This window comes from Meriones unguiculatus, chromosome 2 (assembly GCF_030254825.1).
Source record: "Meriones unguiculatus strain TT.TT164.6M chromosome 2, Bangor_MerUng_6.1, whole genome shotgun sequence".
Lineage (NCBI taxonomy): Eukaryota > Metazoa > Chordata > Mammalia > Rodentia > Muridae > Meriones > Meriones unguiculatus.
Genome location: NC_083350.1, coordinates 185809255 through 185916806, shown reverse-complemented (window position 1 = coordinate 185916806; position 107552 = coordinate 185809255). Strand labels below are relative to the sequence as shown.

The window sequence follows — 107552 nt, the reverse complement described above, 5'->3', positions numbered from 1 at the left end:
GCAGGGCCTGCTCCAAATATTGATGGGTTTGGACAGGGGCCCCTTGAAATTACTCAGTTAAGAATCTACCTGCAGCAGACTGTACTGAAGGCCTCGCTGAAGTAAATGCCTACAAATAGCTCTGTGGAGTCTCAGTTTGAGTTCATCCACACAATGCATTAGTCAAGCTGTTTTGGTGTATATGCTTGAAAACAGTATGAATATTCTGTCCATGTGGTTGGGGTAGCTTGATAGATCATGTGTTACGCAGCTTCTCGCTACTTTGACACAAACCTAAGAAAATCAAATTGTAGAGAGAAATGGTTTACTTTGGTTCGTGGTTCTGAAGGTCTATAGGAACCAAGTGTTCATGTCATAGCTGGGAAGTGAAATGCAGCGAAAGGAGGAAAGGGAAAGGGCTCCACTGTCCCCTCAGACATGCCTTCAACTGCTGACAGGTCTCCCACTAGTCCCCACATGCTAAGTTTTCACCATTTGCCAACTGCGCCAAGCTGGGGACTGAACCCTTAACTTATAGACCTTCGGTACGTCTCAGTCTAAACTCCTGCAATTCCCCGCTTCCACTGAATTGTAAAATAGATTGATTCCACCTACTCACGCACTATGGTGGTAATTCACCTTTTGTGAGAGTCAGACAGTAACATGAAGACCTAAATGGCAGTGGGGCCCATCCACGGTACCTGTATTTCCTAACCACACACACACATCTATTGTGATGAACCCACATGGCCCACATATTTTTTAATCTAAAATTTTACTTTCTTGCTCATGTCCAATTCTTTAAATTTGGCATCCCTATAAGGAAATTTTAAAAAGTCTTCATAAAAGAGCAGATTTTAAACTCAAAACTTTAAGTAAAAGGATCTTGAAAACAAATTTCCTCCATTATCGGGGTAGATTTGCTGCCATCATAATCTAGTTACTTTCATGAATTGTTACTGTGTTAGACTTAAATATAGCAGTTAAAACCAAGACAAAATTTAAATGGCAGATTTAAGACTTAATCTAAGACGTTCCATAAAAAGACTGTAGAGAGAAGTGTTTTCAAGCTTTAAAAATTTTTTGAACACATGATGCCAGAAAAAGAAACTGTAAGTGAATCTCACAGAATTTGAAGAAAATTGCTTAGCAGAAAATGCCTGCGTGTGCCCAAGTCCTAAAAAGCCTGCTAAGATGTTTGTTTATTCTGAAATGTTGCCAAACCATTCTTTATGGTAGAAAGAATTATGGGATAACTCCAGAATAAACTAAAACAAAGCAAAGCAAAGAAAAAAAAAAAGAAAAAAAACACCCACTATTCTAGAAACTGGACAGAAGAATGTGCTAGGAAGCCCACATGGTAGGAGAAGAAAAGTGGAGTTCACGTAAAAGTCACGGTGATGGCAATAGTGGCTGTGGATTTTGTACCTTTAGAAATATTGTTGCAGTTTCCTTAGTCACTTAGCCAGTGACTAAGGCTCCATGGCTTTCGGCAGTCTGTAATCACGTCAGCTACCCTCAAGTCACATTTCACAGGGCATTGTTATTAGCTTTAGAATCTCTCCTGCCTGATTGGAAGCTTGAATCCTTTGGCCTATACAAACACACACATTTATGTGGAGGTGCCCGCTGTGAGCAGAAACCATACATGTCATCCACTTTTGCTAGTGTTTGAGTTGCAAGGATGCAAGATATAGCTGTCTCTCTCAGTATCCATCCAAGACCTCATAATGTGTCCATTCCTGTCTGTACTCCAAGACGTGGTACCCCATCATCACCACAAACAAGGTGGGCACCATAAAGGGAAGAGGACCGTTAGGTCATTTTAAGAGCTGAATGTATTGAAGAACACAATGCTGACTGTGCTCAGGCCTCAAGCTGAGCCTGGAGTGTTTGCAGGAGCAAAGTTAGGAAGCCAGACTGCTCTTTGTAGAAATTTTATATATGTTACATGTATGGATGTATTTCTGTGTACATGCCTGATGTCCAGGGAGCACAGAGGAAGGTTTCAGATCCCCTGGAACTGGAGCTGCAAATGGTTGTGAGAAGCCATGATGTAACATTGGTAGGAACCGAATCCACATCTCGAAGAACAGTCAGTGCTCGTATCTAATGAGGCAAACTCTCAACCCTTAGGTTGGCTCTTTCTAGAACAGCTCTTTCTCAGCATCAGCCACAGGTCCAATAGGAACACCCTTTATGCTCCTAAGTAGCAGCATCCCAGTGCTAAGGATTACCTAATACTTCCTAGCTCTTAAGAATAACATCACCTCTCACATCATCTCGCTGATGCCCAAGTTTACAGAGCTTGAATTCTTTTGAGGTAAACCAAAGTACACGCCACACACCTTTATTGCATTTCTATTGACCATCCAATCTTTACCAGAGCATCATGGAGCACTGACAACTACAGACCATCTCGGTCAGCAAGAGGGAAATCTAGGCTGGCCACTGTCCATCAGATATTTAACATCTCTTGTAAACCCTGGAGATGTCCAAGTTCCTTCCAATTCATGTCCAACAAGCTCAGACTAAATGAAATGGCCACCTACAGTGTATGAAAAGAGAGGGTGAAATGGGGACAATCAGGGTGACCTCTACAGCCTGCATCATTAACTATTTATTGAAGGCTTACTCGCTGCCAGACATTGTCCTACAGTTTGTACTGCTCATCATCTCAGCATCCCACATTAGCATGAGCTTTATGGGCATTGTGCAGACGAGGTTCATCTGCAGTCAACACACAATGTGTAGTGCTGAGATCCAGTGACAGTGACATATCTTTATGGGGCAACACCTTCAAGCTTCTGCAGAGAGAGACTGGAGTTCATTCTTCTCAGATCAAGTGAACAGTTGATATGCTCTCTGGCCTGAGTCTGTCAGTTGGTGCTCTTCCTTCATGCAGCCTGAACCCATTAGTTCCAGAGAAAGAAGAAACACACCTGAGTTAAGAGCATCACACGTCCTTCCTATTATACACTTAAGTTGTTTACAGACGAGGCAGGCAGGGCCTCTCTGAAAAGGCACACTCAGAAAAAAAAAAAAAAAAAAACTTGCTGTCTTTGCAAAAAAAAAAAGGGACATGCCTCTTTCTGACAGGTGTGGACTGGGCTGTCACCTGTCATTTTCCCTGGCTTAATGAAAAATCAGCCTGTTAGCAGACAACCAGGCAGGATGGCCATTTTTACTATGTTGATCCTGCCAATCTACAAGCATGGGAGATTTTTTTCTATCTTCTAAAATCTTCTTTAATTTCTTTCTTCAAAGACTTGAAGTTCTTGTCATACAGGTCTTTCACTTGCTTGGTTAGAGTTACATCAAGATATTTTATATTATTTGTTCCTATTGTGAAGGGTGTTGTTTCCTTAATTTCTTTCATAGCTCCTTTGTCGCTTGTATAAAGGAAGGCTACTGACTTTTTTTTAGTTAATTTTGTATCCAGACACTTTGCTGAAGGTATTTATCAGCCATAGTAGTTCTCTGGTAGAATCTTGGGGTCACTTATATATACTATCATATCATCTATGAATAGTGATATTTTGACTTCTTCTCTTCCAATTTGTATCCCCTTGATCTCCTTTACTTGTCTTATTGCTCTAGCTAGAACTTCAATTACTATATTGAAGAGACGTGGTGAGAATGGGCAGCCTTGTCTTGTCCCTGATTTTATTAGGAATGCTTCAAAACTGTTTCTCCACTGAGCTTGATGTTGGCTATTTGCTTGCTGTATATTGCCTTTATTGTGTTTAGGCATGTGCCTTTTATCCCTGATCTCTCCAAAACTTTAAATATGAAAAGATGTTGGATTTTGTGAAAGGCCTTTCAGCATCTAATATGATGATCATGTGGTTTTTTTTTCCCAGTTTATTTACAAGGTGGGTTATGTTGTTAGATTTTTGTATGTTGAACCATCCGTGCATTCCTGGGATGAAGCCTAGTTGATCATGGTGGATGATATTTTTGATATGTTCCTGGATTTGTTTTGTAAGTATTTTATTGAGTATTTTTGCATCAATGTTCACAAGGAAGAGTGGTCTGAAATTTTCTATCTTTGTTGGGTCTTTGTGTGATTTAGATATGAGGGTGACTGTGGCCTCATAGAATGAGTTTGGCAATGCTCCTTCTGTTTCTATCTTGTGAAAAAGTTTGAAGAGAATTGGTGTTAGCTCTTCATTGAAGTCTGGTTGAATTCTGTGCTAAACCATCTGGGCCGGGGCTCTTTTTGGTTGGGAAGCTTTTGAGGACTGCTTCTGTGGGGACATATAAGTTTCTTTAAATTGTTAGCCTGATCGCGATTTAATCTTGGTAAATGTTATCTATCAAGAAAATCATACATTTCATTTAGGTTTTCTCAGTTTTGTGGCATGTAGGTTTTTGAAGTAAGACCTCGTGATTCTTTGGATTTCTTCAGTGTCTGTTGTTAAATCCCATTTTCCTTTCTGATTTTATTAATTTGGATATTCTCCCTCTGTCTTTTAGTTAGTTTGGGTAAGAATTGGTCTATCTTGATTTTCTCAGAAAACCAGCTCTTGGTTTTGTTGGTTCTCTGTATTGTTCTCGTTGTTTCTAGATTATTGATTTCAGCCCTGAGTTTGATTATTTCCTGCTCTTACTCCTCCTGGGTGTGTTTGCTTCCTTTTTTCTAAAGCTTTTAGGTGAGCTATAACGTTGCTACTATGAGCTCTCTCTACTTTCTTTATAAAAGCACTTAGCACTATGAACTTTCCTCTTAGCACTGCTTTCATTGTGTCCCATAAGTTTTGGGTATGTTGTGCCTTCATTTTCACTGAAATCTAGAAAGTCTTTAATTTCTTTCTTTATTTCCTCCCTGACCCAGTGGTCATTAAATAGAGAGCTGTTCAGTTTTCGTGAGTTTGTGGGCATTCTATTGTTTCTGTTGTTGTTGTAGTTTAGCTCTAATCCATGATGGTCTGAAATAATACAAGGTGTTACTTCAATTTTCTTGTATTTGTTGAGGCTTGCTTTGTTCCGAGTACATGGTCAATTTAGGAGAAGGTTCCATGAAGTTCTGAGACAAAGGTATATTCTTTAGTGTTTGGATGGAATGTTCTGTAGATATCTGTTTGGTCCAATTCATTCACAACATCATTTAGTTTAATTTCTGTCTCAATGATCTGTCCATTAGTGAGAGAGGTATGTTGCAGTCTCCTACTCTTAATGTGTGGAGTTCAATGTGTGATTTAAGCTTTAGTAATGTTTCTTTTACAAATGAGGGTACTCTTGCATTTGGGACATATATGTTCTGAATTAAGACATCATCTTGGTCAATTTTTCCTTTGATGAATATGAAGTGCTTTCCCCAATCTTTTTGATTAATTTTGGTTGAAAGTCTATTTTATTAGATGTTAGAATAGCTACTCCAGCTTGTTTCTTGTGTCTGTTTGCTTGGGAAACCTTTTTCCAACCCTTTATTCTGAGGTAACGTCTATCATTACTGCTGAAGTATGTTTGTTTCTTGTATACAACAAAATGATGGTCCTGTTTACAGATCCATTCTGTTAGCCTGTGTCTTTTTATTTAGGAGTTGAAGCCATTGATGTTGAAAGATATTGAGGACCAGTTGTTACTTCTTATTATTTTGATGTTGGTGGTGGTAGAGTGTGTGTGCATGCTTCCTTTCTTTTGATTTTGAGGCTGTGTGGTTATTTGTTTCCTGTGCTTTCCTGGGTATTGTGAGCCTCCTTGGGTTGGAGTTTTTATTTTAGTATCTTTAGCTGGGCTGAGTTTGTGTCTACGTACTGTTTAAGCTTGGGTTTGTCATAGAATATCCTGTATTCCATCAATGGTGGTTGAAAGTTTGCTGGTATAGTGGTCTGGGCTGACATCAGTGTTCTCTTAATGTCTGTATGATATCCATCCAGGCTCTTCTGGCTTTCATAGCCTCTGTTGAGAAATCAGGTGTAATTCTGATAGGTTTGCCTTTATATGTGACTTGGCCTTTTTCCCTGTGGCTTTTAATATTTTTTATTTGTTCTGTACATGTACTGCTTTGAATATTATTTGAAGGGAGAATTTCCTTTTTAAAGCCAATCTATTCAGTGTTCTGTAGACTTCTTGTATGTTTATAGGCATTTCTTTCTTTAGGTTGGGGAAGTTTTCTTCTATGATTTTGTTGAAAGTATTTTCTGGGCCTTGGAGTTTGGAGTCATCTTCTATTCCTACTATTCTTAGGTTTGGCCTTTTCATAGTGTCCCAGATTTCTTGGATATTTGGATATTTTGTGTCAGGAACTTTTAAGATTTAACATTTTATTTGACTGATGTATGGATTTCTTCAATGGTAAGTTCTACTCCGGAGATTCTCTCTTTCATCTTTGTATTCTGTTGTTGATGCTGTGTCTATAGTTCCTGTTCTTTTCCCTAGGTTTTCCATCTTCAGGATAGCTTTGGATTGTTTCCTTTATTGTTTCTATTTCCACTTTTAGGTCCTGGACAGTTTTATTTATTTTCTTCTTTTGTTTGGTTGTATTTCTGTGCACTTCTTTAAGAGATTTACTCAGTTCCTTTACCTGTTTGGTTGTATTTTTCTGCAGTTTTTTAAGCTATTTTTTTTCTTTTAAGGCTCTATTATTTTCTTGACTTCAGATTTAAGATCATTTTCTTGTGCTTCCAGTGTGACAGGATCCTCAGGACTTGTTGTGGTAGCATAGCTGGGTTTTGGAAGTGTCATATGGCCCTGGGTTTTGTTGCTGGTGTTCTTTTATGGACCTCTAGCCATTTGGTTGACTCTGTTATTAGCAGGCCTGGTGGTTTCTGATGGTAATAGGTCTCTGGGGTTGTAGATAGAGCTTGTGGTCCCAGATATCCTCAGTCCTCTGGTTTTCCTGCTGATCTCTGATCTCTGCTGGTCCCCAGTGCCTCAAATCTGCTGCTCCCTGATCTGGCTGCAGATCAGGGTTGGCCTCAGGAAACAGTACAGGCCAGGGAACTGCTGCTCGCTGATCTGAGCTGGTCTCAGGGACCACATTTCAAGCCAGCACTTCATTTGCAAGAATTGGAAATAACCTAAAGAATCTTCTTGTAGCTGATACAGCATAGCTAGGGAGCTAGGAGAACTTCAAAGAGAGTTCCCTGTACATTGAATATCATTCACTTTTCATTATTGACATCACGCGAGAGGAAGACAGCAGTGTGAAGCATAGGAGGCTACATGGAAACTAAATAGTTACCTCACATTTGATCCATTTGCTTGACAGTCATGGCAAGAAGAGGCATGGCTATTAGAGTATCCAATTCCTCAAAACCAGTGCCTATTTAGTCATGAAAACCCGAGTAACTCACAGAAGTCTGCCTTTTTAATCAAATTCTAAAAAAAGTTTATAAATCAATTTTCAGTCCAAAGAGTCCATTTCAATGGCTCTCACCAACAATGAGTGCTCACCTCCTGTATGGCAGCAGGATTGGCTGCTGACATTTCCATAACTGCATGTGTTGCCCAGAAACCATCACACTCCATCACTGCTTCTTAGCTCATGAGTGTCTTAAGTGAGGGCAAAGGACATTAAGCTTCCACAGATGCTTTCTGTCTTTCTTACTCTAGACTTGTGGGTTATGATAAAGACAATCAAAGGCCAATATCCTGAGGCTAGAACAGAGGCAATAAATACACCCCCAAATGCCACACAGGAAACATAGGGCTACACCCAGAATAAAGGGATAGAATCTGTGCTTAGCTAATTGCTGAGCTATAGGCTTGGAGAAGAGTGAACTACGTGGGGTCTAGAAGTCAATTGGCTGCTCATAGGACATTTCTACATTTTTACGTATTTACACAACGAATAGACCTTTGGTGTCACACAGAACAAGTGACAGTTCTCATTGTCATTCTCACTTTATCTTGGAAACTTGCTTCAACTTCCTGGGATGAGTTTCCTCTCCCAGAAAGGACTTCTTACACACGGCCTCCCCTTTGCTTTCAGCCTTGCACTTTATAGTTAGTGTTTACTCAAACCCAATTCAAAAAGTAACTGTTAAATATTACTGTCTCCTCATAAAATGCCATTCCCAAGTCTATTCAGACTGTTTAGCCCACACAGCGCACTGACCTGATTTCTTTGTTTTTATGATACTTTTCTTGAGATAAGTAGAATTTATATACAGTTTCTGAACCTCTCACTGTCTTTTCAGTCTACCTCATGATTTTGTAAGCTTTCTACTAATGCTCAGAGTTTCTGGTTGTTTTAGTGTTATTTTTATTTTTATTTTTGCTTAAGTAAGCCACAGTTGATTTCTGTCTTTTGGCATGTAGAACCATGGTGGAAAAAAACAAACAAAAATTATCTGATTGTCCTGGAGAGGAAAAAAAAAAAAAAAACTTTCAAAAAAATAAGAAAACTTGTTTTTCTGTGACAGGAGTGACTTCTAATAATGTGGTCATTTCCTCAACAAAACACAAGGCCAACAAGAGAACAGGAATCTGATATGGTCATCATTGCCATGTACGAAGAATTTCTGCTGCTATTGACATTCCTGAAACATTCGGTTGGAGATGCAGTCTGGACACTGGTCTTCATCAGCCTGTGCTACTGCTACAAAATCCTGTAACAATAATTTATAGACACTGTATTTATCACCATTCTTGAGGCTGCGAGCTCAAGGCCATGGTGCTGGCAAACTCAGCTCTTGGGGAAGGCTCTCTTTCCTGTCTGGATGCGCTGCTACTTTCAGAGATAGCCATCAGACCATTTTGAACATTTGATTCCATTACTGAGGGTACTGTTTGGAGAGGTTATGGGGTGGTGAATTCTTGGTGGAAGAAACAACAGCACTGAGGGTGGCCTCTGAGGTGAATGGCCTTGCCCTACTTTCAGTCCACTCTTTCTGCTTCAAATTCGTGATTGAACACGTGAACCCTCAGCTTCTTGGTCCTTCTGCCTTCTGCCAGGCCTCTCTGCCATTGTGGACTTTCCCCCTGCAACAATAAGCCTGTATACATTCTTATTTCTATAAATAGCCCATGCTATTTCGTCACAGAAACAAAAGGTAATGAATTCACCTGCTTGTTTATGTAACTCTCTCACACGGTGAAGAAAAGCTCAGTGTCTCTTGTCTTACATCACATCTTGTAGGTCTGGCTTTCATACCTTTCTCTTAATTCAATTACCTGCCAACAATCCAAAATACCACCATATTGGATCTCCTAACTTTAATATGTAAATTTTAGAGGGATATCTATGCACACTCAGAAATATTTCAGAATTTGTTTCAGAAAGAAATAATTGGCAAACTCTCTTAAAGTCCTATTACTATTGTAACAAAATTCTATGGATGTAGTGGTTTAAGACAACAGGAATTTTTATTTTCTAGTTCTAAAGAACACAAGTCCTGAAATCAGGAGTCATCTGAGCTCCTTTTCAGGGGGAAATTCTAGAGGTAATCAATTATTTCTCTAGACATCACCTGTGTCTGTGGGTTCATAGTCTTGTCTTACTATTGTTCCTACCTTTGCTTTAAAACTCCATTTTGAAAATTTGAGTCCATTTCACTACGTCAGAACTACCCCCCCGACACACACACATACAATATTAGTGTTCTTCACATAATCACATTTCTACATCTCTTTTGCTTTGTCATTTGATAAATTCATAGGCTGTGGAGATGAGGATATAGATATTTTGACAGGTTAGGGTCTTATTCTGTCTGCCATAATAGGTGCTAGCTCATTATTGCCTGACTCATTTCTGTCAACTGTGCTGTTTTTCCATGTGAGAATCTCCTCTCTTCCAGGAAGTCAGTTTTACCCTTGATGGAAGAAACCACTGATTTCCACAGTACACTTAAAAAGTAAGCTCGTTCTTGAAGATCAGTTATTTATGAGCATTTTAAAATAGTCTCTTGACAGGAATAAAACTGACAGTAATCAATTCCAAAGAAAACTAAATAAGAGCAGTTCCATGAAGTGAAAATATTTAATTTTGAAGGTAATGATTTAAGATAGACTAACTTTAGGATGCACTAACTTTCTTTCACATGGAATAATGAACTTACACACATCTGAGGCCACTTTATTTTGTTGACATTGGCTACTGCTTGTTGAGCTCAAGTGAGAATAAGGGAACAGACTAGGCATCTGTCTTGTATACTGTATAATCTGATATGAGATTTAAGCAAGTTGTTTTAACTCAAATGCAGCACATGTGAACAAGGATTATCTTTATTTCTAAAAAAAAAAACACATTGCTTAAGTGGATTATAAAGCTTCTATTTGATGAGTTTACCACATGTCAAGCACTGTGTCTCCTTTAAAAATATTCTTACATTGAGTACCCTGGATTATCTTATGTTTAGAAGAGGAAATTGGTGTTTAGAGAGGTTCATAGTTGGGCCAAAGAACATGGATTATATGAATATTATACTTATGTCTCCATATTTTTTCTCACATGGAGAATGTTTAACATCTGAGGGTCTAGGGCAGTGATATGATCAGAGTGGGGACACCAGATGTCCACTATTATATCATATACACAAGATATGTTAACTCATTTCAATAACACCACAAAAGGAATGGCTATAAGGATCCCACTTACAGTGCCTTGAATTTTCAGAGACATTAAGTAAAGCATGGGGAGTTGAATTCCTCCAACCTATGTGGATAATTGAAGATGCTGAAATCGTTACAGCCATTTAGGTACAATAACAAACACTAGCAGTTGATCCTAACACCTAAAGAACAAGCTTGCTAAGAGGAAAAGAGCCTCGTTTTGAGTCAGTGCTCTGCAATGGGTCACTTAATGACTTTATTGATTTGCTAGTCTTACACCCTTGGTAGGAGGCAAAAGCAACAAACATTTACCTGCTAGATACAAGAGGAGATAATGGATATTGTAACCTTGTCACCTGCTAAGGGTATTTAGGAGCAAGATTTGCGTTTAACTAAGTAGCATATTGTTTCACAACTTTCACTTGGACATTGATGCTCCCAAGGGCAGCATCCCACACAGCTCTTTGAATCCAGGTGAACTGGCTCAGGACTTTTTCTTTCTGTTTTGCAGTTAGATATTCTTTGGTATACAGAGTAACTATAGTATAGAGACGCAAAAGATCATGCTCTCTCTATAATATATGAGCTCTCTATAATATAGAGATAGCAAAGATCATGATACCAAAGTTAATGATCTCTCAGGATGAGTTCTAAATGACTTTTTATTCAGAAGATATTTTTTGTAAGAGCACTATTGGTTGTATTAAATACAATTGTGTCTAATTTCCATGAAATTCCTGGCTTCAGTGTCATTGAAGACTGGCCAGGTGATTGGGTATCACCTTATGGTGGCAAAGGGTGAGGATCATGATCAAATATGGACAGCCAACTGACAGGCAGAAAAGTGGTTCTAAATTATGTAATGAAGTTTTTGAAAACTGGATTTTACAAGGAACTACAATATGCACTTAGAAGACTCAAGAGCTCATTTCAAGTTTTGACAAAGAATGATTTCCCCTCTTTTGAGGCCCCTTGCTTAATCAATTACTAATTAATTACATACAATCAATAAGTAGTTGCTTGATCCTTAGGCAAAGCTTTCTAGAATCCTTTTTTCATTTGATCATCCTTGAATCTTTTCCAAGGAAGGTCACCGGCTGATTGTTCTGGTGAGCTTCAGTGTTACCTAGAGAGAGCCTGGTCACCACAGAAGAGAGTCTCAGCAGAATGACCAGTGAGCCTATGCATGAAAGGTCGTCTTGATGCTAATTGATTTAGGAGTTGTCTGCCCACTGTGGAGAGAGCAATTCTCCGGGCAAGCAGTATTGGGCTATATAAGAAAGCCAGCTAAGCATGAGCCTGTGCTAACCAGCAACCAAAGTTTCCGCAAGCTTTCTTCAGCTTTGGAGTAAGGGTGTGTGAGGATGAGGAAGCCTTTTAGAGCTGAACGCTCCCCAGTCTTATTCTCTGTCTACTGCCATCATGGGTCTCTGTGTTACTCACTATCTACTGCAAGAAGACGCTTTTCTGATGATGGTGGAGAGATATGCTGACCTCCGGGCATAGCAATAGGTCATTGGGAATTGTTTTAGCCCTGTGTCCATTGAACAGAGTAATAATACTAGGTCTTACCTAAGGTTTATGCTCCAAGTAGCCATGGAGTTTGGGCCCAGTTAAAAGTACTACACATGTGTTCTTTCTTCTCTAGGAATCTAAGTTATTTGATTTTTATTTTCCTTGGTGCAAAACCACATGGGATTTTGAATGTTCAAAAGCATCCTGAATTTCTTGCTTTAAGTGTTGGGTGAGTTTTAACACAGTTTATAACAAGAGATATGAACATTGCGTGCCTGTGTAAAGTTGGTACCAGGAGTTCAAGGGGGCAGTAATAAGTAGGTTTTGAACTATGCCAAATAAAGAAGCATGTGAATGGAAGCAAATCGTTGAGAAGTACTGGTTCAAATGGCAGGATGCTGCTCTGCAAACCCCAATTCCATGACAGGAAAAGACAAAAATAAAGGCCATGCACAGGCCTGAAGGCACCCCGAAATGAAGACCCTGCATTCCCAATATAAGATTGTTACTCTCATATTGAATTGAAAGCCTTGCATATAGTCCCAGTACTTTCAATTTTTAAGTTGCTTAACTAAAATTATCTCATTAGCTAAAAATATGAGTCACTTCAGCTGACATTTCTAAAAACCATTTGTTTCTTACCTTTCTTCTTTCTTTTTTCTTTTTGTTTCTTTCTTTGTTTCTTTGTTTCTTTCTTTCATTTGTTTTCATCCATCAGACTGATCAACAAATTGTGTTGTCTTCGTGTCATCAAAGAACTTTCCTAAGCTTCTACTTCCCCTTTTAACTGATTCTCCTCAGCTTGAAACTTGCAGAGAAGAATACAACAGACTGTTTCTGGTATTAAGACATAAGTTGCTTTGTAGTGTTACTTCTATACCCTAGGTCAACAATGGTGTCAATGCGTTTATGTTTACAGACCTGTGGCACCTATTTGCAGCTCTACGTGGCTACTGAGGATTCTCTTGGCTCTCAGAATCATATACTTTGTGGTATGCAATGAAGAGAATAAAAATCAGTAAAGGCTTGGTGAACAAAGGTACCTATAGGTTCAGAGAGAGAGAGAGCAGGACAGTTAGAAAACAAAACACCTTCAGCCATTTGCAAGTGCAAGTGTGTGCTGCATGAGATGGTAAGTGCAATAACTATTGAAATAAAACTGAGAGAGGACAAAGTGGGACAGACAGACAAAGAAGATGGAGGAGAGAAAGGATGTGGGAGGGGAGACTGTGAACACTCATTCTTTCTGTCCCCTCACATATTTTACATGTGATTTTTCACTGTCTTTTATGCCTAGAAATTATTTTCCCTTCTTTCATTCTGTGTAAGCCTAGTGGAAGGCTCACCGCTGCACAAACGGTGTAGATATTCTGCCCTTCTCCTCACAGGAGAACAGATAAAGACAGCTAAAAATATATTTTTTTTAGCAAGTCAGAAACTGTGGAATCAAAATGTTCAGGGGGTGTTGTGTCAGAAACCTTTTCTGGGAGAGACAATGCCTGTCTCTACCCTTTTTAGAGTGAGGAGCCAGGACAGAGCAGGTGATGGCTACATCGCTGTCCAGCTTGGAGGGAACAAAAGCAGCCGTATTACCAAAGAGTCCCTCCCAGGTGATTAATTTCTGTCTTTTCTCCACCCTACGCCCTTGTCATTATCTAATCTTCCTCATGCCTTTTAATAGTTGTATAATGTGCAATTTCAAAGGTTAAAAATGTTTTCATATTAAATAGTTGTATAAAGTTGGATGTTCCATTGTAAGTGAGACTCACTTGTTTAATAACAGCACCTGGCAGAAGTGTTTTGGTTTCCTGGTGTTTTGTCTCCTTATAACCTGTTCTTCAGCATATGTTTGGGTGCTGGTGACAGTGTGATATTCTTGCTCTGACATTTCTCATCTCCGCACTGGGGAGGCTAAACAGATTTAATCACCAGCATAGAATCTCAGATGTACATGTTAGATGGAAGACTGGAGGGAGATCAATTAAATGTCCACACATTTTCCAGTTCATATACACATAAATGTGTACACACACACACACACACACACACACACAAACAGGAACACAAGACAATCTAGGAAGTTAGAGCTTTTGGACTCCTAACCCCTGGGTTGGACCACACTGTGTCCTAAGAAGCTCACAGAGATGGTTTAACATTCTGCTCACAATTATGTTTGCACATGAAGTGCTCCTAGAAGCTCAGGTACTAAGAGCATAACTCCACGCTGGCAGCATCATTTTGGGAACTTCTCCAAGCTCTTTAGGAGTGTGAGCCTAGCTGGGGGAAGTGGACCACTGTGGGTGTCGGTGGGATCTGTAGCCTCTCCCAGGCCCACCTGTGCGTCTCTGTCGTGAGCTGAGCCTCCTCTACTGCTTGCTCAGCCACCATGGAGCTGTGCCGCCCCACAAGCCCCAAAGCAATGGGAGCCCAGCGTGTAACAGCAGGCAAAAATGAATCCTGCTGCTTACTGTCGGGTATTTTGTCTCAGTGACAAGAAGTCTAATGCACTTGCTAAACTTCTTGTATATTACAGCACATCTTAGTTTGGGTGCTGGATTATTAATCTCCTTGACTAAAAGTAAAATGTGTTTAGTTTTGTTGGATTAACTATAAGTTTGCCAGATGCTGTGAGGTAAAGCTGTTGTGGACGTTTTGGTTTATGATATGTAAACATGTTTTCATTTTAATCCTCGTTTGTCCACACCCGTCATTTGTCACCTATGGAGTGTGGTCTTTTCCAACTGAAATCAGTTGAATTCTGAGGCCTTTGAGAGGTATAAATATGATAGCCCAGAGGACTAAGGCGCGGTGGCTTGGAGAAGGCAGAGGAGGACAGCTTGCTGCTGGTGGTCTGGATTCTGGATATCCTACGACAGACCTTGGTATTGCCCCAAAAGAATTCTTCGATACTACCCAGCAGCAAGAAGTGAAAAAGGGCTGCATCCCCTTCCCCTTGTAACCTTCTTTCCCTGGGGAACCCCAAGTAAAGTAGTGTTTGAAAACCTGGTGCCCACATAACGAAACAAAAATAATGTTTGTCTGCATAACTACAGTAAACATGACGGACCATGCTGACCAACACTACACAAACACGCACAGAGACATGCGCGCACACACCACACACACACACACACACACACACACCAAACCAGAGGACTTCTGGATTGCAGCTGGCTCTGCTCCATCTGCCTTAAGGCCCCAAAAGAGGGACTTGTCACCAGAATGGGGTTGGAAAAAGGCTGGAGCACTGTAACTCTGAGCCTATCTGAATTCCCTCCTCGGTCTCCGATTGGTTAAGATATAGGAAGAAGCAGCGCCCGGCCTCCCGCGGCTCCACTCGCCATTGGCTGGGAAGAGGTGGCAATCAGGGCTGGCCGAGGCTAGGGCACTAGCTCCAGTTCTGTGCTGCTCCGGGTGCGCTGTCGCCGCAGGAGTCGCTGTCTGGGTCCCTTCCGCGGCACCTTTGCGTGGAGGCTGCTCCCCGGGCTCAGGGCGCGGACATCATGGTGAGTGCTGCCAGGGCAGTCGGTAGAGCCTTACACCTGGGTCGGTGGACCTTGACTGGCTAGAGAGCGGGCTGCGCTGCAGGAGCTAGCCCGAGGCGCACAGAGCGGAGGGCCGCGAGGAACAGCGCCTTTGGTGGGAGGTGGGGACATCCGATCTGCTGGAGCGCTCCGCGCCTCCGGGTCCGAGTGGGTTCCCACCGCTCAACACCACCCACCCTCCGACTCAGAGCGATCCTGGGTCCCGCGTGCCGGGTTGGATGGGAGGTTCTGGGCTCAGGTCGCCGTGTGGTCCAGGTGGCACCATGGTGACAGGTGAGAAGGGGTAAGAAGATGGGGGAGGGGGCAGTGGCGCCAAGAATCCGATGATACCGCAGGTCCCCCCCCCTTAGGATAGGGTACCCCGAAAGAAAGCCTAGCCAGAAGGCGAGTGACAGGCCAGGGAGCGGGGTGGGCGACCGGGTCGCAAGGCACGGGGCCGTGACCGCGGTCTTTCTCTGCCCTGCAGTACGGTTTCGTGAACCATGCCCTGGAGCTGCTGGTAATCCGCAATTACGGTCCCGAGGTGTGGGAAGACATCAAGTAAGTGAACAGCCCTGCTCCCAGGGCCGCGCGTTGGCGCTGCGCCCGCGCCCGCTTCCCTGGCTGCTCCCAGCAGGGTCGTGGTGCGCATCCTCCGGTCTCCCCGCTCCCACGCTCCGGAGACCGGACTAGGAGAGGAGGGTAGGCCGGGGCGTGGCCGCGTGAACAAGCCCCTTGGGCTCACTGTAGCCTCCTCATCCAGGCTGAGCGTGGGAACACCCAGCCAGAGCCCTGTGGCTTTCGGGCCAGGTTCGGAGGGTTGGTGAGCTCCCATGCCGAAGGGCCTGGGGACTTCCCTGACCTCTGAAAGGTCTTGGGACCAGAGGCAGGAAATGAACACAAGATTTGCCGCTCCTTTGAGATTCACACCTAGTACCCATAATATGGTTAAATTACTTGGGTTTGCTATGGTACAGTAAGATTATTTCTCCAGTAATTCATTAGAAGCATGTATTTAACACAGGGGCATTTCCCCGTTAACTTCCCCAAATCACCCTTGTTTTGCTGTGTATTCTCCTAGTTTCGGTAGAGCTTGGAGCCTGGTATTAAAATGAGATCGGGGAACTCACCTATCTGAGATTTTAAGGCACAGGTCATCTCTTAAGGTTTTTGTGGGTCGAGGCTGGGGGCGGATGTGGAGGGTTGACTGGGAACTGAAGCCAGAACCTTGTCCATGAGAGGCAAACACAAGGTGCCCCTGAGCTACATGGCTGGCCTTTTGAGGTTTGAGACAGGCTCTCCATATATACGGCATAGGCTGCCCTGGAACTGCCAGTCTTCCTGCCCTCTCCGACTGCTGGCATTAGAGGAATGCGTCACTATGCCCAGCAGAGCATTACAATCTAAAAGAATTATCTTCCCCCTCTCTTTCTCCCCTCCCCCCTCTCTCCTCTCTCTGGTTGAAACGTTAACTCTTGTATATCTGAATGTTGCTACCAACTGTAGTAAAATCACACACAGGAATCACAACATTCTAACTGGGTAGGGACAGTGGTGAGCATTAAGAACGGCAGAGGAGAACACGTTTTTCTTTATTTTTTATTTTTATGAGTTTTCTTTATGACGTCACATGAGCCCTTGCTGTTTTTCTCAGCACATTTTTATTAGCAATCAATTTCAACAGACCTTACTGGGCAGTGATAGGATGGTGATTTTCTATAATTGTCTGTCTCCATAGAAATGACCAGGTCTATAAATTAAGTACCAGGCCCTCCCACCTTCCTCCAGCCCTCCTGGGTTTCAGCTTTAATTGATGTTCCGTGCGCCATTCATGTTACCCACATTTATAGTATCTCCTGGACACAGCTGCATCCTATAAAAAAGAAGTGCAGATATGGCAGTTATGATTCTGTCGAACTAAACTCTAAGGAGTAAGGTTGCTTTTGCGATTGCAATTTTCTTTTGACTTTATTCCTTCCTTCATAGTTTTGGTTTTCTGTGGAGACAGTTACAGAAAAGGCAGACATCAAGAACAAGCCCTTACAGGGTTAAGCCTTACAGGGTTAGGATATGAAGGCAGCGTGCACAGCCTCATGTATTAACGTTCCATCTTTAAAAGTGAAATCTCCAAAATTCATGGTAGATAAACTATAACAATGTCTGTGTTTAGGATTTCAAGAATACCATACCAGACTATGGTGAGTTAATAATCACTGTGCAAAGTTAATCAAACTTAGAATGCATATTTAACCATTATCAATGCAGGGAACTAGCAAACACAGAGATCAAAAATTTTACTTCATAACTCATGGAGGAATGTAGCAAACATGTTTATTTTTAAAATTAAATCATAAAGATATTTGTTTATGGTGACTATCATCTAAAAGTACATACAGTCTTTGATGAGAACTTAACTTCCAAATGGTGGCTGAAAGTAGTTACATGTTACTTCAAGTAGTTTGTTACACACACACACACACACACACACACACACACACACACACCTTCCAAGTTCTTGCTGTGTAGCTCTGGATGAGCAGAAATTACCATGTCAATGAAGCTGGCCTTGTTCCCACAACAGTCTTCGTGTCTCTGCCTCTCCGTGTGCCTGGATTACAGACGTGTGTTCTCACCCTGAGGTACCCTTGAGCAATAGTCTTAAGTTGGTTGGGTGATAATAATTCCAATCATCCAAAACACTTTGGTAAACATGAACGAGGTCATACGGGTGGTTTTATTTTCTCTGAAATTACCGTGATTCCGTGCCCTTGTACTAGAGAAGGAGAACTGGTGTTGGCTGCTTGTTTTCTCTCTTTAGGAAGGCATCCTTTAGTGGTGTCTCGGGTGCACTTTTGTATCTGTGCAGGGAGTCTGGCTTAGCTCTTTGCACCCAGAAGACCAAAACTGTTCCTTGCTGCCCTGCCTAGTTTCCCAGGACATTGCTGAAGCTTCCGGGAAGAGCATTTGCCTAACCAGCAGATGTTCAGGGGGGGAGGGAGATGTACCTACGGAAAGCCATGCCGTGAAGGTACCTCCTCCCTCCCAGCCCATTCTGGGGCACTCTCCGCATCTATTGGTCCAAGATGCTTTCAATTTTAACTTTTTATGGAAAACTGAATATATGAGGGAATTTTTATTGTTTCACCCTAATAAGAACCCAACTTTTCTATCTTCCTTTTTGATCTTTTTGTGTAAGTAAATACTTATAAAATGTCTTTAATGCTTTTTTTTAAGTTTAGTAGGAAGTAGGCATTCCTCTTTTATGACAAAGGAAGCCAAACACTTAATGACAAGTAAAACTCAATGTTACAGATTCCAGACAGAAAATTCTAGATGGCTAAGAGCAAAAAATACCTCCTTGTAAACTCGGTTCCCATGTACACTCTTACCAACAGCATCACCATTTCACAAGCACTTTGTCTCTTTTCAGAAAAAATAAAAATTGCCCCAGACCAAAGCCCAGAAAACTTCTGTTAAGGAGAGAAACAGAAAATATCTGTGTCTGTGACTAAGTCTAGCCATGGGTCATTGTGGATGTATCTTATTAACTCCTCAAATATAACAGTATAAACATGTAAACTTCATTGTTAGCTCCTGTACCAGGGACATCTGGATCCAGTATCCTCCCTCACTCCTGCTCTACACAGCAACAGAAGAGAGCAGGAATCTGCTTCAGATCTCGCTGTATAAATTCTGAATTTCAGATGATCCTCTTAAGTGATGAGAAGAAAATATTCAGCATTCATTCATAAAATGTAATCAGACTCTATGCATATTAAAATATCACTTAAATGCTTGCTAGGTGCGTCTCTGTTATCATGGTGCCATCCCGGTTAGTCCTACAATTGCATTGCATCAGTGACCTCCAAGATTCTCTGTCAACCCTGGAAAATATATGGATTCTGAAGCTGGATTGAAAAGGTTGGAAGTTCTAAGATGATTAAAAATCTATTGAAAACAAGTGACGACTGAAGACATAGCTCAGTGGTAGTATCCAACACACTAAAGAAGACAACACAACACACACACACACACAAAACCATCTGTCAGAAAACTGTACTCATTTGCCTGCAGGTGAGCTGGCCAGTGTATTGATAACATTGTGTCTGATTTTTCCTAGAAATCAGAGATAAGTAATTAGATACAAATGTTGGTGTGAAAGCTATAACATTCATAATAACTTTGTTATAGCTTTGTTAGTTAACAGATACTGTTGTCATTTTACTGACAGTCACCTTCCATGTGTTTTGTATGTCCTTGTTCAAGTTGCTACATACTTCACAGCTCTTCTTCTCTTTATTGTTAAGCTTATCTTTAATAAACATAGTTTAGCACTTCAGGCACTGAGGATAGAAAAGCAAATGATGTCATTGTTGCCTTGAAAAAGTCTAGAGATATCAGGATATTTTTAGTCTCATTTTTTTTTTTATAAAGCTTTCTTGTCTGTCACTCAAATAAGGAAATAGTTTGACTATTGGATAGCACGTCCTGATCCTCCAGACCGAAACTCATGTATGTGGTGTAGTTTGCTAATCATGAGTGATATTAGGGCCCCAACAAGCAATTTTTTAAACAAAACAGTTAAATGACTTCCCAACCTGCTTAAACTTTTGAAGTCTCAGCTGTATGTGTAAAAAAACAGAGAAAGGTAAGTGTTGGATTGTTGCAATACACTCTCTATTCTCTGAAAATGCTTAATGTGTTTCCTAAATAGCTGCTGAAGTAATGGTGTTTACTGTTTTCCATTTCGCTCTGGTAACTGGGTTTTTCAACATCTTCCTTCTGAAGTACACATGAAAGATGTGAAGTTCCTTTTGAATAATAGTAGCCTGGTTTTAGGGGTGTGGCTGAATGCTAGAAAGCCAGCCTAGCACTTCATACCCAAATAAAATACTAAGAACAATAATAGCCCATTGTGTCGACATGCGCTTCCACCCTGAGTGTTTCCTATCACACTGCTGCGAGTCCTCCGGCCATGCTCCACTTCCTTTATCCTTATCCCGTTCGGGCACTGGCTGCTCTCATTTGTCTTGAGTTATCTTCTGGCCTTTCTTCTTTCCTCTTGGTCCTCATCAGCTTCCCTTGCCCTACTCTAAAACAACCCTCTTGCCATGTTTTCTGTGTCTGCCTTATGCTCATCCTCAACATTCTGACGCCGTAAGAAGATGATTATTTCACTATGCCATCTACACTGAATTCTGCAAACCACTCTGTTGCCTGTCATCTCTTCTGCTTTTCAAAATTTTACATATGCTCTTAATATTGGTTTTATCAAAACAAATTAAATGAAGCAAAGTAGGGCATCCTCATGATTTGCCCTGCTTTGATGGGATTTCCACTTTCTTGATAGAATGAGTTAAATTTCTACATCTTTCTGTATCAGAGTTCAAGTAGGAAGACGGCTATGTGTTTTAAAATATGAATGGTATTTTGTATTATAAAGCTACTTAACTTTCTGGAGCTGTTTCCTCCATGTATTTTCAGCTGAGTGCTGTAACATCTATTTAAAACAGGAAGTGACTTTCCAGCTCAATGTGTTTGTCATTGTTGTCTTTTCATCTTTTCACTATGAAACTGCATTTTGAACAAATTAAATGACTGTCAGGAGTGTTGTGTGTAGGAAGCTGAAAAGTCACAACTTACTTCGAGGCCTGATACCAGGCTTCATGCTTCTAGAAATACTTGCCAAAGAAGAGCTACCTAATATAAATATAACATTCATTTTCTTATACAAAAGCAACCTCTGAAAAAAATTAAACAAATTCTTATAAAGACTAAAAATAAGTAAATTAATTCTGCATTAGGGATAATACCTTTTTCTGTAGAAAAATTTTCCAGTTAGTCTGGAAGCCAGAGGAAGAGACAATATGTATGTTTGCCTGATGCTGTGAACTGACTACCTAACTGAACCCCTCATACAGCTGATGGCGAGCTGTCTGAACTGGGTCTTCTAGAACCTGGAACACTTTGGGAGCAACATGGCACTTGCATAATCAGGAAAACCATGACATTTTTGATTGGTTTGTTTCAGGATCTACCGCAACCCCCAGGGGGTGGTCTTGGGGAGTCTTCATTGCCTCACAGTCTTCCTTTTGTAATGCATTAAATATATACTAGAATCATACAATCTTGGTGTGTGAGTTTGCATAATACAATGAGGAGTATAACTGAAACCAGACACCCCACACTTTCACTCTTTTATGTCAAGAATGGGTGATGGCAAACACTAGGTAAACATGGCTGCTGTCTGCAAGAGCGATGCCATTTGTATTCTCTCTCTGTCTCTCTGTTTCTCTTTTTTCTTCAGAATCAGGGACCTGGCAAATGTTTCCTAATAACATGCTGGAAGGTGATAGTTAGGGTTTGATGCTGTGCAGATGTCTAGGGAAAGCACACTTAAGGAAATGGGCACTCTAAAGAAGTATCTCTCCAGTGCAGTTTCCCGGTGATGGTGCAGACTTGAAGTCTTGCAGCTTTTGCATTTGCTATTTTGCTTCTGTGTGTTAAAGAAGAAATAGTGTGAAGATGGTGTCATTATTATTTGTATCTCTAAAAATGGAAGACATTTTTTCTTTATAAACTATGTCAAAGATGGTAAGATCTAGGGACGAGCTTTCTAGTCAAAGCTAATGTCAGTGTGTATCATCCCATTTACTCTCAGCATCCAACACTGTGGACTGATATCAGTTCTTTAATCATACTGAGATTTAGAGTGTAGAGCACGTGCCTTCAGACTGGGCTTCTTTCTCTCCACACCCCTCCTTGTTGTGTAACTATCTACCTCGCAGCTACTGATATGCCAAGGAAATGCTATTGCAGGAACATCTATGTCCAGCATTTTCTCTTTCTAGTACATGAGTGAGTTGGTACTTTTGCTTTGAGTTATTCCTCTACTATCTGACCCATTTCAGGGTCTAGCCTCCTTATTATTCTTAGGGGAAAAACCTAAGGATATGTTCTCTCTCTCTCTCTCTTTCTCTCTCTCTGTCTCTGTGTGTGTGTTGTGTGTCTCCATTCCTTCCCTTCATACGTCTATCTCTATTTCCCTCTCTTTCTCCATGAATGTGATACATACATACATATGTGAATTTTTTTTTACAGTCTGAGAGCATGTGTATGAGTTTATCATATATATGTATCTTTTCCCTCAAACACATAGCTAGTCACAGGGTAGGAGCTGGGACACATACTGCCAATTATCCCATCATGGGCTTTCTCCCAGGAGGAACCTGGACGCTCCTTTTCAGCAAAGACTGACTTAACAAGGGCTCCAACAATCTCTACATGTGTTAGTGTCTTCTGTGTTTGTTTTCACTTTTCTGGAATGTTCCATCATATGTACAGGTGACTTGGATTAAAATGTTTTGAAGGTGTTTTTATTTACCAACCATCGGGTGTATTAAAGAAAGCCAAATCCTCCTAAACATTGAGCAAATTGCCTGCTTTGAGAGGAGCTGTGACATTGGGGTGGGGGTGGGGCACAGAGGGGTACTCCCCAGGCAGGGTTGGTGGTAAAGGAGATCCATCTGTTTGATAAGGCTGTAAAAAGCCCCTATTTAAGATATTTGTGGGTAGCTTTCAGCGCTGCAGCCCTTGCTGCGATGCGTTTCCCATGTCAGGGCAGTCACAGTAAGAACAACAAGAGTCAAAAATGCACCAAGAGTGAAGGCATTATCTTCCTTAAAATTGAGACCCATTTGTCACTCAGCAGAGCATGAATGAATGACTCGTCAACTTACAGGAACCAGCCTTCAAAGCATCTCCAAAATGGAGGCTGATTCTAGATTTAAAGGGCCCTTCTCTGCTTTGAGCACAGTCTTCACGCTAGAGAATGTGGAGGATCAGAGACTTATTAAAGTCGTTGTATAACAACCATTTTCCCAGCCACTTACAGAAAAAAAAAAAAGCCACATGCAGTTTCAGTGTTGCCTACAGTTATTGTCTGTGGCTTCTCAGGGAACATTTTAATTTCCATAATGACTAGATGCAGCTCAGGGTTTAATATGCTTTCCTCCCTCTCTCCTGGGCATTCCTAGAATTCATTACAGCGAACAAGTCTGTGTGCACCAGTCATGCTTCGGGAACCGTGACTCTCGGGATGTGGGGTGAAAACGCCTGTCTGAAAACTGTAGAACTTTTCTGGCTGGAAGCTCACCTCTGTTTTACGACGTCAGACTGTCCCATTTCAGAGCAACCCTTTCATACCTGCAGGGAAGCTTCTTCACTTAAAGCCACAGCTGTCTGTCCCTGGAGTACAGTTGCTGGACAAGTGCAGGGTAGCAACAGCTCAGGGTAGGGCTTGCCGTCAGTCTTCTTTGTGTTCACACGTGAAATCAAGGGGTAGCTCCACAACAGAGTTGTGAGAATGATGCTTGGCCATTTTGGACACCTTCTATATCTAATTAATTTTCCTTAGTCATATAAAATATTCTTAATATGTACTATTAAGACTTGTGAAGTTGTCCAGAGTAGCTTGTTTTATTGTGTGTGTGTGTGTGTGTGTGTGTGTGTATGCATACATTGCATAGGAACTTTTGAAGAAGCAGATCTGTTTAATTCGTCACCTTGTTTTAAAATGTGTATATTCAGCAGCCGATAATTTCAGTCAACCCACAAAACACCATTCTGATAAAGCTGCCCACTACCTATTTTTAGAAGTAATTAGTGGATATGAAAGACGGGTTAACATCCCAACAACTATCAATCAGTGAGAATGAGCAGGAAATAAATTGCTCTAGGGCAAATATGTTACCCACCCATAACACATTACTGTTGAAGTCAACACAGAATGTGAGTCGATATCATTTTGTCCCCATATGAGAATTTCATTACTATTTTAAGTCATATAAGGGAGGAGAGTTTGCTTTTGTCTATTAGAATTCATAATTTTTACTAGCTGATCAGCAAAGTGCACACTTGCTTTCTTTTTTGCTGAATAGGGACTTCTGAGCTGATGATTGCACCTCTTGCCTCCCCCCTGTTCATTTCCTTTTCCTTCTCTTTGCCTTGCTCTTCTTCTTACTCCTTCCCCTGGATAGCTCTCCTTCTTGCCCCTTCTCTTGCCTCTTCCTCTGTACATTCCCTCTCCCTCCCCGTCTTCAGCTGCTGTAAGCTACCAAATGCACTAGGTGTGAAGTGTGTAAGACAAAGCCTGATTGTGCCAACTCTCAAAACAACTACAGGAGAGAGCTGAGGCTCTGCTGTACGAAAGAGCTTATGCTGTCCATGGGATGAACACCCACTTTGGGGAACAAAAGCTAGAGATATTAACTAACTAACTAACTAAATAAATAAATGTATGTCCAGAATATTTAATGGTAGAGAAAATTTCAAATTGTGGATCCCAGGGATGCCTGTGGTTCCCTTTACCTATAAACCAAGAACACAGAGATGGCAGGGCTGCTTCGTGGGAGGCAGAGGTTCCACAGAGTTGATGCTCAAGATGAATCTGAAGTAGCGAGTTTAGAAAAGCTGGTGACAGTACCTGGATTTGGGTCATTCAAGCTACAATGCCACATATAAAAAATAAATGTTAAGTTATTAGAAATGGCATATGTAGTAGATACATAGACATGTGTAGTCCATATTGGTTTTAAAGAAAATGTGCAACTGTTATGGGGCAAAAATGTAAGAGTTGGAGGACTATAAAGTACCATAACAATAGAGTCAAAAATGCACCAAGTACCATATATGTTGCTTCTGAAATCTGTCTACTAGCTTGCTTCCTCTCTTACATTTGCTGGTCCCTTCTGTGGTTTCAGTCAGGTAACAACTGAAGAAAAAATCATCTTCCAATCTATGGAGAGAGGGAGAATGTGTAGCAGAAATGCAATTAGGAGAGTCCTTAAAGTTTCTACCCAGTAACAAGGTGGGTCTGTCAAGAAGAGCAATGACTGAGAGTGTTGGGGGCGGAGTTCTGTCATGGAAAGCTCCTCGGGAGAGTGTTGGAGGGGTCTGTCTTGAAGAGTGCTGGGTTGAGGGTGTTAATCGCCTCACTGTACCACATGGAGGCTAAGGCATGAGGCAGTATGATGCCCAATCCAATTTGGGATGGTCAGGAAGGTTGTGGTGCTGAGCACTGACTGGACATCTCTGGCAGCTTCTGTAGGCTGTACTGCCTGCCTCCTCTTCCTGCCTGCTCCTGCTCAGGCTAATCTGTTAACCAGCCTCAGCTGGGAGTCTGTGAGTCTCTAGTTAGCGTTTCCACTGAATATGGAAGCAATCGGTCAATAAGCAGCAGAGAGGAAAGAGTGGGTTCCAGCTGGCTGGCTGGATGATGGCAGTCAGCACCTCTTTAAGTGGCAAGTGGCTTATCATCTCTGAGGGTCCCAATGTCACTATATGGAATGTGGAATTTCGCTGTTTCCTTTCTTCCTCATTCTTTTTCTGTCTACCTTGCCTTCTTATCTTGAACTATTTGTCATCCAATAACATAGTATGGAATTTAACATTTTTTTACATATTACTTATTTCTACCAGTTACAATATTGTAGGTTAGGGAGGGCTCATATCTGTGGTAGTTTTCTTTATCGAAATACCAAAATACTTTGAAAAAAAAAAGCCTGGAGCATAAAAGGCATTGAATATGTGTGGAAGAACTTCTGGGGCAGGGAGTAAAAAAAGAAAAACAAGCAACCAGATATTCCCCAAGGCTTCCAACATGAATGCAAATAAGGAGTTCTAAGTGTCTTAATTCAGTGGAATTCAGCATGACATTTCCACAAGAAGACACTTTCTGATCTGCACTCTGCTTACTTTGTCTTTAGCCCCCTCCAGGGAGCCTGGCTGAGGATGGTTTTAGGAAGGTATGATTAGGAGATAAAGGAGCTTGTTTCAATAAACAGAGAGAATGTATTGGGCTGGTTGGTGCTTGGCCCTGGCTAGCTCACGTCTCTGGGAAAAGCTGCTTCTCTATTTTATGCAAGGGCACCGTGGACTCATTTAATGGTTACTATGGATTGGTTGGTGTTTTATAGAAACTAAGCTTATTATAAAAAATTATATGACTTGATTTAATTCATTTGGAAGAGCAGAACATGGTGGCTATGGTGAATTTGTGTACATTTTATTGTAAACTTGATTAACATTGATGCATGTTTTATTAGTATATCTTAGGTCAGAAGTTTCTAAATTCCCATGTGGACATTAGCCTTGGTCCCTAATTAAAAAATATAATGAGAAAATAACAAAATTGACATAATCATGTCCTTCAAACCAGCCAATTCCATTGCTAGGAATTTATCCTGTTTCTATATAAAAATACAATTAGGTACAGATATATCCATCATAATATTATTATTTATACTTGTAGAAGAAAAATAAAGGCACTCTACCTAGCTGCCAAGACTTCAGTGTATTTAATCAATGCAAATTTATGCAGTCATGGTATCCAAGAGTATTTGCTGAACGTAAAAGATGCCAGCAAACATGACATCGAAATTGGCCACATTAAAAAGAATTGCTATTCAAGTGTGAAAAACTTGATATCGTACCGACAGTAGTTATTTCAAGCTAAGGAAACCTTGTTATTTCATTTTTAGTTTTCTTTCTTTTCTTTCCTGTGCTCCGTGGAGCCTTGTAATCAGCAATAAGAACACCTAGCCTGAATCACTGCATTATCAAAGGGCATATTATATATTCAACATTTTTCCATATTGTGCCAATGTATGGAATTAAAAAGGTGTAAGCTCTTTGGAGAACTATCTCCTTTTCACTTGGTGGTTGTGTAAGGCCACACCTAACATGTAGCTCAATAGTCGAGAATGCAAATATATGAAATTCTGCCTTCAGCAAAATGTACTGCCTTGATGGTTCAGAACATAAAGTCGTTAACTTTGTGTCGCCATAGTCCTGGGAGGAGCATTACATTCTGCTTTTCATTTTAGAACTGTTAGGTTTTCATGCTCATGCTATCTATATGATTTGCTTAACTTCACCCAACTAATAAATTCTGAGCCCAGAACTCCTGTTCTCCTGGTGCTGGGATTCAGCACCAATTCATGAAGTGTATGCTGTGAAGAACATAGGACGTCTCTACAGATATTTCCAAGTCAGGCAGCAGACTTGACACAGCTGGGAGGCCTCCTTTGAGTAAACAGAGAAAGCCGAGGCTGCGACTGGACAGCTCCCGAGGGAAGAATGCCTGTGGCCCGCCTTGAAGGTGCCACCGCAGCGGCGTCCAGGGGTGCAGGGGTTCAAGTGGGGTGGGCTGAGTCAGAGATGGCTCCCCACACTGTGTGCGAATGTCACACGGCGGCCGTTTGAAGGATGGCTTCCTCTGCTGCCTGGACTCTTACTTGAGAAAAGCAATCCAAATCCTATCAAAATAAATGTATTTATAGAATCCTGAAGACTGTTCAGAAATGATAACCAACATTTCCTTGCACTAACTGTGTCTGGTTTGAGCTACTGTGTTCAGTGTGTGAAAGATATATGAGAAGATTTGACCAGCCCACTCAGCATCTCAAACCTATTGTGTTTAAAACCTAACTCTTGATCTTATCCCAGCCGATCGCAGACAGCCTTTTCCAGTCAGCTACTGATGGTAGTTGCTCAGGCCAGAAACCTCCTTGTCATCCCTCAGGCTTTTCCTCCCTCAGCCCAGTTTCAGCAGGCTGTTTTATTCACCTGAACCGACACCTAGATTGAAGTCATTGCTCACACATCCTGCTTCCTCTCTTGATCAGTATTTTCACCTCAACATGTCTCTTCTCCTAGAGCATTTTGTTCCAAGATAAGAGGATTTTTAGTCTGTCTTGCTAAAGTCTGAATCTCCAGTTCCTAGTACAGAGGCCCACACCTATACGCAATCAATAAATATTTACTGACTATTTCCAAATTCAAACATCTTTGCATCGCGTTATGCCTGGGAGTGCTGAAGTATACTTGAATGTTTGGATTTAATTTGGAGAGAGGCATGTGGCAGGTTCTCCCCAAATAGCTGGGCTTTTAGGTACACAGTGTCAACTTAAGCAATTTTGCCGCCACAAATCCCGTTTCAGAAATAGATCCATTATTCACACCATCATGATTTTGGCAAATACGCTGACTTTAACTTTGCTGTCCACCCTTCTTCCATTTTCTTTTCAGGAAAGAGGCCCAGCTGGATGAAGAAGGTCAATTTCTTGTCAGAATTATATATGATGATTCAAAAACCTATGACTTGGTGGCTGCTGCAAGCAAAGTCCTCAGTAGGTTGAACATCTTTCTTGTTCTGGATTAACCACACAGAGGTCCATAAAGGAATGTGGGCTAAAAGATAATGGTTTACCATTACCCAAGGTGTTCACTGAGCAACTGTGTGGGGGCAACATGCTTGGGTGATGCCAGGCTGGGGCTGTGCTGAAGCCTACCCTTCCAGTAAAAGCTGTTTAGCAAACAGAAAATGGAAAGTGGAAATGCTCCCTCCCCTGTGCAAGGCCCCGTATGGAGAAGAAAAACAACTACCAATATTTCAGCCATACAAACATCAGTTCCAGCACCAGCCATAGTGACCATTCAAATGTAGTGTGCAGAAAACATTCTCAAATGTGTCTCATAATAATAAGCTATGTGAAACACTGGCAGAAAGAGAGAGGAGATTCACTGACAAATGAAATTCACAGATAAGGGCCATGGCTGAAAAGAAAGTGTAATTCAAGCAGCTTTCATGGAGTGAGGTTATTCGGAGTATTATTGTTCCGGAGGGCTCATGCATATGCCTGGACTGTGGGTTGCATAGAAGAGCATGAAATCTGAGCTCTGTTTGGCAGGATTCATGAATTAGAAACAAAACTAGAAGATTAATGAAAATCAAAACACACAGCAGTTATGAAGGAAAGTATGGAGTGAACTTTTAAAATACCAATTTTCAAATGTAAACAACTGAGACATTGTTCAGGGCAAGAGTAGAGCTAAAGAGGAAATAACACATCTTCAAGTTAGTGATGAATTAAGGCAACTTTGAAGGATGGTTTCGTATGCTCAGAGTCACTTAACGTATGTTCAAGCTCTATCAGTATATTTTTAATATATTTTTGCGTTTAAGGTATATATGATTGGCTGTGGATGTACAGAGTCATGTGTGTGTGTGTGTGTGTGTGTGTATGTAGCTATGTGTGTGTGCATTTAGATGACAGAAGTTGGTGCCAGGTGTTTTTACCAATCATTCTTATTTTTAGAAAATATTTTTTGAAAGTTTTTGAGATTATGCATCATTTCTGTTGCTTTCCCGCCCTCTAAGCCCTCCCATATACCACACACATCCTTCTTTAAATCCGTGGCCTCTTTTTTGTTTATTATTGCTTTATATGTGTTTTGTGTATTCTTAAATACTTGACCACAACCTACTCAGACCATATAATGTTTCGTGTATGTCCATGTTTTCATGTGATCATCTGTTATTCAACATCCTGTTATTATCATGCTATTCAATAACGTGTGCTCGTTCCAGGGAAAGACTGTCTCTTCTGCTCTCAGTGTTTCTTAGTTGTCTGCAGTTATTTAGAGTTGAACCCTAGAGAGTGTCCCAGACCCATGACATTAGCATGTGTATTGGTGTCATCCTTGTGCTGCTCCTGTTCTGTTTAGGCAGCCACGAAGGGGAGCCATACTTTTATATCATCAACGTGACTTTGATAATATGAAATCATCCATCAAAGTTGCCTTGATTTAGCTTTAAATTGAAAATGTATGTTAATTCTTTTCTAGTGCTACTCTTGATTCGAACAGATATTTCAGTTTTTTACATTTGAAAGTCAGCATTTTAAACTTCATGGATGTAGTTTCTGACTTATGTAGGAGACGCACTCTCACCGAAAACTACCAATTCCTCTGGATCCTACAGTCGTTCTGGTCCCTCTGCTGAGATGATCCCCAAGCCTTAGCAAGAGTACTCATGTTGTAGATACATCAGTTTGGACTAGGCTCCACAACTTTGCAGTTTGGTCACTTGCTTCACCTTACTTTTTGAGGTCTCTCAAAAAGTACGGTCTCTCACTGAACCCAGAACTCATGATTTCGCTAGGTGGCTGGTTGGTGTTCGAGATCTAGTGATCCACCTGTCTCCAAGCTGCCAGTGCCAGAGTGGAAAAGCTTACCACTGCATCTGGCTGTTAGTGAGGGCTGGGATTCCAATGCCGGTTATTGTGTGAGACAGGCCCTTTGCCAAAGACTCCATCTGTCCAGTTTCCTCACACTGTTTTCACTGAAGATGTATGAGATCTGTGTCTTACTAAGATTTATGTGAAAGTGGTTTCCCTAGAATTCTTTATTTTAGCAAAAATGAAAGGTTTGTATTTTCAATAGAAGATTTGTTGAATAAATTATTGCACTCATGTTGAATAAGATATGAGTCAAAATTAATACAGAAGAGGTATACACTTAAATTTTAGGAAATATTAATGATTACTTATTAAGAAAAATGCAATACATTAGGATTTATACTATGTTCAAGAAGTAGTTAAACGTTCATGTTTATATAAAGAAACGTTATTTTGCAGCAGAGTATATTATGACCTTTATTTATAGTTCGTGTGTGTGTGCGTGTTATACAGAGGTTTACGTTCCATAGCCCTTGTGGAGAACTTGTGGACTTAGTTCTTTCCTTCCACTTGTGGGACTTGGGTATCAAACTCTGGTCACTGAGCTTGGCAGAGCCATTTTGCTGACCCTGTGCCTTTGACTTGAGTAAATGGTTTTACAAAAGAAACAATACACTAAATATATCATCATAAACTATTAAATTTAAGTGTGTTACTATATAATTTGAGAAAATGGTCACATTGCTAATAGTGTGGATTACACCATTAACATGTTTGCACATGGTCTTCTCTGATTTCATTGTAATCCACCCATCAGAGATACTTTGTCTATTCTCCCACTGTAAAACACCATGAGTAACTTAAACCATTTTCATATACACTTGTGTTTATTCTTCTCATTGACAATCCTGCCTCTTGTTCTTTCCTCTTTAACCTACAAACCAGACCTCAATGCTGGCGAAATCCTGCAGATGTTTGGGAAGATGTTTTTCGTCTTTTGTCAAGAATCTGGCTATGATACCATCTTGCGTGTCCTGGGATCTAATGTCAGAGAGTTTTTGCAGGTGAGAAGTTTTAGCTCCTGAGAGCGAAGGCTCTCAGTGTCTGTTGTTCAGTTTGAGCTCTCAGCTGCTTCTGTTTAGCCAGCTGGATAAGAGTGTCTTGCTAGTGAAGAGGAACCCGAGTGAACATTCTCACGTAAAATCTAGTGATTGGACGGCCTTCCGTATATCCCACATTTTCTGTCGTATGTTTTCACAGTCTCTAGCTGTTAACTCTGCTTAAGCAAGCCTTCAGTTACTATTCTCCTGAAGTCCATAGGCCTATAATTGCCTTTAAGAAAGAATTATGTATTCTAAGGGTGTTGTCTTCTGCTTTTAATATATAATATGGTTTATTTATTTTTTTTGTAACATACTCCTAAATCTGAGGTCTCATTGGCAGTGTATCAGTGTTCTACCTAGGAGAACTAATTCCTTGCCTTGGAGTTTCACATTAGGTGATCCATCACAGAAAGAGACAAGAGGAAACCCTATGTCAGTTTCAGGTAAACAAACAACAGAACAAAAAAAAACCCCAAAACACCACCCAAGGCCTTTGTCTTACAGCATGAGCAGTTACCCTACAAGTCTGTACTTGGAAATTCCCCATTTGTTGAGGAGCTATTTCTGGACCGCCTGTGCTATTTTGAGCTCTGGCGTTTGTGAGACCCTCTGGATGAATGTGTGAAGGCTCAGCATCGGGGATAGGGCTGAGCACTTCTAACCTGGCTGCTGAGAGTGGCTGGTCCTGCTGGAAAATGATGTCAGCGCAGACCAGGCTGAACTGAAGCCCAGGTTTGAGAATGTAAACTCCTCCGAGGCCAGCTGCATTATTGATTTAACAGCCAAAATAAGAACTTTGGTGTTTAATCAAAATGTCTGTTGTTTACACAGGGACTTTTTTTTTTTATAAACTTAAAGCAGCATTAAATCAAGATGATTGCTGCTTTACAGTCTCCAGCTGTGGACTTACTGAAGTCCTCTTGTCCAAAGAAAGCCGGCCCTTCCAAATGAAAGAGCTGCTAATTATCGTCAAGCTGATGGTGTTTAAATTGATTATTGCAAATGGATTCTTCAATTATTTCATTTGATACTAAAAAGTGTTGGGAACATTAGAGTTTTGAATACAAAGTCCATTTTGTTGTTTTTGTTTTGTTTTATTCTGCTTGGTTTTTTGTTTTGTTCTGGTTTTTTTGAGACAGGGTTTCTCTTGGCTTCTCTTGGCTGTTTTGATTTTTGAGACAGGGTTTCTCTTGGCCTTGGTTGTCCTGGAATCACTTTGTAGACCAGGCTGGCCTTGAACTCACAGAGATCTACCTGCCTCTGCCTCCCAGAGTGCTAGAATTACAGGCATGCACCGCTATGTCCAGCTCAAAGTCCATTTTAAAAGCATTTTCATTGACCAGTCTCACCTTTCTAGAGAAGTTTAAAAAGTATGATGTATGTGTGTATGTGTTTGTGTAAATGTCTCTCTGTCTCTGTCTCTCTCTGGTGTGTGTGTGAATGTATCTCTCTCTCTGTATCTCTGTTTCTCTCTCTGTGTGTGAATGTCTCTCTCTCTCTTTCTTTCTGTCTCTCTCTGGTGTGTGTGTGTGTGTGTGTGTGTGTGTGTGTGTGTGAATGTCTCTCTGTTTCTCTCTCTTTCTCTGCCTCTGCCTGTGTGTGTGTTCGGGCTGGGTGGTGGGATGGTGGTGGTGGTGACTGCGGTACCCACATAGGCCAGAAGAGGGCATCTGTTCCATTGGAACTAAAGTCACAGGAATTTGTGAAGCCCCTTGTGGGTACTGGGATCTGACCTCTGGCCTTCTGATAGAGCAGTACTCATCTTGACCGTCTGCTGAATTTATCATGGCAGGGTAACAAGCGCCCACGACTCACTGCAGCCGTGTTTCTCTGTGCTCTCAGGAGTCTTCTTCCAGTTGTCCAGCCCCTAGCTAAGGAGCCTCCCCCAACACTTTGTAAACAGTTAATTATTATTTGACAATTTTGTGCATTATTTCATATACCCTGGTCACACCACCCAACCCTCTCATGTCCATCGCTACCAATACCCAACTCCTTCTCACAAGTCCCCATCTCACTCTCGTATCTTCCTATTTTGCTTTGTTTTATGACCTACTACATTTAACCAAGACTGTCCAAGAGGTCATGGGTATAAGCAAGTACCTACATCATTGAGGACACTGCTGCCCTCTCCCTTAGCAACCTAAACTTCCGGTAACTCATAACTCTCCTGGAGAGACAGACCGCTAGGGCCCCCTTCTTCGTCCATGACTGAAAGCTGACAGGTTCCGTCTAGAGAAGGTAACATGACTCCTGTGGGCTCAGGAGTGCACTGTACAGCTCTCACGGCCATCCTCCCTGTCCGGCGGCCCTCACATCCATTCTGCCCCCTCTCGTACGATGCTCCTCCAGCTGTGGAAGCAGTGACAGGTTCTCACAGCACCTCAATAGCTTGAACAGCCACAAACGTCCACATTAGCCGCTCGTGGCTGCTACACGCAGATTCTTTGAACAGGGATGAAGACACAACTAGTCTAATGGTAGGAAGCTAACAGTGTAGGTCGTCAACGTGCCCATTTAGCCAAACAGAAGTGGTGGCTTCACCTGTGTCTAGGGGTTCAGACCACAGCACAAGGTGTGAACTTTCACACTGAAAATGAGCTAAGAAGTAAGTCATCCAGTTTCAAAGGTGACGCAAAAGAGTAGAAAGTGGCTTATGCACAATTTAATATTACTAAAACATTAACATCTTTAAACTAAATATAAGTTTACGGTGTGTACCTTTAAGTGATACTGTGGAAAATGAAACTACATATTTTGGATACTATAAATTTTTCATTGTTTTCTACGAGTGAACTTTTGTCTTTCTAGTTTTGAAATTGTTTATTATGACGAATTTACTATGAAAAGATAATACATAGGAGTAGGTGGTTTTGTTATGGACAGGCTATCAAATAGAAACTCGGTGTACATTTCCTGTATCTGTCATTTTGAAGTAAAGCACCTGGTTTTCACAGATTGGCTTAAGATCCTTGCTTACATACAACATGTTTCTTCCAGAACAGATTAATAAGCCGCTCTTCAGGGTGCACTTCTACCACTCAGGAAAAAAGAATGAGACCAACAGAGCTTCGTCATAAAGAGAGTTCAAAGGGATTTCTTTCTTTTTCACTCCTTAATTTTAGTCAATAACCAAATATCTGGGCCTATCCTAAGTGCTAAATTTGGAGAACTCAGCCTTTCTGAAGATTCTCCGGAACTTTCCAGGAAGGGTCTTCCTTTATTTAGACACTGGATAGTCTCTCATGATTTGTACAAGATGCAAATAAACTCATCATATTCTTTTCTTCTTTGAGCCTTTGAGTAATTCTCATTGCTCACTGAAAGAATCCAGTGTGTGAAGTTTAAGACCATAGACATTACTTCTCCCATCATCCTCTTCATCTCTAGTTTCTCTTACACATACAGTTAAGCTTGACCTCTGTAGGATCTCTTATTTGTCAAGTTTCCTCTGAGGTTTGGCAATGCTCTCTTCCCTTCACCTGGAACATGGCTCTGGCTCCCATTCACACAGTAAAGTCGGCCTATCCTCCAGGTCCCATTGCTTCTTCCAGGAAGATTCCACTCTTCTGTCCAAATGCTGCCCTACTTGTGATGGGGTCGCTGGCTTTTCTCAGGCTTTCAAAGCCTCAGTCCTGGCACTGCACCATCATTTCCTGTTTCTTCCACTGGAATGTAAACCACAAGAGGACAGTGACCCTGCAGAGTAGCTCAGTGGATGAAGCCTGCATCAGAGGGACAAATCAACAGCTTAAAAACAAAAAGTTCAGCCCCTGTGAGGAAGAAAACACTGAATGAGCAGACCAAACAGCAACTCAGGCTGTAATGATTTCATCAAGGACCATCCATTTGAAGTGAAGCTTTTAGAGATTTTTCAAGAAAAATATAGCTCCCATATTAAAGGAATTAAAAGAGTTTATTCTGAGTCAAAAATGAGTGACTGTGGCCTGGGAAGACGAATTCAGATTGTGCAATATGAGTGTGTGTTACATCATGGCTGAGGTTATGCTAATGTTATAGTCATAAGTCAAGGCATGGGGTAGAGCATACTGAGGGAAATTATACTACAGGCTTGAGGTGTTGGCTGATGACGTGATTCACTCTTGGCTTGTGGGAATTAGTGCAGAGTGAAGACTGCATTTGGGAGGTTTTTCCTGAGGGCCACGAAGATGTTAGGTCAGAGTGGGCAAAACGAAGGCTGTTCAAGCACTAAAGATAACTCAAGATAATGTGGCCCCAGACCTGCAGCATTGCACCCCTATAGTTCCAGAGCTCTGATTAGTCAGTCAGCCTTATAAATTTTCAATGTGTCTTTTTTTTTTCCTGAAAATTTCACTTGATAGCAATGAGGCTGAAATTGACACAGCGCACAGCACAGTTTCCTTCTAGGTAGACAAGGTAAATTTATGTTTATTAATTAGGTTTACATTACGGTGTCTATACATTTAAATACATTGCTGTATCTGCACATTAACTATGCTTCGGCATTTTTACATGTCAACCTTGATAGTGCCACCTAAATACCTCAGAGGACAGGAACTGAAGTTAAAGCTCACGGCAGGCTTCAACTGAGCACATTTATCTCTTTCATCATATCAAAGAGGATCTGAGGGTCTTTTCTTCCTCACTCGTTCTGAATATATTTTCAAGAATGGTTTTCTAACATACACACAAACATGCAGAGACAGACACACATGCACAAACACACACACAGACAAGCATACAGTCACATGCATGCAAACACCTGCGCACGCATGCACACCCACGGTAGATACCGTGAAATAGCTTTTAAATGTTTCTGAGTACCACCAGCTGTGTGTATTAGGCAATCATCACCCTGCAGGAATTAGTTCTAGATTTCCTCACTGACTTATCTAGTGTGACTGCACCAACATGTGAGCACATGCAAAAGCACATGTGTGAATGCCTGGGGTCAGTTTTAAGGAGCTGGCTTTCTCCTTCCACCTTTTTCATTCCGGAAAATCAAACTCAGATCATCACGCTTGCTGACAAATGCTTTCACGTACCGAACTGTCCGATCAGCCTAATTCTGGACTATTATGAATTTTTTACAAATTGGTCCTTTCACTGGGATAATACCTCTGCTCCTTTACAGAAATGGTATATCCATGGCCACACAGTAAAGATGGCATCTGTAACTTAGTCCTAGAACATTTTGCCATTTCCTTTGACAATTTGATTTAAATGGTTGATGGTACTTCTCCTGTCAGTTGAGAACCTTTGCTCTCCATCACCAGACTCATGACATTGTACAACTTCTCTTGGGCTTCTGTATTCTACGTTTAAAACTTTGCACTAGGGTAACTTTGAAAACCAGATTTCCCAATGAACACAGTAATAAAATATAAGAAACACTTCTGGAGGAACTTTTACATTTGTCTGTAGGGATTGCAAATTTTGCAACTTATTTTCGTTAAGTCTGTGACACTAATGGCTTGGAGGCTTGTAAAAGGAAAGTTTATTCACTTATTGTAATTGTTGTCTTGAAGGCTTATCACCTCTCTCTGCTAACCTAGGCCTAGCCCTGGAAGCTTCTAACCTCAGTACAATCAACCTCTGAGACTGTCTTCTTACTCAGCTCACCCTTTCTTTTTCTTACTGTCTGGCTGATTCACCTCAGCTGTTCTTGCTCAAACTCCTCTCCCAGCTAATTTTTCAATCTGGCTTTTCTCTCAGCTCTTGAATTGCCCTGCTTGGCCTCAAACTAACTCCAGCAATCTGCTCTAATCTCGGGCTCTTTCTCATTCTCTGGCTCATTCTGTCTTCACCTGAGTTCTTTCTCTGCAACCTGCCTCTCTATTACTTTCCTGGTAAGAACTGCCTCCTCTCTCTCTTCATTGCCTGTTAATTACCTTCTCTTTGCTCTTTTCATGAGAGTTGGGCATATCTTATTCTGTCAAATCTTTCTCCGATTCCTCACTGTTTCTGCCACACAATTAGACATCTCTTTCAAAGATGGGTGTTTCCTTCTACAAATTAACTTTACCTTCATTGTTTGGGACTAAAGGCATGTACCACCATACCTAAGCTTTTCTTTACCTGAAACTTTCTCTGAACCAGGCTGGCCTTGAACTCAGATCTGCTTGCCCCTGTCTCCTGGGTTAAAGGTTTATTCCAGCCAGATCACACAGAGCTAGAAGGTCTTTTTAGATGTGATCTCTTGCCAGAGCAGCCATGTTCTGAACTAAAATTCCTCTACAGGGGCTGTTGATAAAAGTCATCTTCGGAGTTTATTCTTTAGTTGATTTAGTAATTGAAAACATAAACAAAAATGTGAAGAATTAAAATATTTTTATTGTGATTGTTAGATTTATATGTACTTAACTGGAAGGACTAAAGCTATATTTTAGCAATTTTTTTCTCTATTTGTCACTTTCATATTCTTATATGAGGCATGCATAAATTTTCATCTGGAGCTTAATGAACAAAGTGAAGCAGCCCTGTGCATGCATGCTTCACTAGCTCCCTGAGAATATCACTGGTAAAGACTGCCCAGCCAGCGGTGTTTCCACTGCCACCTGCTCTGCATGATGATGGAGAATATTTTCCAGAGATCACTGCAACAGTATCTGCTGTCCCTCCTCTGCCTGGCCTCCATCAGGAGATGCAGTTCTCCTTAATTTGAATAGGGGTTGGCTTTGGCAATCATTTGACCAACAGATGATGGCAAAGGTGACATTGTGAAACATCTTAGGCCATAGCATAAGAAGTCTTCATGTGCCTTCTCTGGTATCACAGAACAAAATAAGATGTTACCTTATGGATCTGGACTCCTAATGTGAGATGTTCAAGCCACACAGACTGTACAGAGGTGGTCAGAACAAAAGCTTGACTTATTCCCTTGCAGGGAATTCCCTTGCAGAGGCCTGGCCGTATAGCTGTCTGTTTCAAGGGTTCACTGCAGAAAAATCATCCTGTCTATGTGCTCATGACTCTAGTACAGGAGTTTTCCCACTCAGCCCAGAGAACCATCAAAGATAACAACATATCAGCATTTCAATCAATTCCTGTTGGTTGTTTGCTATACCACAAGAACAATTGTAACATTGTATTAATATTCCTTCTAGATTTTTTTTTCTGTTAGTATGTGTGTGTCTGTGCACTTGTGCAATGAGTCCTTGGTGAGATAATATACCCTTTGGCAGTGGGACCTAAATAAGTCTAAAGCCGGACAATGTGTTCATTGCCAATGATGCTTCATTGCTACCTTATCTGTGCTTTATGGCCCTAGAAATTTTACAGACAAAATCAGCAGCAAAGGCTGCTGGGTTGACTTGAAAAACACAGAGGAAAAAATGCTATTTCAGAAACCAGTTACGATTTTTATTTATGAGCTTATTTCTATATCCATAAGGACCTCATATAAAAACTTAAATATTCTTTCATTCTTGGCTGGAGAGCCAGCTCTCTCAGCTGGGTTTGCGCAGTTTCAGTCACTTCCTCCCTTCATTTTCATCCTCCTGTTCCCTCTCCCTCACACCACGCAGCCTGCAGGGGGATTGTCTCCAGCTATGCTTGGCTCTGATTTGGGCTTATAAAACACAGGCCACCAGCAGCAACCTGGCATTCACAGCAGATCCAATTTCAAATTCTCAAATGTTTATGCAATGGGTTATTTTGGGAAATACGAGGATTTTCCTGAACAGCTGTAAAACCCTAATACTTCCCTAAATTATTTATATTTTGTAGAAAAATGCACTAGACATTTATTTCAACTTTTGAATTTTAAAAGAAACATATAAACTCAATTTGGACAACCTGTAATTAAAATATAACTTAACTTTTCTTTAAAACAGAAAAATAAACAAAAAACTTCAGAAGGAAGAGAAATATGTTAAAATTCAAAGATTCTTCTCTGAATAACTGGTTGCATTGTTTCACTAAATAGAGATTAGTTGTTAGATTTAGAATTATCTGGGTGGATTCTGTTTTTAAATCACAGAAATATGTGAAATATTTACATAGATGCATTTTTGTTCTTTGTACCTTAAATGAAGATATTTCTTTGGAGAAGGTGATATGGTAATTATCTACAATTTTTTTAATGGGTTTTTTGAGACTGAGTTTCTCTGTGTAGCCCTGGCTGCCCTGGAACTAGCTCTGTAGACCAGGTTGGCCTTGAACTCACAGAGACCCACCTGCCTCTGCCTCCTGAGCGCTGGGACTGAAGGCGTGCACCACCACCCAGCTAAGACTTCAGTTTTTAAGTGATTTCTGTTTAAATCATTTTAATGGCTCTGATAAATTTCCCTTGAAAATAGAACTTTCCATTTTTTCTTTTTGCTTTTTTGTGACTTATTTCTTTTTAATCTTTATGTGGAAGTGTGAATTCTTGCATGTATGTCTGCATAACGTACACATCTGGTGTTCAGGAAAGCCAGGGGAGGACACCGGCGCCTCTTTAAGGGGAGTGACAGGCAGTTGTGAGCTGCTGGGTGGATGCTGGGAACTGAACCTGGGTCCTGGCAAGAGAAGCAAGCGCTCAGAACACAGCCCACTCCATGGACTCCTTTTAGAAACACTAAATCTTTTCATTTTTTGAAAGAGCAGATCCCAAAAGGAAAGGAGGAAGTGAAGAACCAGCCTGCCTCCATCTTAGGTTGAAAGTTCTCTTATAGTAAAGACAAGATAGGTTCATTCCTATTTATGACTAACCCTCTGTTTCTCAGGGATGGGGCTATGACCCACCTGTATTCTTAACTACAAATCTCCATCTCTCTCTCTTTTTCTTCTGTCTTTCTTGCTTGCTCGCTTGCTTGCTTGCTTGCTTGCTTTATTTCTTAAAATTTATTTATTTATTCACTTTATAGCCCTATGGCAGCCTCCTCCCTTCTCTCCTCCCAGTTCCACCCTCCCACCCTCTTCCTTGCTCCCTTCTCCTCAGAAAAGGGGAGCGCCCACCAGCACCCACCTTTCCAGGAATAACAACCACGTCTTTGTTTCAAAAGCTGTTTATAACCACCTTGCAAACCTGTCTTTTAAAATCCACTTGGAAACCCCCGACCCCTGAACTCCAAAAGCTTTGTTTGTCTCACACCCACTGTTGGCCTCTCCACCTCACCTTAGGGAGAGGTAGTCCCTGTACACAAATTAAAAAAAAAAAAAGTTTGCTTTACTTAATTGCTTGCTTCAGTTAATTTGACCATGATGATTTGGGTTGGTGGTCTTCCCTCCTAATCTTTGTGTCTAGTAGAAGTTCCTTGTTTCCTGTCACTTTTGTGTTTTCCATCACTTTAGGGGCAGACTCACCATTTGTTTCCTTGTTGCTGGTTTAAATTTTTTCTTCTTCAACTTCCAGAATGACCTGTTCCTCATTGACCTCCACAAGGGGTTTTCCAGGGTCTGCAGCTCACGTTGAACGTGGTTAATGCTGGACTCACCTCTCAGAGGCGTGAACGAAGACAACGCTGAGGGGTGGGGCACTAGGCTTGGAAAGAGCATCTTTTTTTTTTTTCTTTTTCATTCCCAGCATTGAATCTTAGAGGACGATCCACATAAACAGCCTCTTCTCTCACCCTCCACAGTCAGGACTAAGAATTATGAAGACAAAGCAACCGCAAAAACAGAGTTTGTCTTAAAGTGCTCCAGTCTTTACTGCTACTTTGCTGTGCCCAATTTACAAGTTTTTGATTAACTGTACAAGATGCAAAGAAAGGAGGGCTTGGATTTATGCATATTCTGTCTCTGTTATTATGTATGAGCTTATTCTTGGTCTGCTGGTATATTGCAAAAAGAAAATGTGCATTATTTTGAAATAGTCCAAAATCTTCAAACATACGGACCTTAAACTGATTTCTCAAAGAAACATGGTTTCCTACAACTACAGATTACACTCCACCTGGAGCTGCAGTGCTTCTCTAGGGAAACACGACTCAGTTTTCCTTCTTCTAGAAAGCACAAACTCCAGGAGCCTGGTCCCCTGGACTGAGGGTTGTAGAATCCCTGCACAGAAAAAAAAAAAAAAAAAAGTGCATTCATTCTCTTTGTGGCAGAGGGAGCACAGAAAGATTTCAGCACAATTAGAAATGTAATGGAAACCTCAGACTAAATTTTAGGGACTGGAACAAAACCACCACCACGCATATTTGAGGTTGCTTCATGGTTTCCTGGAAGTTGTGCAGGCGGAAGCATGTGTGTTTACATTCTCCCACAGCTTTTGGCCTGTTAGACACATGTGCGCACTCCTCGTAACTGGCCGTGCAGCTGTTCTCTCTCTGTTCTTGCCTCCGTGGATATATTTAGAAGTAAAACGATTCCAGTTTCGTGATGAAGGTTTTATTGCCCAGAATGTATCAATATAGCAATGTTTGTGAACTGTCAGGTCTGTTTAGATAGTGCTATCAAATGTGAATAGCTTTTCTCTTGGCCACGCTAAGGGTCCTCATTTGTGGTTTCCTGAGGTTATTGCAGCAACAGTTGTTCAGATATGAAGACTGCAGTTTATTAGTGATATAATTGAAGTGAAATAATTTAAATTTAATCATAAGCCAATTCCTTTGAAGAGACAGGCTGTGGCAATCGTTTGAATTTCGACAGAGAAAACCTGAGATAGGAAAGCTATAACTGAAGGAATCCCAAGGGTGTATTTTCTGCTGGGCACTATCTAAAGAAAATCAATATTACATTAAGTGGTAAATCTTTTATGCTCCAACAAAGCACTCCACTTCTCCATTTAATTAATAGCAAATTCAATATGACAGCAAATCTCTGGAGAGTTGGTTACCACAAAAAGGCTTGAGCCTTGAACACATCACTCACTGTTTGTGGTAACCCACGTGCCGTTAGGGCTCCGTCTGAGCCATGCTGTGTTTTCAGCACTCAGACCGTAATACTTTACACACCTGTGCACAGATTCAAACGATCGCACCTGCAGAAAGGGCGCTGTCTTTGATGACTCATCCATCCTGGACCAAGCCCAGTGTCAGACCTGCCGTAATGTCAAGGCGTAGACATGGTGCCTTCGTCACTGCCAAGGGTTCAGCCTAGCTGCTTGTAGGAATGTACAAAGGGTGGACCACGAAGCAAAATGGAAATTGATAGTATGCAATGACATGGGTATACTGACTAGGGAAAAGTTTTAAATTTTGTTTAGAAAAAAATGAAAAAACAAAGTATTAAACCATCTACTTAAGGTGGTTTTTGTTCATATGAAGGAGCACAACGCAGTACTTGGACTGTAATATGGAAGAAAAATATCCTTTTGCACCGACAAACTCAGTTATGGAAAATGGAGATAAAGGCAAAACTCTTGACAGTGCATTTTCTTCTCAAGAGATTTTTCTCTCCCAAGATTTTTACACCAAAAGATCTTCAGGGGTCTAAGGATCCCTGCAGAGACGCTTCCAGGTCCTCCCTTCATGGGGAAGGGTTGCCACAGAAACGGTTTGTTACAGGAAGAACTCCTTGTCAGATTCAACTTAAGACACAGAGATGTGGAGTTGTGGCAGGGGGTTCGGGGCCCTGTGGTCTGCCGGGAGACTGCCTGGCAACTTTTACACTGCAACAGCGGCCCCTAGAGGCAGTCTGGAAGAAGGGTTTTGGTTTTGTTTTTTAAATACTAGCTTGATTTGAATTTTGCAGGAGTTGTTAGAGGGAAGAAAACAGGATTCATTGGAGACGCAGGCACACAGAATGACACTGGGTTTACACACCCACGAAACAGTGTCTGCTTTCATGACTGGCCGGGTGTAGTTCGTGAGACATGTTATCAGCTGAATGCTGTTGTGTGGGACTGACTGAAAAGTGTAGCTTTCAACATTTCTAGTATCAGTCTGGGTTGAGTGTCAATCTGTGTTTAGGAGATGCTGGAAGAAAAATAGCATGTTCAGAGTGACAAAGCTACAAATAAATAAAAACGTTTGCTGGCTGTTAATTTCCCAAGTCTTTAGCCTGAAATGGTAATTTTGCTACTTTGCCATCGGCTGTTAGGTTTAAGGGACTACTGATGAACAGGGAATTAAACACGTTTGCTTTCTAACAGCACATCTTTAGTTTAAGAGAAGCATTAAAGGAATATGCTTATCTCTCACTATCCTTGACATGTTGATAGTTTATTAAATTCAGTTAGGGATTTACAGTGTGGACAGAGGGATGTGGATGATTTAAATATCCTCTACTGTGTGTTTCCCCTGTTTTCCCCTTCAGTGTGCTCTTAGTTCTGATGGTTGCTATTTAGTTATCATTTCTTGAAATGTAGCGTTACTAATTACGTGATTAGACTAAACACGTAATTCTCAGTTTTTTCTGTGCTCTTCGTTCTCTCTGTGGTACTTACCGTGCGGCTATGTAAGGTTCGCCGTGGAGAATATCCGTGTTAGAGTTTACTGATCTGCCCCGCAAACGCAGGTTTAAAGCTCGTTTCCGCTCCTGGCAGTGCTGAGTCCGCACTGGTCACTCGTCTTCCTTTCTCACTGCAGAACCTCGATGCCCTGCACGACCACCTCGCCACCATCTACCCAGGCATGCGCGCGCCTTCGTTCAGGTGCACGGACGCGGAACAGGGCAAGGGGCTCATTTTGCACTACTACTCGGAGAGAGAGGGCCTCCAGGACATCGTTATCGGGATCATCCAGACTGTCGCCCGGCAGATACACGGCACCGAGATCGACATGAAGGTAGCGGCCACCAGCCAGGGTTTCCGACGGCAAGTGGCCATCGGAACGTTAGAAATGCTGCCACAGGGATTGCTGCCCATGGGCTGCGTTAACAGCACCGTGAGCCAAACGGTGTAACCCAGCAGGCTTCTCTATTCGGCCTTTGAGTGAGTGATGCTGGGCTGTTTTCCCCTTGCAAAACATGATCTTTATACGTTGCTTAAGGCAAGAGGAAACCAGGTCACTTTCTATGAAAACATTCCAGCTGGGGACCGGGAGGGGCACCCATCTGACTGAGTTATGGTTTCCACATGCAAGCTATCAGATTGTGGATACTGAAATGTAGAGAATATACTCAATTAGCTGATTTTACAGATTACGTTTTCTTTCCTGGAATATACCTAGAACATTTTTTTGTCAGTTTGTGTTTATGTTGTCTTCTTCCTTCCTTCCTTCCTTCCTTCCTTCCTTCCTTCCTTCCTTCCTTCCTTCCTTCCTTCCTTTCTTTCTTTCTTCTTTCCTTCTTCTTTCTCTTTCTCCTTCCTTCCTCCTTCCTTCCTTCTTCCTTCTTCCTTCCTTCCTCCTTTCTTTCTTTCTTTCTTTCTTTCTTTTTTCTTTCTTTCTCTCTCTCTCTTTCTCTCTCTCTTCCTTCCTTCCTCCTTCCTTCCTTCCTTCCTTCCTTCCTTCCTTCTTTCTTTCTTTCTTTCTTTCTTTCTTTCTTTCTTTCTTCCTTCCTTTCTTCCTTTCTTTCTTTCATCATGTTGTACTGGTGAACACAGCCAAACCAGCTCTGTTCTTTCCTGATGCTATTGATGCTATTGATGACACCCTTTGCTATTTTTGAATGGTGATTTCAGGCTACCAACACAGAGACCATGCAATGAAGAAAATTGACATTTTTCTTTTTCTGGCTTCTGCAGCTTCTTCTGGTCAGCTGCATTTTTTTGTGCTTATCATATTGGTCCTCAAGTGCAGTGTGACCGTAGGTCCGCTGTACCGATGTGCCTGTTCTTGGGCCTACCCCAGTAGGCCAAGAGGGTACTCTCTTCTTAGCCCTCCCAAAAGGCTGTGTGTGTGCTCTTGGGGAATTCATACCAGAATGAAAATGATTATGTATTAATCATAATGGGAGATAGTTCTGCTGGTAGAATGCTTGCCTTCTGTACAAAAGGCCCTGGACTCAATATATTCAGCGTGGCACAAACTGACCACAGTGGCCCAAGGCCGTGATCTCAGTACTTGGAGATGGGAGCGCGAGGATCTGCAGTTCAAAGATATTTTCAGCCACCTAGCTGACCGACCGTAAGCTTGCCTGACGGAAACTTGCCTAAAATACTCAAGACTGTATCTCCAAAGAATGCCTTCACATCGCACAGATCCAGAACTATCTAGAAAGATTTTTCAGCTTTGAAAAAAAAAAAAAAAAGATTTATTTATTATTTATACAGTATGCTGTCTGCATGTATGCCTACACGCCAGAAGAGGGCACCAGATCTCATTATCAGCTTCACACATGTGCAGCGTTTGTGTGTATTTTAACTTTTCTAATTTTCTAAGCACAATGTTCATAAGCAGCCCCTCATATTGACATATTCTAACTAAGCTGAAATGCCAGCAGTCAACCACGTTTTCTCTCACTGACATCTAGGTTATTCAGCAAAGAAACGAAGAATGTGATCATACTCAATTTTTAATTGAGGAAAAGGAATCGAAAGAAGAGGATTTTTATGAAGATCTGGACAGATTTGAAGAGAATGGAACCCAGGAATCGCGCATCAGCCCGTACACCTTCTGCAAAGCGTTTCCTTTCCACATAATATTTGACCGGGACCTCGTGGTCACCCAGTGTGGCAACGCCATTTACAGAGTGCTCCCCCAGGTAAAGCGCACAGCAGCACCCTCTTGGGGCCTGACCCTGTTACAGGCTCCGCTCGCTTCTTAACCTCTGACGACAAGGCAGGCTGTATCCCACACATTTATAAGCTAGATGTATTTGAAAATAATGAAAATGTCCTTAGACTTATTTGTTTTTTCTTCCACCGCTTACATGGAGAGGAGGAAGATATATGAGAACTGTAGACTTGCTTTGTGAGGAAATGGGGGACCTTGCTAACAGCAGTCAGCTCTCATTCATGTTTTCGTTCGTTGAATAAATATTCACTGCCTAGCTGCCTTCCAAAAATAGTTTTCAAAATCAGCTGTTGACAAGGGGAAGAAGGAAATTCACAAACACTCAAGATGGAAATCATACAAGTTAACATGGGTAGAGTGATGGAGCATTGGAGGACGACAGAGGGTTTGCAGCTACATCTGAGTAGCATTCCCAGGGACCGTTAGAAAACTTCTGTGTACTTACTCTCTCTCCTATCCCACGTTAGGATTTGTCCACAGCATGTGTGGGTCTGGAGGTGCCTTTTGCTTTGATTCAGGACTAGAATACAAAGGTGTTGGGTAAAGTGATGGTCGAGAAGCAGAGGGTGTGTCCTCATGGTGGTTCCTTGTGGTGCTGCCGCTTGGCTGCTTCCCTGTCCTGACACAGCACGAGGACCCTTCAGTGCAGTTACTTGCTGCATCATAAGGAGCTGCTGTGTGTTCTTACTTCTATTAATGTTATCTCTCTTTTTATGAATTTAAATAAAGTATTTGCTGCTGTTTTGACATTTCATTTCAGCCACAGGCATCTAGCACATAATGCTGCAGCTTAGGAGATAAATGTTCTTCTTTCTCTTGAAATGATTATTTTATTTGTATCAGCTTATATTTACATGTTAGTCACCTAAATTTATGTTAGGTTTCCTGTCCCTGTAAGTATTTGATGTTTACTTAATCACTCAGTTGCATATAGCACAATCTGAGGCCACATTCAGGGTAAATTTCTCACACAATACTTTTGATTTTTTTCCACTTATGTATTGTATTGATCTGGCTTAATTTCAAGATAAATATCTAATCATAAAGTCATTCTCAAGCAACTGAGTGTTCTTTGCTTTTTTTCTGTATTTTAGCTCCAGCCTGGGAACTGCAGCCTCCTGTCTGTCTTCTCTCTGGTCCGCCCTCATATTGACATCAGTTTCCACGGGATTCTTTCACACATCAATACGGTCTTTGTACTGAGAAGCAAGGTAATCAAGACTCCCTTTGGCTGAACGTAAGCAAAACATGCTATCAATCAACAGTAGTGGAGAACAGAAATCATCTATGAGCATTGTGTGTGACATGGTGATATAAGAAAATAAAACACAGCTTTCAAGAGAGGGATGTTTGGCAGGAGGCATGGACTCTGTCAGCTGATCAGAATGAGAAAAAAAATTGGGGACAGTGCTTTGCTGGGAACATCTCAGTCACACATAATAAAACCAACATCTGCTCCCTTGAAGTTGCTTTATTTCCCCTCCTTACAAGAAGTCTTTGATAATGTCACCAAAGCCAGAGATAAATTCTTCTATAAATTGTTTATAATTCTTGCTAACATTTTTTTTTCAGTAAGGAAGTAAAAGGATTGAAAACTCAGAAACTCATGTGGTTGGTAGTTTAGTTTCCATAGCTCCTCAATTATGTTCCTGGGATAATTGTAGTTAGCACAATTTCCACACTTTTTATACTCCGCGCATGACTTTCCAAAGTCACAGCCGCTGGTGTTTTTATGCTTGTGACTGGCTGCTCTCAGTTGTTCTGTGAATCCCCAACTAAGCTTGGCTTAGTTTTGGTACAATTCAGCCATGAGTGTTGTGGTCACACTGGAAAATCACGGAAGCTTACAACAAACGCAGGAGCAGTGGCTCAGCACTGCCATCCTGAGTGCAGAGAAAACCATCAGCCACAGTGCTTCTGACCTGAGGCAAGGCCCCTCCAGTTCTATCCTTAGAGCTGGTGAGGAGTTTGGTTGTTTGGTCCTTCCTGATGCTTTGTCAGGCAGGAGAAAGGCAGAAGCCAATCTTTTGTCTTTTCTGTTCAAGGAAGGATTGCTGGATGTTGAGAAACTTGAATGTGAGGATGAACTGACTGGGACAGAGATTAGCTGCTTACGTCTCAAGGGCCAAATGATCTATTTATCGGAGGCAGATAGCATCCTCTTCCTCTGTTCACCAAGGTAACAACTTTTGCCTCAATTGTGATTGATAAAAGTTAAAAATAAGTTCAATGAAACTTCACTAAAAATCTTCAATCAATATGTATTGGTTGTGTATTGTAAAGTACACGGACAAATACAGCCTCACTCAATCCAATGGCGTATTAGTCCACAATGCTCATCTCTGCTGAAGTATAAGCTGTGTTTTCAAAATCTCATCATGTGAATCTTTATAACAAGAGTGATCGCATCGGGCATTTCTAAAACCTCAAAGTCCCACCTACTTTATGACATAGCATAATCTGTTTCTGAAATTTTTTTCTTTTTTTTTTTTAGATTTTATTTATTTATTATGCTTACAATATACACCTGCAGGCCAGAAGAGGGCACCAGATGTATTATAGATGACTGTGAGCCACCATGTGGTTGCTGGGAATTGAACTCAAGACCTCAGGAAGAGCAGGCAGTGCTCTTAACCTCTGAGCCATCTCTCCAGCCCTGTTTCTGAAATTTTTATGACATTAAATCATGGGATGAGTAACCTGCTAATTCAGTATTTTGTACTTTTGAAAAAAAGCATCACGTAAGAGAACAATTATAAGAAAGTATATAGTATAATGACATAAATAAAGAATTTTCTATAGTTAGTAACAATTATAAAAAGACGAATGATTTTTTTTTTTTGTTCTGAGCCACTTTAAAGTAAAAATATTTAACTATTTTAATTGGGTTGCACTGTTCAAAGTGTATTATTCAATTGAAATTTATGTTAAAAGTTATATATAATAAAAATCAGAAGAGAAAAGCATGGGTTGTTTTGCTAGCTTTAACACTTTTCTAAAAGATACAGGAGGGTATGAAATATGTATCTATTGAGCGATGGGAGATGGTAACTATGGTGCTTATTATTAGATGATATTTTATACATAATGTTATATAACCGTAATTATGATTTATTTTCTGAGAATTATTTATCATGAAGACAAAAGAGATGAAACAGTAAAAGCTAAAGTATCTTTAAAGCTAGTACCATCCCGGGACCCAGTGACGGCCTCACTTTCGGGAGAGTCTCTATCCAGAAACAGAAAGGTTTCTTTGGAGAGAGAGTCACAAATTGTAGAATATATGCTTTTATTTTAATATACAGAAATTAGTCCTACAGTGATACATTTACCAAGTACCATGAAATCTATTTAAATGGAAGAAGTTTTGCTTATAAAATAATTCTAAATGATTAATTCAAACTAAGATAAAGCAATATGGGTTAATTTTTGAGACAGGATGTTGTGGTGCAGGTTAGCCTCCACATAGAAGTGTAAATGTGCATAAGAGTGGACACTGGACCCTCTGGCCTCTACCCCTAAAGACTGACAAGAACAAGCGTGCACCAGAACACCCAGTTATAAGGTGCTGGGGACTGAATTCAAGGCTTTCATGCATGTCAGGCAAACATTCTAACAAAAGACCTATAAGGAGACCCCTCAGCAACTTTCAGAAAAATAAGCTATGTATAATTTCATCGTGTTTCCTACCTCAGTATGAATGATCTTTCACCTAGTATTCATTTCATTCTGATCATTATAATCCTTCTTTTAATTTCCTTTCCATCTCTATTCCCCTCCCCCCCTTTACACATTCCCTTCCTACACTCACGACCTTATTATTATTCTTTGTTTTGACTTCGGGTCTTTTGAGAGTCACTGAGTTTAACGAAGATCATCTTTATCACCAATTCATTGTTGAAACTCTTCACTAGGGCCTGCCGGGCTCCTTGGTGGGTACATGAATGCACACAATGGCTGCCTTTCCCACAGAATCTCTCAGTATCAAGGGGTAGCTCATCAGGGAGAGGTAAGGCTCCTAAGCTCCCAGCCCATGATTGTTGAAGCTCAGGCCTCTGGAGTCCACTGCCAGCAGCCAAAGCTGCTGCAAGGCCGCAGCTACATCGGCAGTGCCATCCCGACAACACAGGGTTTCACAGCCCTCTTCATGTGCCACGTTCTTCTAGCTCTTGCATTCTTTCTGCCCTCCTCATGGGTGTTTCTGAGCCTTCTCAGGGATGGTATAAATATTGTCTTTAGGGCTGAACATTCAACTGTCACCCCTTAGCATCTTGAGCAGCTTTGCATCTCTGTAGTTACCAACTTTACAGAGAAGGTCTCTGGTTAAGGCTGTGAAGTGGCATTTGTCTGTGGAGATAAACAGACATATTTCATTTAGAAGTCAGCTTGGCTCCATGACGAATAGTTAAACAACAGTGTTAAGTTCTCCCCCAGAGCCTAAGTGCTACTCTGGAGGAGCGGGCCTCACATCCAATCAGAGAGCAGCTGGTTATTCCTGTCCCAGTTGTGCAGCTACTTCGTAAGTGAGCAAATCTTGCCTCACAGATTGGTACTGAAGATCACAGAGTTCACAGAGGGATAAGCCCGCTGATGCCTTTTCTCCTCAGCGGTCTATAGACTCCTTCTGGGACTAGAAAGCTACCCAGCAGGAAGCAAGCTTCCAGCCCGGGTGCAGACTGAGTTCTTCACAGCCTTCAGGGCGCGTGGTGGGCTCAGCAACAGGGCTTCAGCAACTAGTTCTAGTGTGCAGCTCAGAAGCGTGTTGAGAGACTGTGCCGAGCGTGGTCAGAGGTTCTACCGCCTTCCTGACCAAGAGTCTGTTACACCTGTCACTGCGGGACCCATTTCACTTTTAAGGTTATCCATTTTGTCTTTGCCCATGGGTAGATCTTATTTGGCCACATTTGGATCTCTGCCATCCTTTTGAGTGGATTTATTTTTACAGGAGGGCTTTAATATATATATTCATTTTAACAAAATGATTATCTATTCTTGTCTATAATACCCTTGATTATTCTGTGTTTGTACATGGGATTTTTTTTTACTTTACTTTGCTTTGACTTATAAATAGTTCATGGAGAACACACTCATGGGAACCTCTTATTAATCCAAAATACCTTAATATAATCATAGCCCATACATGTAGTTTTAGAAAAAATTGCTATCCTGAAAAACTAGAAACAATATCTTTACACTTTAAGAATTAATTCAAACCAATAATAATTTTTAAACATTTAGCTAATTAGTTTTTAACTGAACTTTTTATTTACCAGAATTTTAGTGAATCAAGATTATTATAACAAAAGTACAAAAAGATAAGATTTAGCTTACAAAAATTCATAAAATTAAGCAAGGTCAGATAATATATTTTAAAAATAAGAAAAGTCAACCAAGGAAAGTAAGAATAAAGGAGGAAAGGGAAGACTGAAGAAAGAACAGCATAAAAGCCCTAGGCAAGGTGCCTTTAAAATGCATGCCCAGGGGGTTACTAAACCTCAGACAACCAATCATTGCCTCTTGTAGCTGTCCTAAGTAGCTAGGAGATTCTTAAACTCATAAAGTAAAACAAGGTGGTTTCTCAATAAAAGAAAACAACGAAACAAAATAAAACATCATTATTCCGGACATATGCATGAAGATGAATTTTGTTTCTGTTCTTAATGATAAGGAAAAGCATACTAAGTTTTTAAATGCACCAGCCTTGTGTTACTATCTGAGGCGATTTTCGCGGGGCACTGTTCCGCATTACCTTCTCAAAAAGTCCAGCTCAACAGACGTGCGTCTCAAGCTTGCCGCTTGCTTATGGGGTTTTTAGATACACAGAAAGCAAAGCAGAGTTAGGTGGGCTTCTCCCGGCCTTTCTTCCGCCCGATCTTTGAGCTGGGAAGGTGGAGAGAGCGCTTGCTGCCTTGCGCCTCTTGCTGTAGGCACAGCTGATGCCAGCTGGTGGACAGGAGGTCCAGGTTTTGACTCCCGGCTCTGTGTGACAGTGTGATGAACCTGGATGACCTGACAAGAAGAGGCCTGTACCTGAGTGACATCCCTCTGCACGACGCCACGCGAGACCTGGTTCTTTTGGGAGAACAGTTCCGGGAGGAGTACAAACTGACCCAGGAGCTGGAAATCCTCACCGACAGGCTGCAGCTCACACTGCGAGCCTTGGAGGATGAAAAGAAAAAGACTGACACGTAAGAACGTGGTGGGAAAGGGGCTAGCTTTAACTCATGGCTTGTGGCCTCGTATAATGCTCCAATTCATACTTCTACAGAAGGGTCTGGGACCTCTCACGTCTCTGAGCAAGCTGAGTCCTGTCTCATCTAGTCACTAAAAGCAGTCCTTTCTTCGTACCTGTAGGATGTCTTCCCCAAGTTCTTGAATGTTCTTTTTCGTTAATTTGTATTGTTTGTAAAAGATGGCTTTTTATTTTTGGAGAATCTAAGCTAACTGACGCGTTTCCCATTGGAATTATTACAGTCCGCTTCGGCAGCAGAAGATAGAGAGCTGCAGCTCACTCAGTGCTTCCTCAGCACTGATGCAGTGGAAGGCCTGTCTGCAGATACTGGGCACACAAATGAACAACAGTTAACATTCCTTGTAAACGCCTGTTGTTCGTCAGACCGGCTTCGCGCGTCCGAAAGTTGTGTCTGCTTGCTTTGAGACCGCAATGCTTGCCCCGTGGTTGCAGGGCACCTAGTTTAATCTGGCCACATGGTCTGTAAATGTCACCAGGCACACGTGTATAGGCAACTCACTTTTTTCTCACTTGTTTGTATGTATGATTGTGGTTCCATGTACGCTGTAGTTGTTCTCAGCTTTCTGTTGCCTCAAAAACTGCTGAGATAATTCTTTCCTCACGGAGACATGAGGAAGGTTTGGGTTCATGTTTTCAGCGCCTGTTGCTGGCCCTGTTGCTTCAGGTTGTGAAGGGATCAAACACCACAGCAGGGATGCAGGACAGAGGAGGCAGCTCATGCCATGCTGGCTAGGATGCTAAAGGGAAGGATGAGATCTGTGAGTCAGTCCACGGTGTGCCCAAGTGACCCAGCTTTCTCCCACTGAGCCTTACCTCTCGAAGGTTCTGCCTGTCTGCAATGGAGCCACATCCTGGGGCCTAAGGCTTTAGAAACATGTGGGCCTTTGGGGAATGTCTCAGGTCCATACTATGCCAGGAGTAAGCGGACATCAAGTACTACAAAGATGCAGACTTCAAATTATGAAAGTAACCATATATCCCGCTTTCCATGCTAAGAATGCTGTTGATTCCCTCTGCTACATTGTTGGCTGGAGTGTTAACTTCTCTCACTAGTCTACCGTTTAGCCCCTGGGGTTGATAGAGTTGCTGCCAGAGCCTCACTTCTGAACCAGAAAATAAGGATCTGTCACTGACCCATTCGTTGTTTTGGTTTGCCCAAGGTAGAATGGATTTTCAAAAACTATTTGCACTATTCAGGGGTATTGTGCCTCATTAATTTTCACGACTGATTTTTAGACGGATACATTAGGATTTGATTCTATAGTAGAAACCTTATTTTAAGACACTTTCATCATAAACCATCTAGTTTCATTTAAAGCTCAGCTGTTCTGATCACACTTGGTATTAAGATCTAACTTCTATGTTGCCTGAAATACTTTCTGTTTAGAAGGTAAAATTAATCGCTGAAAAAATTCCACCATGCTAGAGAGAAAATAGAGAGTTAGGTCTGTTTTTCACATTTGAACTTTGCCCTGTGGCTAAAAGGATGCAAAGGCTAGAAATGCGTGCTTTCTTCTTGTTTCTTCAGGGTGTGAGCCCAGAGAGTTTCGCTTTCCTTCTAACCCTCCGAGCTCCCCTCCTACTCCGCAAAAGTCACAGTGCCATGGCAGTGGTCTCAGAGTTGCCTACATAAATAAAATGTCTGCACCTCTGGACCACTCTTCATCACCACTTTATCATTTTCTTCCACAAAGAAGTAAAGTATAAATAAGACCAGAAAGCAATTCTCCTCTATCTGCTGTGCCTTTCCAATATTTGAGATAAATTTTATTCCTGTAACGTGAATGCTCCTCTCATTGCAGTATTTGTGCAACATTCTAGTTGTTTATACTGGCAATGTCAAATCGTCACTGTCATCTGGGTGCGGTGACTCCCACCTGTAATCCCAGCACCCAGGGAGGCAGAGGCAGGCAGTTCTGTGAGTTCGAGGCCAGCCTGGTCTACAGAGCAAGTCCAGGACAGCCAAGGCTACACAGAGAAATTCTGTCTCAAAAAAACCAAAAGAACAACAACAGCAAAACTAAAACCAAAACCAAACCAAAAACCTGTCACTGTCATAAGAATAGGGTAAGAAGCCAGAACTACAAATGAAAACTATAAGGTCCTATTGATGGTCTTTTTTTTTTTTCCTATTTGTTTGTTTGGCTTATTTTGAGTCAGTATGAAATGGCTTAGGATTGGGTATATATGTGATCAAACAGAAAAATGGTTGGTGTGTTCTTTGCTTTATCTGTAGCTGAGGTCTGACACTGGTTTGAAGGTGTGTCTTATTAAAATCCAGCACAATTCCATTGGTGCAATGGAGGGGTAGAGCAGAGTGGTAATGGTTCCCCAGCATGTCTTACAGCAATTTCACCTCATCTCCATAGACTGCTGTATTCTGTCCTCCCTCCTTCTGTGGCCAATGAGCTGAGACACAAGCGCCCAGTTCCTGCCAAAAGATACGACAATGTGACTATACTCTTCAGTGGCATTGTGGGCTTCAACGCTTTCTGTAGCAAGCATGCATCCGGAGAAGGGGCAATGAAGATCGTCAACCTCCTCAATGACCTCTACACCAGATTTGACACACTGACGGATTCACGGAAGAACCCATTTGTCTATAAGGCAAGTCCTCGTGGGGTTCTGTTGTAGTGTAGTACAGGTCAGAGCTTCTGAGAGTCCCCTGCAGAAGCCCATGGTCACTGTACCTGGACTATATAGCAGCTTTGCCAGCGTGGTAAGTGTTGCTGTAGGCCACTGGCCTAAATAATTTCCTCACTGTAAAGAAATGAGTTGTTTGATAATTTCATACACGTGGCTAATGCATTGGGTCATAGCCACACCCACCCTCTCTTACCTCTCTCCCAGCCCACTCTTGCCATCAAGTACCCCTCCCACTCTCATTTCTCTTTTGTTTTGTTTTGACACATTGAGCTCAACCAGGGCTGTGTGCATAGGAATGGGTGTGGAGCTATCCATTGGTGTAGAGACAGCTTAGCAGTAGCTACACCACTGAAGACAATGCTTCTCACTTCCCCAGAAGCAATCTCACACCTATGATTTAATGCTGACTTGCCTCAGCCTTGCCCAGGCCCTGTCAAGGCACCTGAAGCTGCTCTGTGACCCTGAGTTATGTCATTACCAGAAGACATAGCTTCACAGCCTTCTTCCCCATCATCAGATTTTACATTTTTTTCTGCCCCCTCTTTCCAGATGCCCAGTGAGTCTTGGAGGAGATGATACATACGTTTCCTTTGGCGCTGTGCACTCAGTAGTCATGCTTAGCTCTTTGAACAGCCATGAGTGCTACGCTAACCAGTGCTCACTGCAAAAGGAAACTTCTTCCCTGACCAAGGTTGAGGGCAGCAATTTCAACACTGCACAGTCACCTCTTAGGAAACTTTCTTTTCATTGTAACCACAACATGATGTTTCATGAAGCAGCCAGTCTCTGGCTGACACGAATCCAGCAGTTTCTGTGCGCTTAGGTTAACGACTCTGTGAGATTGTTTGTTACTTTTACTATAAACACAGCATTCATTTTTGTTCTCAGCCAAAGACATTTTTTCCTAAAATACATAAATGCTTTGCACTGTGAGGAAGCAATGGAGCTTTAGAAGGTTCCTGGGCTTCGGGTTTACTTTTAGATACCATCAATTTGAAGATAAACATTTACAAGACATCTCTGCCTTTGTTTTAAGTAGAAACAAATATAATATTGGAAAAATGAAGTCAGTGGAATATTGCTTTATAAAGGCAAGAATGTTACTGAGTGTCTCTAGGCTCCCGGGTAGCATAACTTCATAAGGACTCTTTATTTTGTGATGCTTTTCTGAGGCACAGTGCTACACTTGGTGAGCACGTCATAACAGTACAACAGCTTACCCCAGCCTACTTGGCTGGAAAAGAAGACGCATCTGAGGGATGAGGTCATCTCGAGGGATGTGCACAGAGACATGTACCAGCACAACACACACCCAAATAGACAAGCCATTGCATTAAAAATGAATGAACAATTAAATGGAAAATTAAAACATTGATAGAAGCCATGATAAATCCATGAACTTCAGTCAACAACTCCTATATTACTGAACCGCTGTTGCCTGAGGAAGAAGGGAAGTAATAGAATATTCTCCTGAGAGCTGTGCAAGCATGAGGACCTCATTTTGGAAAAACCAGGATGTACATCTGTAACCTCACAGTTGGGGGAGGCGGAAGCAGACAGGTCCTGGGGGCTACCTGTTCAGTTAGTCCAGCTGAACCTGGATTAGAATTCAGTCGTAGAACCACACACACACACACACACACACACACACACACACAGAGAGAGAGAGAGAGAGAGAGAGAGAGAGAGAGAGAGAGAGGTTCCACCAACCTGCAGCTTCTATATGCTGAAGCAAGCATACCACCCACACACATGCCCACAATTGCGCATGTGTGGATAAGGACATTTGTACACACAAATATTCCACTGAGTTATAAGGGGACCTCAGATAAAGTGATCAAGACTTAAACTGCCCGTACAGTTTAAATTCCAAATACTTAGAAGATTCCATCCTCCTAGGGATCACACTGCTAGAGTTTTAAGGGATTTAACAGGGAGGTCACTGGAAAGTCTGGGAAATACTATTTATTAGAATAACAGCAAACAAAACCATCACTTTACTTCAACCTTTGACCATCTTAACATGTGTATCACCTCAGGTGGAGACAGTTGGTGACAAGTATATGACAGTGAGTGGTTTACCAGAACCTTGTATCCACCATGCACGGTCCATTTGCCACCTGGCTTTGGACATGATGGAAATTGCTGGTCAAGTTCAAGTAGATGGTGAATCTGTCCAGGTGAGTAAAGAAATTGAGAAGAGGACACTAATAGCAGGACTTGGTTGATAATCAATTCATATTCCTTCTCAGGGAATGTTAACATGTACAAAGAGGAGAATCTTGGAAGCAAAGAGCCTATTTTATTTCACTCTTCCCTAGACATTGGAAATAAATTAGTTCATCTGTTCTGAGTTTCTGTTTCATTTTTTCACCGTGGAAGTTGCCTGCTCAGTGTCTTTGCCATCTTCAACTTGAGGTCTTCCTCTTTGAATATCTCTCTTCACAGAGAGAAATAGTTCACTGTAGGCATGTGAAGTAGTCTGTCAAAATGCATGTGTTAACAGTCCAGGCTATTGAAGCAGAGTTTGCCTTCCCCAGATAACCATCGGGATCCACACCGGGGAGGTGGTGACAGGTGTGATAGGACAGCGTATGCCTCGGTATTGTCTCTTTGGAAATACAGTCAACCTCACAAGCAGAACAGAAACCACAGGAGAGAAGGGAAGGATAAATGTTTCTGAATATACATACAGGTGAGGATGGGGGCATACTGCCCTTTGCAGGGAGCGTGTGGGTGAACCGTGCAGTTTTGCTGCCTTGAGAAGGGGGCTACCTCCATGTCTCCCCTCTGCTGCTGGAATAATCTTTCATCTGAGAAGAGTGTGCTGCTGTTTCCGTGGTAAACCTTCCCACATCACGCTGGACATTCCTGAGACACACCAGCACTAAAACCCTAAGTGCCTTTGGCTATAGTGGTAGTGCTGGGACCAGGCTGCCTTGCTTCTCTCCACAACTGTGAGTAACTTCCCTCTCTGCTTCACGCTTGTCTTCCAGGTGTCTCATGTCTCCAGAAAACTCAGATCCACAGTTCCATTTGGAGCATAGAGGCCCCGTTTCCATGAAGGGCAAGAAAGAGCCAATGCAAGTTTGGTTCCTATCCAGAAAAAGCACAGGCACAGAGGTATCTGAGTCATTTTTTCATTTTACATACTGATGTCAGCCCCCTCCCTCTCTGCCTCCCACTCTCTTCCCCCATTCTCCCTCCCCTTCTTCTCAGAGGAGGGAGCCACACACACCCGTACCATCCCACCATGCCACTTCATGTTGAGTAAGGGCTAAGCAAGTCCTCTTCCATTGAGGCCAGACCAGGCTGCTCAGCCAGGAAAAAATGGTCCAACAACAGGAAATAGATGTTCAGGACAGTTCCTGCTCAGTTGCTAAGGGACCCACATGTAGACTGAGCTGTCCATCAGCTCCATAAATGTAGGCGGCCCTGGTCCTGTCCATGCATGCACTTAGGTTGGTGCTTCAGTCTCTGTGAGCCACCATGGGTCTAGGTTAATTGAATCTGTTGGTCATTTTGTGGAGTTCTTGTCCCCTTCTGGTCCCTCTATCCTTCCCCCAACTCTTCCACAAGATTCCAGATCTCTGTCTAATGTTTGGCTGTGGGTCTCAGCATCTCTTTCAAGCTGCTGCTGTGTAGAGACTTTCAGAGGACAGTTAGTTTGGCTCAAGACTGGAAGCATAGCAGAGCATCATTAATAGTGTCCAGGGTTGGCTCTCTCCCATGGGGTGGGTCTCAAGTTGTGCCAGCCATTGGTTAGCCATTTCCTCAAACGCTACTGTATCTTTATCCCTCCCCATCTTGTAGGCATTACCTTTGTTTCTGAGAAAGATTATAAAGTGTGTGTGTTGGGGGGGGGGTTCAGGCAAAGAAATGCACTTGGAATGAAAAGAATTCTTGCTAACAGAAAGGAATTCTTCATTAAAATGGGACCTCACTGCAGCACTGAGGAAGCAGGTAGAAGGCGATCTGTGTTAGAAGGTGCTGGAAGGTCCCTGGCTTTTGTCTTGTAATGAAGCAGGAACCAAAGCCTCCAGCTGAGCAGAGCTGAGGTGTACCCCTTCCTCTGCAGTCCAGCTCAAACAGCCCAAGCTCTGGGTCCTCAGGGATCCTTGAGGTCTTCTAGGCCCCTGCTGCTCTGAGGTCTCTGCAAGTCTACATGATGGCCATATGGCCTGGCAGTTTTATCAGAAGCTGACGACCCTTCTGAGGATGGTAGAAGCATGTGTGGCGTGCTTAAGGGACTCTTGATGAACTGGACTTTTCTGAGTTTCTCCTGCCTGCTTTGGATTTTTCAGAATCCAAACAATTCCTTAGAGAAGAGTTAGGTTCCCAAGTGCTGAGATTCCATGTCAGCCACAACCCACGTCAGGACTGCACTGTCCAGTCCATGCCTGGCCTCTTCACAGGGGTCAAACAAGAAGCTCAAGTACTGTTTGTTCCCTCTTGGCTGCATTTACTCTTCAGAGGGTGTGGGACTGCCTGAGCACATATCTTCTCCGGTGTGTATACATTTCCTAAAACTGTTTTCCTAGAATATAACAAATATTAAAAAGAACAGAATGCCAGCTTTTAAGTACTTACTCTCTTTTGTTCGTTTTTACTCCTCTAAGTAATTTGCTTGTGAGGGTGGCATGCTCATGGCTGCCCTTCTGAGGGACCAAACTGTGTCATGTCTGTGTTCTTAGTCAGAAGATCCTAAGGATAACATAGAAACTATAGATATAAATGCATACCCTACTGTCAGAGATAAGGAAATGCATTTGGGGATATTGTAGGTTTCATTAAGACTAAAAGTCAATCACGTATTTTTTTTTTCTACCTGTTTAAGGGAACGAACCAGGATGAAAACTGAATCTCAGCATGTGGGATGAAGGGAACTGTCAGGTTCTAGTGGTGGCCTCATGCGTGTCAAGCCATGGAGCACTTCTTCCCTGTGGACACAGATTTCTACTGCCTGTTTTAGTGGCCGAGAACTTCCTCCCAGTCACACAGTTCTTACAGATTCCATCATGTGATGTTCCCTCTGCTTCTGATTACCTTTAAGGTCTCAGACTATTTTCTAAAGTTTGGTTTTTGATGTGGGTAACTTGAGCTTCATGTTCCTTAAATTCTGCTACAAGCATTACCTAGACTGGTGATCTAAGAGTGGTAGGCACCCAATATGTATTTGTTGAACCAGATAAAATGAGATATAATAGTATCTGGCCATGTGTGTATATATCATGGCTCCGTAGATTTGTTTTATGCACCATCTATATGTGTATGTGTATTTTAATGACTACAACATAAAGTTTATATCATGTTGGTGCATGTCATCCTAAATACCATTTTCTAAAGGAGTTAATCTAAGTTTTAGGAAAAATGCAATTTGTTTCTAGACTTGTAAGTAAGAATTAATATGCTATACTAAGAAAAAAGTGACTATTTTGAAGTATGTTATTTCCCTTCTGGAAATATAAGATATACATTTCTATGGTGGCAAAATGTGGTTGCTCATTCAAATTTCATGCCAGTTACAGTTTACCTAGCACCTAACATGCCCTAATTGAATCCTTGTGTTGAGTTTCGTTGACTACTGGTGACTGTAACGAGGGTTGCATTGTTTCCCAGTGAACAGTTACATTTGCTTAAGCAAGTGTTGGGGTGGGTGTCAAACTTTATCCACGAACAAGGCTGATAATTCATTCCTAGGACACTCCTGTTAGAGCTGGCTTTGGCCTATCTTCAGGCTTGAGTTTCCTTTATTAGTTTAGAAGGATGTCAACTTATCCAAGATAGCATATCCAAAATATTAATAAAATAATTTTAATTCCAACATAGAACAGACTGCACTGCCATTGGAATATTTAGCCTATCATCCTTTAAATTCCTCTGGTAATTTATTGATATCTATCTTTATAAAATACAGTAAGACTACTTTTGTGTAAAAATTTGTCTTTAAGCTTAATACTTCATATCAGCACATCAATGTATGTATAGATGTTACATGTTAATTGTGTAAAAGAATCTACAATAAATTATTTTTTCCACTTGTCTCCAGTATTTTAATTTACTAAAATGATATTGACACCACTTGCAATTTTTCTTAATCTCATATTTAAAGCCATTTTTAAATTTTGTGAGCTATCAATTAATTCTAATTTCTCTACATTTATAATTTGTTTTCAGACCTGGGTGCTGAAACCAGGGCATGAAAGATGCTTGGCAAATGCTGTAACAATGAGCTGTACCCACTACCCACCTGTGGTATAAGTTTTTAATAGTTACTCTTATTAATATTTTGTTTGTTTTGGTTGGTTGGTTAGTGGAGACAGGGTCTCACTCTTTAGCCAGGCTGTCCTTGAATGTAGACAGTCCTCTTGCTTTATTGTTGGGATGGCAGACATGCGCCAATAAGGAATATTCTTTAGTGTTAACAAAGAAACAGAAAGATGAAACAGAAAAGAAATATGCAGACAACTGTGAAACGACCCAGTTGCACGTGCTCAGAGTGGTCTCAGGGTGGGAGAAGTGCACATAGATAACACATTGAGTATTCATCACCCGAAAGATGCTTAATAAGAAATGATACCAAAAGAAGACTAAAGAAAATTACAATTACATTTACACCTTCCTAACATCCAGCATATGTTTATTGAGGGTTCCTTCTGGCTTACACTGGCTTAGGAGTTAGGCACATTCTCATGGCCTGGTCTTTATCTAGGTGCTAAGAAAAAGGCTCCAGTGTAAGAAAGCTAGCTCATGGAAGTAGCACCCTTGACAAAGACTAAGAACTCTAACATGAGGTGTGCTAGGAGCAAAACATCTCTGCCTTCAAAGCATTTACATTTTACAACTTGATTGTTCTCAAATGTTGGATAGGTACAATCTGAAAATTTGCCACATCTTCCTTTAAATGACCTGTTTCTCTCATTTTCCTTCTCCATTCCATTTTCTCAAATTTCTTCCTTATATAAACTTACTTAATTTCTAGTCATTGTATCACTTAGAAAAAACAAGTGTCACCTTAGCCAGAGTCACTTGCTGGTAGTACCTGCTCTGTGCGGAAGCACAGTAGCTGTTTGTAGATCTCTTTAGTTCCCTGTAAATCTCTTACAGCCAAAATATTTCCTCTTTTTCTACATGTCCTCTGAACCACACAACATGAACAGTTGATGAATAACCGTTGGGTGAGGGACCAGAGGCAACAGTCTGTGGTGGGGATAGAAACCAGATTTTCAGGAAGTGTGGAAAAAGTATGAGATTGGGGGAAAGAATGGGCTATAGAAAAGCTGTTACTGAGCACTTATGGCACTGGTTCTTGAAGGAAGGGCTGCTGTCATTGTTGTGGGCTGTGTTAATGGCAGAGAACTGTAGTGGGTGCTTTTAGGGAGTATCTGTACTTTGGTGTGGGCTTCAGTAAAATGGTGGAAGGGCAGAAGACCGATTGAGAACTCAAGTTTCCTAACAAAGTGTGTAGTAAAACATGGCCAAGAGGGGACAGAGTAAACGTAAGCATGAGGCTACCTGTCCGGTTCATCAATAACACAATAAATAGGGAGGATAGAAGGTGCAGAAGGGAAATGAATTTGGGGTTGTAGAGTGCTTATGGCTGCATTTGAGAGAGCAGTGACTATTCTCTCAGTGTGGCAAAGATGAATAAAAAAATAAAGTTGGGCGCATAAAGCTTCAGTTTCCACGTAGCCTGTCGGCGGCCTTGATAATCTTGCTACGCCCTCATTCTTCCATTGCTAGAAGTGGGAATCCAGTAACTTTTGCTGAAATTGTTGGTTGATCTATTATGACATGAAGTTGGAACATGGGTTCAACGTTTTGAGCACATTAGAAACCCAACCCAAGGGAGGCAAACTCGCAAAGCCTTGGTAATGCATTGTGGACGCTGAATCACGGACAGCACGTGTCTTGAGAAAACAATATGGTCAACAAGAAAAACCTGAAAAAGCATTTGAATATTCAAACAAGTACAATGAAAAAATTTGTCAACATTAAACTTAAGTGTAAAAGCAGTTTGTCAGTTCCGATTCAAGAACCGTTTTCATGAATACATCTAAATATTCATGTATATTCGATTTCCTAGCTAATTGTTGCATTTTATTTGGCTCACCAAATGATCTGCTGTCTTCTCTGTCTTTGAAAGGAGAATAGTTTTTTGTTTGTTAGTTTGGCATGCTTTAAGTAAGTGGGTTTCTTTTTATGCCATCTGAACTCTAGAGGGCAGCAGAGAATGTTATCTGGCATCAAGACCATGGAGAGTTCGGGAAGGACACAGCTGCTCTCAAAGGAGGTTTCACCGTAAGTAGCCAGGAACTAGCAATCATTTTCTTTGTGCAGCCTTGAATTTATTCCTACATTCCCACAGAATCAAAAGAATGCCACAAAGCTGGGCGGTGGTGCACGCCTTTAATCTCAGCACTCGGAAGGCAGAGGCAGGTGGGTTTCTGTGAGTTCCAGGACAGTCAGGGCTACAGACTGAGTTCAAGGACAGTCAAGGACACACAGAGAAACCCTGTCTCAAGAAACTCCCCCTCCCCCCAAAATGCTGCAATTCCGTAAAACAGTCACTTTTACTCATCATGAGATATCAAATCTATTCTTGTATATCTTGTTTAGAAAGTTTGACCAAGTATTTCCAGCTTATTTGTAGGGAGTTCACTAACCATTAGAATAAGTGACCTGTGACGGAAGCTACAGTACACTGCTGTACTAAGCAAAGCTCATCTACCTCCCATTGAAAGATGTCAAATGATATCAAGAAAATACGTCAAATAAGTAGTGATTTCTACAGCTGTGCACCTGTCTGTAACTCCAGGCCCAGGGGATCAGAAACCCTTGTCTGACCTCCATGGGCTCCAGACAAGCATGAGGCACATACATCCAAGCAGGCAAACATTAGTATCACATTTAAAATAAAATAAAATAAGACATGAAGTTTGAAGGAAGGTGGAAGAGAGGTGATACGTGAGCTAGAAGGAAGGAGGGGGAGGGTATGACCAAGATACATTCTATACATGTATATAGAGAAATTTTTAAAGCCTTGCTTTACATTAAATTTGAAGTTCTATCCTATTGAGCAAAAGAAATAGAGTGACAGTGACCAAAGCAGAACATATTGTTAAGGAGGAGAGAAAGACGCTGAGCCTAGTCACACTGGGGCCTCTCCCCATGGCCTTCACAGCTCTGTTTATTTGGGCCCAAGTTTCTAATCTGGAGCAAGGGAGCTGACCAAGATACTATCAACAGTTAAACCATGCTAGGCATTGACAACTGTACTTAGGGAAAAGGGCTGTGTGCTCATGTTTAGGCTGGGAGGCTGGTTTGGGCCTTGTGGGAATAAGATCTACTAAAAATTTGACTGCAACAACTTTAACAGTCCAGATGGAGAGACTTGAAAAATAACTTGTAAGAAGCAAAGGCCCCTAGGGCCAACCTGGTATCTCCTCTGCTGGTGTGGGAATGCTGGGATTCTTGCCTCTGTCTCCAATCTCTCTGTAAAAGCACAGAGGTTACAGATGTAGGTTGCCACATCTGGCTTTCATATGGGTTCTAGGGATCCAAACTTCTGCTGGTTCTCTTGTAAAGTAAACCATTGCCCTCTGACTGTCTTTCTAGGCCCTCCTTGCCCATTTGTGCCGTAAGGATCACAACCACCCACCAGGTAGTTTTGGATCATTGACAGGTGTAGTCGTATATGAAAGTAAAGTGTCAGTTTATAAGGTATATCCCTCAAGACTCGTTAATAGTTTCCCTCTGTGCTTTCCTCCCTCATATGGACAAGTGTCAGTGGAGTGGCACATCCCCTTAAAGACAACACAGCCCTAAAACTCTGTATCCTCGATCTCCTCATTTAGCTGGCTTTGTGATGACGCAGTGTGCTGTGTGAGTACAAATTACAGAACTGCGAGTTCTTTCATTTTCACCTCAGCATGTGCCAGGCCTGCCACTGACTCCTCCATTCCCTTGGCAGTGTGGCAGTGCCGGGGCATGCACCGTTGGCCAGGATGAGTGTATGCCCTAGATTCTCAGACAAGGTGAGGACAAGGTCAAAAAAGAATGCAGTTCTGAGAGAACACATACAGTTTGAATTCAGACGCTGACAAGAGACCTAACTGGCCTCGTTTTAAGGGGCTGGAGAGATGGCTCAGCAGTTAAGAGCACTGGCCGTGCTGAGAAGTCCTGAGTTCAATTCTCAGATGGTGGCTTACAACCATATGTAATGGAATCTGATTCCCTCTTCTGGTGTTCATCAAAACAGAGTGTTCATATACAAAAAGATAAATAAACCTTAAAAAATATGCTAGGAAATATGTTGCCTGGCATGGTGACACACACCTACAATCCCAGCACTCAGGGAGGCAGAGGCAGGCACATCTCTGTGATTTCGAAGCTGCCCATTCTGCAAAGAGAGTCCAGGAGAGCCAAGGCTACACGGAGAAACCCTGTCTCAGAAACAACACAAACATGTTCATGTGTACAATGTGTCTTGTTCCCTCTAACTCCCACATCACCTCAAAATGTCTCCCATCAAACTTCATGTCTTATTGTATTTCATTTTACATATGATAGGAATGTTTGCCTGCATGGATGCATGTGCCTCCAGTGCTCGTCTGGAGCCCATCGAGGTCAGACAAGGGTTTCTGATCCCCTGGACCTGGAGTTACAGATAGGCAAAACAGTTGTAGACCTCCATGTGTGTGATGAGACACAAACAGAGATCCTCTGCAAGAGAAGTATTGGCTCATAACTACCTAGCCATCTCTCCAGTTCCTCCTCCTCCTCCTCATCATCAGTTTTACAATTTTCCAAAAATCTAGTAGCTTTGAGAGTTTGCTTGTGCAATGGCATTTTAAGAAAACATGTATTCATTGGTTATGTCACATTTTAAGTACAGAGCAAAATTTAAATAAGTGGACATCATGCCTTGATATAGTCTATAACATTTTTTTCTCCAAATAATAGTATTTTGTTTCATTAAGAAACTTCAGGGCTGGAGAGATGGCTCAGTGGTTAAGAGCATTGTCTGCTCTTCCAGAGGTCCTGAGTTCAATTCCCAGCAACCACATGGTGGCTCACAACCATCCAAACTCTTTAATACCCTCTTCTGGTGTGTAGATATAAATGCAGATAGAACGTTCATATACATAAAACAAACAAATAAAACATTGAAAAAAACTTCAAGTAAAGTCAACTGGAAGTAGAATACAAATGCCAGCCACCTAGAGCATGTGGATTTTAAAAGTCAAAAATTCCTAGTAATCATTTAATAAAAGAAAATAGGATAAATACTTGTGGGGGGTTAAGGTTTTTATTTTAGCTCACACTTTGAGGTGCAGTTCGCCCTGATGAGGAAATCATGGCAGCACGGGTCCTATTGCACCCACAATGAGGGATCAGAGAGATGCGAACACTGCTATTCTGCTTTCTGTTTTCATTTTTTAAAGTATCTTTCGTTTATACATTGACCATTTCATGAATGCTCACAGTGTGTGGTGGTCATATCGCCCTGTTTCTCCCTCCCTCTCCCACACCAACCCAAACACATATATTTATTTGCTGTAACCCACTGAGTCTGGTTGGTGCTGCCTGCTGTGATGCTGGCTGATCTTGTAGACTTGGCCTTGCACAGGTCTTGTGCAAGTCATCATAACCATAGTGAGCTTATCCGTGCAATGGCCATGTCATGTGCCAAAGGCAGCTTTTCCTATCCTCATACTGTCCTCTGAGCCTTGCAGAGGAAGGTAGTTGAAATAGAAGTCACATTTAGTGCTGAGCTACCAATAGTCAGTTATCCTTAGCACTTCAATAAGAGCTATGAGTTTCTGTGCTGTCTCCCACAGCAAAAAGATGGCTCCTCGATCCAAGGCTGAAAGTGCCCCTAACCTATGGGCGTAAACACTGTGCTTCAAACACTATGTATACAGGACTCCATGAATGCCAACCTGAAGGAGATAATCCAAATGATGTTGGTTAAGTTAAAACGGAGTGGTAACTATACGGCTGTTCATTTCATTCTTAAATTTTCCGCTTTTTGGAAACATTTAATACTCAAAAGAGAAAGTGGAGATTGCATTCATGTACAGTTCTATATTAATTTTTGCATATAATGCAATCAATTATTTAGTTGAATTTACTGATTCATTTTAATTATAAGTAAATCTTTCTCGTTGATTAAGTGTCTTACATTTAGATGTAAATTATTTGAATAGTGGCTAAAGAAAGTGGGGGACATTTATCAAAGAATGGGAACCTTCAAAGGTTGGGAAAATTTAAGCATTTTCATGGAAAGGAAATTATTCTGAAAACTGCCGTGGAAAACTATCCTGCATAAATGTGTTTCATAAATAGTTAAAAACTGTTCTGAATGTATGACGTGATTAGCTTGTAAGAAATCTTTTTTCCTGACAATTTATGAGCAGAGAATATTCAACATTTGTATCAAATTCCTTCCTCCCCACTTTAGTTTTGTGTCATTGTTTCAAAACGCCTCCCAGGGGAAAAGACTAGGAATACTCTGCCCTCTAGCTGAGACTGTACAGGATCTAAAGAGTGAGTCCCTTTGCACCATGCCAAAAAAGAAAAAAAAAAAAAAAAAGTCACTGCATCTGTCAGAGATCTTGTCAGTTTTATCTCTCTCCATATTCTTTCCAGCAATCTCAAAAGTTTTTTCCTCCAATGTTCCTTATTATTGATCTTGTTTCGTCTTTGCAGGAGTTCCTCCTCAGGTAAACTCAGATATTGTAGCTGTTTTTTATATGCACACCTGACTTCTGCCAGGAGGGTGACCTACTGATTGAGGAGGTTACTTGGCCTATGTTTTCTGGATAAGAAATTATATAAGGTGCTTGATTATGCTGTTATACCTGCTTCTGTTTGGGTCAAAACTGCATCATTTGGGGGTGACTCACTGCTGTAATCATTCACTAGGGTTGCTCAGACCACAGATTTCGCAATGCTCTGAGAGGTTATTCAACCTTTCTCTGGGTAACATGTCATGTTCTCACCACCAATTCCCAAACATATACTCATGTATTTAAATGCCCGGGGAACGTCTGGATGCTGGGCACCAGTGTAAACATTTGATGATCAATATTCATTCTGAACAGTCTTTCACGGTGGGATGTATTCGTTACCAGATGATTTCTCTCTTAATTACTTAACAAAAAAAAAAAAAAAGAAAGAAAGAAAGAAAAAAAAGAAAAGAAAAGAGAAAAGAAAAGAAAAGAAAAGAAACTGCCGTGTGGTCAGGGAAAAAATGTACTTAAACAATGTGACGTGGAAGGAACTGGGAATTAGGTTGCTTTTGTTTGTGTTGCAGACTGAGCTCAGGTCCGCATATATGCTAAGCACACACTCATCTCACCCTCAGCCTGTAGTCAGAGTGCTTTCCCTTGATTAGGTGAAGAAGGCTGGTTAGCAATTTGCCATTGAATGAATATTCCGAGAGGCTGAAAGTAGTTGATTGCCTAAATCATAATCAATGGAGCTGCTGAATTCCTATCTAACTAAATAAGTACATAGAAATTGTTGGAAAGAAATGGTGAAATGCTGTACAGCCCTTCTATACCACAGATTCAATTTAATTTCATTTACATTTATTTTATTAATCCATTTGTACAGAAATACAGATTCCTGCCCCCCAAGTCAGTTATAATAAAACTATTCAGACAAAAGAAGAAAAAAATGCCATGGTTTACTGAAAATAAACATTCTGAAAAAGTTTATAAAGCATGAATTATATTTCCTGACTGAACAATTGCCTTGACTGTCTGTTGTTCTACCTTTGTTTCTGTTGCTATAATAAATTACTCCCATGAAAAGCAACTAAGAAATAAAGCATTTATTTGACTTAAAATTCTAGATCATAGCCCACTCCTGAGAGAAGATTAAGTCAGAACCTTGACGAATCCCATCCGAGGTCAAGAACAGAGAGAGGATATAAGCCTGGGTCCTTGCTTGTCTACTTGCTGATTTAAGAGGTTTCCTTCACTCTTTTATAGTTCGAGACTCAGCCTGTGGAATGGTGCTGCCTACACTGCCTGTAGTCAATTAACGAAGGAGACAATTCCCCCGCAGATATGTCCATGAGCCAACCTCTACTATGGGATTCTTCAACGAGACTGTTTCCATGGGTTCTCAGCCTTCCTAAGGCTTTAATACAGTTTCTCAGGTTGTGGTGACTCCAGCCATAAAATTAATTGCATTGCTACCTCATGAATGTAATTTTGCTACTGTTGTGAAGCATATTGCAAATATCTGTGTTTTTCCATGGTCTTAGTTTACCCTTGTGAAAGGATTATTGAACCCTGCAGAGGTCATGACCCACAGGTTGAGAACTGTTGTTCTATTTTCAGGTGATTCTAGGTTGTGGTAGGCTGACATTCAAAATAATAACCACAACTATATGCAGTTCAGTAGGAGTGATTAACATGCTTAGTTATAAAGAATGCCTTTTCCATTCATTATTATAAAAAGGTATAAGATGTCTACTGTGCATCTGTTACTATTTAAGTGCTGAGAGTACAAGAAAGAAATAATTAAACAATACAGAATATATTAACAGAGACAAAAGAGATACACATAGAAATATGAAGCTTCAATTGTTTTTATTATACTTTCCAAACCAGACATAAAATCCCATAACAATAAATGAGCCATTATAATTACATGCATTATGAAAAGCAAAACGATCACTCTTAGTCTAAGAGAATATTAACATTCTTCTATACTACTTGAGGTGGAGAAGGCTTCCGGGTCATTTCAAGTATTTTCAGCAAAAAGAAAATAAATATCCAGTAGAAATTGGTGAATACATATTCAATAAGTTCTATAATTGTAATCAAACTAGCTCCACAAAATAGGCCCAGCTGACCACCAACATCTGCTGTAATAAAAATCCATAAAGAAATTTACATTTTATAAAACAAAAGTAAATATTATTATAGTATATATATATATATATATATATATAGCATACATTATTATATATTTGAATCCAGTAACTTAACCATGACTGATAGATGAAGATCCATTAGTTATATTTTCTTAAAATTTAGTATAAATAATGTAATACAAACAATACTGACAATAATATTCACACAAATCATCTCCAAGAGGAGAATGTATAAAACTCTGTTTCCAAAAGTTTCATTTAGACTTTGGAAGATTAGAATGGCAGCTGAAATTTTAACTACAATGTAGTGTGCACTCATGAAATGCCAAGCAGAACTGGGTCATGGCACCAAATGGCCTTGCCAGATTATGCTGTTTCCTAGAAGATAATTTCCGTGCAAATTGCCTTCCTAGTGTCCTATTTATATTTTGTATCAAACATTTATAATGGTCCATATAACCAAAATACATATTTAAAACACTGCATTGTAAAACATGTTTCAACCTACATCCATAGACACAACATTTACATCAGAACCACTTATCTGTAGGTCTAAGGCACAGGGGCATTCTCATTTTTTGGCCTTTATCATGACTACCTCTAAAACCTTTCCACATTCTCCAGGAGAACTTTGAAAAGTAACCTCCCAATCCCCTCCATCCACAAGACCCCAGCATTCACCGTTTTGTCCTCTGGCCCTGTTCCCCCACCCCCAGATGTCCTTGTTCCAGAACTACCTTCTAGGGAAGATTTTTTAATAGTCAGCCTGGACTCATCTTTAGGAAGTGGGGTTGGTTTGGGTTAGAGCTTTGAAGAATTTGAATGCTTCCTCCTTGTCCTACCCTGAGCTGCTCCAGCTGACTGTAGGCTTATGCCTGAATCTAATGTTCTCCTGTGACTCCCATGGGCCTTCCCCTAGTGTGTAACGGGATCTAGGAAATCAGTAGGTTGTTAAAGACTCCATTTGGGAATAGCAGAAGCAGACACTGGTTGTAAAGGAAATAAATAATATTGCCTGCTTAGAACCACTTTTTCCCTCCCTGGGATAAAGCCCTCTGTGAAGCCTGAGGTTTGAACCTCTGAAACACTGTACAATAGGCACATGGTGATGGGTTGCTTGGAGGAAAAGCAACTGTGAGTGAGCCTCTGAGACACACGTGAGTGTGTGCTGGGGTTAGATGCTGGTGTTTCCTGGGGAGTGTAAACACGGGCAGGAGGCAAGGACAGGATTCCTCTTCCTCCACTGACAACCTAAGTCCCGAATAGGAAAGCAGTCTGACAGAAAATGAGAGCAGAAGTCAACACACTTACCAAGTAACTCAGGCACGCTCACTGCCTTTTGTTGCTGGGTTATTTTATAGTTTAAGTCACTATAGTTGATTTCAATGTTCACAAGGTTCTCCCTGGGCATAGAAACAGAATGAACACAGCATGCAGTGGTCACCATTACTCTTGATCCCCGCTTTAGATTCAGGAATTATTTAAGGTTGTATTAGAGCCATCATGTACTAGCTCGGTATTAATCCTGTTAGCATTATCTGGAAGACACACTTGTTATGGTGATATTTGGAAAAAAATGAAAATTAAAAACAAACAACCCCCCCCCACCTCATAAAATTGCTGTGCCTCATTCTTGAAAAACTGAAGAAAGACAGTAAATTTAATCATCTGATTGTGGCCCAATATATTTATAAACTTTTGGATTATGATTTTAATTCTGTTCTTGACTTTCCCAAGTTGCCTAGATGATCCTGAAGAAGCAGTGTTGCTTCCTTGTCCAACGTCAGTGTAATAGAGCTGAGCTCACAGGTTAGTGAGAAATTAAATATGAGCCAGGGTAGGAGCTTCCCTGCTGATAAATGCTATTTTCTGTTATTGTTGACAGACTTGAGCAAAGACTTTCTTTTCTTAATGTCTTTATAGAGCTTCACATGTGTCCAGAATGGCTCGATACCATGTTAAAACCACGACTCTTTACGCAGTCGAGGCCCTGACTCTTCTCTCTTCCTAGACCTCTACCTTGGATTGCCCTCATTTATTTGGTTGATTTTGATCTTGTTTGTGGAACTGTCAGCATCTGTATAGAGGCCCATTGTGTCCAACCCTACTCTGCCACTCAGGACATCATAATCTCACCCGGAGTTTTGTGATCGCTGTCTGGCTGAAGTGTGTTTTCAGTTTGAGGCATCCCACCTCAGCAAACACCCTCGGTTATTCACTCAACAGCCAACAACCTACTAAGCACAGTCAGGCTCATGCCCTCACACTCCAAGGCACGCTGAGTGAGACATCTGCATGAACTTGTGAGGCGCGAGGCTGTAGAGTTCTTTTTCGCTTCTGCTCAAGGTCGTTCCCTTGAGTCCACAAACCTGAAAACAGGTCTTTTCTGTTACAGAGTATAACACCATCTTACACGACCTATATACTTGTCATCCGGAGAGCACAACAAGGTGTGGCTTGTAAGTTTTATCCACGGAGGCATTCCCATGCCAATCTCAGACATTTAATCCAAACATACTATGCTCTTTAGATATTTGTTAAAAATCCAACAACTTAAAGACGAAAGCAGCAAACAAGTGGCTAAATATTAACCTGTCTGTGCTGAAAACAATTAGCACATGATTTTCAGAGGGCAATAAGAATTTTAATGAGGAATGAGCCCCATTAGCAATGTGTCCTGAAAGAACATGGCATTCTCCAACATATCTAAGGAACATGGCTGTAAAACACTTTCCTTATTGTTTACACTCTAGGGATCAATACTCTGATATACTTAATTGAAAATGTACCATTAATATGTGTAGTTAATCTTCATTAATCTAATGCTGGGTGACAGGAAAATGCACATTTAGACAGACTGTCAGTGGAAGTTGTAATATTTACAAGCGATAAAACAGTTATCAAAATAAAATAAGCATCAATGTTGTCATGGGAATGCAGAATTTTTAGTAACATTCCCGTCTTTGTGTTCTCTGATGTGCTCTTAATTTGCATGAACACTGATAAAGTTGTTTAACTTTCCAAGCTAAACAATAATGATCATTTACAGAGACTATCCATCTGTGTTCCTGGGAGATGAGGAAAATCTTCCACAAAAATTGTTGTGGTGTTTATGCAGCTTTTCTCTGTCAGTAGACTCATCCAGCTATGAGAGTCCCTGCAACTGGGACTCAAGAGAATAATGAGATCATTCTATTAGGTCAAAGAACATTTGCTTGTCTTAGGAAAAAGCATTGTTATAAAATAAAATCAGCTTTAAAACAGCAAAGAGATGAAAAAGAACTGATCCCATGTCTGTATTGCTAACTTCCAGGGGCTTGGGCATTAATATGGCATTGGAGGGAATGATCTGTTTTTGTACAAAACAAACCATTTTGTGCAACTTTTATTTAAAAAAAAAATTGTCCAGTAGGACAATTTAAAACGCCGACTTCCATAACCATTCGGTTTGATCAAATTCTGCCACAAGCGAGCGTGGACGCAGCGCCACACTGTGCCCTGTCTCAGGTAAGTTAAACCTGCCTCTGTCTCCACCTGAGTCCTCAACAATGGCTGCATGGAACACCGGGACAGCCACAGTCTGCTCCAGGGAGAAAGGTGCACAGTGTGCTTCGCCGTTAGCTGAGAGGTGGCTTCTCACACCCAACTGCTAACATTCCGTAGATGCTCTCTGGTACTTGTTTGCTGATACTGTAACTGAATCCTAACATCTAGCTAGGTACACCTAGGATCCTGGTAACCCCCTTTGTCTGGACACCTTTGCTCTGCTACTGGCTTTGTCATCACTAGTCACAAACACACAGGGTCACTACCTGTTAATTAAGAGAGGATTGTTAGTAATAAACAGAGGACTAGAAAAAGAACTAGATAACGTGAATTTCTGTGGATTTTGTTTCTGATTCACCAGTGCATCTCCAGCACCATACTCACCTCATAAATAAAATATTCTAAATTTGGGAGACATCAAAAAGTGCTGTTCTCTGTCATGCTTAAAGATACTGCCGTAACACTACACTCAAGACAGCTTTCCATATTAAAAACAGATACAGGTGTCTGTATTGGAGGCAGTATATTTTAAAAAGATATAACTGTGGGGTTTTTTGGCTGTCTTTTTATCTACTATGTGTTGGAATTCATTACTCAGAGGCCTGTCGTGTTGAAAATGCTTTTTAAATTTTTCTGATTTGTAGAGATTATTCTATTGTCTATGTATTCACGCAAGGATATTTTTTTAACTTTATTAAAACAAACCCCAGGATAGAGTGAATCAAAACATGCTTTCAGTTAGGTACTTGGCCATGCAAATATCAGTAAAGTTTAAATCAGTTAAGATAGGATTATTTTAATAGTTGTAAGTACTAAAACCAACATACTATTACTGTTGTTTCAGGCCCTAAGTCTATAAACATAAATGACACACACACACACACACACACACACACACACACACACACACACTGGCTCCCTGAGCTGTGGTTGCAAAGTGCCTGCTCATAAAACTCCAGGAAATAAATAAGTAGCTCTAAAGCCTTAGCAAGGGTATTTCCTGGGGTGGAGAAAAAAAATCGTATTACAGGCTAGGTACTGTGGCTCCTCGTGAAATAGATGCCTCAAGATTCTGGTTTGAAAACTCTCTTTCTGGTCTCTTTTAAAAATATCACTCAGTACCTCAAAACAGACCCAGACCCATGCTTTTATAGCAGTGTTATTGTTTCATGGTGCCTAGCCAGAGGCAAGCAGGCCCTACCTGGTTGGCCTTTCTGAGGATAAAAGCCTGAGTGCTAACATGTGACAGTCACTTACAAAGACACCCACTTAGCACCCTGCATACACGGTGGAGGCAGGTGTGCTTTGCAGTCCCCTGAGCAGGGAAGTAGTTCATCCAAAGAGGAGGCAAGGATTCTCTTCTTGTTAGCAATAATTCTAAGGCTTGTTTTGTTTTGTTTTGTTTTGTTTTTTTGTTGTTGTTGTTTTTTTCTCCCTAGTGCACTCAACAATATATATGAGAATATATATGAGTCCAAGTAGGAAAATGGGGTCAAGAATCAGATACTGGAAATTGTCTGTTTTCCTTCGGGTGTTGTCTGGGAGGCACAGCAAGGATGCATTCATCAGTGGACAGGCCTCAGCAGTGTTTTTGTAAACATTTATTATAATTTATCCAATTTTGTTTTGTAACAATTATAAAGGAGCCTATTGTGGTTCTTTTGGAGAACACAGCATTTGCAGTGTCTGTTGAGGGCAACCAGGCAATATTTGCAGTGTGGCTGCCATACAGGAATTCCAGGCTCCTTCTCTGCATTACTCTTTTGAGTGGTGTAACAGGTAAGCATGGGCTTTTCATTTCTCAGTCTGTGCCAGTTCTGGAAGTTTGCTACTAAAATACAGTAAAGTATATTTTTTTTATAAATATGTTTGGCTTTCTCCCTAAAATTTCATTACAGCTTTTGAATTTGCAAGGAGCAACATGGTTCATCAAAGAGGAAACTAATTTGGTGCTTAGTATTGGAGTTAGAATCCCATGTCACTGAGACTTGGTGGGCAGAGACCAACTTCCATTCATCTCACTGACTGCCTCAATAGGTCGCTATTTAAAATTCAGTGGGCTTTAATAAGGTGTAGTAACATGAAAATAATTCTTCCACGTATTTTATGTAGTTATTAGGAGACTCAAATCACAGATTGTACAGGTAAAAGTTTGTCATTTTTTACACATTAGCTAATATTAGCTAGCATTCATATTTTCTATCTGGTTTTAAATCCCTATCATTTTCACTGTTAGCTCAATGGCATGTGCATTGCCTTCTTCAACTGAGCAGGCTGTCGTTCCCTGAGACTTCACGTGTTCAGTAAAGAAAAACAAATGCTAATCATGAATAACTTATAAGACTACCTGCATTACCTGATATATTCTTGGCTTCGATTCAGTTTTTTGGCGAGAAGTCTGGCTGCACTCTGACTTGGAAAAGTAGAGTAAGAGACGGTGGCTGGGTACTCGGTCTCTTCACAGGACACAGGGCAGCTGGAGTTGTGCGTACCCATGGTGCACAGTGCCTTAAGCTCAATGTGGTCTGGAAGGGAAACCGCAACAATGCGCTCAGAGAAGATTCCTCAAGAGGGAGGGAAAAGTCTTGTTTTTCCTTCTGTATTTAAAAAGTAGCTAAGTATGCCTATAATCTTAGTAAACCATGTTTTTATCTTACTGATAGTACAACCAACAGGACAGAATATAGAACAGTTGTAATCCTTCATCTGCTGAACCACTAGGGCCAGAGTTTCATTAGGAATGAGAAATTCCAGGAAGTTTCTGGACGATTTCTATATTGATCAAGTGTTTGGACCGAACAGGATGGAGAGTGGTGTTTGCCATGCCATTTGGAGAGGAACACATGGATAGAATTCTGCAGGTCAGTGGCTTAAATGACACTTATCTTTAGATGTATTCTAAACTGGTTTGACGGACTCTGTTGGCTTAAGGTTTCTTGTTCCCATGGTCCCCTAGCTTCTCAGGCAGCCACCATGTTCTCCATCTATCAGGCTTTGTTACCTTCTCACCTCTGTTCCACTGTACATTTCTATCCCCCACACACATGATCCAACATACTCATATAAACTTACTGTTCATATGTTCTCATAGAACATACTCATAGAATCTGTTCTCATAGAATCGCTCACATGCATGTGCTCTGACACACTCAACACACTCACATTCACATAATTTTGATTTTTATTTTGTTTTCAATGTGACATTTGCATGTTTGGTTTGAAACTAAAGAGAAATATAAGTTCTACCTCATAAGCACACCTTAGAATATTTTATAACCATTTAAATGAAAATACTAATTCCACTGCTGCTATCTTAAGGATATTTCTAAAATAGGTTAGACAAAAAGACTTTCACACAATATTATAAAGGCTAGTTTTGTCAACTTAACAAAACCTAAAAAATTTGGGAAGGGACTCTTTAAGTATTACCTAGATAAGCTTTGTTGTGGTCACATCTGTCTACATTATATTAATTGATACGGGAACACCTGCTATCTGTCAGTGGAAACACTTGATACAGAGTTAGATTTTCAACCTGTGGGTTGTGACTATTCTGGAAATTAAACAACCCTTTCATAGACGTCAATTAAGAGCATCAGACAACACAGATATTTACATTATAATTTATAACAGTAGAAAATTACAGCGATGAAGTAACAACATGAATTATTTTATGGTTGGGAGATCACCCCAGTGTGAGGGGCTGTATTAACGGTTGAGAACCACTGCTTTAAGGCATCTTGAACTGTGTGAATGAAGGAAGGAAAGCGAGATCAAGTGTGCATCCACCAGTTCACTCTTCCCTGCTCTTAACAGTGGCTGTAGTATGTGATATCACCCACAGCTCCTACTTCCTACTTGATCTCCCCACAGTAATGAACTGTATGTAAGCTCGAACTGTGAGTTAAAGTGAATCCTTTCTCCTCTTGCTAAATACAATATTGGGGTCTATAAAATATTTAGGTGAAATAAATCAGTTTACGTTGTCAATGCTTAAGATGTGTGTGTTTATGATTTCATTTACAGCAAGATGCTACATGTGGCACATGTGGAATTAAATGAAAGAATGGTTCTTAGAAATATAAATGATTGGACAGCATGGTGGCCCACGCCTGTAATCCCAGCACTCCAGGAGGCAAAGGCAGACAGACCTCTGTGAGTTCAAAGCCAGCCTGGTCTACAAAGCAAGTCCAGGACAGCCAAGGCTACACAGAGAAATCCTGCCTCAAAAACCCAAACAAAACAAAGTTTTAGTAATGCAATAAAAATCAAGGGTATTTTGATAACATAGAAGACAGAGTTATAAACAACATAAAGATTTGGAAATAACCCTCTGAGCTCTTGTTGATACTCTGCTGTTGGGTGCCTTTAACTTAGACAAATGGGCATCAATGACTCAAAAACAGAAACATAAAGTTATGTGTATGGATCATATTATACAAAAAATAGAATATGGTAGGCAGAGGAAATTTTCTTTTACTATCTATTTTTATGTAGTGAGTATTAGAGAGCTTCTAACAGTTCCTTATACAGCTTTTTTCGTATCTGGTCTATCCACAGTGTTATTTTGTGTCTTGTAACTAAATAATTCTCATGTATGCTTTGAAAGTAGAAGAAGCCACTTACCGAGGATGGGAGACACACAGTTGTAGTATCTTAGTAGATCACATTCCACACCATTTCCTTAAAAACAGTAACACAGACATTTCTCCCTTTAGAAAAGGCGAGGAAGCATTGGAATGTACGTCTGTCTGAGAGGGTAATTTAGGGGCTTGATTCTAGGCACTGGAGTCTCTACTTTGAGGATGTAGTTGATTGAATGCAGAGCCTCATCATGCTGAGCACACCCCCAGCAATGAGACCCCAGAAGCCCTGAGATACACAGAGGCCCCAGAGTTCTGATGAAATTAGCAACCTAAATCAAAAGATCATTTTTCCACATCTTCCTTCTACCCATTCTTCATATGGACATTTAGCCTTGGAACATAGATATGCAAACATTTCAGAATCCAATCCAAGGAAAGGATCTATTGAGAACAATGTTTTTGATTGTTTTTGCTTGTGACCTCAAGTTTTCATTTTTTTTAATGCTCTTTTTTTTTGAGTTTACAGTTGCTGCTACAATTTTTACCTTATTTTATCCATTTCATAATCTTATGATGTAGGAATTATCATTTTACAGATGATGAATTAAGCCTCAGAAAGTGGCTTGTCCTAAACCATTCAGCTGGAGAGGACTTGCATTACTCTAGCTTGTATCCTGCTCTCTCTGTCTTTATTAGCATATTACTGTTAGTAATATTAATATGCATATATACAAAATATCTTTACACACAATGATGAGCTGCCTTTATTGGTTGGATAAGGGCATGTAAGTGCCAATATTTCTAATGCACCTGATGTAGACCTTGAGACAAAGAAGAAAAATCAAATTACAGTATTCCTGGGCTTACTTCCTGGGCTGATTTTTAAAAACCATGGCCATTGGGTCTAAAAGAATATTTCTTTAGTGTTATAATAAGTGTGATCTCTGAGGTTGGCCACAATATTTACTCAAGAATCCTCTAAGTCTGAGAATTGTGGACAATTTTAAGAAAGCTTGTGAGACTAAAAGGGAAGGTTATTTGTGTCTCAAATTCAAGAATTTAAAAGAAGAGGAGGAGGGGGAGAAGGGAAGGAGGGAGGGGCAAGAGTGGGGAGGAAGGAGAAATCATGTTCTAGAACTTGCCTTCATTTTCTTTAGTGCTTATTGAGTCAACAGTATTTCTGTGAGTCTTTATTGAGAAAGATATAGAGATACAAACAGACAGATAGACACAGAGAGAGAGGGAAGAAGTGAGGGCCAGAGAGAAAGAAAGAGAAAGAGAGAGAGAGAGAGAGAGAGAGAGAGAGAGAGACAGAGAATATGAGTGATTTAGAGAGGCCACAGTAGCAAACGATAAACTCAAACTGGCTTTGATCTCTCCATTTTCAATTTTCTAATAGCCCACATCTCTTTATGAACAATCCAAGGATAGGCAGCAGAATAAATAAAACATAAAGTGTTCATCATTTCTATAGCTTTATCTCTATTTTTGTTACTTGTTTCATTCTTATAAGCACCCTGCTCTGGAGGACAGAATTCTCCCCATTCTATAAGAAGCACATAAGAGATATGACATTAACTGGACAGGAAAATGTGATATCAGACCCAGGTTTTAGCCTTCTGCAGTGATGCCTTCTTCAGGGATTTCCTAAGAGATTCCTGGTCTTGAAAATACCTGAAACTGTGAGCAAAGAAGTCTTGGAGTTTCTTTCACAGTCCCAAGGCAAATAATTACCCAACAGTGGGACCTTTAGGGTCTGTAGTGTTATATATGTATACATGACCTGTTCTTTTTTTTATTTCAAATTGCAAAACCTTTGAAATTCATGCAACTGAAGGTATTTAAGAATGTCTGATTTTAACCTTCTAAGTAAGAATTGAGGACCTAGGCTGACAGCATCACTTTCTTTCCCAGAAAGCCCTGTGACGCCTCCATGCTTTCAACTGTACCAAGTAAGATAATATTTGGCAAGTGGGTCATTTTCCAGTGTAGACTTTCATGAGAACGGGAAACAATTTGAGGGCACACCAATTTCCTAGGCTTCAAATTTAGCAGTGTGGAGAGATGTTATCAGTGTCCATCTACCTGGAAGCAGAAAGGGCAAACATCCACACAGCTTTTGTATGTGCTGGGCTTTGCACTCCTTCAGACAACCGTATGTGCTGTAGGTGGAAAAGCTCCTCAACCTGATGTCAGGCTTGCATTCTCCCCATGGGTACTCCTGGTGGACTGTCTGGAGGTGGAGCAGATGAGAGAGTTAGGAGACTTGGCTTCTGATGAGCCACATTTTCCCTTAAAGGACACTGTACACTTTTACTTACCTCATAGTTTTCTATTTATTTTTCAGTACACTAAATTTAACCATTTGTCTACACTTTTATCTTAAAAGTCCCTGAAGGCCATTATGAGAGCAGCCTTTACACCTTTCACCTAATTGTTAAGGAAAGCATCAGACAGGCCAATCATTCTAAAACTGAATTCACATAAGAAAAACCACTTAGCCAAGGTTAGTCACCATCTCACTCACGTTACTCACACCGTCAACCGATGTGACGAAAGTCAATCTCTTATTAAGCAACTGTTATTTAATGTGCAGTGAGTAGGAGCTTTCTTTATGTTACTTCACTTCAACTTTCTCTCTCTGGAAAGGGAAAGCTGCCCATGGTCCAAGAGTACAGGGAGTGAATGAAAATTCATGAAGTTAAAGAAGTTCCTGAGTAAAAGGCTGTCAAATGGAAGCCTGAAACCCTGGCTTGTCTCCATGGCCGCTGCTCTTCCACTTAGTTGAATTTTGTTTGTTTGTCTTTTCTTTGCAAATGGCTTCACAGAGGAAACATTCCATTCTGAAGCTGACTTTTTGGTCCTTTTTAAAATAAGATCTGAAGTTGACTTGGAGTTAATAGATTTCCCATGCTCACTCAGGTTTTACACAGGAATCCATGGCCGTATACCACCCAGGAGCCTCCAGATTAAAAAATAAATAAAAGAATCTGAAATAAAGTGTTGGCCTTTTCAGTTATGGTTCAAAAGCATGAGAGAAAAGTGTCTTCTATGAATGAGGCTATTTGTGTGCTTAATGCATTCATTACCAAGCAAGTCTGTCTGTCCATCTCCCAAGTTCTTACCTTCAGTTGGCGGATGGTCACCCGTGCATGCATTCCCACAGGAGAGGACAAGCCCAAGCCGTCGAACTGCGGCTCCTTCTTTGGTGAGTGGATAACAAAGATGATCCCGGCATCAGCAAAGCCAGGGATGGGATTATCAATAAATTCCTCCTGAAGTGGACACACACAGGGATGATAGTTCCACGGGAGCTCAAAGCTTGGTTTTATCGATTCATGGTGTACTACACTTCCTAGCGCTAGTTACATCATGTCAGGCTTCATCCTACTGTGGCGAGAGGTGTGGAGTTGGGTATCTAAAATGGCCCTTTCTGCTCAATCGCAGAGGTGGCTGCTTCCAAGAGTGTACAATACACCTGTGTCCGCTGCTCCTGCATGAATGAATCCACATTGTTTTCCACTGATGACCTCACTTCCTCTCTCCTCCCCACCTAGATGTCTTTCAGAAGTTTCTACTTGACTTTTCTTTTTTGTTGCAAGTGTATCAGGTAATCACTGGACAATCTCCTCTGTGTAATTAAAGCCCAGACCTTATTTAAAATTCAAGTGACTTCTTCAAAGTTGTGAAGGGTAACACTATTTCTTTAACACCTTTTACTATATAAATCTATGTCAGGTAAGCATTCTAACACATAAATTGCTCGTATTATATGACTAATAAAGTATACACAGAGTTCTCAAAGCCTGTTTCCATGTTCAGATGAAAATCCTACTACCATTAAGCTTTTAATGATACTGTCATAGCATCATGTTTATGTAGTTTCAGGCAGTAAGGATGAGACTGGATGTGCACATAAAAAGAGTATGCGGTGAATCAGTCCACTCTTGTGTAATTAGTTTTGTGGAGTATGCTTTACGTTTCTGTAACTCAGAGGCCCATTTCTCCTGGACTTGTTAAAACCTTCTAAGAGACATTGATTAGGTTGGCTTATAGAAATAGCTATGTGCAATTTGGTTATGGAACATTAAATATGTAGGTTTTAATTATAAAATGCAAATATTACAGATTTTCCACTAATACAATTTAAAATTAATGTTTAAGTGAATGCTAGAGCTATTAGCTAAATAGTTTAAATATTAACCAAATATTTTCTGAGTGTAGGGTTGTGTTTGGCCATAAATCCAATTATTTTGAGTGGGACACAGGAAGAAGTTATCAATACCATATTAACGGAGGTTCTTCCTAGGCAGTCATTGCCTCATTCATGTTTATGGAGGATACAATAATTTGCTGTGACTCAAGGCGAGTCTTTGCCGTTCATTGTTTGTCATTCAATATATGCCAGTATGGCAGAAATCCTGATCTATAAACCCTTGGTAGCAGAGGGCAGCGGTGGGGACTATTCACCCAGCACCTTTGAAACCAGAGCAGTACAATTCTTAGATGCTGAAACACCTGAGTCCAGGTGCAAATACAACTTTCTGGGTCAGTTACAAACCTCAATCACCAAGGAAACGTGATTTGTGTTTTATTCTTCCAAGGAAGGACTTTTTTTCTCAGAGAAGAATTATATGACTAATAAAGTATACACAGAGTTCTCAAAGCCTGTTTCCATGTTCAGATGAAAATCCTACTACCATTAAGCTTTTAATGATACTGTCATAGCATCATGATAGAACTCTCAATTTCTTTACTCTGCTGAATGAATGATCTCTGGAATCATGATACTAGAAGTTAGTAGAACAGTGAAAAGTATGTAGCTTATGCCTGAAGAACCTACTTTCTGAAACTCTAAGACAACAGTAATTCACAATCCATGGTGCATTCAGATAAATCAGGAAGGGGTGAAATAAACTCAACAGGTAGAAGTTATTCGACATAGCAAATATTCATGCTGGAGATGGAAACCTGTGCATATTCACTGGGCTTTTCTACCCAGACCAAAAGGAAGTGAAGTGGTTACCTGTTGGACATCAAACAGCAGCTTTAAGCCTCTCCCAGACACGCTTACTTTATTCTTGCTTTGGATGTTCTCACCGTGGTTGAAAGTAAAGCAGTTCCCGTATTCAGTAAAGACGTGTCTGAAATCCTCCAATATGGAATTGAACCAAATGAAACACAATCAGTGAGGATTTTTCAATGCCCCCAAATTCCGATTACTCTATCATTTTTATACTTGCAAATATGTATATATATGCGGATGCCTATATCAGAAAGATTTTAAATGATACATTTTCATATATAATTAAGAATTATTGTTTTTACAATTTAAAATACCTTGTTCTACCTCTTTTTAAATTAATCATTCATCAAAACATATTTTTAGCCTTTGGTGATGGCTTCCACACCCTTCGTTGAGAGGTCACCGCTCCATGCCAGTGTTCTCTGGGGAGCAGTCATGTTCTGCTTCCCATTGACCTCTTTTGATAGCCTGCTTCCTCCTCCACAGAGATACGCCTGTTGTATACACTGGGATGCCCTGCATACCCCAGCCTCTTTCCTAGGCCACTGGCTTAAGAACACATGGTGGGACTTTGCCTGAGTTCTTGAGTGCTGGTGTGTCACTGTGAGAAAGCTACAGGTGGCTGAATTGCTGGCTCTCTGTGGGGGGATAGCATGCCAAAAGCAGGCAGGCCCAGTCAGGAGACAGAAAGGCAGAATCAAAGTAAGGGGAGGCTCTTTGGAAGAGAGTTTTCTAAATCTGTAGATCAGGCTGCTCTTGAACTCACAAATATCCACCTGTCTCGGCCTCCCTAGTGCTGGAATTAAAGGTGTGCACCACCACCACTAGGCCGGTACAGCAGTTTCTAAAGCCATCCCTGTCTGCTCTTAGGTTACTCAGTTAACTAACCCAGTTCATATTGTTTTATTTCACAGATTACTAGAATTGGGTTTCTGTAATGTATATTATTACTGGTGAAAAATTTTCCCAGTATCAAATGTAAATGTATTAGTAAGTACAAAGCTAGGAAGAAGAGCACCCCCCCCTTGCCTCCTTCCTCTTACCTTCTCCCCTCCCCGCCTCCCTGTATCCTTAAGTTAGCGTTCAGGCCTCCTGCTGCTTGTCTTCATCACTATCAAGTCTTTCCTGGGAATTTCCCTTATCTGTTATTGCATCACGGGACTATGAAGCTGATAATCACTATGAGTCTATCTCATAGAATAGAGAATTAAAGATGTGGGAAACAAAAGTTCAGAATCGAGTCATGCTGTACTTAATCTTAGAACATCTGTGTAAGCAACTAAAACTGAGTTTTAGATGCTATGTATATGAAGCTGTCTGCATATCTCCTGCATGAGCCATGCAGTTCTTAGCTGACAGCTGGAAGGCTCATTTTCTGTGTGCTCTCAGAAAGTGCTACTAGCTTAGATACAGTGCCATAGGTGCTTAAGGCGGAGAAAAATAATTTCTTCAAACAGGTTGATAAAGAATAAGGAAAAAAAAATAAAGTATTATATCGGGTTAAGATGTTTTATTCTGAAAAAAAAATATGCTTCGATAGGTCTTCAAAACTTTTGTCATCATCATTTTTTTTCCAAACTGCCCCCACCTCTGTGAGCGTGTGTGCCTATATACATGAGTGTATGCATTTTTGTTTATGTGTGGGTGTGTGTGGTGATGTACACATGTGTGATGACGCCAAAGGACAACTCTGAGTGCCCTGTGCTGCCACGTTCCACCTTATTGCCTGGAGTGAGGCTGGTCTCCAGCCCAGACAAGTCTTGTTTCCTACAGTGTAGAAGTCACAGGCAAGCACACAGCAGCACCAGATTTTTTGGGAGGGTGCTGGTTCTGCATCCACATCACCCTGTCTGTAGAGCAAGTCTCTTCCCCCTCAGCTACCTCTCCGGCCCCTACACAACTTCCTGAAAGAAGAAATGTGTCTCACATGGACCCCACATCTCCTGCTACTGCAAAGCAGAACTTAGCAGAGCTAATGAAACGTACTTGCATAAACTTGGGTTGATTTCTCTCAATGGATTGATTTTATTTGTGAACAAAACAGAATAAAATCATCGTCTACTGTTTTTATTATATTTGGAGAAATGTTCAACCATTACCTTTGGACCACATGTTTTTCCAAAAAATTCACAGTGCAACAAAGTGTCGTGGTTGAGATAAAAACCGTTTTTCTTGACAAACTCTGTTATGCTGAAGTTTTGTTGATTTGCAACAAAATCTAAAGCCTCTGGAGGGCTGGTGTGGTTGGCACTGACTTCCTGGAGGCGGAGGACTTTGGAGACTATGTCCCATAAGAAGAAAATGATGCCAAATTTGGATGCAGCATCTGTTTGGAATCTGTTAGTGGGAATAAAGGCATCGGTGAGAATGATAAAACTGAATTCTCTAGGTGACAGAAACACTGCAAAACCACATTGGCAAATGGCGATATTTGTTAAGGATTTCCTCCTGTGCATCATGTTGAAATCTTTATTTAAGTTCCTTATTTCTCACATTCTTTCAGAATATAGTTGGTGATTTCCTACTTTCGTCCTATAAACCTTGACGTGAGCCTTCCTCTCTGCTCCCTGACTGACGGCACAGAACGGAACGTGCGGCTTCTTCTCTATTGGCTTCCGTGTTATACAAGTGCATGGCTTGCATGTCGTTCTAGAATCTTCTCTTGTTCTAGACTTGACAATTTCTTTTTTTTTTTTTTGTAAAACTATTAAATTTTATTTAACTAACTTTGAGGGTAAAAGTTAGATACGTATTAGGGAGATAAGAAGTAAATATAGCGTGTGGAGTTTAAGCAGGTTAAGCATCCCTAGGTTACTTGGTTGAGCATAATGCTCTCCAGCTCCATCCTCAGTACAAACGAAAGGCTTTTAATTTAATACTGGATACAAGGACACACATTGTGCGCATGGACCGCAGCTTGTTGCCCATTCATCAGCTGATGGCCTTTTGCGTTGTTTCTGTCTGCTGAGCAGTGAATGATGCTGCAATTGTTATTGGCATGCACATATCTGTTTTGCATATTGGCTTTCTTTTCTTTGAATAAGTAGCCAATAGTAGGCTTTCCGGATAATGACAGCTCTGTATTTAGCTGAGTCCTGAGTAAGCACAGTCCTATTTCCACATGGCTGTAATAATTTAATTCCCAGCAGTATGCAAAGGTTATGCTTCCTCCACAGCCTCCCTCTCCTTTTAGAAATAACCATTCTTGCATGAAGGGAGTTGCTATCTCATGGTGGTCCTGACCTAGATTTTATTCTCACTTTTCTCTTGTCAAAGAAGGGTTATTTATTTACTTAGTAGTTTCTGTTAAGCTACTTATAAAATGATTATCAGAAAGTAATATCAAACATGATCAGAGCTTTTGGTATATTTTTCCACGTTTCTAATATCTACAAATATCCTGGTGGTGACAATAATTATGTTACATTATTATTTAACTGTTAATCTTTATTTTCATTGCATTGTATTTATTTATTTGAATTTAAACCTTTTGAGAAGTTCATAGATGGGCTCTCTGTATGTATCGCTCCCACCCTTCCTTCCCCATCCAACTCTTCCTGTGTCTACCTCCCAATTTACCATCTCTTCTTTGTTATTGGTGTGTGTGTGTGTGTGTGTGTGTGTGTGTGTAACTCACTGAGTCCACATAGCTTTCTTTACAAAATGTTTTATCTCTAAATGTTTTCTTTCTAGTATCAGCCATTTCCAATCTTCTTCCAATAAATACAAAACAAACAAACAAAAACCCAAGCCAATATTACATGGTGTTTTGTAGCTGTTGTGTAACGATTGTTCTCATGACCAGCATCCGACATACTCTCAAGTCTCACTCCTCCAGCTCTGGTCCTCTCACAGCCAGCTCCATCCCAGCCCTGTAAACAACCTCCTCACTCTGACACACTCCTGACACTCTTCTTAATGTCATGATGCCTTACAGCCTCCCTTCTCTTAGTCAATATAATTTCTGCAAACCATTTTTCAGGAGATAGTGACTGGCAGATTTCGGCGGCAGGCATGGTTTTCACGCTGAGTCAGTAGTCACCATGCCACCTTGGAAGCCCTGTGGAGGCTATGAGGCAATGCCTCTTTCAGGATTACTTTCAAAATGAGTATGCAATTATTTTGAAATGAAGTGAATTAGTTCTCAAAATTAAACAATTAGCCCTCCTATGAGTGTATAGTTAATAAAATTAGTAAGGAAGCATTAAGCTTAAAATATTCTCTTTAACTATATTTGTTACACTAATGAAAGTTGAGATCATACAGGTAATTTTGTTGTATTGTATGATGTAGATAAAGCCTAGTAATATTAGAAACAAAGAAATAAAGTTTTTATACAGTGTAATACTCAACATAAAACCAAAATATCATCCACTGAGTTTTTCAATTTTTATGCATGCTTTAAATAATTATATTTTAGAAAAAGTTGTTGATGGCTGGGGTATAGGCCAAAGTTAGAGTTCCTGCGTGCAAGATTCAGAACTTGAAACTGCAAGACAAAGCTTGCTCCTTGTTCCCACAACGTTTGCTATAATCTATCATGAAACTTATCCTTGCAAAATCATATATATATATACGGTATCCATTGACCCTAACTTATGAAGAATATATAGTAAAATGTAAGAAAATTCAATGATTTCTGTAAGCCAACTAATTCCTGGAAAACAATTCTTAAATGAATTCTTATATACACCAGTGGCTCTAAACTCACTTTCTAAAACCATGTGACCCAAAATAAAAAGTTTCAGTAGATGGCTGAATTAATGCCCAGATCAGCACTCCATTGACTCCTGCCAGGATATCTAAGCAGATCATGTATTAACAAGAAACCTAGTACTTTACTGGTAATTTTAAAGTGAAGATACCTGAAGAAGAATGACTTTTGGACTCCCCTTTAGAAGATTGTGGCATCTTATTGTTCTCTCACTAACTAAAAAAATACTTTATCACATTTAATTAAAAATCCTCCACTATCAGTGGACTGGGGAAGGGTCATGGGAGGAGATGAGGGAGGGAAGGAAGGCGGGATTGAGAGGCGGCGAGGGTGGGACTATGTATTTTTCATGCACACATATGCACGCACATAGTCACACCAATTTGGGGAAAATAAATGAGCACAGTGACTATACAGAAGATGCAGATGATGAGACAGACTTGAGCTGTGTCAAACAATGCCTAACACATGAGCGCTTACCTATAAGTGCTGTCCCGAGTTTTAGTAGAAGAGAAAAAGATCATTTTGGCAAAATGTAATGGAAATATGTGATGAGTACTATAAAAATAACATTTAGCAGAAAATTGGCACAGAGCTGTTTATAATTTACTAACTTGGTTCCAAATAATATCCATAAATAATAGCTCGTTTTCCAGATTCTATCGCACAACTTAATTTTTTTGACATTGTGCCAAATAGACCTTTATGAGATTAGCTCCTCTTGTCTTTTCATTGTTTTATGTAAAGAAACTTTTAAAAATTGAAAGTAATTGACGTTTTTCATAAACTGTAAGTGAAGCTGAGTGAAAACTACAACAGGCATCTACTAGGCTTAATACATGAAGACTATATTGAATGTGACATTGAGTATAGCAAACCCTGATGCAAGAAAAGGCTGATATTAATGAAGTCATAGGCGACTGCATTACTCTTTCAAGCAAAATGCAATGTTACTTTTAAAATACTGAAACTGATAAGAATGTATGGCCTTTTCTAAAAGTGTGAAAATTATACAAAGCATTATTATGACTTTTTCTTACATTATTTTTCTTTTCATCTTCAGCATTTTTACATTCATTATGTTCTGTTTAATAACCTGGCTTTTAGTGAATAGAATTGTGTCAGTTAGGCCAGAATAGGATAAGCCTGTGATTTGCACTCTCACCTACACACACACACACACACACACACACACGCCCCAGAGACTTATTGAAATTTTTGGTCCCTTCTCAGTTATCATGAACCCTGAGCACCATTTTCTCACGTCAGCTCTCAATTTCCTATAGGTAAGTAGCTGCACACTAGAGAGTGTTAGAAGCAGAGTCCGTGACACTTCTCTTCCACCTGACACAAGAGAGTCAAAGATATGCTCCCAAGTCACACTCATGTAAAACACTCTCTGCCACATGGGCCTGGACACATGCTGGGGCCTGACTCTCCCAAGATACACTGGAAGCTTGGCTGGGAGGTGAGGCATGGGGAGCTTTGCTTTTTTTTCCCCAGATCTACCAGGAGGGCAATGTTTGTCACGCTGAGACAGAAAGGGTGATAGGGAGGAGCCTTGTGTAAGCTGAACAGAGCTTCCCCATTAGCTCTGACTTTTCGTAAGTAAACACTCCGATGGGTCCTGTCTTCTTTGGCTCCATTTCCTTCAGACCGAATACTGTTAATGGTTCAGTCTCTGAAGACATTTCTGCCCACTAGTTATAGATGGTTCCCTGGGAACAGCGACTGTGGATCCCCCCCATATGGTCCTTCCGGTGTATCAGCTTCTTTCAATCAAGTGTAGCTACAAGCAAGCCTTGCCCTTGTCAGAATACAAGCTTTTGAGTAGTGAGAAGCAATGAATGCTGAAGATCTTTCCCCTTGTGAGAAGGTTGGCTTATGTTTGCTTTCTGACACCTTAATGCATACATTGAAGCTTTGAAGGCTGAGAGGTCACACAAACCTTTTATAACATGAACATTGTAGCCACTACTAGTTCTAGAATTGCCTCCCAAAACAAAGAAAACTGCATTACTTGAACTGATATTACAGAAAATACACAAAATGAATGAATACATATTCATGTATTCTCTCTCTCTCTACACACACACACACACACACACACACACACACACACACACACACTAGAAGATGAAGGTCCATGGTCAGTTCATTAATAGCCTATGAGTCTTAAAGAACACCCCCATCCAGCAGAATTCATACCTATGATCTTTCAAGCCTCATGCTACACAGTCCTAAGGCTTTGCTGTGAGATATACATCTCACTACTGGCCTGGTACAGTAACTACAACTACAGAGCTTGAGAGTGGCAGCAGAGAACTCAGCTGGGTGTAATGCTCTTCCGAGCTCAGGGCCCCAGGCAACTGACCATGAGGCACACCTTTGGGTGTCCGGGTAGCCCCACCTCTGCTAAGGTAGACAGCCTAGCACACAAACAACCAAACCTCACATCCTCACGTGCTGTGCCTTGGGGCCCTTGTGAGTTCTCCCTCTTGTCCTCCACTCCATACACACTTCACAAGGAGAGCCTGGTACTTAATAATCACTCAGCTACACAGTGAGACCCTGCTCTCACTAGAATACCTGAGTCCAGGAAACCAGGCTGTTTTTTATCTGCTTAGCCATTGCACTGGGCTGGCATTTACCTAGCATATTACTACACAAGGTAATGAGGGAAAGGAAAATGAGTGGCTGGAGAAATTAGCAAGTTTATTTCCTGATCTTTGTACTTTAAGTTCAGTTGTAAAGTGCTAATGTTTTAAATACTACATCAGAACACCTGTTAAACATCCAGATAAGTTTATACTAAAATTAATTTTTTTAAAAACATGCTTGCATCAAGGATTCATACCTGTTCAAGTTACAGAATGTCACCGCCGGGAACTCGATTTTTTCCACGTACTGAACCTCTATAGACGTTGTGGTTGGCCACGTGAAGTAATTGAGCAGGCGACTGTAGATCTGCCACACCAGCAGCGAGACCGAGCCCATCACCACAGACAGCCAGATCGCCTTGCGCACCTTGCTGTCGTTCTGCGCAACGTTGTGTATGCCGTGAAAGGAAGTGGAGACGGCGAAGTCGTGACCGAACTTCTTCCGGTCAGCCGCAGATGGCAGGGGTCTGTTCGAGAGGCAACGCCTTATCTTTCCCAAGAGTCCTAGTGCCCATAAAAAATTAGACAAAAACAAGTCAACAAGCTAGAAAAACTTAAAGCTATTCATAAAAACCACTAATCAAACATGACAGAACAGGTTAGTCCTCAGAGGCAATTCACAAAGGCCCCCAAATCATTTCATATGTGATGACTTACTCAGGACTCAGTAAATATGCCAGCGAGGTCAGTCCACTGCCGCTCTGCTAATGCCATCTAGAAACAGCTCTGGCTAGGAAAGCGGCGTTGGTGGCATACTGGTGTGTGGTTAAGTCTAATTTCCAATGAGTTGTTCGTGACAGCCCATAACCTTTAAACACAGTCCCCTGGGAATCACACAGTTCTTTGGGATGGAGTAGGCTTATTCTCCTGAGAGTTCCAAGTGACTTACAGGCAATGAGTGCCTCAATTGGTCTCGGTCACCGTGCTGTAACCTTTAGCGCTATGACCTCTGTACACTGTGTGCTTTTTTGTGCAGTTGCTTTGCTCCTCTGTTGGTTCATCAGAATGTCTGTTCGTCAGCTCAGGGGTTTGATCAGCTTCCTACCGTTTAGAAAATGAACTCATACTTTTGAGATTCCCAGTAAGCAATTAAATAATGATTATTGATATCAGTTGGTGGAGATTAATGAAGGTTTTAATAAATATATTTGGTAATATATAAAGTAGCCACCCAGGAGTCCCTTTGGTTGATATTCTTTCCACGCGGTGCCAGAAGATCCGGAGCCTCCCTGCTGGCTTAAGATGACATTCACCTGCAATCAGCGGCTTCAACTTCTGGGCTAGGCTTCTGCTCTCGTAACCTAGGCAACTTCAGCCAGGTTTCGAATTCTCCTTCTGCTTCCTCTAACTGACAATAACATCTCCCGTGTGTTTTTTTTATATTACATAGCACAGTGATTGGAGAAAGTTCACTGCATCACGTAGACCACAAGAAGTACTCCACGTTAGTAAATACTTTATTTCTCTAGTCGTGATGCAGCAAATGGTTAAATAGTCGGGGTTTTAAGAAATGATTTAATGTTCTCATTTAACAAATGAGTTCTTGGACAAGCCAGACGGCTAGCTGACTGGCGCTAAACGGGTAAAGGTGCTTGCTATGCAAGCCTGATGATCTGAGTCGCATCTTCAGAACGCACATGAAGGTAGGAGGAGAGAATGAACACGACAGAGCTGTCACGTGAGCCCCACACATGTTCACGATGCAGGCGCACACCACACATCTTGGACACACACACACCGGCACACACACTAATAATACTAATAAAAATAACAACACAAATCTCAAAAACAAAAGAAATAAACAAGAACTTAAAAGCCTCCTGAATTCTTGCAATAAAGTTATTTTAAAATTTAAAGCTGGGGTTGGGGATTTAGCTCAGTGGTAGAGCGCTTGCCTAGCAAGCGCAAGGCCCTGGGTTCGGTCCTCAGCTCTGGAAAAAAAAAAAAAAATTTAAAGCTTTGCTTCAAGTCAACAAATATCATTTTTATAAATTCTGCAGCATTAATTTTCATCCAAAGGCTCTAATCGTTTCTTATCATTGAGTTAATTTTTAATATCTTGCTATTCTCTAACCAATAATTTAAGATTTTTTTTCAGTTTGGAATAACTAATGATATAAATGGTATCAACGTTTTCTAAAATTTCATATTTCAGGCACAGCACACAGACACACAGAAAATGTAACAATGTTAAACTATATAGTCATGTTTGTATCAATACCATTGGCTGGAATTGTTCCAAAATCTATAACAGTATTACATAACATTTCTTTTAGTATCAGGTTAACCAGCACATATTAAAAATAGCCAACACACACACACACACACACACACACACACACACAAAACCTCTGGCAAAGTTTCACATAAAATCAGAAAGCTGAAAAAACTTGTTATTATTAATTATCAAAATAATTTTAATTGTGATCAATTCTTCTTACTTAATCATTACTTAGAAGCATTTATGAAGACTTTACCCTAATTAAAAACAAAACCAAACCTCAGTCCCTGGGCAGCTCTCACTTCTGCCTGAAGGGATATGGGAAGAGTGTGAGAAGACTAACCTAGAAGTGAGTATCTGGCTAGGCAGAGGCCAGCTGGCTGCAAACACGAGCCGGAACAGCACATGGCAGGTCTACCCTCAGGTATCAGCTTTCTAATCAAGATATGCTCACTGACAGTTGTGTTAACTTTACTGTCGCATCTTCTGCTGTTTGTTAGAAACGTAGTCATTTTCGAAATGAGTGTTTCAGGTGAAAAATGAAACTGCAGGGCAATCCATGCCTGTCAAAAAGCTCAGAGCCTGCAGGGAGGGCCTGCCAATCCGCACAGCAGAGGCTTCGAATCTCCCTCACAGAGCTGAATTCCGTCGAGCACATCTGTGGCAGGTCTGTGCCCTGACATAAAGGCTGGTCTCCACAGAAGCAGTTAGAGACAGTAGACAAGCATATACTCCATAGAAACAAGCCAAGAAACAACAAAAACTGATTGCAGCATACACTAACATCAATATTATTTTTGAGTCCTCCTAAGTTATTCTATTCCTACTAAAACGGTATTATTCATTTTTGAACTCATCTTTGTTACTCTGAAAATAATACTGGACTCCAGTTTCCCAGGGGTTCAAACCGCTCTCTGCTTTTCCTGGTCTCGGGAATGGAGGGTGTAGCTGTTCCTACCTTTCTCGGCATGCACTTTTGATTTCTCAGTATGTTCCATTTTTTGCTTTCAGTGATCCCAAGCCCTCCGGGTGCATCCAATTTTAATCAATAACAATATTCATTTTGTGCCTTTTATATAAAATACAGCAGTTAAGGTTGTAAAATGTGGGGGCAATTTAAATATTTGTGTTGCTAAGTTGAGCCTCATAAAGCACTTAATCTGTAAATCAAAAAACACTGACAGAAGCAGCCTTGGGCATTATAGACTGGCAAGCGGCCATTATAAATTAAAAACCAGAAAGAGTCATTGAGAACCCATTTTCTACAAAAGAAGAGAGAAGCTGTGACCTCACGTCACACCAGAAGATGCTGAGAGGGCAGTGTCCTCATATTTTGCTTCTACCTTCAGCTTTATACAAATCAAGTTTGTGTGTGTGTGTGTGTGTGTGTGTGTGTGTGTGTGTGTAGAAGTGTCTTTCTCTTGAAGTTTCTTTCGTAAGAGTGATAAAGCTATTTGCAAAAAAGAGTGACCAGTAGAAATAGGAAAATAAAAAAACTACAAAGGATACTGAAAAAGAAGAAAAGTGAAATAGTATAAATTTGCCAAATCACGAAGGCCAGCCTTTTCACATTAACAAACACCTTTAATAATTTACCATTTATTTTCTTAAAAACAAAAAAGAAAAAACAAAAAACAAAACAAAACAAAAAAACCCGCGGACGTGCATTCGGATGTATAAATGCTGCCATCTGTTGAGCAAGCAGAGAATTACATGCATCTTTGCTAGAGCCTGTTGGCATTGTCAGGGTAGTATTTCCAAGTGGCTACTGACTTCAACACTGGACATCCATTTGGAAACTGCAGTAGCACAAGTTGAAAGTGGTATACGTGGAGGCAAATGAAGAGCCCTCGGGTGATGGGATGGCAGGTTCCCTTCTCCAGTGACTAGCAGCTCTGAGGTAGGGGATAAAGCTTGTGAGATAAATCTTTCCTCTTCAGGGCTAAACTGCAAATTGAGATGCAGTCTTAGACTTCATAGGCTCCCGAGGGCAAGGGTCCACCCACCCTTTCCTTGTCTTAGGACGAAATTCTTACTAGCATCTTTTCACAAGATTTGTAGAGCTGTCTGTTGTGCAAGTGTGTATCAGAGCCGCAAGCAGGCCTGCTTCTCAGGCGCTCTCTGTTTGTTTGTTAGGGTGTTTTGTTTTATTTTGCTTTATCAAGAAGTCACTCTCGACTCCCCCTTTTTAGTGATTGAATTGAATTTGAATTTCAATTTGTCTGCTCAGTTTTGATCTCCTCTCCATTTTCCCTCACTTTCTGGTTTGAAGTCAAAACCTGGGATCCCCTCACAGATGTGCCTTGTACTTCGATTAACCCGGACTTTTCACTTTGTAAGCTGTCTAATTAGGCATATATCCAAAAGATTCTCAAGGACAATTGCTCAACCATGCTCATAGCAGCTCTATTTGTAATATCCAGAATCTGGAAACAACCCAGATGTCTCTCAGTTGAGGAATGGATACAGAAATTGTGGTACAATTACACAATGGAATACTAGTCAGCAATTAAAAACAAGGAAATCATGAAATTTGCAGGCAAATTGTGGGATCTAGAGAAGATCATCCTGAGTGAAGTATCCCAGAAAAAGTATTTACATGGTAAATATTCACTTATAAGTGGATATTAGACATATAATATAGGATAATCATACTAAAATCTGCACAGCTAAGGAAGCTAATAAAGAAGGAGGGCCCTGGGCAAGATGCTCAATCTTCATTCAGAAAGGCAAATGGGACGGACATCGGAGGAGGGAGAAAACAGGGAATAGGACAGGAGCCTAACATAGAGGGCCTCTGGATGGCTCTGCCCTGCAGGGTATCAAAACATATGCGTATTCTACAGACATGCATGCCTCCACACCAGAAGACAGCACCAGATCTCATTATAGATGGTTGTGAGTCACCATGTGGGTACTGGGAATAGAACTCAGGACCTTTGGAAGAGCAGCCAGTGCTGCTAACCTCTGAGCCATGACATTGGAAGAAGGAGAAGACAGGGAATAGGACAGAAGCCTATCACAGAGGGCCACTGAGAGATCCTACCCAGCAGGATATCAAAACATATGCTGAGAATCATAGCCAAACTTTGGTCAGAGTGTAGGGAATCTTATTAAAGAAGAGTTAGAAAGACCTGGAGGAGACAGGAGCTCCACAAGGAGAGGAACAGAACCAAAAAATCTGGGCACAGAGGTCTTTTCTGAGACTGATACTCCAAAGAAGGATCATTCATGGATATTACCTAGAACCCCTGCTCAGATGTAGCCCATGGCAGCTCAGTGTCTAAGAGGGTTCCCCAGTAATGGGAACAGGGACCATCTCTGACATGAACTCATGGGCTGACTCTTTGATCACCTCCCTCTGAATGGGGAGCAGCCTTACCAGTCCACAGAGGAAGACAATGAAGCCAGTCTTGATGAGACCTGATAGACTATGGTCAGATGGAAGGGGAGGAAGACCTCCCTATCAATGGACAGGGGGAGGGCAAGAAGAGAAGAAGAGGGAGGAAGGAAGGGTGGGATTGGGAGGGGATGGAGGAGGGGGCTAAGCTGGGATGCAAAGTGAATAAATTGCAATTAATGAAAATAAATAAAAATTTAAAAAAAAGGTAAACGTAGACGCCCACCCACACTTCCTTTCTCTGATTGTGACAGTGTCTGGAATAGGGGTATATGATGGAAGACAGACAGCCCTCTTCTCACGTACAAGCTTAAAGCTAGGTAAAAAGCCAACCACTTGTGATCTGAGGAATCCTGCGTTATCACTACCTCCCACATTGCACTTGTAGCACCAACACCAAACAATGACTTTCTAATACTGACAAACGAAAAAGATTAAAGAAAAAATGCTGGACAGAAAAGTCGTCAGCAAAGCTACCTGACCTTTCCCTTAGATTCCCGGCATGAGTGAAACTAGGAATCGACGAGCACTGTCTAGAACAGAGCATTCATTCCGACCCTGTCCCAGTTACAAAGCTACAACTTAGGTTAGTTATCGAGTTATTAAAGACTATTTTTGTCAATTCTACTTTTGAAGTCCTGACATTTTATCTAATAAAAAGTTTAGATCTGCTGAGTTGAGTTGGCATACCCGGCACAACCTTTGGCCCTTGCTCTTTTCTGTTGCTGTGAGTTTGGCTATGAGACCCAGGCCCTTGCTCAAAATAAGTCATCATTCTGCTAATGAGCCAAACCCTCTGACCTTCAGCTCCTAGTTTGCAATTTTGTTTTCAAGTAAAGTTTTATGTTTTACTTCCTCTTTGGAAGAATGCATGCCCCTAACTAGTGGAAAGTTTTTCTCCCTTCTCCCCCTTCCTCCCCCCTCCCTCCCCTTATCATCTTCTTCCTCCTCCCTTGGTTTCCCCTTTCCTTTTGCATTCAGAACAAGTATATTTATTTTATTTTACCTAAAATCGATGTTTGTTTTGTTCCTCAGGACTTTGAAAAATAAACTCTCAGCTAAGCATGTGTTTAAGAGACTAAATAATTTAATAGTGTATTGATTTGGGTCTGAAATAAGATAAAATTGAAATTGTTAGGACCAATTTCTACCTACCATAGCCAGCAAGTGCAGGTGATGTTTTTGTTATGGTTGTCTTCTTTTTCATGTTACAAGAAGACAATTTTTAAAAATAATTTATTTAACTTTTATTTTATGTGCATTAGTGTGAAGGTGTCCAATCCCTTAGAATGGGCATTACTGACAGTTGTGAGCTGCCATGTGGGCGCTGGGAAATGAACCCTGGTCCTTTGGATGACCAGACAGTGCTCTTAACCACTGAGCCATCTCTCTAGCCCCCACGAAAAGACAATTTTAAATTAAGGTGTCTAATTCACTCTTTTTTAAAAGCTGAATTTCGTGTTGGTGACAGAGGTTCTTTTAGTGGCATGTTTAATATTGATGAAATGACAGGCTAATAGCTTTTCTTTTATTGTTTGAGAATATGCATGTAATTCTTTTTGGTTAGTTCCACTCCCCACTTCCTCAATCCCAAATTTCCCCATATTCCGCTTACCACTTTTTCTTCCTAACCCTAAGTATTCTTTTTTAAACCCACCAATCCGCGTAGTGTTGTCAGTATGTGCGTGGGTGTAGAGTTGTCCATGAGAGCGTGGGTAGACTATCAGGGACTACTTCCCAGAAGAGAACTGACTTCCCCTCATCCAGCAGCTATTGGTTGCCAAGAGTTCCTTAGCTGAAGTGGCAGATGCTCAGGAGGCTCTTTCTCATCCATGTCGGGATTTGGCCTGGCTTGATCTTACACAGGTCTTGTTCATACACTCCTAGAGAGCTGCCAGAAAGTTCATGTGTGTGTTCAGTTTTATTTCTATAGGACACAAATAGGAACAATTAGTTAATATGTCATATCTAATTAAAAAAATTCACATATGTGATGTGAAAACATACAATGTAGAGAATGACCTCAGGATTCAAAAGCAGCCCTTTGGCCAGCACAAGCCTCAGGCATTTAACAGAGAAGGCATAGAAACAGGGTCTATGGAGATGGATGTTTAGCCTGTTTAGTTTGCTACCTGTTGTGCTTATTAGAGAAACAGATAGCAGGTAGAGGACAATCTGCAAATGCTTGATGAATTACTGAGAGGTTTTCCCCAGCCATCCACTCTTTTCATGTTTTTTAGAAGACAATTCCTGTAGTATTTTCAACATTTTATTTTGAAAAGTGAAACTTAGAGTAAAATGATTAAAAACTGGCTTATTACAAGTGGAGTGTAGGAACACATGGTTTGAAACACATCAGGTTTGGAGGCTCTTCCTGCAGAGAAAGACCTGGAAATTTACACACACACACACACACACACACACACACACACACACAAGAAAAACAAAGCAAAACAAAAACACTTAGTTAACAAGATTTGAACACGTTTTCTAAATAAGCACTCACAGCTAGACTCCATCTTTAGACGGAAATGGCCTCAAAATTTAACAATAGCACTGTTGTAGGCTTCATTCAAGAAGCAGGGAGCAAAACTGAAGAAAGTAAATAGGTCATTGTCAGCAAAAGCAAAAGGCTCAATGCCAGCACTTGAGTTGGGGTGAAACTAAGGCTGATCAGTCTCAGAAAAACTTGAACACACCCAAACCCAGGTCCCTACACCCAACACAAGTCCTTGTCTGTGGCCCTAAGGTATACAATCTATGTGGTACCCACACCTCATCTCACTAGATGTCCCATTCTATGATCCTTGTAGATCACCAGCCACTATGAAGATTTTACCAAATATTGATTTTCATAATTTGGAATCTCCAACCTTCAGTTGTTTTTCTTTTGACTCTTTATTTATAAAGATGAAAGGGAGCGTAATTAGAACCAAAGATCAATCCCTTGTGATGATTTGTAATGAATTTTGAATGAGGGTCTTCCAGGAATAAGGGACAAATCCATATAAGCACAGACATGGATCAGCTTCAGAACTCAAGTGAAAGGAAACTAAACATATCAAAGGAATTTGGTCAATGTAAAGGAATTTGGTCAATGTAAAGGAATTTGGTCAATGTAATTGTCTGTTCTCTAAATCCTCTAAGTTCCTCTAAAATGTTACTTATCAAACCCTTAAAATTCCCTTTTCTGTCACACCACTATAGAGAGAGAGTTGCAATGTTTTTAATTTTATTTGGCCAATAGGTAGCCATGTTTGGAGATGGGCCACTAGGCCTACGTTTACTTTGGCATATTAATAAATCTGCATGCCTTTGGTCCTAGGAAATTATACAGTGAATGCACAAATCTGTTTTTACCTCAGTGCATCACCTCTCTCATTAGCTTTTTCATCACTCTTACAGGTATACACAGATGTGCAGTGTGGTCATCATGTGTGTATCCTAACAATGGGAGTAGAGGCTGTCTCTGACTCTGTTGCTTGCCTTTGGATCCCTTTCCCCTAGCTCTGCTGCCTTGTCTGGCCTAAGTGGGAGGGGATGGAAAGAAAGTCAGAAAGAAAGAAAGAAAGAAAGAAAGAAAGAAAGAAAGAAAGAGGAAGGAAGGAAGGAAGAGAGAAAGAGAGAGATAAAAAAAACAAAGATTTGAACCAGAGTCCTCCAGAATACATAGAGTATAAGCTGTTCACTCAGGACGTACAGCCTTGGTACATCTCTTCTATTTAGCAGTCCATGTTCAAGTATTCTGTAGTCTCTCCGAATAAAATATGTCATTTACTTAATCAAGGATCATAGATTATATTTTTCATGTGTGTTTAGTAATCTCTAATCCAAAAGAGAACTGAAGCCATTGGTTTACTTTTTGCCTTATTGCTACTTGTTTTCAGAAACTCGTGTTGGAGGCTTCACTCAGCACATCTCCATGCAGGATGTTCCAGTCTCCTTTGCTGTAGTTTCAGCTCACACCTTCACAGTAGGAGTCCCACAGAGCATCCCTCAGAGTCCACAGAGCATCCCTCAGAGAGACCCAAGTTCCCAGTGTCTCCTGTATTTGGGTGAAATATTCCATGTTTCCCTATCTGACAGTATCTTTTCCCTAATCAGCAAGCAAACTACAGAGGCAGCTTATTTAAGAAAAAGAACACTCCTTTCAAATCCATTTAGACCATGGCTTTAGTTAAAGCCAGTGAATCCTGCTGGGAAGTATTATTCATACGGCATTTATAAAATGACAGCATTTGATTCTTATCACTCTTTATATAATTGTTGACTTGAATTCTTTTATAAGCCCCTATTTAGATAGCGATTAAATAGAGTTCTTTAAATTTGTGATTTTTACGTAAAAAAATTAATTAAAGTAAGTTTGCTATATAATATTCCATTAAATGTAACAGAAAACATATTGTGGAAGAAAAATTCTGATCAAGTTGATAATGCTTGAGAAGCTGGTGAACCAATTGAAAATGTCGTGACCCTGAGGTGTAGAAAAGGAGCTAGCTCACAGCCACTCCAGCTCTCATTTCTGTGAGTGTGTATGAAGAGATGGACAAGGCAATGCACAGACAACTAACTACTGGATATTCCTATTAAATAACTCTGACACTATTCATGTTTCATTTGTGCATTTTATACTTTCATTTCAGACATATTAAAAACAAAATGTCTATGCTTCTTGAGTCATAAAAAGTCAACATCATACTTTCTATTATTTTATTATGTGTCTGTTCTATGGCTGTAGCTAATAGATCCTGAATTTGTTTCCCAAACACAACTGCTGATTTTTAATTTTCATACACTGATTGAGAAAAATGCCCATATTCAGATCTTTGGATGTGAAAAGCAGCTTTTCTTTGTGCTGTAGGCAGAAACAATGCAGACAGAAAAATATTGTGTCTGTGACATCATCGTTAACAAGCATTACTTAAATGCATGCCCTAGTTATTTATGCATTTGAAAAGGCCACAGCAAGCCACTGTGCTCAGTCTTCTGAAAGCAAAAGGCACTTGGGAGCATGCTGGTGGGCTTTTCATTTATTAGTCCTTGGTAGCCATTGGCTCAGCCTGGGGGAGGGTCTGTTTGCCACACAGCTACGTCTTGGCCAGGAAGGACACAACTCGTCCTTTAAAACTAGGAGGCATTTCATGCGCAGTTGTCAAAATGCCCCTGTCATTGGTCAACGGAGGGGGAAGGGTTCCACTAATGCTTAACCTGCGGGCCCAGGAGATTGCAAAACCATGTGTCCAGACAGCGTATGACACTGTGGGTCAAGGTTACCTGAAAAGCGTTTCTCCAAATATTCACCCGGAAATTTTCTGTGCCTTTCTGTTTTCTCAGTCCTGAACTTTCAGTTCTGTGCAATAGAACATCTTTGAGTAAGAGCTGCCGGAATTCCAGCACCGTAGGAAAAATATTCATTTACAATTATTACAGTACACTTGGGTATTATTCTAATGGACATTATAAATTGTACGCTTAATAATGTTTCTTTTGCAACACAGAGCAAAACAAAACTAAAGATGACAAAATAAAACACAGAGACCACCTAAATATGGCAAAATACAAATTAGAACATTATAAAGTCAGACCCCAGAGGGCTGCATGATACAAATAAAGAAGTTTCGTCATGTGAATTTTGCATACCACAGGAGAACAAGTAGTGTCTCCAAAATCTCTATATATCTTTAAAATCTCTACAAAAGACCTCATTTGGGTGGGGCTTTTGCCAGATAACTCTCCAAGGCTGTTGTAATAAGATCTTTGTGGTTTCAGGACAGTCCTAAATCCAAACACTGGTGTCTTTGTGAGAGACAGAAAGGAAGGCAATATGAACAAAGAGAAGGAAAAAAAAACAATAAAGATAGAAGAGACCCAGAGGTTAAAGCTGTCAGGGATGCCAGAAGTGCCTGAAGCCAGTAGATGCATGCTAGAGCGTATCTTTAGGCTCACTGGAGGTAAGAAAACTGAAAATAGGGGCTGGCAAGATGACTCAGTGGTTAAGAGTGCTTGCTTTTCAGATACTCAGAGTTCACTTTCCAGCACCCACGTCATGCCAGATGTCAGAGGGTCTAGGTGGCTCTGCTGGGTACAACATAGGTTGATTCTGCTCCCTGCCTGAAGCTGACTTCTCACAGTTCTAACATCTGGGGTCTCGATCGAAACACAGACTTCATTTCCCAGCTTCAACAACTCCCTCTCAGGGACTCCCTGTCACATGCCTGGCCTCCGTGAGTCACTCTAACCACAGAGGAGGTTTCCAGGGCCTCTTGCTTGTACATCCTTCATGACTCTAAGTCACTGAGGCTATATCTCACTCCAGTGTTTGGCCACTGGGGATGCAGCCTGACCCCTTTCTTAAATTGCATTTGCATAATATTTTCTTTATTGTTGCTTTTAGGATCATAAGAATTCCTGAGGCAAGTGTTTCTTAAAAGTTAGAAGTTTAGCTAAATGGAGTCTTATCCTCAAGGCACCTGTCCCTTTATTCCACTTCACATCGGCTTTTTCTTGCCTCTTTCAGCACAAGGCTTGGCTCCAACATTAAATTCCGTTTTGATCTGTTTCTCCTCAAACTGAAATTTCCCCTCACTTGCTCATTTTCATTGTAAACTTGCCTAAGAGTGTAATTAATAACCACGGGTCAGAGTGATATTAAGCTGTCTTAAAATCTTTTTTTGCCAGCTGGGTGGAGTGGTACATCTGTGATCCTAGCACTCAGGGAAGCAGAGGCAGGCCTGTAATCTCAGCAGTCAGGGAGGCAGAGGCAGGTGGATCTCTGTGAGTTCAAGGCCAGCATAGTCTACAAATCAAATACAGTACAGCCAATGCTTCACAAGAAATCCTCTCTCAAACAAACAAACAAACAAACAAACAAATATTTTCTACCAACGAGATTATTTAGTCCAAAGCATTGTAGTCTGGCCTTGAGCAAATTTTTAGAAAAAGGGCAGAAAGCAGCTATATTTTTTGCCAAAAATTGTAAGAATGTTTTTAGCTCAGCTGCTAATATTGTTCTCCTCTGAAATGTTTTGATCTGGGCCTCCACAGTCCATATTCCTCTCAGAACTACTGCCTATCAACGCCCTACAAGGATGGCCCACCAAGTCCACTTATTCATCCACTTTTGTAGTCCAGAGTCCCAAACTTTTTCATATTCCTCCAAAGAAACAGTAGGTCAAAGTTATCACATCAATAGCCCAGTCCCTAGTACCAACTCTGTTTTAGGTAATGTTACAGGTTCAGGAATAGCTGAATATTGACCACTCAGACACCAGACTCAAGCGGATGGGACTTTATTGAACACTGAACAAACACTTGCCAGTCAGGGCTGTAATCTGGACTCAGGAGCTAGACTATGATGCCAGTCTGTTTCCAAGGCAGGATTTCTATAAGAAAAACTGCAATCAGGTAACAGCCGGGCAACCAGCAGGAAAGGAGGGTGGCAGCATTGTATCATTTTGTTCCAAGTGTATTGTGTTGTGTCTGGGTAGCTAGACAAAGCACTTTAAGCTCATCGGCTGGCATTTAGGGTAGGAGAGCCCTTGGGGCTTTCCAGCTTTCTGGGAGTAAGGAACATGGAAGGATGTAGTGATCTTACCGCTAACAGAACATACATTTACCTTTAATCCAAGCGGAACATGCATTTATCATCTATTGTTTTATTCTAAGTAGAAAGTATGGAACTATTGAATTGTATCCCATTCTCAGCCACTTAGAGCCTGGGAACTTGAACTTAATTTTACCTCATACTCAAGATGGAGACTTGAAGGCAAATGACTTCTGAAATGGTAAAGGCTATAGCAGGTATTAACAGAGGAGCCGTATTTATGCTAAGAATCAAAGTAGGTATCAACAGAAGGGTGGTAGAGTTTAAGCAGGTTACAACACTTTCAGTTGTCTCAAAACAAATGATCAAGGCAAATTATAAAAATTAACCTTTATTTTGGGGGCTCACAGTTGCAGAGGACCAGAGTCCATGACTATCATCTCAGGTAAGATGGAAGAGATGGTGCTGAGACAGTATCTGTGAGCTTGCATCCTTACCCACAAGTAGATGAGAGCACTCACTGGGATTAGCATGGGCTTTAAAAACTTCAAAGCCCATCCTTGTGATACAACTCCTCCAATAAGGCCTTCCCCAGAACTTCTACCGCTAGAGACCAAAAAGTAAAAGATATGAGCCAACGGGTACCATTCTCATTCAAACTGCTACAGGAAGCTTGATGAAGCTTGATACAGCTTGATGCAATACATACAAACTGCTTTCTGCAGCAGTTTTGCTGCTCAGTGAAGCAAGAAAATGGCCCTGGCATGGAAAAAATGTGACCTGTAAAAGCTTTCACAAGATAGAGAAATAATAGCACACTTATTTATGTTTTATCCACACTTACAGAAATGATCTGATCAAGAGATCATGAGGGCAAAGTAGGCGAGAGTGTCAGAGCAGAGTGGTAGCCTGTTTGCTGTTGTCTTGATTTTTGGTTTGTTAAGATCTCATGATGTAGCCATGTCTTATCTGGAGCTGTGGAACTCCTTCTGATCCAGCTTCCCCAGAGCTGGAATCACAATTACCTGGGATGGGACACAGTTTTTAAGATGGCTGAATAATTTGCGTTGCAATGATCAAAGGGGAGAGTTTGAGAAGATATTATATTTGCACAGCAAAGAGCAGGACACTGAAATATAAGTGTCTTAGAGTAGCTGAAATAAAATGCCATGGCCAAAAGCAACTTGTGAAGGAAAGGGTTTATTTTCTCTTCTCCAGCAGACAACAGTTGCTTGTTCCTCTCAGCCTAAACCCCTCAGTCTGAAATCTTCAATGAAAACAATTTAGTTTTAATTATATTATATAAATGTGTTTATATAGCATTTTAAAGTCTCATCATTGCAAGAATGCTACAATCATTCTGCTACGCTTCACAATGGTGCCAGGAAGACATTGAGCTCATTAAAGAAAATGAATACATGCAGGTAGTTCATTAAGAATACAGTTATTCCTTCTTTGTCTATGCGTTTCCTGTTCTAAAGGGTACCTGTAAGTTCTGTGCCCCATTGGGCTTCGGAAAATGAACATACAACCTTGTATGTATGAGACTGACTACACAGATGGAGATGCTCAAATTGAGATGACTCCCATTGAAAAGTGCCAAAATTCTGTCAAGGAACTAGTGCATAGAACATGATCCAGGCAGTGCTGGGCTAGAGACACTGAACACAACCTGATGCTCCTCAGAACCTACACATCTCATTCGTAGATTTACTTTTTTTTTTTCTGAAGTGACTTGGTTGAATAAATAGGAGAGGCAAAGAAACATCATGACTAGTCCAGTGGTTTAAATGAGAGATATCCCTCCCAGGCTCGTGTCTCTGAACCCCTGCTTCCAACTGTTAACGCTGTTTGGAGAATTAATAGAACTTTGAGGAGGTTTAGCCTTGATGGAGGAACTAGGTCACTGGAGGCTTTAAATGAATATAGCTTCCCCTGCTTCCAATGTGCATGCTCACACCACCCCATGCCCTCTTTCTGCTTGTGTGGGAGATGTGATTTCTCAACTTCCTGTTCCTGTTTCCATGTCTTCTCAGCCATTATGGACATCTAGATCCCTGGAACTGTAAGCCAAATTAAACTTTCTTCCTTAAGTTGCCTTTGGTCATAATAGTTTAGAGGGCTACTGAACTGTAGCCATGCCGTCTTATGAAGAAATCGTCCTAAGAATACTTTAAGTGCTAAACTGCCTTGGTAAAACTGGTACCCGGACCAGCTCTAAATTCCCATACATTGTGACCCTAAGGTAAAGATGAACTGTTTGACCGTTTAAAGGATCTGTCTCCACTTCTGTAAACATCAGGTGCTTTCTGCAGCTTTCCAGAGCAGCCTTCCTGCATACATCACAGTTGCATTTTCCCCCCTTAAAATCGCAAATTAACTGGAGGTCAAGGCCACTCCCCCCTAATCTTCTTGGGAAGGTCCAGCAGATAATAAAGACTTCTTGGGAAGGTTCCACCAGCAGATAATAAAGACTCCGCTTGACTTATTGAGGCTTCTTGGGAGTGTTTCGTCTTCTAGTACCAACAACAGTACTTTTTACAGCAACAGCAACAGAATCACTAATACAACTGCACAGTTATAACTACTAACAGAGTGTTGTGATTTTTCCTCAGGAAAAGAGGGAAGAGGGAAGGAGAGAGAAGAACGAGTGCTGGAGTCTCTGGCGTTAAGAGAAGAGACTCCAGTTCATTATAGTCTCTTTCATCACCCTAAGGAAAAAACTCAGTTTCCTAAGATGCTGTGGTGTGGTTCAAAATTCCCAGGGCAGCTTAAAAATTTCCTTAAACATTAAGCCTTGATTAAAGCATTTCCTCCATCACGATGTTTTCTTTCTTTCTTTTTTCTTTTTTTTTCCAGTGTCATTGGTCCACAGTGAAGTGGATCTCCTATCATCTCGTGGGTGTCTACTCCTGAATTTCATCCTACAGTTGTTTACTTTGCTACGGAATCTGCAGTGTTTTCCTATCTTGGAGTGGAATCTGGTGTTTGCCTTGTATTCACTGACCACTTGGAATCGCGATGCCTCTTTACCCTCTTTGGTTGGTATTTGTATTAATTATCTGGCTACTTATTAAAAGTACACACAGATGGTCATGGAGACCCATCAGTGGGTAAACATAGCTGTCACCAAAGAGAGCCATCTGAATTCTATCCCTGGAATTCTCTACCCACAGGATAGAGAACTAACTTCTGTAAATGTTCTTGGACCTATACATGCATGGAAGCCTAAATAAATAAGTGAACAAAGTTTTAAAACACACACAGAGAAAAATTCCATGCACTTAACTGTTTTCAGAAAGAAAAAAATACTTCTGAAAACCCAGCGATCTGACTTTCTGATGAGAGGTTACATCAAATCAGAAGATGCTAAGGAAATAAACACCTCTTTGGATTTCTCTAAAAAATATATACATAAAATAACAAACTATCTACAAAACAATAAAGCACTGTAGAAATGCTAAACCTCTGAGCACTGGTTCAGAAATAGCCAACCATTACATTAAATAATTAATATCCTTTCCAAATTTAACAAAACATTTGTTTAAAGAGAATTAAAGATGAAATTTAAAAAGTGTATGGTTTATTCCAAATGAGCACCAAGGATTTTCATCGTTTGGCATTTCAGAATTTCAGCTGTTTTGTACCTATTAGTGCTAAGACAGTCCGGTGGAAGCAGGTCAGAACTAACCAGGAGTCTCAGCTTGGCGGGAGAGCTCTACTTTTCTCTCTTGAGTAACAGAGAAGGCGCAGACTTCCGTTTGCATTCCTGTAATCACTTGTAATCGAGACGAAGGAGACAGAAACACAGGAAAAAAACATTCATGTGATCGCTTGTACCAAGGAGAGAGTCCTGGTGAAAAACGCTTTCACAACTAGCAAGAACACACACAGT

General features: G+C 40.9%; 2 protein-coding genes across 2 annotated transcripts; one reads left to right on the top strand and one right to left on the bottom strand.

The window, feature by feature from the left end:
• Window positions 1-15350: 15350 nt before the first annotated feature.
• On the top strand, window positions 15351-61108 carry Gucy1b1 (guanylate cyclase 1 soluble subunit beta 1). Its single transcript, XM_021663801.2, has 14 exons — window positions 15351-15500; window positions 16006-16079; window positions 28608-28708; window positions 31484-31602; window positions 44079-44276; window positions 45904-46134; window positions 47261-47377; window positions 48212-48345; window positions 52157-52354; window positions 54789-55026; window positions 57105-57245; window positions 57606-57760; window positions 58062-58188; window positions 59903-61108. Exons 1-14 carry the CDS (start codon window positions 15498-15500, stop codon window positions 59924-59926), a joined length of 1860 nt encoding a protein of 619 aa, XP_021519476.1. The 5' UTR covers window positions 15351-15497; the 3' UTR covers window positions 59927-61108.
• Window positions 61109-69697: 8589 nt separating this feature from the next.
• On the bottom strand, window positions 69698-93712 carry Asic5 (acid sensing ion channel subunit family member 5). The gene is made up of 10 exons (XM_021663800.2): window positions 93673-93712; window positions 90691-90997; window positions 85219-85456; window positions 83120-83245; window positions 81219-81368; window positions 80179-80326; window positions 78134-78190; window positions 75864-76032; window positions 71273-71364; window positions 69698-69952 (listed from the first exon to the last, which is right to left on the bottom strand). The coding sequence occupies exons 1-10, from the start codon at window positions 93710-93712 to the stop codon at window positions 69792-69794; spliced, it is 1488 nt and encodes a 495-aa protein (XP_021519475.1). The 3' UTR covers window positions 69698-69791.
• Between the last annotated feature and the right edge of the window lie 13840 nt (window positions 93713-107552).

Bases quoted from the DNA above. Each gene is read 5' to 3' on its own strand.
- Gucy1b1 (XM_021663801.2), top strand. The intron at 44,277-45,903 runs GTAGCGGCCACC...ACTGACATCTAG, and splicing joins GCACCGAGATCGACATGAAG to GTTATTCAGCAAAGAAACGA. The intron at 55,027-57,104 runs GCAAGTCCTCGT...GTATCACCTCAG, and splicing joins AGAACCCATTTGTCTATAAG to GTGGAGACAGTTGGTGACAA.
- Asic5 (XM_021663800.2), bottom strand. From the start codon at position 93,712: ATGGAACATACTGAGAAATCAAAAGTGCATGCCGAGAAAG. The intron at 90,998-93,672 runs GTAGGAACAGCT...TATGGGCACTAG, and splicing joins AAAAGTGCATGCCGAGAAAG to GACTCTTGGGAAAGATAAGG. The intron at 78,191-80,178 runs GTAGATGGACAC...ACTGTTTTTAAG, and splicing joins TTTGCCCTTTCTGCTTCCAG to GAAATGGTGTGGAATGTGAT.